The sequence below is a fragment of the Salvelinus alpinus genome, chromosome 26 (genome assembly GCF_045679555.1).
Source record: "Salvelinus alpinus chromosome 26, SLU_Salpinus.1, whole genome shotgun sequence".
Classification (NCBI taxonomy): domain Eukaryota; kingdom Metazoa; phylum Chordata; class Actinopteri; order Salmoniformes; family Salmonidae; genus Salvelinus; species Salvelinus alpinus.
In genome coordinates this window covers 23,215,347-23,359,525 of record NC_092111.1, presented here as the reverse complement: position 1 = coordinate 23,359,525, position 144,179 = coordinate 23,215,347, and the positions used below count along the sequence as shown (strand labels likewise).

Below are 144,179 nucleotides of genomic sequence, written 5' to 3'. Positions count from 1 at the left end.
GACCATCCCCTGGCATGGTGTTATATTAACACAGACCATCCCCTGGCATGGCACAGTGCTATATTAACACAGACCATCCCCTGGCGTGGCACAGTGGTATATTAACACAGACCATCCCCTGGCATGGCACAGTGCTATATTAACACAGACCATCCCCTGGCATGGCACAGTGCTGTATTAACACAGACCATCCCCTGGCATGGCACAGTGCTATATTAACACAGACCATCCCCTGGCATGGCACAGTGCTATATTAACACAGACCATCCCCTGGCATGGCACAGTGCTATATTAACACAGACCATCCCCTGACATGGCACAGTGCTATATTAACACAGACCATCCCCTGGCATGGCACAGTGCTATATTAACACAGACCATCCCCTGGCATGGTGTTATATTAACCAGACCATCCCCTGGCATGGCACAGTGCTATATTAACACAGACCATCCCCTGGCATGGTGTTATATTAACCAGACCATCCCCTGGCATGGCACAGTGCTATATTAACACAGACCATCCCCTGGCATGGTGTTATATTAACACAGACCATCCCCTGGCATGGCACAGTGCTATATTAACACAGACCATCCCCTGGCATGGAACAGTGGTATATTAACACAGACCATCCCCTGGCATGGCACAGTGCTATATTAACACAGACCATCCCCTGGCATGGCACAGTGCTGTATTAACACAGACCATCCCCTGGCATGGCACAGTGGTATATTAACACAGACCATCCCCTGGCATGGCACAGTGCTATATTAACCAGACCATCCCCTGGCATGGCACAGTGCTATATTAACACAGACCATCCCCTGGCATGGCACAGTGCTATATTAACACAGACCATCCCCTGGCATGGCACAGTGCTATATTAACACAGACCATCCCCTGGCATGGCACAGTGCTATATTAACCAGACCATCCCCTGGCATGGCACAGTGGTATATTAACACAGACCATCCCCTGGCATGGCACAGTGCTATATTAACACAGACCATCCCCTGGCATGGCACAGTGCTATATTAACACAGACCATCCCCTGGCATGGTGTTATATTAACCAGACCATCCCCTGGCATGGCACAGTGCTATATTAACACAGACCATCCCCTGGCATGGTGTTATATTAACCAGACCATCCCCTGGCATGGCACAGTGCTATATTAACACAGACCATCCCCTGGCATGGTGTTATATTAACACAGACCATCCCCTGGCATGGCACAGTGCTATATTAACACAGACCATCCCCTGGCGTGGCACAGTGGTATATTAACACAGACCATCCCCTGGCATGGCACAGTGCTATATTAACACAGACCATCCCCTGGCATGGCACAGTGCTGTATTAACACAGACCATCCCCTGGCATGGCACAGTGCTATATTAACACAGACCATCCCCTGGCATGGCACAGTGCTATATTAACACAGACCATCCCCTGGCATGGCACAGTGCTATATTAACACAGACCATCCCCTGGCATGGCACAGTGATATATTAACCAGACCATCCCCTGGCATGGCACAGTGCTATATTAACACAGACCATCCCCTGACATGGCACAGTGCTATATTAACACAGACCATCCCCTGGCATGGCACAGTGCTATATTAACACAGACCATCCCCTGGCATGGTGTTATATTAACCAGACCATCCCCTGGCATGGCACAGTGCTATATTAACACAGACCATCCCCTGGCATGGTGTTATATTAACCAGACCATCCCCTGGCATGGCACAGTGCTATATTAACACAGACCATCCCCTGGCATGGTGTTATATTAACACAGACCATCCCCTGGCATGGCACAGTGCTATATTAACACAGACCATCCCCTGGCATGGCACAGTGGTATATTAACACAGACCATCCCCTGGCATGGCACAGTGCTATATTAACACAGACCATCCCCTGGCATGGCACAGTGCTGTATTAACACAGACCATCCCCTGGCATGGCACAGTGGTATATTAACACAGACCATCCCCTGGCATGGCACAGTGCTATATTAACCAGACCATCCCCTGGCATGGCACAGTGCTATATTAACACAGACCATCCCCTGGCATGGCACAGTGCTATATTAACACAGACCATCCCCTGGCATGGCACAGTGCTATATTAACACAGACCATCCCCTGGCATGGCACAGTGCTATATTAACCAGACCATCCCCTGGCATGGCACAGTGGTATATTAACACAGACCATCCCCTGGCATGGCACAGTGCTATATTAACACAGACCATCCCCTGGCATGGCACAGTGCTATATTAACACAGACCATCCCCTGGCATGGTGTTATATTAACCAGACCATCCCCTGGCATGGCACAGTGCTATATTAACACAGACCATCCCCTGGCATGGTGTTATATTAACCAGACCATCCCCTGGCATGGCACAGTGCTATATTAACACAGACCATCCCCTGGCATGGTGTTATATTAACACAGACCATCCCCTGGCATGGCACAGTGCTATATTAACACAGACCATCCCCTGGCATGGCACAGTGCTATATTAACACAGACCATCCCCTGGCATGGCACAGTGGTATATTAACACAGACCATCCCCTGGCATGGCACAGTGCTATATTAACACAGACCATCCCCTGGCATGGCACAGTGGTATATTAACACAGACCACCCCCTGGCATGGCACAGTGCTATATTAACACAGACCATCCCCTGGCATGGCACAGTGGTATATTAACACAGACCATCCCCTGGCATGGCACAGTGCTATATTAACCAGACCATCCCCTGGCATGGCACAGTGCTATATTAACACAGACCATCCCCTGGCATGGCACAGTGCTATATTAACACAGACCATCCCCTGGCATGGCACAGTGCTATATTAACACAGACCATCCCCTGGCATGGCACAGTGCTATATTAACCAGACCATCCCCTGGCATGGCACAGTGGTATATTAACACAGACCATCCCCTGGCATGGCACAGTGCTATATTAACACAGACCATCCCCTGGCATGGCACAGTGCTATATTAACACAGACCATCCCCTGGCATGGTGTTATATTAACCAGACCATCCCCTGGCATGGCACAGTGCTATATTAACACAGACCATCCCCTGGCATGGTGTTATATTAACCAGACCATCCCCTGGCATGGCACAGTGCTATATTAACACAGACCATCCCCTGGCATGGTGTTATATTAACACAGACCATCCCCTGGCATGGCACAGTGCTATATTAACACAGACCATCCCCTGGCATGGCACAGTGCTATATTAACACAGACCATCCCCTGGCATGGCACAGTGGTATATTAACACAGACCATCCCCTGGCATGGCACAGTGCTATATTAACACAGACCATCCCCTGGCATGGCACAGTGGTATATTAACACAGACCACCCCCTGGCATGGCACAGTGCTATATTAACACAGACCATCCCCTGGCATGGCACAGTGCTGTATTAACACAGACCATCCCCTGGCATGGCACAGTGGTATATTAACACAGACCATCCCCTGGCATGGCACAGTGCTATATTAACACAGACCATCCCCTGGCATGGCACAGTGCTATATTAACACAGACCATCCCCTGGCATGGCACAGTGCTATATTAACCAGACCATCCCCTGGCATGGCACAGTGCTATATTAACACAGACCATCCCCTGGCATGGCACAGTGCTATATTAACACAGACCATCCCCTGGCATGGCACAGTGCTATATTAACACAGACCATCCCCTGGCATGGCACAGTGCTATATTAACACAGACCATCCCCTGGCATGGCACAGTGCTATATTAACACAGACCATCCCCTGGCATGGCACAGTGCTATATTAACACAGACCATCCCCTGGCATGGCACAGTGCTATATTAACACAGACCATCCCCTGGCATGGTGTTATATTAACCAGACCATCCCCTGGCATGGCACAGTGCTATATTAACACAGACCATCCCCTGGCATGGTGTTATATTAACCAGACCATCCCCTGGCATGGCACAGTGCTATATTAACACAGACCATCCCCTGGCATGGTGTTATATTAACACAGACCATCCCCTGGCATGGCACAGTGCTATATTAACACAGACCATCCCCTGGCGTGGCACAGTGGTATATTAACACAGACCATCCCCTGGCATGGCACAGTGCTATATTAACACAGACCATCCCCTGGCATGGCACAGTGCTGTATTAACACAGACCATCCCCTGGCATGGCACAGTGCTATATTAACACAGACCATCCCCTGGCATGGCACAGTGCTATATTAACACAGACCATCCCCTGGCATGGCACAGTGCTATATTAACACAGACCATCCCCTGGCATGGCACAGTGATATATTAACCAGACCATCCCCTGGCATGGCACAGTGCTATATTAACACAGACCATCCCCTGACATGGCACAGTGCTATATTAACACAGACCATCCCCTGGCATGGCACAGTGCTATATTAACACAGACCATCCCCTGGCATGGTGTTATATTAACCAGACCATCCCCTGGCATGGCACAGTGCTATATTAACACAGACCATCCCCTGGCATGGTGTTATATTAACCAGACCATCCCCTGGCATGGCACAGTGCTATATTAACACAGACCATCCCCTGGCATGGTGTTATATTAACACAGACCATCCCCTGGCATGGCACAGTGCTATATTAACACAGACCATCCCCTGGCATGGCACAGTGGTATATTAACACAGACCATCCCCTGGCATGGCACAGTGCTATATTAACACAGACCATCCCCTGGCATGGCACAGTGCTGTATTAACACAGACCATCCCCTGGCATGGCACAGTGGTATATTAACACAGACCATCCCCTGGCATGGCACAGTGCTATATTAACCAGACCATCCCCTGGCATGGCACAGTGCTATATTAACACAGACCATCCCCTGGCATGGCACAGTGCTATATTAACCAGACCATCCCCTGGCATGGCACAGTGGTATATTAACACAGACCATCCCCTGGCATGGCACAGTGCTATATTAACACAGACCATCCCCTGGCATGGCACAGTGCTATATTAACACAGACCATCCCCTGGCATGGTGTTATATTAACCAGACCATCCCCTGGCATGGCACAGTGCTATATTAACACAGACCATCCCCTGGCATGGTGTTATATTAACCAGACCATCCCCTGGCATGGCACAGTGCTATATTAACACAGACCATCCCCTGGCATGGTGTTATATTAACACAGACCATCCCCTGGCATGGCACAGTGCTATATTAACACAGACCATCCCCTGGCGTGGCACAGTGGTATATTAACACAGACCATCCCCTGGCATGGCACAGTGCTATATTAACACAGACCATCCCCTGGCATGGCACAGTGGTATATTAACACAGACCATCCCCTGGCATGGCACAGTGGTATATTAACACAGACCATCCCCTGGCATGGCACAGTGCTATATTAACACAGACCATCCCCTGGCATGGCAATGTGGTATATTAACACAGACCATCCCCTGGCATGGCACAGTGCTATATTAACACAGACCATCCCCTGGCATGGCACAGTGCTATATTAACACAGACCATCCCCTGGCATGGCACAGTGGTATATTAACACAGACCATCCCCTGGCATGGCACAGTGCTATATTAACACAGACCATCCCCTGGCATGGCACAGTGGTATATTAACACAGACCACCCCCTGGCATGGCACAGTGCTATATTAACACAGACCATCCCCTGGCATGGCACAGTGCTGTATTAACACAGACCATCCCCTGGCATGGCACAGTGGTATATTAACACAGACCATCCCCTGGCATGGCACAGTGCTATATTAACACAGACCATCCCCTGGCATGGCACAGTGCTATATTAACACAGACCATCCCCTGGCATGGCACAGTGCTATATTAACCAGACCATCCCCTGGCATGGCACAGTGCTATATTAACACAGACCATCCCCTGGCATGGCACAGTGCTATATTAACACAGACCATCCCCTGGCATGGCACAGTGCTATATTAACACAGACCATCCCCTGGCATGGCACAGTGCTATATTAACACAGACCATCCCCTGGCATGGCACAGTGCTATATTAACACAGACCATCCCCTGGCATGGCACAGTGCTATATTAACACAGACCATCCCCTGGCATGGCACAGTGCTATATTAACACAGACCATCCCCTGGCATGGCACAGTGCTATATTAACACAGACCATCCCCTGGCATGGCACAGTGCTATATTAACACAGACCATCCCCTGGCATGGCACAGTGGTATATTAACACAGACCATCCCCTGGCATGGCACAGTGGTATATTAACACAGACCATCCCCTGGCATGGCACAGTGGTATATTAACACAGACCATCCCCTGGCATGGCACAGTGCTATATTAACACAGACCATCCCCTGGCATGGCACAGTGCTATATTAACACAGACCATCCCCTGGCATGGCACAGTGGTATATTAACACAGACCATCCCCTGGCATGGCACAGTGGTATATTAACACAGACCATCCCCTGGCATGGCACAGTGGTATATTAACACAGACCATCCCCTGGCATGGCACAGTGGTATATTAACACAGACCATCCCCTGGCATGGCACAGTGCTATATTAACACAGACCATCCCCTGGCATGGCCCAGTGCTATATTAACACAGACCATCCCCTGGCATGGCACAGTGCTATATTAACACAGACCATCCCCTGGCATGGCACAGTGGTATATTAACACAGACCATCCCCTGGCATGGCACAGTGCTATATTAACACAGACCATCCCCTGGCATGGCACAGTGCTATATTAACACAGACCATCCCCTGGCATGGCACAGTGGTATATTAACACAGACCATCCCCTGGCATGGCACAGTGGTATATTAACACAGACCATCCCCTGGCATGGCACAGTGGTATATTAACACAGACCATCCCCTGGCATGGCACAGTGGTATATTAACACAGACCATCCCCTGGCATGGCACAGTGCTATATTAACACAGACCATCCCCTGGCATGGCCCAGTGCTATATTAACACAGACCATCCCCTGGCATGGCACAGTGCTATATTAACACAGACCATCCCCTGGCATGGCACAGTGGTATATTAACACAGACCATCCCCTGGCATGGCACAGTGGTATATTAACACAGACCATCCCCTGGCATGGCACAGTGGTATATTAACACAGACCATCCCCTGGCATGGCACAGTGGTATATTAACACAGACCATCCCCTGGCATGGCACAGTGCTATATTAACACAGACCATCCCCTGGCATGGCACAGTGGTATATTAACACAGACCATCCCCTGGCATGGCACAGTGCTATATTAACACAGACCATCCCCTGGCATGGCACAGTGGTATATTAACACAGACCATCCCCTGGCATGGCACAGTGCTATATTAACACAGACCATCCCCTGGCATGGCACAGTGGTATATTAACACAGACCATCCCCTGGCATGGCACAGTGCTATATTAACACAGACCATCCCCTGACATGGCACAGTGCTATATTAACACAGACCATCCCCTGGCATGGCACAGTGCTATATTAACACAGACCATCCCCTGGCATGGCACAGTGGTATATTAACACAGACCATCCCCTGGCATGGCACAGTGCTATATTAACACAGACCATCCCCTGGCATGGCACAGTGCTATATTAACACAGACCATCCCCTGGCATGGCACAGTGCTATATTAACACAGACCATCCCCTGGCATGGCACAGTGGTATATTAACACAGACCATCCCCTGGCATGGCACAGTGCTATATTAACACAGACCATCCCCTGGCATGGCACAGTGGTATATTAACACAGACCATCCCCTGGCATGGCACAGTGCTATATTAACACAGACCATCCCCTGGCATGGCACAGTGGTATATTAACACAGACCATCCCCTGGCATGGCACAGTGGTATATTAACACAGACCATCCCCTGGCATGGCACAGTGCGATATTAACACAGACCATCCCCTGGCATGGCACAGTGCTATATTAACACAGACCATCCCCTGGCATGGCACAGTGGTATATTAACACAGACCATCCCCTGGCATGGCACAGTGGTATATTAACACAGACCATCCCTGGCATGGCACAGTGGTATATTAACACAGACCATCCCCTGGCATGGCACAGTGGTATATTAACACAGACCATCCCCTGGCATGGCACAGTGGTATATTAACACAGACCATCCCCTGGCATGGCACAGTGCTATATTAACACAGACCATCCCCTGGCATGGCACAGTGGTATATTAACACAGACCATCCCCTGGCATGGCACAGTGGTATATTAACACAGACCATCCCCTGGCATGGCACAGTGCTATATTAACACAGACCATCCCCTGGCATGGCACAGTGGTATATTAACACAGACCATCCCCTGGCATGGCACAGTGCTATATTAACACAGACCATCCCCTGGCATGGCACAGTGCTATATTAACACAGACCATCCCCTGGCATGGCACAGTGGTATATTAACACAGACCATCCCCTGGCATGGCACAGTGCTATATTAACACAGACCATCCCCTGGCATGGCACAGTGGTATATTAACACAGACCATCCCCTGGCATGGCACAGTGGTATATTAACACAGACCATCCCCTGGCATGGCACAGTGCTATATTAACACAGACCATCCCCTGGCATGGCACAGTGCTATATTAACACAGACCATCCCCTGGCATGGCACAGTGGTATATTAACACAGACCATCCCCTGGCATGGCACAGTGCTATATTAACACAGACCATCCCCTGGCATGGCACAGTGGTATATTAACACAGACCATCCCCTGGCATGGCACAGTGCTATATTAACACAGACCATCCCCTGGCATGGCACAGTGGTATATTAACACAGACCATCCCCTGGCATGGCACAGTGCTTTATTAACACAGACCATCCCCTGGCATGGCACAGTGCTATATTAACACAGACCATCCCCTGGCATGGCACAGTGCTATATTAACACAGACCATCCCCTGGCATGGCACAGTGGTATATTAACACAGACCATCCCCTGGCATGGCACAGTGGTATATTAACACAGACCATCCCCTGGCATGGCACAGTGCTATATTAACACAGACCATCCCCTGGCATGGCACAGTGGTATATTAACACAGACCATCCCCTGGCATGGCACAGTGCTATATTAACACAGACCATCCCCTGACATGGCACAGTGCTATATTAACACAGACCATCCCCTGGCATGGCACAGTGCTATATTAACACAGACCATCCCCTGACATGGCACAGTGCTATATTAACACAGACCATCCCCTGGCATGGCACAGTGCTATATTAACACAGACCATCCCCTGGCATGGCACAGTGCTATATTAACACAGACCATCCCCTGGCATGGCACAGTGCTATATTAACACAGACCATCCCCTGGCATGGCACAGTGCTATATTAACACAGACCATCCCCTGGCATGGCACAGTGCTATATTAACACAGACCATCCCCTGGCATGGCACAGTGCTATATTAACACAGACCATCCCCTGGCATGGCACAGTGCTATATTAACACAGACCATCCCCTGGCATGGCACAGTGCTATAAGAGTACACTACTCCTATGTCAAGAGAGAGGGTATTGGCCCAGGCTAGACACTCAGAATACTAGACATTAAGGAAATTGAAACAACTTGTACACGTGAACGTGTACAAGTCTGGGACAGTAATGGTGCAGGGCATCCTCAAGCAGGACTTTTACAGGATCAAAGAGAGAGCACAGCAGGAAAAGATCTATCTCTGTGATGACTCCACCATCCTGAGTGAGTCTGAGCACACCTCTTCGAACTGTCCTGCAGATGAAGATACCCCCCCCCCCCCCCCCCCCCCAGCACTGAACACACCCAGGTTCCACAACTGCACTGCTCCTCCATCATTGAGAGGGATAAATTCACAAAGCTGGAGAGAGACATGGTGGAGCTCAGAGAGCTAGTCGACAAAATCCAATAAGAACAAACCCACAAAACAGACCAGCACAACAACACCCCCTACAACAAGACTCGGAGAGCAGAAGATAGAGATGGAAGCTGTCTGAGAGAGCTGGCTGCTCTACAGTCTGAGGTGAGAGAACTTAAAGTGGCACACATGGCACTGAAGGAGGAGGTGACAAAGCTGAGGTGTGATAGAGAGCAGGACACTCCCCTAGAGAACCAGCAGAACAGCAAACCTCAGACAACACAGGACCCACCAACCCAACAGACCCCAACCCCTCCTAACAGCCCACTGTCAGCTCTTTTGACAACCCCTACACATACACTGAGGACACACAAAAGCAAGAGGATAAACTTCTTCCCAAACAGAAAGTGTCTAAACTCTGGTGCCCAAACACTAGGCATGCCCTGGAGCTGTTGTCAGAGGAAAGACTAGTGCCCCCCACCACATTATAATTCACACGGGCACAAATGACCTGAGGGCCCAGCAGGAATGGGTGGCCACAGCACTCAAGGGAGTGATTGAAAAAACTTCTTCCACTTTGCCCAACGCACAAGTGGTTATCTCCACCCTGCTACAGTACCACGAAAAGACAATCGCCTTGCCACCATACAGCGGGTGAATGCAAGCATTTCCAGGGACTGTGCCTCAAAACCTAATGTCTACCTGGCCCACCACTCCAACCTAGACTTGAACAGCCTTTACAACCAGGTCCACCTCTACAAGGCAGCCATCCCAACTTTTGCCAGGACTCTGGAGGACGTCACCCTCAACCGTAGCCCCAGCACCTCACACAGGAGCAACATAGCAACGGACATCTCGCCCAGACCAGCGAGACACCATCCCAGACCGGCAAGACCCCTCCTGAAGGTCCTGCCCCCCAGAGAAGCCACGCCAAGAGGACCTACTTCCAGACCACAGCATCACCACCCACACCCAAACCAGCGAAGACCATCCCAAGCAAACACTGGCCACACCCTATATAGACCCCCCATATCAGACCAATGCCCCTTCTGCCCACCCCATTCCCCCCACGGCAAGGACCTCAACATGATAGCAGGACAAATACCCAGGCAATGAGCAGAGCAACAGGCCCAACCCCCACTATTACACCCGCCCAAGCCCCATCATGCGACCTAAGAGGTATGTATCAGATGCTCCACATGCTCTGCTCACACCTACTGTAATGGTCCAGGCCTAAACCACACAAAATCAACACTAGACACTATGGAACACAAAGCTTTTAATATCTAATCCTGGAATATTCAAGGTCTGAGGTCATCTGCCTTTGGCCTAAAGAGCAGGAACCCAGACTTCATCAAAGACATTGGAAATACAGATATTGTCATCCTACAAGAAACATGGTATAAAGGAGACGGACCCACTGGTTGCCCTCTAGGTTACAGAGAGCTGGTAGTCCCATCCACCAAACTACCAGGTGTGAAACAGGGAAGAGACTCAGGGGGTATGCTAATTTGGTATAGAGCAGACCTGTCACGCCCTGACCGTAGAGAGCTTTTTATGTCTCTATTTTGGTTTGGTCAGGGTGTGATTTGGGTGGGCATTCTATGTTCATTTTCTATGTTTTGTATTTCTTTGTGTTTGGCAGGGTGTGATTCTCAATCAGAGGCAGCTGTCTATCGTTGTCTCTAATTGAGAATCATACTTAGGCAGCTTTTTCCCACCTGTGTTTTGTGGGTAGTTGTTTTCTGTTTAGTGTTTTGCACCTGACAGGACTGTTTCGGTTTCGGTTATTCACTTTGTTATTTTTGTTTAGTGTTCAGTTTAAATAAAAAGTCATGAACACTTACCATGCTGCGCTTTGGTCCGATTCCTCTTCATCCGACAACAACACCCGTTACAAGACCTAACCCACTCCACTCTATTAAATTAGTTAAAATAGGAACATTTTACATCTGGCTAGAAATGAATGAGGAAAGAATCTCAACAGAGAAAAATGTCTTCATGTGTAATACCTGAATCCCCATACTTTAACGATGACAGCTTCTCCATCCTAGAGGCCCAGGGACATGTACTAGTCTGTGGTGACCTAAATGCCAGAACTGGACAATAACCTGACACCCTCAACACACAAGAGGACAAATACCTACCTGGAGGTGATAGCATTCCCTCCCCCATATGCCCCCCTAGACACAGCTATGACAACATAACCAACAAAAATGGGTCACAACTCCTGCAGCTCTGTCGAACGCTGGGTACGTATATAGTGAATGGCAGGCTTCGAGGGGACTCCGTTGGTAGGTACACCTATACCTCATCTCTTGGCAGCAGTAGTGTAGTACTGCACTCCATCAGATCACAGCAAAATCACACTCTACTTGAACAGTGCTATGCTCAATCATGAGGCATCAAAGCCAAAGGAACTGAATAATATTAAGAAGCGATAGATGGAAGGAAAGTAGTGTGAAAGAAAAACAATTGAGCAACCACAAATTCAATCCGTTCTAGACAAGTTACTGGGCAAAATGCTTCACTTTAATAGTGGAGGTGTAAACTTGGCAGTAGAAAACCTAAACAGTATAACAGTTTGACCTCTCAGCTTCCCTATCAAATCTAAACATTTCAATGGTTTGATGAAGAATGGAATAACTTAAGAAAGAAATTGAGAAACCTATCCAACCAAAAAACATAGACCCAGAAAACCTGAGCCTACGCCTTCACCATGGTGAATCACTAAAACAATACAGAAATAAACAACGGAAAAAGAAGGAACAGCATGTCAGAAATCAGCTCAATGTAATTGAAAAATCCATAGAATCTAACCACTTTGTCACGCCCTGACCTTAGAGATCCTTTTTATGTCTCTATTTTGGTTTGGTCAGGATGTGAGTTGGGGTGGGTATTCTATATTCTATTATTGTCAGGTTTTGGCCAGGACTGTTCTGTTTTTTTGTCACTAGATGTCCCCATTGCACCTTTTTTGTACCTTTTGTTTTTCCCTTGCTCTAATTATTGTTTGCACCTGTATGTCGTTCCCTTGTTAGTATTTAATCCCTGTGTGTTCCTCAGTTCCTTGCTCAGTGTCTGTATGTTAGCACCCAGCCCCAGCCCAAGCCTTGTTGTGAACATATATTTTTCTCTTGTTGGATTTTCCAGAGGTTCTCTGGTTTTGTTCTTTTGTATTTTGGATTAGTCTTTTGAGGTTTGTTTTTCCCTTGCTGTTTTTACCACTTTGTGGATTTTCTTTGTATTTTGGAAGATATCTATTTTTTATTAAACCACCATCTCTAGTACTGCTGTGTCTGCCTCATCTTCAGGGTTCTGCTTATTTAGTGACTGTTTCTCGCACCGGGTCCTGACAGAAACACTGAGCCATTAAAATGAACCCAGAGGCAGCCAGTACCCAGGACTTTTTTCCCATGCTGTCCCACCACGAGGGGACTGTCCAACGTCACGAAGCTGCTCTGGTTCAGCAAGAGGCCTTAATGGCTGGACATTCTCAACTTCTGTCGGAGATGATGACTTCCATAAAGCAGATTTCTGATCAACTTTCTCCTGCAACCGCTTCTGCTCCAGTTCATCAGATTCAAGTGCCCGTGGCAGTTAACCCCCTGGCTGAACCTCGTCTGCCGCCTCCCCAACGGTTCTCAGGTGATCCGAGTGGTTGTAAGGGGTTTTTCACCCAATGTTCTCTCTCCTTCAAGCTGCAACCCTCGTCATTTCCCACCGACCGGTCCAAGATAGCATATATCATAACCCTGCTGTCGGAAAAAGCCCTAGCCTGGGCTACTGCTGTGTGGGATGCCCAAAGTCCCCGCTGTGCCAGCTACTCTACCTTTGCTGAAGAATTCAAGCGAGTGTTTCAAGGTCCTACCAGCGGTCCTGACTCAGCCAAACAGCTCCTGACTCTCCGCCAAGGTCGGCGCAGCGTGACGGACTATGCCATCCAGTTCCGCACGGTGGCAGCAGCGAGTGGCTGGAATGACGAGGCGCTCACAGTGTGCTTTTTGAAGGGTCTTTCCGACACCATCCAAGATGAACTGGTCACTCGGGAACCACCGGACAACCTCGAGTCCCTGATCAAGTTGGCTTCACGCATAGACCAGCGTCTGAGAGAGAGAGAGCTCAACCGTAGATCTCTCACCCTAGCTCCTATCGGTCCCAGCTCCGAGTCTCCACCTTTATCCCCGCTGACTCCACCGGAACCCATGCAGGTTGGACGCATCTCCCAGGCTGAGAGAGACCGCCGGATGAGGGAGCGATGCTGTCTATATTGCGGCAAACCGGGCCATTTCCTCTCCACGTGTCCCGGGCTCCAGGGAAAACGCACTCTCCCGTGCAGGCCTGGGAGGACGGTAACGGGAAACATAACCTCCTCTCATCCATCCAACTCCCGCCTGCTCATTCCAGTTACCCTTTCCTGGGACAACCACGAGCTTCCCCTTCAAGCATTGGTAGACTCTGGAGCCGCAGGTAACTTCATGGATGGTGTCTGGGCGAAGGAGAATGGCGTTCCCTCTGAACCTCTAAGTGACCCCATAAGGGTTACTACGTTGGATGGAAGCCCTTTGGGATCTGGACTTGTCACTCGTGTCACTACCCCCTTGCGTCTTTCAGTTTCCCAACACCAGGAAGTGATGAACTTTCATCTGACCTCGTGTTCCGAGTTCCCTCTCGTCCTTGGATACCCCTGGCTTCACAGCCATAACCCTCACATCGACTGGTCTGTGGGCACTATCAAGCAGTGGGGTCCTACGTGCCAAGCCACTTGTATCTTCCCAAGTTCCCCGAGTTCCCCTCCCGAGTCTCTAGAATCCATCGACCTGTCCCGAGTTCCCGAGTGTTACCATGACCTCAAACCGGTATTTAGCAAACAGAGGGCCACCAAACTACCACCCCATAGACCTTACGATTGCCCCATCGACCTGTTTCCGGGCACCTGCCCCCCCAGGGGTCGGATCTTTTCCCTATCTCCTCCCGAACGAGCTGCTATGGATACCTACATCAAGGACGCTCTGGCAGCAGGCCTCATGCGTCCATCCACCTCGCCGGCGGGAGCAGGGTTTTTCTTTGTGGCCAAAAAAGACGGGGGATTACGTCCTTGCATCGACTACCGGGGACTTAATGCCATAACCGTCCGTAACCGCTACCCGCTACCCCTTATGGCCACAGCCTTTGAGCTGCTCCAGGAAGCAGTGGTCTTCACTAAGCTTGACCTGCGGAACGCATACCATCTTGTGCGGATCAAACCCGGTGACGAGTGGAAGACCGCTTTCAACACGCCTACTGGTCACTACGAATACTTGGTGATGCCCTTCGGCCTGACCAACGCCCCGGCTGTGTTCCAAGCGCTCATAAACGATGTGCTTAGGGATATGCTTAACATTTTCGTGTTTGTTTACTTGGATGACATCCTCATCTTTTCGAGCTCCCTTCAAGAACACACTAAGCATGTCAGACAAGTGCTCAAACGCCTCCTAGACAGCCATTTGTACGTTAAGCCGGAAAAGTGTGAATTCCATTCCTCTCGAGTACAGTTCCTGGGATTTGTAGTGGAACCCGGTCGAGTCCAGATGGACCCCAAGAAGGTAGGGGCGGTAGCAGATTGGCCCACCCCCAAGTCCGTTAAGGAAGTTCAGCGTTTCCTGGGCTTCACTAACTTCTACCGCAAGTTCATCAAGAACTTCAGCTCGGTGGCAGCCCCTCTCTCAGCTTTAACCAAGGGTGGCAACACAAGGTTTCTGTGGGGAAGAGAAGCTGAGACGGCCTTCCAAGGACTCAAGCAGCGCATCCTCTCTGCTCCCATCCTGACACTACCGACGGCGGATGAACCTTTTGTGGTGGAGGTAGACGCATCAGAGGTTGGTGTTGGAGCTGTCCTGTCTCAGAGGGGTGAAGACAAGAGGCTTCATCCTTGCGCCTTCTTCTCTCACCGGCTTACCCCGGCCGAGAGGAATTACGATGTGGGGGATCGTGAACTCCTAGCGGTTAAGATGGCATTGAAGGAATGGAGACACTGGCTCGAGGGGGCTTCTCAACCGTTTCAAGTGCTTACGGACCACAAAAATCTGGAGTATATCCAGCAAGCGAAGCGGTTGAACTCCAGACAAGCTCGATGGTCTCTTTTCTTCAGCCGATTCCAGTTTATTCTCACCTATAGACCCGGGTCGAAGAATCTCAAACCGGATGCCTTGTCACGAGTCTACTCTCCTGCCATTCGAGAAGATACTGACATGACTGTTCTTCCTGCCGCTAAGATCGTGGCTCCGATCTCGTGGCAAGTGGAGGATACCGTGAAACAAGCTCAAGCCATCGAACCGGGCCCTGGAGGAGGTCCTGCTAATCGGTTGTTTGTTCCCAAGGCAGCAAGGTCCCAAGTCCTTCTGTGGGGGCACTCCTCTCGCCTCACCTGTCACCCGGGCGTAGGTCGCACCTTGGAGTTCATCCAGCGTAAGTTCTGGTGGCCCACCATAAAAGAAGACGTTGCCACTTTCGTCAAGGCCTGTTCCGTGTGCTGCCAGGGCAAATCTTCTCACCTCCGCCCTCAAGGACTCCTTCACCCTTTATCTATTCCCCACCGACCCTGGTCCCATATCTCGCTGGACTTTATTACTGGCCTTCCTCCGTCCCATGGTAATACTACGATCCTAGTCATCATCGACAGGTTTTCTAAGGCGGCCAGGTTTGTTCCCTTGACCAAATTACCTTCTGCCAAGGAAACAGCTGAGTTGGTGATTAACCATGTGTTCCGAGTCTTTGGCATCCCGCAAGATATGGTTTCCGACAGAGGTCCCCAGTTCGCCTCAAGGTTTTGGAAGGCCTTCTGCCAACTCATAGGGGCCACGGCCAGTTTATCTTCAGGGTACCATCCGGAGTCCAACGGCCAAACTGAGAGGATGAATCAGGAGCTGGAAACCACCCTCAGATGTATGGTTTCCAACAACCCATCCACATGGTCATCCTTCATTGTTTGGGCTGAGTACGCGCACAACACCTTGTGCTCCTCCTCCACTGGTATATCCCCGCACGAGTGTCAGTTTGGCTATGCTCCTCTATTGTTCCCGGACCAGGAGGCAGAAGTCAGAGTGCCTTCAGCCTCGAGGTTCATCAGACGCTGTCGGCTTACGTGGAAGAAGGCCCGTCTTAATCTTCTGCGTTCCTCACAGCAGTACCAACGACAAGCCAACAGACGTCGCCGTCCCGGTCCTACCCTGTACCCCGGCCAGAGAGTATGGCTCTCAACAAAAAACTTACCGCTACGGGTGGAGTCTCGCAAGCTGTCCCAGAGATTCATCGGACCCTTTAAGATTGCCAGGAGAGTCAATCCCGTTACTTTTCGCCTGCACTTACCCAGATCCCTTAAAATCAATCCCACATTTCACATTTCTTTATTAAAACCTGTTGTTTTTTCTCCCCTTATTTCGGCTTATACCGTCCACCGGATACTGGACTCCCGCCGGGTGCAGCGGTCCTGGCAGTATCTGGTGGACTGGGAAGGCTACGGTCCCGAGGAGCGCTCCTGGGTTCCTGCCAAGGACATACTGGACCCTGACCTCATTCGTCAGTTCAGGGCCCTCCACCCTGAGAAGGCTGGTAGGAACGTCAGGAGCCGTTCCTAGGAGGGGGATTCTGTCAGGTTTTGGCCAGGACTGTTCTGTTTTTTTGTCACTAGATGTCCCCATTGCACCTTTTTTGTACCTTTTGTTTTTCCCTTGCTCTAATTATTGTTTGCACCTGTATGTCGTTCCCTTGTTAGTATTTAATCCCTGTGTGTTCCTCAGTTCCTTGCTCAGTGTCTGTATGTTAGCACCCAGCCCCAGCCCAAGCCTTGTTGTGAACATATATTTTTCTCTTGTTGGATTTTCCAGAGGTTCTCTGGTTTTGTTCTTTTGTATTTTGGATTAGTCTTTTGAGGTTTGTTTTTCCCTTGCTGTTTTTACCACTTTGTGGATTTTCTTTGTATTTTGGAAGATATCTATTTTTTATTAAACCACCATCTCTAGTACTGCTGTGTCTGCCTCATCTTCTGGGTTCTGCCTATTTAGTGACTGTTTCTCGCACCGGGTCCTGACAATTATTTGCATTTCTATGTTTTGGCCGGGTAGGGTTCTCAATCAGGGACAGCTGTCTATCGTTGTCTCTGATTGAGAACCATACTTAGGTAGCCCTTTTTCCCACCTGTCTTTGTGGGAAGTTGACTTTGTTTGTGGCAATTAGCCTTATGCTTCACGGTTTGTTTTGTATTGTTTATTGTTTTGTTGGCGTCATTTCAAATAAAAAAATCAAATGTACGCTCACCACGCTGCACCTTGGTCCACTTCATTTAACGGCCGTGACACACTTCTGGGAAAATTGGAAAATTCCAAACAAACAACAACACAAAGAGTTATCTATCCAAAACGGAGGTTTATGGATAAACCACTTATCCAATCTTTTTTGCTCTATAACAAAGAACAAAAAGCAAAACATATACATGATCAAATACACATCTCAGAATTAACTATTAAAGACTACAAGAACCCACTGGATTCTCCAATTACATTAAATGAACTATAGGACAAAATACAAACCCTCCAACCCAAAAAGACCTGTGGTGTTGATGGAATCTTACATGAAATGACAAAATATACAGACCACAAATTCAAATTGGCTATATTTAAACTCAAACGTCATCCTCAGCTCTGGCATATTCCCCAATATTTGGAACCAAGGACTGATCAATCCAATCCACAAAAGTGGAGACAAATTTAACCCCAATAACTACCGTCGGATATGCGTCAACAGCAACCTTGGGAAAATCCTCTGCATTATCATTGACAGCAAACTCGTACAAACCCTCAGTGAAAACAATGTACTAAGCAAATGTCAACAACAAAAAATCCCCCCAAATTACCGAATGACAGATCACGTATTCACCCTGAACACCCTAATTGACAAACAAACAAAGCAAAACAAAGGCATATTCTTCTCATGCTTTGTTGATTTCGTGTTGGAGGGGAGGGCTGCCGTCTTATCGGCTCTTAACCAACCATGCTATTTTGTTTGTTTTTTCACATTGTTCGTAACTTGTTTTGAACATAATGTTGCTGCTACCGTCTCTTATGACCGAAAAGAGCTTCTGGACATCAGAACTGGGATTACTCACCTCAAATTTGACGAGGAGTTCTTCTTCAATGAGTCGGACGCGAGGGATATACTACAGACACCCGACCGGGCCCAGATCCCCGTCATTCGCTGGAAAAGAAAACGTAGGTGTCGTGGAAAGAGGATGTCTTGCGAGGAAAAGGCAACGAGTGGCTAATCTGCCCTTGCCTTCTGTTCTGCTAGCTAGCGTTCAATCGCTGGAAAATAAACGGGACGAACTGAAAGCACGTTTATCCTATCAACGGGACATTAAAAACTGCAATATCTTATGTTTCACTGAGTCGTGGCTGAACAACGACATTAAGAACATACAGCTGGTGGGTTATACACTATCGGCAGGACAGAGCAGCAGCCTCTGGTAAGACACAGGGCGGGGGCCTACGCATAATTGTAAACAATAGCTGGTGTACGATATCTAAGGAAGTCTAAAGGTTTTGCTCGCCTGAGGTAGAGTATCTCATGATAAGCTGAGGACCACACTATCTACCTAGAGAGTTTTCATCTGTATTTTTCATAGCTGTCTACATACCACCACAGACCGAGGCTGGCACTAAAACCGCACTTAATTAGCTATATTCCAGATTAAGCAAACAGGAAAACAATCATCCAGAGGCGGCACTCCTAGTGGCCGGAGACGTTATTGCAGGGAAACTTAAATCAGTTTTACCTCATTTCTATCAGCATGTTAAATGTGCAACCAGAGGGGAAAACAATTCTAGACCACCTTAACTCCACACACCGAGTGTCACGCCCTGACCTTAGTTTTCTATATTTTCTGTATTATTTTGGTCAGGTCAGGGTGTGACGAGGGTGGGTATGTGAGTTTTTGTCTTGTCTAGGGTTTTTGTTTGTCTATGTGGAGTTGCATGTCAGCACTCGTTCTATTTAGCTTAATGTTCGTTTTTGTTACTTTGTTTGTTTGTTCAGTGTTCTTCCGTTATTAAAAGAAGAATGTATTCATATCACGCTGCGCTTTGGTCCACACCTTCTTCAACAGACGATCGTGACAACGAGACGCTTACAAAGCTCTCCCTCGCCCTCCATTTGGTAAATCTGACCATAACTCTATCCTCCTGATTCCTGCTTACAAGCAAAAATTTAAGCAGGAAGCACCAGTGACTCGGACTATAAAAAAGTGGTCAGATGTAGCAGGTGCTAAACTACAGGACTGTTTTGCTAGCACAGAATGGAATATGTTCCAGGATTCTTCCGATGGCATTGAGGAGTACACCACATCAGTCACTGGCTTTATCAATAAGTGCATTGAGGACGTCGTCCCCACAGTGACTGTACGCACACAACCCAACCAGTAGCCATGTATTACTGGCAACATTCACACTGAGCTAAAGGGTAGAGCTATCGCTTTCAAGGAGCAGGACTCTAACCTGGAAGCTTATAAGAAATCCCACTATGCCCTCCTACGAACCATCAAACAGGCAAAGCATCAATACAGGACTAAGATCGAATCGTACTACACCAGCTCCGATGCTCGTCGGATGTGGCAGGGCTTGCAAACTATTACAGACTACAAAGAGAAGCACAGCCGAGAGATGCCCAGTGACACAAGTCTACCAGACGAGCTAAATAACTTCTATGCTCGCTTCGAGGTAAGTAACACTGAAACATGCATGAGAGCATCTGCTGTTCCGGACAACTGTGTGATCACTCTCTCCGCAGCCGATGTGAGTAAGACCTTCAAACTCACAAGGCCGCTGGGCCAGACGGATTAACAGGATGTGTACTCCGAGCATGCACTGACCAACTGGCAATTGTCTTCACTGACATTTTCAACCTCTCCCTGTCTGAGTCTGTAATACCAAAATGTTTCAAGCAGATCACCATAGTCCCTGTGGCGAAGAGCACTAAGGTAACCTGCCTAAATGACTACCAACCCGTAGCACTCACGTCTGTAGCCATGAAATGCCTTGAAAGGCTGGCCTTGGCTCACATCAACCCCATTATCCCAGAAATCCTAGACCCACTCCAATTTGCATGCCGCACCAACATATCCACAGATGATGCAATCTCTATTGCACTCCACACTGCCCTTTCCCACTTGGACAAAAGGAACACCAGCACAGCTTTCAACACCATAGTGCCCTCAAAGCTCATCACTAAGCTAAGGACCCTGGGACTAAACACCTCCCTCTGCAACTGGATCCTGGACTTCCTGACGGGCCGCCCCCAGGTGGTAAGGGTAGGTAACAACACATCTGCCACGCTGATCCTCAACACGGTGGCCCCTGAGGGGTGTGTGCTCAGTCCCCTACTGTACTCTCTGTTCACTCATGACTACATAGCCAGGCATGACTCCAACACCATCATTAAGTTTGCTGATGACACAACAGCGGTAGGCCTGATCACTGACAATGATGAGACAGCCTATAGGGAGGAGGTCAGAGACCTGACCGTGTGGTGCAAGGACAACAACCTCTCCCACAACGTGATCAAGACAAAGGAGATAATTCTGAACTACAGGAAAAGGAGGACCGAGCACACCCCCATTCTCATTGACGGGGCTGTAGTGGAGCAGGTTGAGAGCTTCAAGTTCCTTGGCGTCCACATCACCAACAAAATAACATGGTCCAAGCACACCAAGACAGTTGTGAAGCGGGCACAACAAAACCTATTCCCCTCAGGAGACTGAAAAGGTTTTCGGTCATCAGATCCTCAAAAGGTTTAACAGCTGCACCATCGAGAGCATCCTGACTGGTTGCATCACTACCTGGTATGACAAATGCTCGGGCCTCCGACCGCAAGGCACTACAGAGGTTAGTGCGTACGGCCCAGTACATCACCGGGGCCATGCTTCCTGCCATCCAGGACCTCTGTACCAGGCGGTGTCAGAGGAAGGCCCTAAAAATTGTCAAAGACTCCAGCCACCCTAGTCATAGACTGTTCTTTCTGCTACCGTACGGCAAGCAGTACCGGAGCGCCAAGTCTAGGTCCAAGAGGCTTCTAAACAGCTTCTTCCCCCAAGCCATAAGACTCCTGACTCCTGAATCAAATGCCTACCCAGACTATTTGTATTGCCCCCCACACACTGCTGCTACTCTGTGTTATCATCTATGCATAGCCACTTTAATAAATCTACCTATATGCACATAATTACCTCCATTACCTCGACACCAGTGCCCCGACACATTGACTCTGTACCGGTACCCCCTGTATATAGCCCCGCTATTGTTATTTACTGCTGCTCTTTAATTATTTGTTATTCTTATCTCTTACTCTTTTTTTGGGATTTTCTTAAAACAGCATTGTTGGTTAAGGGCTTGTAAGTAAGCATTTCACTGTATTCGGCGCATGTGACAAATAACATTTTATTTGATTTGGGGGGGAAAACATACAACATTATAAAATCCATGTACACAAACAACAAGTGTGCGGTTAAAATTGGCAAAAAACACGTACATTTCTTTCCACAGGGCCAGGGAGTGAGACAGGGATGCAGCTTAAGCCCCACGCTCTTCAACAGTCACCTCTCCACCGTTGACATTGAGACTGGTGTTTTGCGAGTACGATTTAATGAAGCTGCCAGTTACGGACTTGTGAGGCGTCTGTTTCTCAAACTAGACACTCTAATGTACTTGTGCTCTTGCTCAGTTGTGCACCGGGGCCTCCCACTCCTCTTTCTATTCTGGTTAGAGCCAGTTTGCGCTGTTCTGTGAAAGGAGTAGTACACAGCGTTGTACGAGATCTTCAGTTTCTTGGCAATTTCTCGCATGGAATAGCCTTCATTTCTCAGAACAAGAATAGACTGATGAGTTTCAGAAGAAAGGTCTTTGTTTCTGGCCATGTTGAGCGTGTAGTCGAACCCACATTTGTGGGTACACGCTGATGCTCCAGATACTCAACTAGTCTAAAGAAGGACAGTTTTATTGCATCTTTAATCAGAACAACCGTTTTTAGCTGTGCTAACATAATTGAAAAAGGGTTTTCTAATGATCAATTTGACTTTTAAAATTATAAACTTGGATTAGCGAACACAACGTGCCATTGGAACACAGGAGTGATGGTTGCTGATAATCGGCCTCTAGACGCCTATGTAGATATTCCATTAAAGAAATCTGCCGTTTCCAGCTACAATAGTCATTTACAACATTAACAATGTCTACACTGTGTTTCTCATAAATTTGATGTGATTTTAACGGACAAAAGAACATTTTTTCATTCAAAAACAAGGACATTTCTAAGTGACCTCAAACTTTTGAACGGTAGTGTATATAACAACGAATTGGCGAGGGAACTAGAACAGTCTGCAGCACCCAACCTCACCCTACTAGAATCTGACGTCAAATGTCTACTGTTTGCTGATGATCTGGTGCTTCTGTCCCCGACCAAGGAGGGTCTACAGCAGCACCTAGATCTTCTGCACAGATTCTGTCAGACCAGGGCCCTGACAGTAAATCTCAGTAAGACAAAAATAATGGTGTTCCAAAAAAGGTCCAGTTGCCAGGACCACAAATACAAATTCCATCTAGACACCTTTACCCTAGAGCACACAAAAAACTATACACACCTCAGCATAAAAATCAGTGCCACAGGTAACTTCCACAAAGCTGTGAACGAACTGAGAGACAAGGCAATAAGGGCCTTCTATGCCATCAAAAGGAACATAACATTTGACATACCAATTAGGATCTGGCTAAAAAATACTTGAATCAGTTATAGAACCCATTGCCCTTCATGGTTGTGAGGTCTGGGGTCCGCTCACCAACCAAGAATTCACAAAATGGGACAAACACCAAATTGAGACTGCATGCAGAATTCTGCCAAAAAATCCTCCGTGTACAACGTAAAATACCAAATGATGCATGCAGAGCAGAATTAGGCCGATACCCGCTAATGATCAAAATCCAGAATAGAGCTGTTAAATTCTACAACTACCTAAAAGGAAGTGATTCCCAAACCTTCCATAACAAAGCCATCACCTACAGAGAAATGAACTTGGAGAAGAGCCCCCTAAGCAAGTTGGTCCTGGCTCTCTGTTCACAAACACAAACAGACCCCACAGAGCCCCAGGACAGCAACACAACTTGACCCAACCAAATCATAATTACTTGACACATTGGGAAGAATTTACAAAAAAACTGAGCAAACTAGAATGCTATGTGGTCCTAAACAGAGAGAACACAGTGGCAGAATACCTGACCACTGTGACTGACCCAAAATTAAGGAAATCGTTGACTATGTATAGACTCAGTGAGCATAGCATTGCTATTGAGAAAGGCCGCTGAAGGCAGACCTGGCTCTCAGTTTGTGTGCACACTGCCCACAAAATTAGGTGGAGAGCCATAGAGACACATATTTCCCTCAGATTACACAGACCCACAAAGAATTTGAAAACAAATTCAATTTTGATAAACTCCCATATCTATTGGGTGAAATTCCACACAGTGTGCCATCACAGCAGCAATATTTGTGACTTGTTGCCACAAGAAAAGGGCAACCAGTGAAGAACAAACACCCTTGTATAAATACAACCTATATTTATGTTTATTTGTTTTCCCTTTTGTACTTTAACCATTTGTACATCGTTACAACACTGTATATATACATAATATGACATTTGACATGTCTTTATTCTTTTGGAACTTTTGTGAATGTAATGTTTACTGTTCACTTTTTATCGTTTATTTCACTTTTGTTTATTATTTATATCACTTGCTTTGGCAATGTAAACATATGTTTCCCATGCCAATAAAGCCCTTAAATTGAATTGAATTGAGAAAGATGATACATCCCCCCACATTTGTAAGGTGTCATTATACTTGAGGATGTGTTTAAACCTTAGGTTTAGGTTCCTCATCTCCCGCACGCACGCACACGCGCACACACACACACACACACACACACACACACACACACACTCACTCACTCACTCACTCACTCACTCACTCACACACTCACACTCACACTCACACTCACACTCACACTCACACACACACACACACACACACACACACACACACACACACACACACACACACACACACACACACGCGCGTATGAGTGTGTACGTTGTACGAATATCCCATTCGGTCTACTTCTAGTTACACACACTCCAACCATCATGCATCAACATGTCCATGCTGGAGGGTGCTGTGACAAAATTAGCACCCCGTAACAACGTGTGTTCTGTTTAGGAAGTAAGGTCAGTGTTTTTCACGGCGTTCTCATTCTGTCACTACAGCAGCAGTGGGTACAACAGGGGAGCAGGTGTTTTGCATAGAGAGTGATATAAGTAAAGAGAATAGTCAATTAAAATTAACACGGTAAAATATGAATGTGCTTACCCACTGTCACGTAGCTGCTCCAAAAGTAGGTGGCATACTTACTAATGTTTACTTTCTACTGAACATATTTTATTGCAGCATGATTCATAATTTTTTCTCTCTCTCTTCCTTCTTTTCTCTCTCTCTATCTCCCTCGTCCACACTCTCTCTTTCAAAAGAAGGAATTAAGTAATGAAATTCTATTACATTGCTCTTTGCAAATATCAGCAAAAACCTGGGTTTCAATTCTTGAAAGAGCAAAACTGGGGTTCTACTCTCTCATCACTGTCCTTTCTTCCAAACCTCTCTCCTCCCGCCCCTCCGTATCCCTCTCGCTCCCTCTCTGATTTAATTGTAAATGCAGTGAAGCGCTGGACAGGCTAGCGCCCTTCTCTGACAGATCTACTCCCCTAACCTGTCACACACACACACACACACACACACACACACACACACACACACACACACACACACACACACACACACACACACACACACACACACACACACACACACACACACACACACACACAGGCCGGTGGGTCTGGTGGAACTAATCTTTCAAGTGTAGTTTAAAGTGTTTGATAGAGGAAAGGAGGGAGGGGATATGGAGGGATGAGGAGGAGGAGTGAAAGAAGAGAATATGGAGGTGAGATTGAAACGGGGTTATTCTGGACAGAGGAGAGAAGGGGGAGCGAGGAGATGAGAAAGAGGGAGTAGGAGAGAAACAGAGGGTGAAGGGAGAGGAGTTTAACTAAAGAGTCTAATTTTAACATGTTTTATTAAAGAACGGAGACAGAGTGACAGAGAGAGCCAGAGAGACTATACAATACATCAAATGTGCGTTTGTGCACGTGTGTGTGTGTGCACATGTGTATGTGTCTAACGACATGCTCGAGATGAGTGCTGCAGTGTTAAACAGGGATTGTTAAGCCAGTCGACTAATCAGGCTTTTAATGATGTGATGTCATACAGGGAGATTTCTGTCTTTGTCTGAAGCAGCTCAGTAAGAACATGTTGCTGGGCTCTCAGATACGAAACAGACACTTCAATGAAGTCTGTTCATTCATTTGTTTGTTCATTTGTTAGTTAATTTGTTCTTACTCAATGAACCTGCTTCGTTCCTATGTGAAACATAAGGTTTTCACGAGTGAGTGCCACTGCTGCCAATCTTTTGGGATTGTTTTCCATGACAGGCCCAGTTCTTCATCTCCTTCTCCCTAGTCCTTTGCCAGGTTTCTTTGGGCAGCCGGCCACGCTTCCTTATCCCATCTGCTGTCCATCTGGGGCTGTCTTTGTGAGTGCAATATAAGATCAACTTTATTGTCTTGGACACAGTGCTGCTTAGGGTTTCAAAATTCTGTTAACTTTCTCAAAAATACCAGTATTACCAGAAATCCTGGTTAGAATATTTCTGGAATCAGTAAGGAATAAGCAGGAAATCTGGAATCCTCCAAACAGCATTTCTGGAAAACCTGGGAAAATTGGAAAAATTGCCTGAATTTATTATAAAAAGATTAATAACATTCCAAAACATGCATCCTGTTTGCAACAAGGCTCTAAAGTAATATTACAAAAAATGTGGCAAAGCAATTAACTTTTTGTTCTTAATACAAAGTGTTATATTTGGGGAAAATCCAATATAACACATTACTGAGTACCACTCTCCATATTTTCAAGCATAGTGGTGGCTGCATCATGTTATGGGTATGTTTGTAATCGTTAAGGACTGGGTTTTTCAGGATAAAAAAATAAATGGAATGGAGCTAAGCACAAGCAACATCCTAGAGGAAAATAGCTGTCTAGCAATGACGAACAACCAACTTGACAGAACTTGAAGATTTTTAAAAATAATAAATGGACAAATATTGTACAATCCAGGTGTGCAAAGCTCTTAGAGACTTACCCAGAACAACTCACAGCTGTAATAGCTGCCACGTGATTCTAACATGTATTGACTCAGGGGTGTGAATACTGTATTTCATTCTCAATAAATTTGCTAAAATGTCTAAAAACATGTTTTTACTGTCATCATGGGGTATTGTGAGTAGAAACATCTATTTAATCCATTTTGAATTCAGGCTGTAACACAACAAAATGTGGAATAAGTCAAGGGGTAGGAATACTTTCTGAAGGCACTGTATGTGAACAGAAGGCAGGCTGGCACAGGACTGTCATGCCATTTCCAATATTTATCCCCATCTTGGATCGGTGACAAAACGTAGCTTTCCCAAGGATCTATTCACTGTGTGTATTTGGCATGGATAGTTGACAGATACTGTGTTTGTATTTGGCATGGATAGTTGACAGATACTGTGTGTATATTTGGTATGGATAGTTGACAGATACTGTGTGTGTATTTGGCATGGATAGTTGACAGATACTGTGTGTGTATTTGTAATGGATAGTTGACAGATACTGTGTTTTGTATTTGTGATGGAAATATTCCCCAACACTTGTTGGGGAAAGGAGAAACATGACAAATTGCATCTGTGTCTACCTCCCTCTTATTGTTATTATTTATCTGTCTTTCTCTCTCTCCGATGTCATTACCTAGAGGTGCTCAGTCTTATCTGAGAACCTTTGATTCTCTTCTCCCTTTCTTCTCTTTTGAGTCATCTCTCTCCCCATCCCTCCCTCCCTCATCCCTCTCTCTGAACACTAATCCAGATGAGAAACCCTTATAGGCCGGCTACTTTACAACGCAGAGGCATCTCTCATTCTCCATCTCTCTCTCGCTCAGCCTCTACTTCCTTCGCTCTCCCTCTGGAAAATTATTCAGCTCAGAAATGTAATAAGAGAACACACTTATCATATTTATTTTTATTTAAAAGCCTTTGTAATGGGGTAAGGAGGGCAAGAGAGCGTCAGAGAGAGAGAGGGGGAGGGAGAAAGAGATCAATATAATACAGAAACACACAGACACAAACAACATGGACACATACCTATTGTCAGGCAGGTATCTCAACACGATGCTGCCTATTCCTGTGGAAACACAGAGGAGAAAAACATAAAACACTTACAGTACTAGTAGAAACATGAATGGGCAAACATTAAACACAGATCATGGCTTTCAGTTGAGGCTCAACACACACCTACAGTCCATGCCTAGTGAAATTCTACACACCCCTCCCACTGGGCAAAGATGTCAATTCAACGTCTATTCCACATTGGTTCAACGTCATTTCATTGAAATGATGTGGAAACAACCTTCGTTCGACTAGTGTGTGCCCAGTGGGCTGGCAGAGTCTTCACATTTTACTGCCTTAAAAATATATATTTTTTAAGTATTACATTGGATTTTCTTCCTATCGATGTACAACCTTTCAAAAATGAAAGATAAATTATGTACAATTTTCCAAATTAATTTAAAAAAAATGAAGATGTCTTGATTGCGTATGTCTTCACACCCCAGAGTAAATACAGACGCCTCAAGTGGTAGCTTCATTAAAAAGTACCCGCATAACACCAGTCTCAACATCAACAGTGAAGAGGCGACTCCGGGATGCTGGCCTTCTAGGCAGAGTTCTTCTGTCCAGTGTTTGTGTTCTTTTGCCCATCTTAATCTTCTCTTTTTATTGGCCAGTCTGAGATATTACTTTTTCTTTGCAACTCTGCCTAGAAGGCCAGCATCCCGGAGTCGCCTCTTCACTGTTGACGTTGAGACTGGTGTTATGCGGGTACTTTTTAATGAAGCTGCCAGTTGCGGACTTGTGAGGCGTCTGTTTCTCAAACTAGACACTCTAATGTACTTGTCCTCTTGTTCAGTTGTGCACCGGGGCCTCCCACTCCTCTCTGACGAGTTTCAGAAGAAAGGTCTTTGTTTCTGGCCATTTTGAGCCTGTAATCAAACCCACAAATGCTGATGCTCCAGATACTCAACTAATCTAAAGAAGGCCAGTTGTATCGCTTCTTTAATCAGCACAAGAGTTTTCAGCTGTGCTAATGTAACAGTATAGCTTCCGTCCCTCTCCTCGCCCCAACCTGGGCTCGAACCAGGGACCCTCTGCACACATCAACCACAGTCACTCACGAAGCATCGTTACCCATCGCGCCACAAAAGCCAAGGCCCTTGCAGAGCAAGGGGAACAACTACTTCTAGGTCTCGGGACGAGTGACGTCACCGATTGAAACACTATTAGCGCGCACCACCGCTAACTAGCTAGCCATTTCACATCGGCCACACTAACAATTGAAAAAGGGTTTTCTAATGATCAATTAGCCTTTTAAAATTATAAAATTGGATTAGCTAACACAATGTGCCATTGGAACACATGAGTGATGGTTGCTGATAATGGGACTCTGTATCTATGTAGATATTCCATAAAAAAATCTGCCGTTTCCAGCTACAATAGTCATTTAAAACATTAACAACGTCTACACAGTATTTCCGATCAATTTGATGTTATTTTAATGGATAAAAAAAGTTTTTTTCAAAAACAAGAACATTTCTAAGTGACCCCAAACTTTTGAACGGTAGTGTATACAGTACAGTTAAAATATATTTTTTGTGATACAAGACATTTCTGGGTTTAAAAAAAAGTTAAACTTGCTTTTTGCCGGAGTATGATGACATGGTTCTATACATAACTGAGTGAAGCATTAAATCTGTTTTTGGTTTGGGTATGGTGTCTGGCGGGGTGTGTTTGTCTGTTTGAAATGTATGCAAATAGATTATACAAGTGGTTAGGCATTTTCAACACACAAATGTTTCTTTAGAAGAGAAGTAGACAATTTCTCCTCAACCATGAAAGACTATGATGCATGTTGTTGATGTTAGTACTGTCTGTGCGGTTAAAGGCATGCTGCTTTGTTTTGAGTCAGCTGCAGCTTTGCTAGGTCTTTCTTTACTGCACCTGACTATATCACCAGACAGGAAAACCCACCTCAGTAGGTTGTGTAGATCAGTAGGAAAAACCATCTTATTTATTCCCTTTTGAGATTAAATTTGAAAAAGGCAGCAAAATGTGAAGACTGCAAGGGGTGCAAGGACTTACACTAGCGACTATTTTCTTGGCCTGTTGGTGAGTGTCGGGACTCCTGATTATACGCCACAACATCAAATAGAGCCTAGGGAACTCTGAAGAATAGTTTTGAAGAACAGCAATTTGCCATGTTGCAAACTGGATTCAAGGCTATGGGCACAGGTAGAACAATGAGACATATTTCCCCGGATGTATGAATGTGAAGCATTCATTTGTCGTTTCCACGCACTACCAAATATGGTGATGAGAGGAAGCCCAGTGGGCAGCAGTGGAAGAAGATGGAGCAAGATATATTTTTGCACCCATTCTGCTAATTTTCTCATTGATGAAACATTTCATCTCCATACAGTTATGGTTCCAAAACTAAAACTTGTAACAAAGAGTGGACTGCACTTTGTAGAGTTTACCCTTTGCCAAAGTTTCATTTTTATGTTGTTATTGAACACGCGCAGTTCAGAGTAGGCAGTCCCTAATGGAAATATGCAAATAAATACTAGAATTCGTCAATAGGATCTCACCAGCTCATGCTTGGCTCTGCCCACCTCCTTGCTTGTTCTGCCTACTATGAAATGACAGGCTCTGGTCTATCTTGGGTTAGTTATAAAAATCTTTGCTATGGTTGTGCACCTAGTGTGCCACCTAGCGTAGATGAGCATTAGTACAGGATCACGTTTGACCTAATTTTATAATCACGCTTTTCTGTATCTTGTAGAGAAGGGACTTAAGCACATACAAAAACAAGACAAGATCACTATGATAACTGGCAGTTTTATGATCTTTATTAAAAAATAAAATAGAAAAAAATATACTGGTACATAAAAAAATGTTCAAAACAAAAGCCAGGCTGTCACTCTGTGACCGCCGCTAGTTTGGCGACCATTTTAGGAGTTCCTCTTCAGATGAGTTGGCCATGACAGAAGAGCCGCCACCTTTCACAAAATGGCGGCCGTTAAGTTTAAAATCCCTCATTGTGATGCAATGGAGTGCATTACATTGCATCTATGTGTACATGTGTTTCTTGTTCTCAATGGTCTAAAGAGGCTTCCTCTCCTCCACATCTCTCCGATCAGTAGGGTTTTAGATCGGTGAAAACAAAATGTCAGATCTACCAAAGGATTGGCTTTTACCTGTTCCAATTTCTTTCAGATCAGATAAAGGACATGAGGGGAGGAAGCTTGTGTAGACCATTGGGATGCACACAGAGTTGAATCCATACAGACGTCACACTGCATTTCAGTCTTAATAGAATCTGTAAAAATGGTGGACAACTGACAGGCTTGACAAATCTCCAACCAGAGATAGTGTTTGAGCTCATCTCTGACAGATGCTGGTTCTATTCTCTAAAAGCAGACACAGTTTGAGTCCCAAATGGCACCCTATGTCCTATATAGCCCAGCTACCTTCCACAAGACACTACAAAGATCTAATCAAAAGTAGTGCAATACATTCAGAACAGGATGCCATTTGGGGCCGACGACCCTGTCAAAGGCGGTATATTGGCCAGGTCGAGTTTTGATTGGTGGTTAAAAGTTGCTATAGTAACATTACAGAGAGTGACGTTGGCGCCTAACACTGTCTCAGTAAGGGTAGAGGACTCTAGTGCACTAGGAAGGGTATGAAGTCGTCCACTACAGAGTGCAAGTCGCTCCTCATGTGCACTCAAATGACACCCTAACCCCTATATAGGGCACTACTTTAAAACAGCACTAGAGTACAATAGCATGCACTATATAGAGAATAGGGTGTCATAAAAAATAAAAATAAAGTCTTGGTATTTGCTCAGACAAGCCAGACATACAGATACCTGACCACTTAAACACACATCCCCTTCCATAGACTTTCTGCCAGATAGAAATACAAAACTAGAGACTTTTAAAACATCAGGACTTGCATACAAAGACAGAGTTTTGTGGTTCACTTGTAACCGGGCTGAGGCTGGCTAACCACCATCTAGCCTAGCCCACCAATTACAGGCCTAGTCGTTCAAACTGGAGTTTACAGTAACGTCACTCCGATCCAAGAAGCAGTGGTTGTCATTGGAAACAGAAATACTGGGGCACTCAAAAATAACCCACTTGCATAGTAATAACATCATATGTTCAGTGTGTAGCTACCGCGCTGAGCCTCAGCCACACACAGTCACTCGTGTGTGTGTGTGTGTGTGTGGGGCTGTATACTTGCAGAGACGAGACACACACACACACAATTAAACACAAAGAAAAGACAAACAACTAGCGGAAGTACCTGGCAATCAAATATACACTAGATTCCAGAATGGAATCAAAATGATTCCCTTTCCTCATTTCCTCCACTGTTCCAGAAGTCTCCAGAACTTTCTCCCCCGCTAAGAAGAAAGACCCTATAGCCTTTAGAGCACCTAGTCTTTTAGGGCATGTCTAAATGGTACCGTATCCCCTACGTAGTTCACTACTTGACATAGGGGGTAAGGTGCCATTTCACACCACTCACCAATTTTCAGGTCATTTTGCTGTTCCTTAATCTAACTCCACCCCCATACCATGCACAATTTAAAAAAATGACAGACATACACCAACAGAAACACACTTGGAGCATACAATATGTACTTGGCCTTGTGCCAAACTCCTGCAATGGGAAAGAGTTTTCAGCCCTAGTCTATACTAGGACTGAGTAGCGGAAATGGCACAAACGTTAGGTGACTAAGTCCTCCTATGACTGATATGCGTGCACAAACACACTCACTCACTCACCAAATAAAGATAAGGGTTTTAAAAACAACAGCTATGGTATTGGGTGTGACTAAGAGCTCAGTCCACTGTGTCTCTGCTATAGTAAGAGCTCAGTCAGTCAGTCAGTCAGTCCACTGTGTTTCTGCTATAGTTAGAGCTCAGTCAGTCAGTCAGTCAGTTCACCGTGACTCTGCTATAGTAAGAGCTCAGTCAGTCAGTCAGTCAGTCCACTGTGACTCTGCTGTAGTAAGAGCTCAGTCAGTCAGTCCACTGTGACTCTGCTGTAGTAAGAGCTCAGTCAGTCAGTCAGTCAGTCCACTGTGACTCTGCTGTAGTAAGAGCTCAGTCAGTCAGTCAGTCCACTGTGACTCTGCTGTAGTAAGAGCTCAGTCAGTCAGTCAGTCCACTGTGTTTCTGCTATAGTTAGAGCTCAGTCAGTCAGTCAGTCAGTCAGTTCACCGTGACTCTGCTATAGTAAGAGCTCAGTCAGTCAGTCAGTCAGTCCACTGTGACTCTGCTGTAGTAAGAGCTCAGTCAGTCAGTCAGTCAGTCAGTCCACTGTGACTCTGCTATAGTAAGAGCTCAGTCAGTCAGTCAGTCAGTCCACTGTGACTCTGCTATAGTTAGAGCTCAGTCAGTCCACTGTGACCCTGCTGTAGTAAGAGCTCAGTCAGTCAGTCAGTCCACTGTGACTCTGCTATAGTAAGAGCTCAGTCAGTCAGTCAGTCAGTCAGTCCACTGTGACTCTGCTATAGTTAGAGCTCAGTCAGTCCACTGTGACTCTGCTATAGTTAGAGCTCAGTCAGTCCACTGTGACTCTGCTACAGTAAGAGCTCAGTCAGTCAGTCAGTCCACTGTGACTCTGCTATAGTTAGAGCTCAGTCAGTCAGTCAGTCAGTCAGTCAGTCAGTCAGTCAGTCAGTCCACTGTGACTCTGCTATAGTTAGAGCTCAGTCAGTCCACTGTGACTCTGCTATAGTTAGAGCTCAGTCAGTCCACTGTGACTCTGCTACAGTAAGAGCTCAGTCAGTCAGTCCACTGTGACTCTGCTATAGTTAGAGCTCAGTCAGTCAGTCAGTCAGTCCACTGTGACTCTGCTGTAGTAAGAGCTCAGTCAGTCAGTCCACTGTGACTCTGCTATAGTAAGAGCTCAGTCAGTCAGTCAGTCAGTCAGTCAGTCAGTCAGTCAGTCAGTCCACTGTGACTCTGCTATAGTAAGAGCTCAGTCAGTCAGTCCACTGTGACTCTGCTATAGTAAGAGCTCAGTCAGTCAGTCAGTCCACTGTGACTCTGCTATAGTAAGAGCTCAGTCAGTCAGTCAGTCCACTGTGACTCTGCTATAGTAAGAGCTCAGTCAGTCAGTCAGTCCACTGTGACTGCTGTAGTAAGAGCTCAGTCAGTCAGTCAGTCCACTGTGACTCTGCTGTAGTAAGAGCTCAGTCAGTCAGTCAGTCCACTGTGACTCTGCTATAGTAAGAGCTCAGTCAGTCAGTCAGTCAGTCAGTCCACTGTGACTGCTGTAGTAAGAGCTCAGTCAGTCAGTCAGTCCACTGTGACTCTGCTGTAGTAAGAGCTCAGTCAGTCAGTCAGTCAGTCAGTCAGTCAGTCAGTCCACTGTGACTCTGCTATAGTTAGAGCTCAGTCAGTCAGTCCACTGTGACTCTGCTATAGTAAGAGCTCAGTCAGTCAGTCAGTCAGTCCACTGTGACTCTGCTATAGTAAGAGCTCAGTCAGTCAGTCCACTGTGACTCTGCTGAAGTAAGAGCTCAGTCAGTCAGTCCACTGTGACTCTGCTATAGTAAGAGCTCAGTCAGTCAGTCAGTCCACTGTGACTGCTGTAGTAAGAGCTCAGTCAGTCAGTCAGTCCACTGTGACTCTGCTGAAGTAAGAGCTCAGTCAGTCAGTCAGTCCACTGTGACTCTGCTATAGTAAGAGCTCAGTCAGTCAGTCAGTCCACTGTGACTGCTGTAGTAAGAGCTCAGTCAGTCAGTCAGTCCACTGTGACTCTGCTGTAGTAAGAGCTCAGTCAGTCAGTCAGTCAGTCAGTCAGTCAGTCAGTCAGTCAGCCAGTCAGTCAGTCAGCCAGTCAGTCAGTCCACTGTGACTCTGCTATAGTTAGAGCTCAGTCAGTCAGTCAGTCAGTCAGTCAGTCAGTCAGTCAGTCAGTCCACTGTGACTCTGCTGTAGTAAGAGCTCCATCTAGTGAGACAATGTGAGATTACAGACATTTAACCTGTCAACAATAGAGGTTGCATTGCAGTAGTCTGAAGTGACTTAGCTCCTTCTGATTCTTCCTTTTCACACATTATAAAACACCCATGGGGGGGTTCAACTATACTTTGACACCAACAAGATACACACAACTCACCAATTGACACACACTCATGACACAGACACACACTCCGTCACACACTCTCCAGACCGGAGGCCATCTGGGGAAAGGTTTTGTAAACTCTTGGCAAAAAAAATACAATCTTAAAAGCATAACACCAAAATTCCTTTACATACACGAATAATAAAATTAAATAAAGATTGATAAGATTTAAAAAAAAAAATAGAACACATTATTGCACAAATTAGAAACCGTCCATTGTGTGAACACTGAATAAGATACAGCTGGGCTGCGGGGTTCAAGGACAAAGGCCTTCACAACGCAACCCAGTCAAAAAAACAAAAATAAACTCAATTTACAACACGACACTGGGCTTTCGCTACTTCCACCTGGCAAAGATGTCACTATCCTCAGTCTCCTTGAACGTATGTGAAAATGGGCAAAGCGCCATTATTTTAATATTAATGTGAACAATAAACATTAACAAAAAGAAAACAAAATGTGGATCCCAAACAGGAAGTGAAAGAGCAGACTGGAGAGCTGCGGAAAAGTTCTGGGGTCAGAATGCACGTTGGGTTGCGCTGCGTTCTGTTCGCTAGCCGCACTGCTCGTTCCCGTATCGTTGGCCGTTGGTTCATTGCGCAGTAAAAAACATGCAGAAATGGGGAGAGGATGAGCGATGGAGAAAGAGTTTTCCCAGAGCTACACTTCTTTCCCTCCTCGGGGCCAAAGTTCAGCAGCCCAAATTGTTGAATGAATCCCAATGCTGGTCTGGTGCCTCTGCCTGCCTGTCCTCCAAGTTGAACAGCAGGGAGCATTGTCTCATGAAGTTGTCTTCCCAATCAGTCAGAATGAGAGAGGGATGAAGGCAGGAGGAGAGGAAAAGGGGGATGTTTTATCCTTTATCTGCTCAGGCTTACTGGCAGGCTGTCCCTCTTCCGACGGCGCCAGGTGTTGCGGTACTGCGTGTGTGAGTGTGTGTGGGCGTGTGTGAGAGGGTGCGTGTGGGCGCGGTTGGCCAGGGCGGGACTGTGGACCACAGCTGGATTGTGGAAGCCTTTCACGTGAAACTTAGGACCATTCTGGAGAGAGAGAGAGAGAGAGAGAGAAGCGATGAAGAGTTAGAATTCAAGTCATTGAATGTTTGAAACCTGAATCAACACACACACACACACACACTAAAAGCAAAGTGCTCTACGAAAGGAATCCTATATTCAGTTAAATCTTGCAGATATTCAATACAACAATGTAATCATGAAACCAAGAGGGACAGATTGAGAGAACAGAGAGAAACAGGGGGAGGAGAAAGAGGGAGAAAAGAAAGCAAGATGCGTTGGAAAGCAAAAAAGAGAGCAGAAATAAGAAAGTGAGAGGTGAGGAGTCTTAAAGGAGAGAGAAAGACAAAGAGGTTGCCCCAGTCTAGTGTGTGTAGCCGTAATTGCGGCCGGCGCCTACCTGGTGTGTGTAGCTGGTGGGGTGGGGGCTGGACAGAGGCTGGGGGTTGGATGGGACATGAGGGTTATGGTGGGCAGGGTGGTGGGTAGGGGGGGTCATGTCTATACCCACCTGTCTGACAGGTAAGGAGTGCATCGTCAGGCCACTGGGCAAAGACATACACGCCTGGAAGGAAGGGAGACATTTTGAGCCATCACACGTCCAATCACAAACAGCTTTAGATCACCATTTCACAATCCCTGTTACTGGGATGTGAGTAAAAAAACACAAGGCATGGAGACCATTTCATAGAATTAAAAAAATATATAGATATGACAAATCTTAATGATAAGATGGAGCTGGAAATTCAGGAATGCTGTTTTTTCTTTTTTATAAACGTAAAAGGTAGACTCTGCTGTATGATGCTGGCACAAGCAGCACCGCAGACATTAAGATGCAAGACTTTGTGGATACCTGTGGATGTGCACGGATGCACTTCACCCTGCTACAACGTGGTATCTACGGGACCAACACAGCAGAGAAGTTTAGCCTCGTGCTTCAACGCTCTTAGTTGTTGCGGAAACTGGCCAGATATCGTTTATACTTAATGCGTTGCTGAGTCTACCTTTACTGTCCCACTCACAGAACATGTTGATCCATCACGCTAAACTCTCCCATCTCTAACAACACAAAGGTCAGTAGCTGCTAGGTTCTGTACCTGTGAGCCAGGGGACATGATGAGGTGCTGCTGGTTGATGCCAGGCTTGCCCAGTGCCAGGCCCAGGGGTAGAGTCATACCCAGAGACTGGAGGGTGTAGGGGGGCAGTGCCGGAGGGCGGCCAGGGCATGGCGTCGAATCAGAGTCCTGAAACACACAGCAGAGGGGAGGGCTTAAAACATGATCAGCTGTCAAATCATTAACACAATTGCATTTATATAGTTCATCATAAAGACTGCAGTGTGTGTGTTTATTGTATGTGTCTGTGCCCTTACGTTGTCTGACCCGGACAGAGAGGAGACCGAGGAGGCTGAGGAGTGTTGGTGAGGACTGGACAGGGACATGGGGGAGTCTGCACTGTGAGGGGAGACTGAGTCCCTCTGTTCCTCCACACCTAAACCCAACACACACCGTGCTGGGTCCTGCGCCAGGACAGAACCTAAAGAGAGAAACAGGTTATTATACACAGCAACACACACTTCCCAAACTGCCATACGAGACAACAAAAGGTTACCCTTGCACACACAGGTCAATATACGCACACAAGACCTGCCATAAAAGAGTCAAGACTTATTTTACGCAGAGGTTACACACACAGGTTATTTCGTACACACACACACACACACACACACACACACACACACACACACACACACACACACACACACACACACACACACACACACACACACACACACACACACACACACACACATCTCTTACCCCGGCTCTCCATGCGGGCGAGGTGCCTTCCTCCCCACTTCGTCATGATCCACTCCCTGTAGTCAATCACTTCCTGGGTCACCTTGATTATCCTCCCCAAAGTGCTGCAGGGATAGTGAGAAACAGGAAAGGGCAGGATTTAAAATGTTGCACAGCAGTGGATTAGTTACACTTTCCAACACAACCACCATATTTATTTGACAATCTTTACTTTGATAACTTCTGTACTTATTCATGTACAAACATTTCTAGGCCCGGTTGGACACAGAAGACGTTCTGAAAGAGGGGGGAACGAACCTGTCGATGTCCTTATTGGGGTAGGAGCGTGCTAGCGGTGACACGGCGTGACCAAGGACGATGTAAGCGTAGTCAAACACCTGCTTGACTTGCATGGCTCCGTACGAACTCCTGCCAACGTCGTTACCTGGAACACACACACACGGTTAAAACACCTAAATCGGCCCATACAAACTATGGCCAACACCATTACCAATGGAAAACACACACATTCGCTCAAACACTGTCCAGCACACCGTCAGATGCACGCACATACACTCAGTCCTGCACACCATTAGATGCGCACACACACACACACCTGGCATCAGTGGGTCCTCTATACAGAGCATGGAGGGTCTGTAGCCGTTGGTCATAACCTTCGTCATGTCCTCCTTGGCCATGTAGGCCCCTCCGTTCTTGACGCGGATGCCCGTCTTCAGGTAGTTAAAATGGCGGCCGTACAGCTCAAAGAACTCAATCAGCAGGATGCCAAGGTTGATGTTGGGGCTACTGGCGTCAATTCTTGGGTGGAGCTGGATGGATGGATGGATGGATAGATAGAGAGATAGAGTGAGAGAATAGGCAGACATGTTATGACAACATTACAAGTGCCATAACTGTACACTGTCATACTAGATTACACAAAGTGTGTGTGTGTGTGTGTGTGCGTACGCTCGTTTGTGTGTGTACCTGGAGGAAGCTAATGACCATCAGGATGAGGCAGTAGGAGCTGATTCCTCCAGTGAACACCTCGCTGAGATCTCTCTGGAGCAGAAACTGCTTCAGCACAAAGATCAGGTAAGGCAGCACGGGATACCTCTGTAGGGGCCCGAGAGAGAAAGGGGGGAAGGAGGGCGAGAGAGATTAAAAACAGTAAGGAGAGAATCGAATCCCTGCTCAATTTACACAATCATTGAGGAGCAGAGCACCTATTAAAAGTGGGAATTATTTCAAATTAGACGATGAAAAAGTCTTTATTTAATGAAAATATGTAACTTAGTATGAGGATCACTACTTGAAATACAATTCGCCTCCTTTTTACAGGTTCTCATTTTTAAATCATATGCTGATTTTGGGGCTGCGGTTGTCAATGGGACAAAGACTCATACGTTATGGTTCTGGTGACGTTGGATTATGTCATTGAATAAAGGACAGGCCAGAGAAATTCCTTTACTGACAGCATATTGTAGGCCTATCACCAAATCTCCACCTGACCCCTAGGGCATAGGCACTACTGCAGAACTAATGAGATTGGCTAGAGAAGTAAAAGCACGGTTCATTTGAGCGGGGAAACCCTACATTACAGCAGACGACACCACTCTGAACCAATGTGCAGGTGTACATTCTCTGTTCTCGCCCAATATGGAACATTCCATCTCAAATCCAAAATGCTGGAGTATAGAGTCAAATTTAAAATGCATACAGTGCCTTCAGAAAGTATTCACACCCCTTGACTTTTTCCAGATGTTGTTGTTTTACTGCCTGAATTTGAAATTGATTACATTTAGATTTTGTGTCACTGGCCTACACATGCACATACAACATCCCATAATGTCAAAGTGGGATTATGTTTTTTTTTTTTTTACTAATTAACTCAAAATGAAAAGCTGAAATGTGTTAAGTCAATAAGTATTAAACTCCTTTGTTATGGCAAGCCTAATAATAAGTTCAGGAGTAAAAATGTGCTTAAGTTAAAATAAGTTGCATGAACTCACTCTGAGTGCAATAATAGTGTTTCATATGATTATTGAATGACTACCTCATCTCTGTCTTGGGAAAATGAAGCTAAAATAAAAAACTACGAATGCTACTGTTCTCACCTTTGTGTAGTCCTTGATGAAGAGAGCAGCTTTGACTCCCGTCTCCACATTGAAACTGATGTCCACTTTGACGTCTGTCTCCTGGTCAGTCAGCTTGATGATTGGCACCTGGGAAAAAGAAGAGAAACATTGACTTTTCATAAAAATAAACAAAGTTTATTTCACATCCATTTCACTTTCATTCCGGCTCAATTCTCAGATCCAATCCTTAGTGCACACTTGTTGTACATTCAACTAAGTCTCATCTACTTGTTTATCCTGTTCAATTCTGACGCTCTCTGGTGTCATTTTCTAAGCGACACAAATTGTAACCTACCCTAATTAGATATAATTTTGAAATCGAAATGTAAGTCCTACAAACACATGCTTAGCACTGTTAGAAGGGTAAGTGCCGTGGGATTCTGATATATCTGTACAGCAACGTCATGACTATTAAAGAGGCGGAGCCGGCTCCACAAGGGGGCAAAAACGGCTTAGCCCCCTCAGTTTAAACTTGTGCCTCCTCAGCTTAAGTTCTATGTCCCTATATAAAAATAGCAAAAATGTTTAGATGATGATGATTGAGTGACAGGTTGGCGCAAAATCTGTATTTCTGCTGCACTGCGTCAGTACAATGGACAGAGTGCACCGCAGTGTGTGAAGGGGGATATGGAAAGCCACTGGGGTGGTTAGGTAAGACTCCTTTGGGTGGTTGGCTAAATGGATAACGCGATACTCCTCCGCCTGTAATATTTCATTTATAAGGGTGGGGTCATGTTTACCGTTGAAGCTGCTTCAAGCAACTCCGCTTCACGCCCTACCACTACAGTTTAGTTAGCTTCTTAGCTAGCTGTAAAAAGTGCTAGTGTTATTAGCAGTACAGTAGTCCAGCAGGACAGAGGAGAAGAGACTGAGTGTAAAATACTTCTTGGATGCCGTCATTGGTGAAATGTCAGAACGATTCAGCGAACACAACAGCCAAATGGTGGAGGCCCTGTGTGCCTTTGACGTGGAGCCATGACTTTCTAGATGTGAAAAAGGTGAAACCACTGCTAGAGCTAAGCAAAACCAATTTGGTGGGAGCAGAGTTTAGTGTTGCTCGCCAGTTGGGCTGAAAAAGAATCACCCGCTCCAGCTCCAATGAGGACCCCACTATACACTGCAATGATTCTCCGGTTCTCTCTCCGCTATGCTGACCGTGCTTACTGCACTGACACATGGATCTCATTTTCCACTGACAAACGTGTTCAGACAGCACAGAAGAAGCACACTACATCTGAGGAAAGCTCAACTAATCCAACTGTCATTTGAAGGGGATCTTACAATAATATTTCAGGGATAATGGAATGATCAATTACTCAGGAAGTTCCACAGAGCTTCAAGGAGGCTGCAACTCTTCTGAAAAGAAACATTCTTGCTGGTTGGTTTTTATCAAAATCTTGGTGGTAGAGAACGTGGCGTCATTTCAGCAAAAACCTAGGATATGGAATGGCAAAATGACTACCTTAGCCAACAGCCTAGGTTTTCAACAGCCTCGTTTAGTGTGTAGAGGGTGCAGCGGACAATTCACACCAACTGGTCACTTCTTGGTCAAAAGCACTCAAATGGTCTCGGCAATTGAACGTGTGTTTATTGTGGTACAGCATGATATAAGCGGAAATCTGTATAATTCCAATGCAGGAAATCCAAATTATGCCCCAGGGTATAGCTACAGTACATACAGTTGAAGTCGAAAGTTCACATACACCATAGCCAAATACATTTAAACTCCGTTTTTCACAATTCCTGACATTTAATCCAAGTAAAAATTTCCTGTCTTAGGTCAGTTAGGATCACCACTTCATTTTAAGAATGTGAAATGTCAGAATAAAAGTAGAGTGAATCATTTATTTCAGCTTTAAATTCTTTCATCACATTCCCAGTGGGTCAGAAGTTTACATACACTCAATTGGTATTTGGGTGCATTGACTTTAAATTGTTTAACTTGGGTCAAACGTTTCGGGTAGCCTTCCACAAGCTTCCCACAATAAGTTGGGTGAATTTTGGCCCATTCCTCCTGACAGAGCTGGTGTAACTGAGTCAGGTTGTTAGGCCTCCTTGCTCGCACACGCTTTTTCAGTTCTGCCCACAAATTTTCTACAGGTTTATGGTTAGGGCTTTGTGATGGCCACTCCAATACCTTGACTTTGTTGTCCTTAAGCCATTTTGCCACACCTTTGGAAGTATGCTTGGGGTAATTGTCCATTTGGAAGACCCATTTGCGACCAAGCTTTAACTTCCTGACTGATGTCTTGAGATGTTGCTTCAATATATCCACCTAATTTTCCTCCCTCATGATGCCATCTATTTTGTTTAGTGCACCAGACCCTCCTGCAGCAAAGCACCCCACGACATGATGCTGCCACCCCCGTGCTTCACGGTTGGGATGGTGTTCTTCGGCTTGCAAGCATTCCCCTTTTCCTCCAAACGTAACAATGGTCATTATAGCCAAACAGTTCTATTTTTGTTTCATCAGACCAGAGGACATTTCTCCAAAAAGTACGATCTTTGTCCCCTATGTGCAGTTGCAAACCGTAGTCTGGCTTTTTTATGGCGGTTTTGGAGCAGTGGCTTCTTCCTTGCTGAGCGGCCTTTCAGGTTATGTCGATATAGGACTTGTTTTACTGTGGGTATAGATACTTTTGTACCTATTTCCTCCAGCATCTTCACAAGGTCCTTTGCTGTTGTTCTGGGATTGATTTGTACTTTTCGTACCAAAGTACGTTCACCTCTAGGAGACAGAATGCTGTTTAAAGGCACATAGTGTATGCACTTAGTGTATGTAAACTTCTGACCCACTGGAATTGTGATACAGTGAATTATAAGTGAAATAATCTGTCTGTAAACAATTGTTGGAAAAATTACTTGTGTGATGCAAAGTAGATGTCCTAACCGACTTGCCAAAACTATAGTTTGTTAACAAGAAATTTGTGGAGTGGTTGAAAAAAGAGTTTTAATGACTCCAACCTAAGTGTATGTAAACTTCTGACTTCAACAGTATCTGTATGTTTCCGTATGGGAATAGATAAATTCTATTATGGTTTCAATGGTAGCTTAGTGGTTTTTGTGATTGTAAATGGAAATGTACGTATTAGAAACATGGTTATGGTAGGCTGGCATTGCTTAATTGATTGTGTGGGTCAAATTTGATCCACAAAAGTGGAATGTGTCATATGAAAGCGTGCTGCTGAACTCATGAGCGCCATGATTTTCCATGTTTGAAGCAGGCCTATAGGCCTATTTATTTAGCAAGACAGCTGTGCGTGGCTGCATCTCACTGTAGCAGGATGTTTTGGTTATTTGGATCTCCAATCGCCTTTTATTTACTGCTTTGTTTACTGTTAATGTAACTAGCCTGAATGTAGATTGTGTTATGCCTTTATTGATCTGATATTTTGTTTACTCGGCCTACTTGGTACCAGTGTTTCTTTCGTATTAATTTGTTCGCATTCACAGTTGCCAAACTGATATTCACCCCAAAAAATGTGCATGCATGAATTAATAACTAGGCTACTAATTTAGCATTTAATTTCGTTTGCATTATTTTGGGAAGACAGCGGTGTGTATAGGCTGCATTCACATAGGCTGTTTAATATGTTAATTACCCCCATCTACAATGCCTTCAGAAAGGATTCACATCTCTTTACTTTTTTTTCACATTTTTAGTGTTACAAAGTGGGATTAAAATGGACTTAAATGGTCATATTTTATCGAAAAAACACACAGCCATCATATTTAACGATCTACACAAACTACTCTAACATCACAGTGGAAGAAAAATTCGAACATTTGTAAAAAATTAAATTAAATTAAAAAATAAATACAGCATCAGTCAAAAGTTTGGACACCTACTCATTCAAGGGTTTTTCTTTATTTTTTAAAACTATTTTCTACATTGTAGAATAATAGTGCAGACATCAAAACTATAAAATAACACATAAGGAATCATGTAATAACCAAAAAAGTTTTTAACAAATGAAAATATATTTTATATTCTTCAAAGTAGCCACCCTTTGCCTTGATTACAGCTTTGCACACTCTTGGCATTCTCTCAACCAGCTTCACCTGAAATGTTTCTCCAACAGTCTTGAAGGAGTTCCCACACATCCTGAGAACTTGTTGGCTGCTTTTCCTTCACTCTGCGGTCCAACTCATCCCAAACCATCTCAATTGGAGGCCAGGTCATCTGATGCTGCACTCCCATCACTCTACTTCTTGGTCAAGTAGCCCTTACACAGCCTGAAGGTGTGTTGGGTCATTGTCCTGTTGAAAAACAAATGATAGTCCCACTAAGCGCAAACCAGATGGGATGGCCTATCACTGCAGAATGCTGTGGTAGCCATGCTGGTAAAGTGTGCCTTGAATTCTAAATAAATCACCAACAGCGTCACCAGCAAGCACCCCCACACCTCCTCCTCCATGCTTCACGGTGGGAACCACACATGCGGAGATCATCCGTTCACCTACTCTGCGTCACATGGCGGTTGGACTCATCAGACCAAACACATCAAATTTGGAGGACAGATTTCCACCGATCTAATGTCCATTGGGCGTGTTTCTTGGCCCAAGCAAGTGTCTCCTTCTTATTTGGTCCTTTAGTAGTGGTTTCTTTGCAGCAATTCGACCATGAAGGCCTGATTCACACAGTCTCCTCTGAACAGTTAATGTTGAGATGTGTCTGTTACTTGAACTCTGTGAAGCATTTATTTGGGCTGCAATTTCTGAGGCCAGTCACTCTAATGAACTTGTCCTCTGCAGCAGAGGTAACTCTGGGTCTTCTTTCCCTGTGGTGGTCCTCATGAGAGCCAGTTTCATCATAGAGCTTGATGGTTTTTGCGACTGCACTTGAAGAAACTTTCAAAGTTCTTGAAATGTTCCGCATTGACTGACCTTCATGTCTTAATGTAATGATGGACTGTCGTTTCTCTTTGCTTACTTGAGCGGTTCTTGCCGTAATATGGACCTGGTCTTTTACCAAATAGGGCTATCTTCTGTATTCCATCCCTAGACAACCATTTTTCAGGCATTAAGAAGGAAATTAATTCCACAAATTAACTTTTAACCTATCTAGCCCAGGGGTTCCGCTAGAGGAACACCCACAACATTCCGCTGAAAAGGCAAAAAAATTATATTGGAAAATATTTTTTTGAAATATGTAACTTTCACACATTAACAAGTCCAATACAGCAAATGAAAGATAACCATCTTGTTAATCTACCCATCGTGTCTGATTTTTAAAATGTTTTACAGTGAAAACACAACATATATTTATGTCAAAAATATTTTTTTGAAATATGTAACTTTCACACATTAACAAGTCCAATACAGCAAATGAAAGATAAACATCTTGTTAATCTACCCATCGTGTCTGATTTTTTAAAATGTTTTACAGTGAAAACACAACATATATTTATGTTAGATCACCACCAAATCCAAAAAACACACAGCCATTTTTCCCAGCCAAAGATAGAGTCACAAAAGCAGAAATAGAGATAAAATTAAATCACTAACCTTTGATAATCTTCATCAGATGACACTCATAGGACATCATGGTACACAATACATTTATGTTTTGTTCGATAATGTGCATATTTATATCCACAAATCTCGGTTTACATTGGCACCATGTTCAGAAATGCCTCCAAAATATCCGGAGTAATTACAGAGAGCCACGTCAAATAACAGAAATACTCATCATAAACTTTGATGAAAGATACATGTTTTACATATAATTAAAGATACACTGGTTCTTAATGCAACCGGTGTGTCAGATTTTTTTTTTTACTTTAGGAAAAAGCATACCATGCAATAATCTGAGACGGCGCTCAGAAATACACAACATTTCTCCGCCATGTTGGAGTCAACAGAAATACGAAATTACATCATAAATATTCCCTTACCTTTGATGATCTTTCATCAGAATGCAGTGCCAGGAATCCTAGTTCCACAATAAATCGTTGTTTTGTTCGATAATGTCCATTACTAGTGTCCAATTAGCTACTTCTGCTAAAACTTTTAGTTCACATGTCCAAACGCTGGCGCCGGTCCAGGCGAACTCGGACGAAAAACTTCAAAAAGTTATATTCCAGGTCGAATAAACTGGTCAAATTAAGTAGAGAATCAATCTTCAGGATGTTGTTATCATATATATCCAATAACGTTCCAACATGGCCATATCATGACTAGCGCGCGTGACCAGGAACTAGCATTCTGCCAGACCACTGACTCAAATAGCTGCCATCCGGCCCCACATCACACTAGAGGCTTCATTCCACGTTCTACTGACTGTTGACATCTAGTGGAAGGCGTAGGAAGTGCGAACAGATCCATATCTTACTGGGATGTGAATACACGATGATTTTAACATCAACCAGCCCCAGAATTTCCACTTCCTGTTTGGAAGTTTGCCTGCCATATGAGTTCTGTTATACTCACAGACATAATTCAAACAGTTTTAGAAACATCAGAGTGTTTTCTATCCAATAGTAATAATAATATGCATATATTAGCATCTGGGACAGAGTAAAAAGTTAAGGCACAACTGTTAATTGAAAAGCATTCCAGGTGACTGATGCATAAAGCTGGTTGAGAGAATGCCAAGAGTGTGCAAAGCTTTCATCAAGGCAAAGGGTTGCTACTTTGAAGAATCTCAAATATAAAAAATATTGGTTACTACATGATTCCATACGTGTTATTTCATAGTTTTGATATCTTCACTTTTATTTTTCAATGTAGAAAATAGTAAAAATAAAGAAAAACCCTGGAATGAGTAGGTGTGTCCAAACGTTTGACTGGTACTGTATATAAATAAACAGTAACACATCTTTATTTTATAAGTATTTAACTCAGAGTCAATACATGTTAGAATCATCTTTGGCAGCAATTACAGCTGTGAATCTTTCTGGGTAAGTCTTCAAGAGCTTTCCACATCTGGATTGTGCAACATTTGCACATTATTCTTTAAAAAAATTATTCAAGCTCTGTCAAATTGGTTGTTGATCATTGCTAGACAACCATTTTTCAGGTTTTGCCATAGATTTTCAAGCAGATTTAAGTCAAACCTAACTCTGTCATGGTCTTCTTGGTAAGTAACTGCAGTATATGTTTGGCCTTGTGTTTTAGGTTATTGTCCTGCTCAAATATGAATTCATCTCCCAGTGTCTGGTGGAAAGCAGACTGAACCAGGTTTTCCTCTAGGATTTGCATTACATTACGTTTCTTCTTTAACCTGAAAAACTCTGTCCTTAACGATTACAAGCATACCCATAACATGATGCAGCCACCACTATGCTTGAAAATAGAGGGTGGTACTCAGTAATGTGTTGCATTGTGTTCAGGACAAAAAGGGAATTGCTTTGCCACATTTTCTGCAGTATTATTTTAGTGCCTTGTTGCAAACAAGACGTGTGTTTTGGAATATTTTTTATTCTGTAGAGGCTTCCTTAATTTCACTCTGTCATTTAGGTTAGTATTGTGAAGTAACTACAATGTTGATCCATCCTCAGTTTTCTCCTATCACAGCCATTAAACTCTGTAACTGTTTTAAAGTCACCATTGGCCTCATGGTGAAATCCCTGAGCGGTTTCCTTCCTATCTGGCAACTGCGTTAGGAAGGATGCCTGTTTCTTTGTAGTGACTGGGTGTATTGATACACCATCCAAAGTGTGATAACTTCACCATGCTCAAAGGGATATTCAATGTCTGCATTTTTTTTACCCACCATTGTTTGTGAGACATTGGAAAACCTCCCTGGTCTTTGTGTCTGAACCTGGGTTTGAAATTCACTGCTTGTCTGAGGGACCTTAAAGATAATTGTATGTGTGGGGTACAGAGATGCGGTAGTCATTAAAAAAATAATGTTAAACATTATTATTATACACAGAGTCAATGCAACTTATTATGCGACTTGTTAAGCACATTTTTACTCCTAAAACGTATTTAGGCTTGCTATAACAAAGGGGTTGAATACTTATTGACTGAAGACATTTCAGCTTTTCATTTAATTAATTTGAAAAAATAAATATAAAAAAATAAATACTAAAACATAATTACACTTTGACATGAGAGTTATTGTGTGTAGGCCAGTGACAAAAATGTATACAAAATTGTCCCTTAGTTGGGGAATAAGAGATTTGAACGTCTAGGTTTGAAATAAAATAATCAATTACCATTCCAAAAGGACACAGCCATTTTAAAAGCGCAGGGCTTGTGGAAGGTGCTATGCTTTAATTTTTAATCTTACAGGAATGATATACATAAAGCTGAAGTTGTAATCTTTTTACTGGTATAATCAGATCTCATGTTTGATTTCCAGTTCGTCCACTGGAAGATCACATGTGTCTTTGGAACACGGAAAATAGATGCGTCTGGTTTGATCTGGTTTGGGTAGTACCTCACTGTGCAAAAATGGCAGAATGGATTTTGAAGCCTGACATCTTAAAATGACCCTACTGGTCGGGACTTTCTAGTTATCAAGTATTTTTTTTATAAATAATACAGACAGCCAAGCAAACGTCAAACTACTTTCCCCATTGGAAACCTGTGAGATTGATCAATGGCGAATATGGAGGATGCATTCAAGGTAATGTTATATTATATGTGGATGGTAAAGAAATGCATTGCATTATGAGGACCACCAGGGTGTACCCTTTCCATGCATACAATTTTTATTCACTTTTTGTCACTTGACCCAAATTATACACACTATGAATATGACCGTTGCGCATGATTTCTGGCCTGTAGGGTGGACGGTAGTGGGGGCATTCTTATGACATCACCAGCAGTGAGATTTGAGATCGATTTCCAAAAAGACAAGTGCTGTAGTTTTCGAATGATAGGTCACTTTCTATTTTCTGAATGAAATTGACTGAATGGGTACAGAGCCTAAAACACTCAGAGTTTAACAGGTTATCAGTTTGAACAGCATTGAAGCTATCCCAACAGATTGGGTATGCATTCTTTTAAAACACAGCACCAACTCACCGTAGCTTTGTCCAGCACTTTGATGGAGATAGGTTCCGCCACGTTGTGTTTCCGGAGGGCCTGTTCCAATTGCTGCAACGGAGGGCGTTCCCACTTCCCAAACACCACCAGGTCTATGTCACTATGGCAACAGAAAAAGATGGTGGTAGGTCAACTGGTGGCCAAGCACCTGGAGCAAATTCTGAGAACAAGATTCAACACATTACACAACAAGACTGCTCTCTTACCTTGTGGGTAGGTAGAGTCCAGTGCTGAAGCTGCCAAATATCTGCACCTGGAGAGAGAGTTAGAAAAAAGAAAACTATATTGTACCAATATTTGTAGACAAATGGCTAAAATGTCTGATGTGCTGGTTCAACGCCCAGCTCTGATGTGTGTGTGTGTGTGTGTGTGTGTGTGTGTGAGTGTGTGTGTGTCCTCACGTCGGCAGTAGGCCACAGCTCCTTGATGACCGTCTCGATTCTGTTGACCACCTCCTTCCTCATAGAAGCCTCCTCGGGTTGGGGAGACATGAAGTTGTAGAAGTCCACCACCTCCTCATGGAGACTGGGGAGGGACAGGGGAACAGGGAGAGGAGAGGGTTAACAACATGCACACAGTTGCTCACCCGATAATAAACCAGTCAAATAATAGGTTGATTTACATGTTCTGTTTCATGAATTTAAAGGTCATCAGGTCGGGCCTACTGCCGGCATCTTCTCGAAAAAAGTAAGACCATCATGGAAGCAGAGATTTTTTTAATCCAAGGCCTATGTTGATAATAATTTTAATAATGGGACATCTATAGCACTTTTCCAGGACCCAAAGTTGCTTGATTTGTATTTTTATTCAACCTTTATTTAACTAGGCAAGTCAGAACAATAAGAACAAATTCTTATTTACATTGACGGTTCTGCCCATGAACAACTGCCTTGTTCAGGGGCAGAATTACAGATTTTTACCTTGTCAGCTCGGGGATTTGATCTAGCAACCTTTCGGTTACTGGCCCAACGCTCTAACCACTAGGCTACCTGCCGCCCAGGCTATCAAATAAGTTCAACATCCCAGATATCCCTTAGAACTGTGTGGCGGTAGTGGAGAAGCCATCTAGGATTTTTTTTATACGTATCACCATAAGTCATCCACATCCCCTGGGAAGGAACAGTAGTAGTACTGGTCAGCAAAACCCTATAGCAATTTATTCACTAGGAATAGGCCTAAACGCTATGCTATGATTTTAGAATGAAACACTGAGCAGAGAGACTGTCATTATCACTTACTAGGACCCTGGTGGCGCCGTCAGAGATGGCAGCTTCGCTTATAAACCTTAGGAAACTGTGCAGTATTTTTATTTTTTTAATGTATTATTTATTACATGGTTTGCTCAGAAAACCTTAAGTGTTATTACATACAACCGGGAAGAACTATTGGATATCAGAGAGACGTCAACTTACCAGCACTACGACCAGAAATACGACTTTCCCAAAGCGGATCCTTTGTCTGAACCTCCCAGGGCATTTGAACTGATTCCAGAAGCCGACCCAAAACAACGCCGCCGGAGGAGAGGGTGCCGGAGCGGTCTTCTAGTGATGCTTCGGATGCGCGCACACCACCCACCGCTCCCGAGTATATTACTTGCTAATGTCCAGGCCCTAGTTAATAAAGTCGTAAAAATCTGGGCAAGAGTTGCTTTCCAAAGAGATATCCGGGACTGTAACATACTCTATTTCATGGAAACATGGTTAACTGGGGACATGCTGTCGGAGTCCATACAGCCAACGGGATCTTTAGTACATCGCACCAACAGGAATAAACATCTCTCTGGTAAGAAGAAGGGCGGGGGTTTATGTTTCATGATTCACGGGTCATGGTATAATTGTAACAACATACAGGAACTCAAGTCCTTTTGTTCACCTGACCTAGAATTCCTCACAGTCAAATGCTGACCGTATTATCTCCCAAGAGAACTCTCCTCGGTTATCATCACAGCCGTGTATATCCCCCCGCAAGCGGATACCAAGATGACCATCAAGGAACTTCACTGGACTCCATGCAAACTGGAAACCATATATCCTGAGGCTGCATTTATTGTAGCTAGGTATTTTAACAAAGCTAATTTGAGAACAAGGCTACCTAAATTCTATCACAATATCGATTGCTGTACACGAGCGAGGAACACGCTCGACCATTGCTACTCTAACTTCCTCGATGCATACAAGGCCCTCCTTTTGGCAAATATGACCATGACTCCATCTTGTTGCTCCCCTCCTACAGGCAGAAGCTAAAAAAGGATGCGCCTGTGCTTAGGTCTATCCAACGCTGGTCTGACCAATCGGATTCCAAGCTCCAAGATTGCTTCGATCACGTGGACTGGGATATGTTCCGAGTAGGCTCAGATAATAACATTGACATATACGCTGACTTGGTGAGCAAGTTTATAAGGAGGTGTATAGGAGATGTTGTACCCACTGTGACTATTAAAACCTTCCCTAACCAGAAACCGTGGATTGATGGCAGCATTCGCGCAAAGCACATACCACCACATTTAATCATGGCAAGGCGACTGGAATTATGATAGAATACAAACAGTGTAGTTATTCCCTCCGTAAGGCAATCAAACAAGCGAAATGTCGGTATAGGGACAAAGTGGACCCTCGCAAGCCGCGTCCTCAGAGAATGCGCAAACCAGCTGGCTGGTGTGTTCACAGACAAATTCAATCACTCCCTATCCCAGTCCGCTGTCCCTGCATGCTTCAAGATGGCCACCATTGTTCCTGTTCCCAAGAAAGCAAAGGTAACTGAACTAAATGACTATTGCCCCGTAGCAGTCATCACACATCATGAAGTGCTTTGAGGGACTAGTCAAGGATCAAATCACCTCCACCCTACCCATCACCCTAGATCCGCTTCAATTTGCTTACCGCCCCAATAGGCCCACAGATGATGCAATCGCCATCACATTGCCCTATCCCACCTGGACAAGAGGAATACCTATGCAAAAATGCTGTTCGTTGACTACAGGTCAGCATTTCTTCATTTTATTTCACCAGGTAGGCCAGTTGAGAACAAGTTCTCATTTACAACTGCGACCTAGCCAAGATAAAGCAAGCAGTGCGACAACAACACAGAGTTACACATGGGATAAACAAACGTACAGTCAATAATACAATAGACAAATTTGTATACAGTGTGTGCAAATGAAGTAAGGAGGTAAAGCAATAAATAGGCCATAGGGGCAAAGTAGTTACAATTTAGCAATTAACACTGGAGTGATAGATGTACAGATGAGGATGTGCAAGTAGAAATACTGGTGAGCAAAAGAGCAGAAAAACAAAAACAAATATGGGATGAGGTAGGTAGTTGGTTGGATTGATGGGCTATTTACAGATGGGCTGTGTACAGCTGCAGCGATTGGTAAACTGCTCTGACAGCTGGTGCTTAAAGTTAGTGAGGGAGATATGAGTCTCCAGCTTCAGTGATTTTTGCAATTCGTTCCAGTCATTGGTAGCAGAGAACTGGAAGGAAAGGCGGCCAAAGTGGGTGTTGGCTTTGGGGATGACCAGTGAAATATACCTGCTGGAGCGCGTCCTACGGGTAGGTGCTGCTATGGTGACCAGTGAGCTGAGATAAGAAGGAGCTTTACCTAGCAAAGACTTATAGATGACCTGGAGCCAGTGGGGTTGGCAACGAATATGTAGCGAGGACCAGCCAACGAGAGCATACAGGTCGCAGTGGTGGGTAGTATATGGGGCTCTGGTGACAAAACGGATGGCACTGTGATAGACTGAATCCAATTTGCTGAGTACAGTGTTGGAGGCTATTTTGTAAATGACATCGCTCGTGAAGGAGGCTTTGTTGCGAAATAGGAAGCCAATTCTAGATTTCATTTTGGATTGGAGATGCTTAATGTGAGTCTGGAAGGAGAGTTTACAGTTTACATATTCTAAGTCAGAACCGTCCAGAGTAGTGACGCTAGTCGGGCGGGCAGCGATCGGTTGAAGAGCATGCATTTAGTTTTACTAGCATTTAAGAGCAGTTGGAGGCCACGGAAGGAGTGTTGTACGGCATTGAGCGCTTTTGGAGGTTTGTTAACAGTGTCCAAAGAAGGGCCAGATGTATACAAAATGGTGTCGTCTTCGTAGAGGTGGATCAAAGAATCACCCGCAGCAAGAGCGACATCTTTGACATATAGAGAAAAGAGTTGGCCCTAGAATTGAACCCTGTGGCACCCCCATAGAGACCTCCAGAGGTCTGGACAACAGGCCCTCCGATTTGACACACTGAACTCTGTGAAGTAGTTAGTGAACCAGGCAAGGCAGTCATTAGAGAAACCAAGGCTGTGGAGTCTGCCGATAAGAATACGGTGATTGACAGAGTCGAAAGCCTTGGCCAGGTCAGATGAAGACGGCTGCACACAGTGGGCCACAGATAAAATTACGTCAAATCACGTTACATGTACAGTAGCTTTGATTGGACTGATCATGTCAATGTCATACTTTCAAAAACTTAGCTAGCAGTCATCATCATGAATCAGGTCGACAATCTACTGGCATCATAATCATCATAACTCATGATATAGTAGTCATCTAGGTATCTTAGTCACCTGGAAGTTCTTGTTGCAGCCTCTGATTTTATAGCGGTGGTCACCAACTTGTAAATATATAGCTGGCTAATCTAATCAACAATAATATATGGAATGTAGTTAGCAAGCCAACTAGCTAGCTATAGTTGAATAACTATAGATTGAGTCAGAGGTTCATCCTCCAAGTGGCTAACTATGACCCCCTTTTTAAGTTTGTGTGACTTAAACGTATATTCTAGAAGTTACCCAACCATTCATATGTTAAATAACCAATAAATTAGCAAACTAACCCTACCAAAGCGTTAGCTAGCCGCTACCTGCTTAGCAAGCTAGCTAATGCACTGCTAATAAGTAAAAACTGGTTAGCCACTGCAGTCCAATCTAGCAAAAGTTAACATTCAGTTAGCATTACTATCACCCGTGCAGCAAATCAAACAAACATCAAAATTACACGTTAACTGGTTGACTTTATGCATGACAAGATTACATCTTTTTACAATCAAAAATAAAAGTAGCTAACGTTAACTAATAGGAAACCATGATAGCTAGTTATCGCGGTTAACATTAGCAAATTAGCCAAAGAGTATAACTAACTCAAGATAAACTAGAGCCTGTTGTTTCCAATGGGCGCAGATTAATCAGTGGACAGAACAAGCAAGGTGGGCAGAGCCAAGCACGAGCTAGTGAGATTATATTGGCGCGTTCCAGTATTTAATTGCATATTTCCGTTAAGGAACGCTTACTCTGTGAAACGCGTGTGTGCAATAACTCAATTCGCCCTTGCACTTCTAAACAACGCATTTTTGCCCTCACTTTGGCAAAGGGTAAAGTCTACAAAACTCAATCCACTCTGTTAGCTACATATTATAGTTAAGGATACAGAAAACTGTATGGAGATTAAATATTTAATCGGCCAAAATTCATATTGCCCAATCTTCTCCCACAGCCGGCCAATGGGCTTCCTCTCATCACCATATTTGGTAGTGAGTGAAAGGCCAACCGGATGTTACACATTTATACATCCGGTGAGATATCTGTCTCATTGTTCTATCTGTGCGTTGGCGTCAAACAATCCCAGTGGGGCAATGACCCTATCAAAAATACTCACCCATCAACACCGGGGCTGTATTTCCTCGTCTTCCAAGGAGTTCCAGTCCCCGAGCTAACATGGTTGTCATTAGTCCAGTTAGAAAGCAAGTAATTAATCCCATAGGTGCTCGCCTTGTTGTCACTTTTCCTTCGGCCTGGATGGTGAGTGTGGTTATTTAAGGGTGATGGCGGGTGACGCTTCACACAATTATGTTGGAAATTGTACTGAGGGTGATCCTGATGATGTCTTTGGTGGTGGTATTGGTTGACATTATTATGCATGCTTTCACTGAAGCTAAAAAACAGATTGGCACCTCCAGGATTTTTATTACTATTTCCCGTTACATTGCCACCGCAAGTCCTTCCCAACGAGCAGTTCGAAGATGGACTGTCCGTTCCAGATTCCGTCTTTTGGGGCATTCCACTGTCTCCCAACAAATCTGTCGTTACACTGTTACCGTTCGCGTTGGACGGAGTCAATATGTTCTGTACGTTGCCTTTGGGTAACGTTGACCCGTAGGAGGAAAATGCAGTGCCGTGATTAGAAGTAGTGCGGTTTGAAATACAGTGATGGCTGCTGCTCATACTAGCAGTGGTGTTGCTGCAAATGCTATTGCTCAATGCCGCAACATTTTTATAAACGTCCAACGCTGGATAATTCCCATACAGGTTGTGGTTCTGATTATTATGATGCTGACCGGAACTCGCTCGTACCTGAGAAATCTCCCAGATTCGCATCCATAATGCGTTCGCAGGTCCTTTCTGCTCGGGCTGATTCCAAGCCAGCCTCGGATCCATTCAACTTTTTTTCTGAACCCCCTTCAAGCAAATCAATGTGCCCGTTAAAAATACACTACTGCCCTGACTAAAGAAATGTGATAATAACCCGTGTTACAAAGACAGAGAGAAATGGTAACGCCAAATGAAGACCATTAGAAGACTGGTCCTTTTCAAACAGCTAGCTAAAAATCGCTAGCAGAAGTCTACGGTGATTCAATATGGCGTATTCGCTTCAAACCGAAGCGCCGTGCGCATGTCTGTAGGATTTTAAACGATCGGCTTGAACACACCCCGGTCGTCCCTAGTTACCACAGCCACAAAGTCATAAACCCTCGCCTATTTCTACAATTTCTCTTCTTAAAATCTGATTTTAAACCTAACCTTAACCACACTGCTAACATTATGCCTAACCCAAAGTTAAGACCAAAAAACTTATTTTATTTTTTAGATATAGCCAATTTTGGCTTTGTAGCTGTGGTAACGACACACACCTCGCTCTCAGCTGCCACACAATTTGACTCATTACAAATCACCCAATGCTGTTAAAAGTAAATATTTGAAGAATTTTAGACCATGTTTATACAGCAAAATATGTATTATGAATAATTCAATAACAGCACCCAGTATCATAACAGGAGTAGACAGCTAAGATAAAGTTAATTTGAAATAAGTAATCAGTCAACATGGTAATGAGAAATTTGAATAACCCTGGCAAAATGTTGGACAGCCTTTGTGCATGACATCAAAAAATGGATTACATTAAGAAGCAGGTCGTTTCATTTGGAGCATCCCTCTTATATCAGAAGATACTTTTTTATGTTAAATTGACTTCCTGGTCCTTGTAGAGGTAAAAAAAAAAAAAGAAGAGAGAATGTATTACCACAAGCTGGGTGACTTTTTAATGTCATTGATCCTAGTCTCTCCCTGAATGACCCTGGTAAGCTAAGGAGCTCAGCATCCCATTTTACTGCTTGCTAACAGCTCAGTTCAGTGTGAGTAAAAATGCAATGCTGTCCTAAGACCACAAGGAATTCACAAGGTGAGCTCTTACCTCAGACAAATATGTTGCTTGGGGCAATGGGTGTAATAGCTTGAGTCTTGAGAACACTACACACACAGAGAGAGATGGAGTCCACAGTGCAGTTCAGGATTTCCAATTCAGTTACTTATTTTGATTCCATTCATGACATATCATTGAAATGAATCCAATGTTTCAGTAAAAAAAAAATTGCTGCCCAATTAGAAATATACTATCCTCACTTACAGGATTTATACTATAAACTACATGTGAAGATAGAGGGCTGGGAAGGAGACGGGGAACACATAACTAGAGGTGTTCCTCATTACACACGCAAAGAGAGAGCGATTCCAGACACCATTTGCAGTCAACCCTACACACAGCTATCTTCCAGCCCATTACACTCTGTAATGGAATGAGCCTACTGGCAGCACCTTCTGTACTGTGTGTGCGCTCTTTGCATAATGTCTGCTTCCCTCCCTGCTCACGTGCTGCATGTGACAGAGCCAAGGAAAACCCCCAGAGCAAGAATGTCAGGTTGAGTATTGCTCACTCCCTCACTAGCCCACTCTCTCCCTCCATCACTATCTTTTCACTCTCCCTTTCTTTTGGTCTCTCTATGGCAGCAACAAGCTCTGGGTGATAGGCTAATCCAGTGGCCTTACTGACTGAATGGAGCATTTCTCTCATTTGTATCTCTCTTTGGTTCATAACCTCATTTTCAGCCCTAAGGCTGGGGTCGCCTCACTAAGTGTGTGTGTGGTGAAGGGTTGGTTCATCCTCAGTGCTGCTAGCACTAAATCATAGGGGAAGACTACAGCACTGCTCACGACAGATTCATCTGACACACACGAGTGCACGAATATACAAAGAGCTAGTTTCTTCCACAAGCAGTGAAATCTGTCTGTGTGCATTCCTGTGTGTTGACGGTAAGTTAATTCTCAGTCCTTCTAGCACTGGGTTGTCTCACCGGGGAAACTAGAGCTCTACTGACAGATTGTTTTGATGGTTGGCTCATTCTCCGCCTGCACGCAACAGAGGGCGAGAGATGCACACACTGCTGCAGGGAGTTAGGGGAAGGGTAGAGGTTAGGGGATGTGTTGAAATGGAGCTGAACCTTTGTAAGATGGATTGGTACTGTTGGTTGGTCCGCTGTGAATTTATCGTAAAAGTAATAGTCGCCACATACTATAGTAAATCTCATTGCGGGACATATCCAAGTTGATGGTGGTAGCTGAGGTGCAACCATGTGAAAAATATATCCAGCCACTCTTGGAGGAATTTTTTTATTTTAATAAAATAAATTGCCTCTACTTGGCATTGTAGCCTCCATCAGGGTATGTCTAATAATCTTGTCAGTGGTGTTGTGGTTTCTAGAGCTCTTCATATCTTCCCAGTGAATAGAATTGTCAGTACTCATTGTGTTCATCCTTGTACGTATTCTCTTGAGGTAAACACAAACAAGCAATAACAAACCTAACCAGACCCCAGATGACGTAGCATAGGGTCACAGCTCGTTGCGTTGGGCTGTTGGAGTTTGGATTGTTGTAGTGAATCATTATAATACAAATGGTATCAATGCCTTCCTGGATTTGGGGTAGTCTTCGAATTTCTGAAGGTACCACCTAGAGAGAAGGAAAGGCAGGAGGACATGAATTCACTATTATAGTATTACAAGTGTTAAAGGTGTATTTGATCCCAGACCGTGTGTGTGCAGTGTGTCTTCATGTGGAATGTGTGTGTGTGTGTTTCCTACCTGTGGTGAGCGAAGGCTCTGCTGGCAAGAACAATGAGAGTGAAGATGGAGAAGGACGCGCTGTGGACAGAATGAGCCGCCAGGGCAAATCCCGCCCACTCTGTTATCTCGCCAAAGAAGTTTGCTCCAGACACATACTCAAACAGCCCACCTACAGGAGAGAACATAAGACATGGCACTGTTTTCAACAGGACAATGACCCAACATCTCCAGGCTGTGTAAGGGCTATTTGACCAAGGAGAGTGATGGAGTGCTGCATCAGATGACCTGGCCTCTACAATCACCCGACCTCAACCCAATTGAGATGGTTTGGGATGAGTCGGAACGCAGAGTGAAGGAAAAACAGCCAACAAGTGCTCAGCACGTGGGAACTCCTTCAAAACTGTTGGAAAAGCATTCCAGGTGAAGCTGGTTGAGAGAATGCCAAGAGTGTGCAAAGCTGTCAAAGGCAAAGGGTGGCTACTTTGAAGAATGTAAAATATATTTTGATTTGTTTAACACTTGTTTGGTTACGACATGATTCCATGTTTTATTTTTACAATGTAGAAAAAGGTACAACTAAGAAAAACCCTTGAATGAGTAGTTGTGTCCAAACTTTTGACTGGTTCTGTGTGTGTGTATATACAATTCCCCCCCCCCCCAATACGAATGTTTGGTGGTGAGCACCAATATCGATAATTAATGTAATACTGATATGAGCATGGCATATCGTGATATGGGTTTATCCTTGCTGTTAACCTACACTATTGTGTAAAAGTAAATTCATGACTGTTCCTGCAGTCACAGAACATCTACTTAGCATACTTAACAGCCTGCTGATGGGCCATCAACAGGCTTTCCCTTGTTTTCAAGCTAGGTTAGGCTCCCAGAACATTCACACCTGGTCCAAGGGAAATCAGGAAGCAGTTATCTGAACTTCAAAGCCTTGGAAGAGAAGTCCACACAGTTGCAATGTTATTCATTCAAACAGATATATTTGATAAAATGCAGCTGATTTCAATATAGATTTTCCATATCAGTGCCCATCACAATTTAATTTTTTATCTTGGTCCCAAATGTTTGTGCTGTCTTGCCAACGTCTATGATCATTCACTGGCTTGTCAGTACGAAAAAGTACAAATGTATGCACACACTATTGTAAGACGCCCTGTACAAGAGCATCTGCTAAATAACTTAAATGTAATGTCAAGGAGTTGGCTATAGAGTACAAACAGGTCTGGGACCAGGTTATAGCCATTGTACTATGATCGTGAGCTCTATCAAGATCTATCCATCCTAGGCTGCAATACAGAAAACCCACCTCTGATACAATTTCACACACTTGATTATTTTCATCAAGACCATTCAAATTATCATTGTGGTTGGATAATTGGAGAAAGAGATCGCTAAAATAATTGTATAAACTGCAGTTAAGTAAAGCATTCAATAGTGGCATTATTACAAAAGGAAGAAAAACACTACTGACGACATGTTAATCTACCCGTTTCAATTTCTTCAGGTCTCAGGTCAGTTTCCGGTGAAACTGTAGCATTGTATTTCAGATCCTTTCTCACAGTCTCTCTGGCTTCAAACCACTTCTAAGTCACTGAAGGTTGATCTCAATTTTTAGTGTTAATGTCATAGACTGATTAAATACGGCAGCATAAATAATAATTCATAAACACGGCACTAAAGACCATAGATGGCTGCAGTCCTCCCCCCTGCTTGAACAGACTGTGTACAGCCACTGCCTTCACCGCTCCTCCTTTAAAACCATCATGTTTCTCTGGATTCCAGGAGTGCCTACAGGGCGGCAGGTAGCCTAACGGTTAAAAACGTTGGGCCAGTAACTGAAGGTCATTGGTTCTAATTCCTGAGCCGACTAGGTGAAAAATCTGTCTGTGCCCTTGAGCAAGGCACTTAAATGACTAAAATGTAAGAATGTTTCATACGGTGTGACTAGACTTACTGCATTCTTCTGTCTCTACCGTAAAAAGCTTTATTTCTAGAAGGCTTTAGGGTGGACAGGTTTCAACTGGTTCATCAGTTATGAACGGTTCACCTCAGGCACAAGGTGATGGTTTCGACCCTCTCTGGTGCTGTGACACTGTACTCTCTGTAACCCTGGATTTAAAATAGAATACTGGATACACCCTCTGGAAAGAGTGAACTCCCTGTTTTAAGCAACACTGAACATCAGTGTGCTACTATGGTTGTAGCTAGCATAGACACATTTTACAGACATTATTTACAATGTGTTCAGCTGGCCATGAGAGAACTGATGTGAAAATGTTACAGCATGCTGTCCAAAACGGTCATGGCGTCTGGTCAGGGGAAACCTGTCTCTCTATATCTCTCTGTAGCAGGTATCTTACCTGTTGGTATCTTGTAGCCGGTCTCTCCAGGCTTCCGTAGGTTCCTCAGGATGTGGTCTGAGTGAACGTTCACCAACCAACCCACCAACCACAGCGCAGAGCCTGAAAATCAACCAATGGGGAAGCTGATTTATAATGACAGTGTATAAGACAACCAATGAGGTGAAAATTAGGAAATGTAAGGTATGTTTTGGATAGCATGACGTGGATAACTCTAGAACGAGAAGAAATTCATGGAACATATTGAAATAGACAACTGTGTAATTTGTGAATGTGTGGTTTATGCATTAATACAGACCCTATGCTGTATGTCATGTCAGCCATGTCTCTTACCTGTGATAAAGCAAGGGCTGGTAACCCAATCAGCAGAGTACTCTGCATAGTGGCTCAGGTATCTGACCTGCATGTAGCCATTATAGATGCAGAACACAAAGGCCAAGGCGAACGATGCAAACGGTGTAGATTTCCCTCCACGAATTAAAAATGGATAGATGAGAGATCTAGAAGAAAATAAATAAAACTGATGAATAATCATTTCACCACCTGTTGTCTAGGATGCATGTCTCATGGCTGGGAATGCACTGCATTTCAGTTACAACTTGGCACATAATTTAGCAATGTGTTATTACAATTGAGAATTCAATTGCATATGAGGCGGTACTCTGGGCAGAGCAAAATGTACTTGGTGATACAGTAACCAAAAAAAGATTGAGAACCACTGACCTAGAAGATATGACAGTTAGTGTTTGTCAGAGTAACACTGTACTTCACATGCATACAAAGTACTATCTTCGAACCATTGGGTCTTACCTTTGCACATAGTGGCAGAAGTACATGACCAGCAGTAACTGATTGGGAAGATGAGTGGTTTTCGCAGCAGAAGTCCACAACACAAGGCACAGTGGCACCAGAAAAGCAGGTAGTTCCTGCACGAACCAGGCGAATTTGACGTTGACGGGGAATCCATATCTGCTTGTTGCGTATCTGCCATAGGGGACATTTTCAAAGAGTAAAGTTATGAAAGTACAAGCAGCCATGAAAATCATGAAGTATGCCAGGCAGTCCAAAACATACAACTCTTCTGTGTCGGAGGCAAAAAGCTTTGAAAGAATACTGTCCATCTTTACCAGATAAGCTGCAAATAGTGTAAGAAATTACATTTTTATTCAAAACAATGTAAATAAAGTGAATGTATCCAAGGCAATAATGAACACATATGTCACTTGCACAAGTATGCGTACTGCGATCATCTCACTGGTCTGCTCAGTTCTGTCGTCCAATCATAAGGATAAATAAAGGAGCCTGACTCATAATGAACCAATCGAGTCACTTTGTTTTGCATCGTCATTATCTAGCCAATTGAAAATGGATACAACGTTATTCAACTACAAGGTGTGTTCAGGAGAAACCACCACACTGGTAAAAAGATGAAATGACAGTAAATTTAGATGAATTCCATTACATATTTATCCAAACTGTCGTTTAAAAAAAAAAGTATATAGCCATTGCCCCTTGTTTCCTTAACTGGCGAGGAATAAGCTACGGACTATATCGTTGATTCATCGCCAGTTAAGGAAACAAGGAGCAATGGCTATATACTTAGTTTATAGCTTATAGTTTATGGTGGTTTCTCCTGAACACACCTTGTAGTTGAATAACGTTGTATCCATTTTCAATTGGCTAGATAATGACGATGCAAAATAAAGTGACTCGATTGGTTCATTATGAGTCAGGCTCCTTTATTTATTGTTTGGAGGAAGGGGTATTCGTGCACACACAAAAAAAGCTTATCATTGGTCACTGTCTGACTAGCTCCAAAACGAAAATATATTTGAGTGTGTTTTTGGTTTTAGTTGGCCAAAATGTTGCACTGATATTTTCTATTTCTCAGGCTAATACATCGCTACCTATAAACTGGGGTCCTGTCTCACATGTGTGCGTCAGTCGCAGAAACAGAACACGAGTGCAGTACCATTCGCATTTCAATCATCCTGTTAGTAAAATACATTTAGCTACACCAGAACGTTGCTTCGCAGGTTCATATTTAGAGTGGTGTGTGTTTCCAAAATGGGGAAGAGAAGTCGACTGAGAAAGAAGGAGCATCAAAATAATAGCAAGCCTGGTGGAAGGGATAACCGGGACAATGCTGTAAGTTTTGATAGCTCTTCATAGCTAGCCGGCTAATTTAGCGTACTGTAGCTAACTTGCCTAGGTCACCTCAAATTATTGTATGCCGAGTCAAAGAGATTTAATTTCTCCCCAGCAACTTTGATTTGATTGCTACTGCACAACTCATTGCTTATAATGACTTGTTGACATAGCTATGTGTAGCTAGCTAGCTAGCTATTTTATCTTGGTCCCAGATGTTTGTGCTGGCATGTCAAGGAGTTGGCTATGCAGTAAAAACAGATCTGGGACAAGGTTATAGCTATTGTACTATGATAGTAAACTATATCAATATCTATCCATCTGAAGCTGCAATTCAGAAAACCCACATCCTCTTCACACTTCACTTTACCCCCATCCATTCCTCTCCTCCCATGTCTCCTCTTCGGTTCCCCCCTCATCTGCTCTCCTCCCCCTGTCGCCTGGCGTCTTCCCTCTCCTCCCATATCTCTGTCCTGTAGGGTTGGGGTGCAGGCTATGCTGACATCATCAAGGAGAACAAGCTGTTTGAGGCATACTACCAGGAGCTGGGCCTGGTGCCAGAGGGGGAGTTTGACCAGTTCATGGAGGCTATGAGAGAACCGCTGCCCGCCACCATCCGCATCACTGGATACAAGAGGTACGGAAGGGAAGCTACTAAGCTAGACCTCTGCCAAGTGGTCAGGGGTGTATTCACTAGGAAGTAAACAATAACGAACATGGAGGGACCTATCTAAATTTGTCCAATAGAAACTCTTGTTTGCCAGATGTTTTTTTTGTTAGTGTGCACTAATAAATACATCCATGGACTCTGGATCCTCTATGGCACAGATGGAAGTGGTCTTTCTCGCCCTGTAGGTGAGGTGACAAACTGTTAGTTGAAATGTACCTCTTTAGATGTTTTGTAAAGGGATGATGATTTATACACTCCTACTCTTGTTTTAGCCTGGTCCCAGATTTGTTTGTGTTCATGATAATTTGACATGACAATGACCATAGGGGGGTTAGCGAGGCAGCAGACACAGGTCTAGGACTAGGCTACTCTTGGTCTACGTCAGGATTCATACTTATGAAGATTGCTTTCCAAAACACCACTCTGTTAAACCTCTAAGTGTATTAAAAAGGATTGTCCATTGGGTTGTCCCCATGTACTTCCCGACGGGCTGCCCCCAGGTGTTGAGGGTAGGTAGCAACACATCCGCCACGCTGATCCTCAACACTGGAGCCCCTCGGGTGCGTGCTCAGTTCCCTCCTGTACTCCCTGTTTACCCACGACTGCATGGCCAGGCACAACTCCAACACCATCATTAAGTTTGCAGATGCCGAAGGAGGTCAGAGACCTGGCCGGGTCTGCATTGTTTCCCACCACCCGCCAACCCCTCTTTTACGCTACTGCTACTCTCTGTTTATCATATATGCATAGTCACTTTAACCATACCTACATGTATATACTACCTCAATTAGCCCGACTAACCGGTGCCTGTATATAGCCTCGCTACTGGTATTTTTCACTGTCTTTTTACTGTTTTTATTTCTTTACCTATCTATTGTTCACCTAATACCTATTTTTTTACTTAAAAATGGCAATGTTGGTTAGGGCCTGTAAGTAAGCATTTCACTGTAAGGTCTACACCTGTTGTATTCGGCGCACGTGACAAATAAACTTTGATATGATGTAGCCATGCCAAGGAGATCCTCCACTGTCTGAAGAACAAGTACTTCAAGGAGATCCAGGAGGTAGAGATCGACGGGCAGAAGATAGAGGCTCCTCAGCCTCTGAGCTGGTACGTATGCACACACACACACACACACACACACACACAAAGGGTCATCTGCTGTAATTGTGTGTGTGTGTGTGTGTGTGTAGGTACCCAGATGAGCTAGCGTGGCACACCAACATGAGCAGGAAGATCCTGAGGAAGTCTCCTCTCCTGGAGAAGTTCCATCAGTTCCTGGTCAGCGAGACCGAGTCGGTGAGGAAGTCTTGAGTGTTATTTAAGAATTAGAAAGTAATTTAATAGGATCTCGATGGTTTCTTAGCTGTATGGCTGCCTTATGTACTGTGGTGTTTCTTTCTCTACGTTGGTCTCTACAGGGTAACATCAGCAGACAGGAGGCTGTAAGTATGATCCCTCCTCTGCTGATGAAGATTGAGCCCCACCACAAGGTAAACGATACACTGGACGCCTTTCTGGCCAAGACCTGCTTCCATTTCGGTCCCTAGACCCTAAATTTGGGAACATTATTGTGTTTTTGTGGGTAGATTCTGTCCCTAGACCCTAAACCTTGGAACATTATAGTGTACCTGTATTTCTGTGGGTAGATTCTGGACATGTGTGCTGCTCCTGGATCTAAGACGGTGCAGTTGATTGAGATGCTCCATTCTGATATGGACGTACCCTTCCCAGGTAACCCGCGCGCGCACGCACAGAATCAAATCTGTAGAAAATGTAACACACACCTGATGCATTGGAGTATCTGAATTGTGGCCCAATGGACAGGGCGGTACGTTGCTGACTGTATCTTTTCTGTTACTTTGTGACAGAAAAGATAGCGGTTAAGAGCATTGGGACAGTAACCAAAACATTGCTGGTTCGAATCCCCGAGCAGAGTAGGAGAAAAATCTGTCTGTGCCCTTGAGCAAGGCACTTAACCCTAATTGCTCCTGTAAGTCTCTCTGGATAAGAGCATCTGCAAAATGACTAAAATGTGAAACACTGTAACAAAGCATTGTAATCCTGAACATCATCTCCCCCTCTTTCTTTCTCTCCCTCTTCCCCCTTCAGAGGGCTTTGTGATAGCCAACGACGTGGACAACAAGCGTTGTTACCTGCTGGTGCACCAGGCTAAGAGACTGAACAGCCCCTGTATCATGGTGGTGAACCATGATGCCTCCTGCATCCCCAGACTACAGATAGACACGGAGGACGGACAGAAGGGCACACTGTTCTACGACCGCATCCTCTGCGATGTCCCCTGCAGGTGAACAAAGAGTTAACCTGGTTACCTGTTTAGCTGAGAGAAGGAAGTAAATAGTGATTGAGAGAAGTAGGGGAGAAAGGTGGGGGGCAAAGGAAAATCTGGGGGTTTGGTATTGGACAGTCAAAACTTGACATGATGTGTAGACAGTCAGATATATGGAGAGATATCAACCTCATGGTTCTACCCTGTGTCTTATGATTGGCTCTTCTGTCTGATTTATGATTGGTGGCTGCACTGGGTAGGCTACTGCTTGTTTTGTTTTTATTAGGGGAAGAAAAGGTGACCACAAGAATGAGACAGGAGAGATGGCGATCTCCTGTAACCACATTGTTGGATTGTCTGTCTGGGAAAGCTAATGTGTAGTTAATGATCCAGGGAAGCTGACAAACTCCAATTTTGAATTTTTCTCAAGTGTGTTGCTAAAAAGTAAAGTATTCTGTGTGTGTTTCTACAGTGGAGATGGCACCATGAGGAAGAACATTGATGTGTGGAAGAAATGGACCACCAGTAACAGCCTGCATCTCCATGGGTGAGGAGAGAGAGAGCAGGTGCGTGTATATGTATGTGTGTGTGTGTGTGTGATAACCTGTGTGTGTCTCCAGTCTCCAGATCCGTATAGCAGTGCGTGGTGTGGAGCAGCTAGCTGTAGGAGGGAGGATGGTCTACTCTACCTGTTCACTCAACCCTATAGAGGACGAAGCTGTCATAGCAACGCTACTGGAGAAGAGTGAAGGTAACACACACGCATGCATGCACACACAAATACAGTGTCACACACACACAGGTGATAACTGCCTCTGTCTGCCTCTTTGTCTATCTCCAGGTGCGTTAGAGTTAGCAGATGCGTCAGTTGATCTCCCAGGGTTAAAATGGATGCCTGGAGTCACCAAATGGAAGGTATATAACTGTTGGAACACATGACCGCCACCTCATGCCTATTAATCACTGCTAGCGACTACTAGAGGTACTTGATAGGCCTGACAGTCTAGCCACTACAATAGTCGTGATATTCCACCACCATGTCAGTTTGAATACAGATTTAGCCCGTTTTATAACTGAGTCTTTTGCGCTCTCTCCCATCCCCTCCTCTCCCTCCAACAGCTACCTCTCACACACACTTAATCTCTCTCACCATCTTTCCTTCCATCTCTAGTTGATGACTAAGGAGGGTCAGTGGTATAAGGACTGGTCCGAGGTGCCAGCCAACCGCCACACACAGATCAGACCCACCATGTTCCCTCCCACAGACACAGAGAAACTGGCCAATATGAAGTTGGAGAGATGGTACACTCACCTGCGTACACACCTGCACACAAACACATAGGCCCCACTTTATTTGGTTAGAATATGCCTAAAATGTCAGTCATGACAATCATGTACATGTATTTGCTACACCTGTGCACACAGCTGCATACCTAATGCTAATGAGATTAAAAATTAAAAGCTGGACAGACTTTCAAATCCCTGTGAAGTGTTGCTGGTTTGTGTTGATTTGATTTCTACCAGCAGAGGGTGCTGTTGCCTCTAATCTTTGTATATACCGTGTATACGTATGTGTGTATTCAGTATGAGGATCCTGCCCCATCACCAGAACACGGGAGGCTTCTTTGTAGCTGTCCTGGTCAAAAAAGCCCCCATGCCCTGGAACAGAAGATTCCCCAAGGTACACACACATGTACATGCACGGCCACACACTCACGGATGGAAGGCAACACCATCCGGTAGCTCATATACCACAGAGAAGTTCCCGGATCATAGTTCACTTTAACATCTTTCTCCAGTTGAGGAAGGAGCAGTCATCCAGCTCCGTGCCCCAGCCAGAGGACTCTCCAGTGGAAACCCCTCTTCCTGAGATGCCCTTGGAGGATGGAGAGAGAGATGGAGGGAAGGAGGCAGGAGAGGACTCGCCCAAAGAGGCAGGCGATCAGACCAAGGAACCCAACGTGTGTGGGTAAGTTGAGAGAAAGAGAGGGGTGGGAGGGAAGAGTGTGTATTCTGACTCTGTTCTGTGTTCCAGGCCTCCTCCGAATAAAAAGATGAAGAGACATGGTTTTAAAGAAGACCCCTTTGTCTTCCTCACTGAAGACGACCCGGTCTTCCCCCCGATAGAGTGAGTGTGTTTGGTGTCTGGTGGATTGTGTAGCCTATGTAAGCAGCTGCTCGATATCAGCATTATCTGTACAGAGGTGACAATGTTTTGACCAAGCATAGATGGTATTACCTTTACATGTTTTGATTGATCCCTGGTTGTTGATCTATTCCGTTAATGTGTGTTTTGCAGGTCATTCTATGACCTGTCTCCAGACTTCCCTAAGATAAACGTTCTGACCAGAACCCACGAGGGAAAGAAGAGACATCTGTACATGGTTTCCAAGGAGCTACGCAACGTCATGCTCAACAACAGTGAGCGAATGAAGGTGTGTGTGTGTGTGTGAGAGACTGTATGTTCTCTAAGGAACAATGTGGCGCGCTGCCTAACACCAACTGTGTGTGTGTCACTGCCAGCCCATCAAGGGGAGTCCAGGTAACAGATGGGATCCTTTTCATCCCAAATCCCCCTAGTACACTCAGCTCCTGCACAGGTGGCCGTGTGTGTGCATTCAAGCAGACAGAGAACCCCCCCATTCCGCTCTTTGTCTATTTCCCCTCCTCTCCTTGTCGCTCTCCCCACCTCTCCTTGTCGCGCCCCCCCCCCCCCCCTTTTCGCCCTTTCCTTTTCCCCCTCCTCTCCCTATGTATCTCCCTCCTCCTCTCCCTATGTATCTCCTTCCTCCTCTCCCTATGTATCTCCCTCCTCCTCTCCCTATGTATCTCCCTCCTCCTCTCCCTATGTATCTCCCTCCTCCTCTCCCTATGTATCTCCCTCCTCCTCTCCCTATGTATCTCCCTCCTCCTCTCCCTATGTATCTCCCTCCTCCTCTCCCTATGTATCTCCCTCCTCCTCTCCCTATGTATCTCCCTCCTCCTCTCCCTATGTATCTCCCTCCTCCTCTCCCTATGTATCTCCCTCCTCCTCTCCCTATGTATCTCCCTCCTCCTCTCCCTATGTATCTCCCTCCTCCTCTCCCTATGTATCTCCCTCCTCCTCTCCCTATGTATCTCCCTCCTCCTCTCCCTATGTATCTCCCTCCTCCTCTCCCTATGTATCTCCCTCCTCCTCTCCCTATGTATCTCCCTCCTCCTCTCCCTATGTATCTCCCTCCTCCTCTCCCTATGTATCTCCCTCCTCCTCTCCCTATGTATCTCCCTCCTCCTCTCCCTATGTATCTCCCTCCTCCTCTCCCTATGTATCTCCCTCCTCCTCTCCCTATGTATCCTCCTCTCCCTATGTATCCTCCTCTCCCTATGTATCCTCCTCTCCCTATGTATCCTCCTCTCCCTATGTATCCTCCTCTCCCTATGTATCTCCCTCCTCCTCTCCCTATGTATCTCCCTCTCCCTATGTATCTCCCTCTCCCTATGTATCTCCCTCTCCCTATGTATCTCCCTCTCCCTATGTATCTCCCTCTCCCTATGTATCTCCCTCTCCCTATGTATCTCCCCCCTCCTTTCTGATGTTTTGATGTTTAGACCTGACCCAAGTTCAGATCAGCCTCCAGGTAAGCAGTAGTAACAGACAGGCCGAGTCCATCACCAGACGGTTCCCAGAACTGCACACATACTGACATACAAGCAACATACTTAACAGGGTTCTGGCTCAATGATGAGAGAAAGTATTTTGTTTTCTTAAAAGCAATGGTTTATTTGAAGTGGCCATCTCCTAATTGGAGCAATTTGACCTAATAAACAAATATTTGCATAACCAAAGAAATCTAGAAACTGTCATCACTATTATTGAAAACAACAATGACAATGTTGAAATGAGAAGCAATTGTAAATATGTTGCTGAAACAGTCATTATTTTGTGTGTTTTGCAGGTGATCAACACAGGGGTGAAGGTGTGGTCTCGCAACAGCGACGGGGAGGAGTTTGGCTGTGCCTTCAGACTAGCCCAGGAGGTAGGTGCATGCGCACACGCGCGCATTCAATCCTTGCTCTCCTCATTCTGCTCTCCTCATTCTGCTCTCCTCCTCCAGGGTATCTATACTCTGTTTCCCTACATCCGCTCCAGGATGATCACAGTGAGTGTTGAGGACATTAAGATTCTACTGACTCAGGAGAACCCGTACCTCAGCAAACTGGAGGAAGATGCTCACCAACAGGCCAAGAAGATGGGTGTGTGTTCTCAACTGGAAAGCAATGATCTGTGTCTAAGGCCATGTTGGGTGTTGGCCCATTCATGTCTGTATTACTAGTAAGTCCTTCATGTTTTCCTCTGTTTCCACAGGAATGGGCAGCATTGTGTTAAAATACCGGCCTGACAATAGGTAAGTGTCCATTTTGTTTGCCTGTCTGTGTGTGTTATATTATCTGTTATCAGAGAATTCACCCTGACCTCCCTCTCACCCCCGCTCTCCCTCACCGTCCTCTCCCTCTACCCCCCCCACTCCCTTACCGTCCTCTCCCTCTACCCCCCCACTCCCTCACCGTCCTCTCCCTCTACCCCCCCCACTCCCTTACCGTCCTCTCCCTCTACCCCCGCTCTCCCTCACCGTCCTCTCCCTCTCTTTCCTCAGTAACACTGATGGTCCTCAGTGTCCTATAGAGCTGTGTGGCTGGAGAGGCAAGACCTCCATCAGAGCCTTCGTGCCCCGCAACGAGAGGTTCCACTACCTCCGCATGCTGGGGGTCGAGGTATTCAGAGACAAACAGGGGCAAGGACCCAGGGAGGAAGAGAAGGAGGTGAAGGAGGGAGAGGGGGAGACGGAGAATGGGAATAAAGATGTCAGCACAAAACAGGAGTTGAGAGGTGAAAATCGAGGTGACGAGAACCTGAAAGGAGATGAGAGGGAGGGAGGAGGGGAGATTTTGACCAGCACCTGAGAGGAGTAGAAAGAAATGTGTATCTCAATAGTCTTAACAAGTTTTCCTCTCTTTGGCTGCACTGATGTTAATGAACTGGAGGTCATCCACCATGTTGTCACCCATGTTTTTGCAGATGGAGAAGAGGGGTTGAGAAACCACTTTAGACTAGTAAGATACACGGAGGAGGGAGGAAGAGGTGCTGGCCAGACTAGAGCTAGACCAAACGTGAGAGGGAAGAGGGGTGTTGGGTAGCTCAGTAGTACTTCGAAACCACTGCCATAGCAGAATGGCCACCCCTCCTAGACAGGGCATGTGGACTCTTCCATGCTCCCCCAGACTTGGTGTGCTTCAATGCTTTAGTGACTTTTATTTTTTATTGTCGGTTTTATTTGAACAAAACAACTCCACTGGCAAAACATGGAGAGAGTGTTGTTTCTTTTCTTATTGTGCATGTTTGAAGGTTTCTCTTAATGGCCATTTCATTTTTTATCATTGTAAGTAAGAAGAAAGGTGGAATTGATTAAAAGTATTAAAGTCATATAAAGTCTCTGAAGTGCATTGAAATATAATCTCAACCCCAACTCTGCTTCACAAGCTCAAACTCGCACACGTACACATGTAGGTGGTTGCTATGATGACTTAACTGCGTCATATCACACAACCAACCATACACACACACCATCAGCCATACATCTCCTGTTTCTAACCCATCTCTGCTGCCATGATGACAGGAGTCATGACGCCCGTGCAGCCCCCTCACCTCTCACTGCAGCTGGAAGAGAGGAAAAGAAAGAATACACTTGCTTTTCTCATTCCATCCTCTTCTTCCTCCATCCTCCTCTCACTGGAACTGGAAGAGGTAGAACAGAGAAAGAATACTTGTCCTTCTCATCCCTTTTCTTCCCCTCTTCTTTCATGCTGTCTCTGGAACTAGTGGAGACATAAGGAAGAGGGAACATTATAGAATGGACAAAATATAGGGGGAAATATGGGAGGGAGAGGTGCTGGAGCACGTGTCAAACTCATTCCACAGATGGCTGAGTGTCTGCGGGTTTTTGCTCCTCCCTTGTACTTGATTGTCACTGATTAGTAAGGAACTCCCCTCACCTGGTTGTCTAGGTCTTTTAATTGAAAGGAAAAACCTAAAACCAGCAGACACCAGGGCCTCGATGGAATGAGTTTGACACCCCTGTGCTAGAGGGATACTGACAAGGTGCAGTATGGGGGATGTGGGCTTGGAGGGAGACTGAAAAGGTGCTGTATGAGAGGGGTGTGGGCTTGGAGGAAGAGGGAGACTGAAAAGGTGATGTATGAGAGGGGTGTGGGCTTGGAGGAAGAGGGAGACTGAAGACCAACTGCAGGTCTATGTCCCAAATGGCACCATATTACCAATTTAGTTTAATACCACTACCTTTGACCAAACCCCAATGGGCCTTGGTCAAAAGTAGTGCACTGGGAAATCAGGTGTCATCTGGTACGTTGACTAGTTGTCATGGATGTGTGGCGTTTTGAGAGTATTAAACAGGGAGGAACTTGTCTGTGTGTACCGTACTCTGCTTTGTCAGAATGAGTGATGCCCAGTGCCTTTTAGCTGCAGCTCTCTGTGCCAGCTCACTAATACCATAATAACATGTCCCCTGTAGGAACACATCATTCACTTCCTACGCCTTCTACCTCGCTCTTTACTGTAACTTCATTCCTAATTTCTCTCTCTCTGCTCTCTAACCTCCCTCCACTATTCCCCCCTACCTTCCTCTCTTTCTCCTCACACCTTTTGTTTATCCATTTCTACTTTCCCCCTATTTTCTCTTCTAATCTCTTGCTCTCTCCTGTGACTGAGCTTTTAAAGCAGGCCTCTGCTTCAAGCTCTGGACCCTAAGTGTTCCAGACAGGCACTTTAATCAAATGGTCTCTCGAGACCAAGACAATCCACCATGTTTGCTATTCTAAACACCCAAAACCTTCTCAGTTACTGTAAATACATCTGAGATGAGTGTACTTCGTCTTACGTTAGCCATTTTCAAATGCCATTGAAATGGCTGTATCAAAACCCTATTGTCTATCTAGTGCACTTCCTCCCATTGTTTGGTCCGTCACTTGTTTTCATTAGGCTGAACCATCAACACAGAATCAAGCAAGCGAACAGAATCTCCTCATATCACCCTTTCCACGCTTTGCCTACCCAACCTCCTTCCCCTGTTTCCACTTCCCTCGTCCTCTCCGTTCACCTCCTCTTCTTTCCTCATCCACTCCCCTCCTTCCAAACTCCTTTCCTCTTCGCTCTCCTCTTCTCCAATCTGTTGCTGTTGCATGCTCTCAGACTGCAAGCCTTGGCTCGTGGATATTAATATATGTTTCGGATTTTATAATTGATGCCCTTACGCAACTCACAGATTCACATGGAGTGGAGGCATTTGGGGATAGAGCTTGTTTCATGTTTGGATTAAGTCAAATCCCACTCAGCCTCCACACACACACACATGTGGCTACAGGCTAACACAGACATTTCAAAATGCTAAATACTTTTAGTCCACACGCTTCCACTTAAATTCACCCATACAGACCTTAAACACACACACACAGATTTGCATGGATTTACGTGTCATTTGTAATGCAGCTTTAGCTCTCTGACTCATCTTCTGCGAAAATACAGGATTTGTGGTTTAAACCCCAAAAAGACATTTCTCTGCATTTGTCTACAGAGACCACCATAGTGACCATATGCCCAAGAACAGAGCACTTTAATATAATTGAGGTACACTGAACAAAAATATCAACACTACATGTAAAGTGTTGGTCCCATGTTTCATGAGTTGAAATAAAAGATCCCAGAAATGTTCCATATGCACAAACAGCTTATTTCTCAACTTTTTTGCACAGATTTGTTTACATCCCTGTTTGTGAGCATTTTCCTTCGCCAAGTTAATCAATCCACCTGACAGGTGTGGCATATTAAACAGCATGCTCATTACATAGGTGCACCTTGTGCTAGGGATAATAAAAGGCCCTTCTGAAATGTACATTGGCGTTGTGTGACAAACACAATGCAGAAGTGTTTCAAGTCTTTAGGGAGTGTCCAATTGGCCTGCTGACTGCAGGAATATCCACCAGAGCTGTTGCCAGAGAATTGAATTTTAATTTGTCTAACAAGCCACCTCCGTCATTTTAGAGAATTTGTCAGTACGTCCAATTGGCCTCAAACGCAAACCACGTGTATGATGTTGTGTGGGCGAGTGGTTTTCTGATGTCAACGTTATGAACAGAGTCCCCCCATGGTGGTGGTGGTGGGGTTACTTTATGGGCAGGCATAAGCTACGGACAACGAACACAATTGCATCTTATCGATGGCAATTTGAATGCACAGAGATACAGTGATGAGACCCTGAGGCTCATCCGCCACCATCACCTCATGTTTCAGCATGGTAATGCACAGCCCCATGTTGCAAGCATTCCTGGAAGCTGGAAATGTCCTAGTTCTTCCATGGCATGCATAATCACCAGATATGTCACCCATTGAGCATGTTTGGGATGTTCTGGATCAATGTACACGTTCCCGCCAATATCCAGCAACTTCACACAGCCATTGAAGAGGAGTGGGACAACATTCCACAGGCCACAATCAACAGCCTGATCAACTCTATGCGAAGGAGATGTCGTGCTGCATGAGGCAAATGGCCACACCAGATACTGACTGGATTTCTGATCCACGCCCCTGCCTTTTTTCAATATATCTGGGACCCAACAGATGCATATCTGTATTCCCAGTCATGTGAAATCCATAGATTAGGGCCTAATGAATTTCTTTCAATTGACTGATTTTCTTATATGTAACTCAGTCAAATCTTTGAAATTGTTGCATTTATATTTTAGTTCAGTATAAATGCTCTAGAACAGGTGTCTCATGTCATTGGGATAATCACAGACCATTGTTAACAATATCTGGTTCCTGTTGCTGACTAGTCTCCATGGTGATGGGGTTTATTTCCTGTAGAGATTCAGCTAGCAGGGTCCACAGGGTTTACCTCCTTACTCTTCTCTCTACTGTTGGTTTCCCTCTATCTAATAGTCGTTCTTCAGAAATCACGGTCAGAGAGAAAAGAAGCTGTCAAGGAAAATGTGTTCTGCATTCATGGTAGAACATGACAAACAAACTGCCAAGGTAGCTCTGAAGGTTCAAGGCCGTGCTGTGGATATCCTCTGCTTTTGTCTCAGGGACAATTTGAAGCTGAGGGGTGAGAAAAGGATGGAGAGGGATGGAGGGAGGGGGTGAGGGAGAATAAGATGGGGTTAGAGATTATGGTGGTGAGAGAGGAATGAATACTGGGAGCGAGAGAGGCGGTAAGGGAGAGAGATGAAGGATGGAAATAGAAAAGGGGGTTGAAGAGGGAGGGGGTGAGTGGCTGGTGCAAGGCTTTATTTAGCCCATGCCTGCAGGTGTTGCCTAGTAACAGACAAAACAGAATGGAGGAAGAGAGACGGAGTGCATATCACCTTTTTCTCTTTCACTGTATTCCCTCCCTCACTCCGTCTCTCTGTTTCCGCTGTTTCTTCCCCCCTCGCCTTTCCCCTATGTGTCACTCAGGTAAACACATACAGTGATGACTCTGTGGCACTGCTGTTTTTCATTAGCAGTGAGAAAGGCTGCAATTATCTGGACAGAAGGAAGAGAGGATGAGGAGTGGAGGAGAAGAGTATAGAAGAAGAATGGGAATGAATTCCTCCATTTTAAAATAACAGCCCCAGTTGGTTGCCATGGTTTTAGCGCTGTACCTCTCGTTGCATGCCGTTTATTTGTAGTTGTAGCAGTGTGCTGCCATCTTGCCTCTAGCTAACAGCTGTTGAACTTGGTTAAATCATTAGATTCTCACCAGATTGAAAGCAAGGTCATATCAAGGTAGAAGAAGGTTAGAGTTCCAGAAATGATCATCCAGGCCTGTGTGTTTGTGTGTGCATTCTGGACACTGACCCAATTACCTGCAGGTCTGTTTAAAAATGCAGGAGTTAACAGAGAGAGACAGACGCAGAGACCAACAGACACAGAGAGAGAGCGAAGCGAGAGAGCAGAGAGAGAGAGACCTGGATTGCAGTTGAGATTAGATTTAAAGTACATGGTGCAAGTGATCAATGCCGTTCAAGTTTCTGCAGAGATTTTTACAGCAATTGTAAATCTCCACAGACCCGCAATGACCTAAGCAGGCCATCTTGAACATGCACGCATTATATAAGAAAAAATGTATCGTGACAGTAACCTACAAAATGTTGACATGGATGTGTTACTCATTTTAAGGTTGAATGTTACATTAACTTTAGGCTATTTACTCTATTACAAAAGTAATATAGAATTCTGTTTGGTTGACAATGCAACCAAATATCAACATTTAAAAGGAAATGTAAATACTGCTTGGATAGTTCCATCTGAGCCAATAGCTCAATCCCAATAGCTTAATCCCATTCTTTAACTTTTATTTTTGGTTGAGTTTGTTAGCAGTTGATGTTACTCTTCAATAACACAGACCAAGGCAAATCGGAGGGAGAAAAATAGGTTTATTCAAAGAGGACAAATCATAGATGTTGAGGTAGATGTTCATTCTCCCCTGTCCTCAGTGATTCTCTCCACAGAACAAAGAGACAGGATGTAGTTTATAATCCAACCCTAGCCTGTGGTTGTTCCTCCCATGTCTCTGACCCATTGATGATTAATTCCCTATTACTGAAAAAACACTATTTCCATTGATTGTTAATTCCCTCTTGACCTTTAGTACTCTAATGACTTTTAGTCCTCTTGACCTTTAGTCCTCTGTATTGTGTATTTATCTTCTAAATATTCTTGCACTCCTCCCTAGACCATTTAAAAAAGAAATATACTTAAAATGTATTTTTAGAAAACATGAAAATATACAGTATAAAAACACATTAGCAGTAAGCATAAATCATTCACATTAAACACCTTGCATTTCTATAAAACACAAAGGGCATATTTTACTTGCTGTTACAATAAGAAATAGATTTCAAAGAAAGTTACAGAAAATAAGTATTACCAGGTGTAATGATGATGTCCCTTACGATTCCTACCACATCCTGTATTAGGAGGAAACTCACCCCCCCAAAAATTTGTCTGCAAGACAATAATATTCTATCGTCCTATTGGCAAGGTAATCATTCACCAAGTCCTTTAAAAGTGACCAGCTCTTCCACACTGGTATCAGTCCCACATAGATAACTATTAGAGATCATGTTCTGACAGTCTGCCTGTAGTGAGGAATTATTCTTCCGTTCCACTGGTTGATAAGGACGTCTCTAATGAACACTTCACCGGTGATCTTGTATCGTTTCAGGTACAGTCTATCGGTCAAGGCATATTGCTTCAGTCGATAGATTACCATAACCTGTAACGAAGGAAACAAAAAAGTGAAAGTAACATGTCCTGGTTTCAAGAGAATTTGATATTTCACATAGATTTCCATAAGTAAGCATGTCCCAATTTTCTGGAAAAAGTTGGACATTTCACCTAGATTTCCCTAATATGGTGACTGGTGTACAACATAGAAGCTTATCAGGTTCTGATCATCTTACTATGCTTCTTCACCTGAGATTGACCCCCGATTGCTAATCAATCAGTTCTTTATTCTCCAGGCTCCGCTTTGTCATCGAAATGGACAACCTTGCAATGAGTGACATGTATCCATTGTGATTTTCCCTGGACTTTTACTGCTGACCTCGTTATGAGCAAAACTTGATAAGGACCTTCCCATTTTGGTCGTAATGTCTGTTACATTTTTTTTTTTTACCATCACCAACTGTCCTGGTACTATGTCCTGTCCCCCCTCAGGAGTTATTCCCCACGCCTTTTTTACTTGTTTGTCTGCTTCCCCTAACGCATTAGAGAGTTGTATGCAATAGTTAAGCATTGTGTCACTCAAAAAGTGAACGTCTGCTTTTCTCAAATCTAACATGCCTGGTAGTGGCATTGGTCGACCTGTGACGACCTCAAAAGGACTCAACCCTGTGGTTTTGTTATGTGTTGCCCGTATAATACATAATACCTTAGGCAATGCATCCGGCCATGCTATCCCTTCTTTGATGCATCTTTGAAATTCTCTCTTTCAAAACTTGTTTTGTGCTTTCTACCTGCCCACTCGATCGAGGATGGTAAGGGCAGTGTAGTTGCCAGTCTACCTCCTGACACTTTTTCTGTGAAATGAGTGCCTTTGGTCGAAATTTAATTGTTCCTGAAATCCCCATCGGGAAATGATTTCTCAAATCAGGATTTTAGCTGTGTGTTGTGCTGTTCCTTTCTTAGTAGGTTAGGCTTAGTAGGGTAGGCTTCTTACACTCCTCCCTAGACCATTTAAAAAGAAATATACTTAAAATGTATTTTTAGAAAACATGAAAATATACAGTATAAAAACACATTAGCAGTAAGCATAAAACCCATCGCGAGAAACGATCAACAACGACCAGCAAATCTTCCTGTCCTTTACATTTAGGCAGCGGGATGTAATCAAGCTGTAGATGTCTGAAGGGTCCTGGTAGGGCAGGCGCTCGTCGTGTCTGTACTTTCACTCGTCCCTTGATGGTGTTTTCCATACAAATGTTGCAATTCGCCCCGACAGCCTCAGCCTCTTTCCGCACACCAGGATTCCACCATTTGCCCACAAAACGATAAACGACCTTGTCCACACCAATGTGTCCCAAAGAGTGGATCTGTGTCACCACGTAGGGTAAGAGTGCATTTGGCGCTACACATCTCAGGTTGTATTTCCACACACCTTCTTGATTGAGTTTGCACCCTGCAGCCATCCATTCCCACACTTCATCTTTTGGTGTACTGCTTTGCATGTCTCTAATGTGTTGCAATGTATTCAAGGTGTAATTCCTAATCAGTTTAGGTGACAGAGGTGTTCTCTTGGCAGCCGCCATGGCAGCTCTGTCAGCCATATCATTACCTTCACTCTCCTCTGTAAAGATTTTTCCATGTGCTTTCATTTTCAAAATCGCAACTTGTCCAGGTAACTGGAGAGCATTCAGTAGAGCCATCACCTCTGGTCCATTCTTCACAGGAGCTCCCAGTGATGTCATGAATCCTCTGCTTTTCCATATTTTTCCAAAATCATGTTTTTCCTTCAGCTTGTTTACATGCTGTTTACATGCTGTCAAAGCCACCAACTACGCCACCTGTGCTGATATTCCTGCCGGTAACATGCCTGTCACTATCACATTTCCATTGTAGTAACTGCCCAGCCTGCCTTCCTCACACCCCCCTCCACAATGCTTGAACCGTCTGTGTATAAGATAAACTCAGGGTTTTCCAACAGATTACTCTTAGTAAACCCATCAGAGAGCTGATCCAAAACCAACTCACAACAGTCGTGTTCAAGTCATGTGGTATCTGGAGGAAGCATCAGATTAGCTGGATTACATGGTGTGCCACGTTGTATGATGATGTTAGGAGCCTCCAACATGGTTGACCATTTGTTCCAACTGTGACCTGTGCAGCTCGAGTCATTGTCAAAAGAATATGAACAGCATGTGGACACTTGATGGTAAGATGTTGGTCGAGAACAAGCGATGCCACCATCGACACAGTGACGTAAGTAGCCTGCATAGCTCTGAGACAGGGTCCCCATCCCAACATCACATCACCATGGTCTTGTGTCAGCACTGAGGTCATGTAGCCATCTTTTTCAGCCACAAAGATGGTGAACGGTTAGTTGCCCTGAGTCCGGAATTTCCAAAGCCAGCACTGATGACAGAGCTAGCTTGAGTTAGCCAAAAACCTCTTTCTGTTCTTCCGTGAAAAGTCTTTTGAATCAGGGTCTCCCTTGAGGAGGACGTTAAGGGGTTGTGCAATGTCGGTGAAGGAGTCCACCCAGCAGAAAACTAAGTTAAACTAACAACAAATGAATATATCTCAATCAGGTAAATATAAATCATAAAGGTACGTACCTAATATTTCATCATATACATTCATATTTAATATATTACACAAACGTACATGGAGCTCTCTATGTTCTGTCTTTTATACAAATATGTCCAAATCGTCTCTAACACATGCAATCACAGGTTTTCTTAGGGCTAGCTTTATGGCCTTTGGCATGCAAGTGGTCTAACAGTGATTTTAGATCCTTAGCATGTGTTTCCTCATCTTCTGATACCAACAATATATCATTAACATATTGTATGACAACAGATGACATCGGCGGAAGAAGATCTTAGAGATGTCTCTGCAATGCCTGATGGTAAATGGAAGGACTATTATGAAGGCCCATCGGAGTCCTAGTCCACTGATACTGTTGACCGTCCACAGAAAAAACAAGCCATGGATGGACCTCTGGATGTAAGGGTACCGACCAGAACCCATTAGCCATATCAATGACTGAGAACACAGAGTGAGCAGGTGACAATGAGGAGAAAATGGTTGAAGTGTCAGCCACCAGTGGAGTGAGCTTGGATATGGCTTCATTTACATTCCTGTAGTCCACTGTCACTAGCCAGTCACCACTTGTTTTTTTCACTGGCCCTACTGGGCTATTAGAGGCAGAATGTGTCTTTTCAACTAACCCCATGTCCCATAGATCTTTAATCACTACTTTAGTAGCGGCCAAAGCTTCTTTGCTAATGGGATATTGTTTTGTGCAAGATGGGGCAACACCTGTCAAGCACACTGGTACCGTATCCAAAGTTCCACACTCATTTTTCTTTGTAGTCCAAATAGGATGGTTCTGAACTGTAGATCCCTGCAGTTGTCTAATTTTCCACATCACCTTTCCTTCAGAGATGTTCAGTGTAGAGTCAAGTTGCATAATAACATCAGGGCCTAAAATAGGTTGTTCAAATGAGCCTATCCACATTCCTGCATCAACCTTCATTGGACCAATATAAATTGATAATGGTTTGGTCTGTTTCATATCTGTTTCCCCTCCCCCATACCTGTTGCTCTCATCTTCTTGCCCGTGTACTGAGGACATATGTTTTGCATAAGATATGGGCAATACAGTGACTTCAGCACCCGTATCTACAAAAAAATATACTGCAAAGTTGTTAACCATCATGTTCACATGTATTCCATCCGATTTCATATTTACACCAACTGAGATGGGATGTAAGAGGGGGTCTGTTAGTTACCTCCACAGCATCCAGCAAACTCTGCTGCTGAGCCAGAGAGAGCTTCTTACATTTCTACATCAGCCTTATGTTGTTGGGGCTGTTGTCCTGTTTCCATTTTCACTTAGACGGAACCTGCTTCTCCTGGACATTCCTCATAAGGACACATTTTCTTTGCCGACATTCTCGTTGCCAGTGACCAGAAATCCCACAATAATAAAATTGTGGTTTCTCTTCTGCTGAACGAATAATGTTGTTGGTTTCACTCAGAACCTGCACATCTCTGATAACAGCCGGTTTATTATGTTGATTGATGTCTCTGTCCAGTCGTGACCGTCTGTCGATGATGTCACCGTAGTTTTGTCTCTCCCAGTCATTATTTGTGGAAACAAAATTTTTCCGCAAATCATCATGCATGGATTGCATCAGCTGATGGGTGATTGCCCCATTTTTGGAGGAATTGAGTGTATCTTCATCTTCCATGTCAGGTAACCCACTGTGTCTATCCACCTCTGCTCTAAACATTTCTTTAAATTCAACAAACTGTTCTTTTGGTTTTTGGACACATTTGGTTACCTCTCCCCAATTGGTGGTTGCATTGGTCAGACCCTTAAGGAAAACATGTGTGGCTCTCCATCCATCAGCCACATCATGCTCTTCTCCACCCACAGCTCTATAAACATTTTCTTCAAGTACACCATGTTCATGGTTGTTCAAAACAAAGGCTAATAACTGTAACCCATCATAAGGACGTAGATTGTAGAGTTTCTTATAACGCTTCAAATGGTCCCGTGTCTTCATACCCACGTCTCGTGGATGCTTCAAAGTCTTTGACCATTCATCCAACTGTTTTGGAGATGTTTATTTATGTGTGATTACTGTCACTGGAGGTTTGTCTTTACTTCATTTTACCGCCTGTGTTCTGGTTGGCCTAAGACATCATTCGTCACCGCTGTCAGAATATGTTGACTCAAAACCAGGTATTGCTGACCAGATGCTTGAAACCTGAGACTGGCCAATGAAAAGATTAAAATGGGCAAAAGAACACAGACACTGGACAGAGGAACTCTGTCAGCATCCCAGAGTCGCCTCTTCACTGTTGACGTTGAGACTGGTGTTTTACGGGTACTATTTAATGAAGCTGCCAGTTGAGGACTTGTGAGGCGTCTGTTTCTCAAACTAGACACTCTAATGTTTTTGTCCTCTTGCTCAGTTGTGCACCGGGGCCTCCCTCTCCTCTTTCTATTCTGGTTGGAGCCAGTTTGTGCAGTTCTGTGAAGGGAATAGTACACAGCGTTGTACGAGATCTTCAGTTTCTTGGCAATTTCTCACATGGAATATCCTTCATTTCTCAGAACAAGAACAGACTGACGTGTTTCAGAAGAAAGTTCTTTGTTTCTGGCCGTTTTGAGCCTGTAATCGAACCCACAAATGCTGATGCTCCAGATACTCAACTAGTCTAAAGGACAGTTTTATTGCTTCTTTAATCAGCACTACAGCTTTCAGCTGTGCTAACATAATTGCAAAAGGGTTTTCTAATGATCAGTTAGCCTTTTAAAACGATAAACTTAGATTAGCTAACACAACGTGCCATTGGAACCCAGAAGCGATGGTTGTTGATAATGGGCCTCTGTACGTCTATGTAGATATTCCATAAGAAAATCTGCCGTTTCCAGCTACAATAGTCATTTACAACATTAACAATGTCTACACTGAATTTCTGATCAAGTTGATGTTATTTTAATGGACAAAAACATTTGCTTTTGTTTCAAAAACAAGGACATTTATAAGTGCTGCCCCCGCTACTCTCTCCTCTTCCATCCTATCATCTCTTCCCTCTGCTCAAACCTTCTCCAACCTATCTCCTGATTCTGCCTCCTCAACCCTCCTCTCCTCCCTTTCTGCATCCTTTGACTCTCTATGTCCCCTATCCTCCAGGCCGGCTCGGTCCTCCCCTCCTGCTCCGTGGCTCGACGACTCATTGCGAGCTCACAGAACAGGGCTCCGGGCAGCCGAGCGGAAATGGAGGAAAACTCGCCTCCCTGCGGACCTGGCATCCTTTCACTCCCTCCTCTCTACATTCTCCTCTTCTGTCTCTGCTGCTAAAGCCAATTTCTACCGCTCTAAATTCCAAGCATCTGCCTCTAACCCTAGGAAGCTCTTTGCCACCTTCTCCTCCCTCCTGAATCCTCCTCCCCCTCCTCCCCCCTCCTCCCTCTCTGCTGATGACTTCGTCAACCATTTTGAAAAGAAGGTCGACGACATCCGATCCTCGTTTGCTAAGTCAAACGACACCGCTGGTTCTGCTCACACTGCCCTACCCTGTGCTTTGACCTCTTTCTCCCCTCTCTCTCCAGATGAAATCTCGCGTCTTGTGACGGCCGGCCGCCCAACAACCTGCCCGCTTGACCCTATCCCCTCCTCTCTTCTCCAGACCATTTCCGGAGACCTTCTCCCTTACCTCACCTCGCTCATCAACTCATCCTTGACCGCTGGCTACGTCCCTTCCGTCTTCAAGAGAGCGAGAGTTGCACCCCTTCTGAAAAAACCTACACTCGATCCCTCCGATGTCAACAACTACAGACCAGTATCCCTTCTTTCTTTTCTCTCCAAAACTCTTGAACGTGCCGTCCTTGGCCAGCTCTCCCGCTATCTCTCTCAGAATGACCTTCTTGATCCAAATCAGTCAGGTTTCAAGACTAGTCATTCAACTGAGACTGCTCTTCTCTGTGTCACGGAGGCGCTCCGCACTGCTAAAGATAACTCTCTCTCCTCTGCTCTCATCCTTCTAGACCTATCGGCTGCCTTTGATACTGTGAACCATCAGATCCTCCTCTCCACCCTCTCCGAGCTGGGCATCTCCGGCGCGGCCCACGCTTGGATTGCGTCCTACCTGACAGGTCGCTCCTACCAGGTGGCGTGGCGAGAATCTGTCTCCGCACCACGTGCTCTCACCACTGGTGTCCCCCAGGGCTCTGTTCTAGGCCCTCTCCTATTCTCGCTATACACCAAGTCACTTGGCTCTGTCATATCCTCACATGGTCTCTCCTATCATTGCTATGCAGACGACACACAATTAATCTTCTCCTTTCCCCCCTCTGATAACCAGGTGGTGAATCGCATCTCTGCATGTCTGGCAGACATATCAGTGTGGATGACGGATCACCACCTCAAGCTGAACCTCGGCAAGACGGAGCTGCTCTTCCTCCCGGGGAAGGACTGCCCGTTCCATGATCTCGCCATCACGGTTGACAACTCCATTGTGTCCTCCTCCCAGAGTGCTAAGAACCTTGGCGTGATCCTGGACAACACCCTGTCGTTCTCAACTAACATCAAGGCGGTGACCCGTTCCTGTAGGTTCATGCTCTACAACATTCGCAGAGTACGACCCTGCCTCACGCAGGAAGCGGCGCAGGTCCTAATCCAGGCACTTGTCATCTCCCGTCTGGATTACTGCAACTCGCTGTTGGCTGGGCTCCCTGCCTGTGCCATTAAACCCCTACAACTCATCCAGAACGCCGCAGCCCGTCTGGTGTTCAACTTTCCCAAGTTCTCTCACGTCACCCCGCTCCTCCGCTCTCTCCACTGGCTTCCAGTTGAAGCTCGCATCCGCTACAAGACCATGGTGCTTGCCTACGGAGCTGTGAGGGGAACGGCACCTCCGTACCTTCAGGCTCTGATCAGGCCCTACACCCAAACAAGGGCACTGCGTTCATCCACCTCTGGCCTGCTCGCCTCCCTACCTCTGAGGAAGTACAGTTCCCGCTCAGCCCAGTCAAAACTGTTCGCTGCTCTGGCACCCCAATGGTGGAACAAACTCCCTCACGACGCCAGGTCAGCGGAGTCAATCACCACCTTCCGGAGACACCTGAAACCCCACCTCTTTAAGGAATACCTAGGATAGGATAAAGTAATCCTTCTAACCCCCCCCCCCCTTAAAAGAGTTAGATGCACTATTGTAAAGTGGTTGTTCCACTGGATATCATAAGGTGAATGCACCAATTTGTAAGTCGCTCTGGATAAGAGCGTCTGCTAAATGACTTAAATGTAAAAATGTAAATGTAAGTGACCCCAAACTTTTGAACAGTAGTGTATACAAACTCAGCAAAAAAAGAAACAGCCCTTTTCAGGACCCTGTCTTTCAAAGATAATTCGTAAAAATCCAAATAACTTCGCAGATCTTCATTGTAAAGGGTTTAAACACGGTTTCCCATGCTTGTTCAAGAACCATAAAAATGAATGAACATGCACCTGTGAAATGGTTGTTAAGACACTAACAGCTTACAGATGGTAGGCAATTAAGGTCACAGTTATGAAAACTTAGGACACTAATAAGGCCTTTCTACTGACTCTGAAAAACGTGGCCAACATCCAGTGAAAATGCAGAGCGCCAAATTCAAATAAATTACTATAAAATGTAACTTTCATGAAATCACACATGCAATACACCAAATTAAAGCTACACTTGTTGTGAATCCAGCCAACGTGTCAGATTTCAAAAAGGCTTTACGACGAAAGCACACCAAACGATTATGTTAGGTCAGTACATAGTCACAGAAAAACACAGCCATTTTTCCAGCCAAAGAGAGGAGTCACAAAAAGCAGAAATAGAGATAAAATGAATCACTAACCTTTGATGATCTCCATCAGATGACACTCATAGGACTTCATGTTACACAATACATGTATGTTTTGTTCAATAAAGTTCATATTTATATCCAAAGATCTCAGTTTACATTGGCGCGTTACGTTCAGTAATGTTTTGCTTCCAAAACATGCGGATTTTGCAGAGAGCCACATCAATTTACAGAAATACTCATCATAAATGTTGATGAAAATACAAGTGTTATGCATGGAACTTTAGATACACTTCTCCTTAATGCAACCGCTGTGTCAGATTTCAAAAAAGCTTTACCGAAGAAGCACACCATGCAATAATCTGAGTACAGCGCTCAGAGCCCAAACAAGCCATACAGATATCCGCCATGTTGTGGAGTCAACCAAGTCAGAAATAGCATTATAAATATTCACTTACCTTTGATGATCTTCATCAGAATGCATTCCCAGGAATCCCAGTTCCACAATAAATGTTTGATTTGTTCGATAAAGTCCATCATTTATGTCCAAATACCTCCTTTTTGTTCTTGCGTTTAGTACACAATCCAAACTTACGACGCGCGGGCAGGTCCAGGCGAAAGTTCAGACGAAAAGTAATATTACAGTTCGTAGAAACATGTCAAACTAAGTATAGAATCAATCTTTAGGATGTTTTTATCATAAATCTTCAATAATGTTCCAACCGGAGAATTCCTTTGTCTGTAGAATTGCAAGCTAACTCTCACGTGAACGCGTGTAACAGTATAACTTTATGGCGTCCCCTCGCCCCGACCCGGGCGCGAACCAGGGACCCTCTGCACACATCAACAACAGTCACCCACGAAGCATCGTTACCCATCGCTCCACAAAAGCCGCGGCCCTTGCAGAGCAAGGGGAACCACTACTTCAAGGTTTCATAGCAAGTGACGTCACCGACTGAGAGGCTGCTAGCGCGCACCACAGCTACCTAGCTAGCCATTTCACATCGGTTACATTCACCCCCCTTTCGACCTCCTTTTCCGCAGCAACCAGTGGTCCGGGTCAACAGCATCAATGTAACAGTTTAACTTTAGATTGTCCCCTCGCCCCGACACGGGCACGAACCTGGGACCCTCTGCACACATCAACAACAGTCACCCACGAAGCATCGTTACCCATCGCTTCACAAAAGCCGCGGCCTTTGCAGAGCAAGTGACGTCACCGACTGAGAGGCTGCTAGCACGCACCACCGCTACCTAGCTAGCCATTTCACATCGGTTACACACGCATGACAAGCTCATGCCACTCTGGCAGACCTCTGACTCATTCAGCTCCCATTCCCCCCTCCTTCACAGTAGAAGCATCAAACAAGGTTCTAAAGACTGTTGACATCTAGTGGAAGCTATAGGAAGTGCAATATGACCCCATAGACACTGTATATTCGATAGGCAAAGAGTTGAAAAATTACAAACCTCAGATTTCCCACTTCCTGGTTGGATTTTTTCTCAGGTTTTTGCCTGCCCTATGAGTTCTGTTATACTCACAGACATCATTCAAACAGTTTTAGAAACTTCAGAGTGTTTTCTATCCAAATCTACTAATTATATGCATTCTAGCTTTTAGAACTGAGTAGCAGGCAGTTTACTCAGTGCACCTTTTTTCCCAAGCTACTCAATACTGCCCCCCTGTCCCAAAGAAGTTAATGCAGCTGGTGGCCACATCAGATACTGACTGTTACTTTTGATTTTGACCCCCCCCCCCACTTTGTTCAGGGACACATTATTCAATTTCTGTTAGTCACCTGTCTGTGGAACTTGTTCAGTTTATGTCTCAGTTGTTGAATCTTGTTATGTTCATACAAATATTTACACATGTTTAGTTTGCTGAAAATAAACGCAGTTGACAGTGAGAGGACGTTTCTTTTTTTGTTGATTTTATATATATTTATATTTATAACCCTTTGAGGACTCAAACCTATCTTCTAGAACACAAATGGTTTCTGTATGGACTGATTACTTATAAAAACTTGTGTTCACTTAAAACTTGTTGAAGGCTTACATTACTCACACGTGTAAAAACTGCTACTCAACTAGCAACTCACTTCTATGCAACAAGGTTTCACAAAAAGGACTCAAACCTTTTAATAGAGGACTTGAGATTTAAATCTGATTTGGTTCTTTTAAATTTCATCGGTCTAGACTCACCCAGCAATATGTTAGCAGTCAATCAGGAGATTAAGAGTTGAATCCCATGGGTTGCGCTCAGCCCTCTCTCTCTCTCTCTTCCTTGGATCAACACACAGTTGAGTTTTTCAAGAACAATTCATCTGGTTCATGGCACAAAGTGTTAGCAGTTGATGTTACTCTTCAATAACACAGACCCCAAGGCAAATCAGGGGGGAGAAAAATAGGTTTATTCAAAGAGGACAAATCATAGATGTTATGCTGAGAGGTAGATGTTCATTCTCCCCTGTCCTCGGTGATTCTCTTCACAGAACAAATGGACAGGATGTAGTTTATAACCCAACCCTAGCCTGTGGTTGACCAATTAGAATTCCTTGCAATAGAGCTGTATCCTATTTCAGCCTCAATGTGTAGACAAATTACTCCCATGTCTCTGGCCCATTCATGATTAATTCCCTATTACAGAAAAAACACTATTTCCATTGATCATTAATTCCCTCTTGACCTTTAGTACTATTGACTTTTAGTCCACTTCACCTTTAGTCCTCTAGTCCTCTGCGTTGTGTATTTATCTTTGAAATATTCTTACAAGTTGGAGAAATGAATCCAACATATAATTTGCTAACTTGTCATCTAGTTAATAGGCTATTTAAAAAAGGTATAATTTTTGTGAATGATATCATAAATAGGACTGGTGGAGTTATGTCACACATGCAGCTAACACAGACATATGGAAATGTCTGCTCTACCCAAAATTACAACCAATTAATTGCAGCATTACCACAAAAATGGAAGAGGCAAGTAGAAGGGGAATGTATGTCGGCCCTGTATTAAAGAACATAAATGGTTAAAGAAAAGTGTGATAAATAAAAACATATACCAATTTCATTTAAGGACCAAAAAACTGACAGCTGTGCCATATAAATTGCAAAATAGTTGGGAAGAGATTTTCGATGTACCCATTCCATGGCACATGGTTTATGAATTGATAAGGAAAACAACGCCGGATTCAAAACTTCGAATTTTTCAATTTAAATTACTGTACAAAATTCTTGCAACTAATAGAATGTTATATATATGGGGTATACAATCTTCCCAGCTCTGCAGATTCTGTTGTGAGGAGGCAGAGTCATTAGATCATTTATTTTGGTATTGTCCATATGTAGCTCGTTTTTGGTCACAGGTCCAGGAATGGCTGAAGAATTGCAACATTTGCCTAGAACTAACGCTACAGATAGCAATACTGGGGGATTTGAAAAGCCATAGTCAATCAATCAATAATATAATAATTATTTTAGCAAAAATTTTTATTTTTAATTTACAATCTGTAGAAGCTATGAGAATAGGAAGGTTCAAATCTTTTGTGAAGCATCACAGCACAGTTGAAAAATATATGGCAAATAAAAATCCGAAATGGATGATGTTGGAAGATAGATGGGAGGGGTTGAGTGGAACTGAAGGGTGGGACTAATAACAGGATAAACAATGTAGGGCATGTGGGATCTGTGAAATGTGTATAGGTGCGGAGCTTTTGTGAAATAGCACAGTTACAAGTGGAAATAAAATTGGATGGACAACAGAAATAGAGGAAGGACTAAGAACAAACAAGAGAGAACTATTGTAAAGTAGACTGTGTCTGTAAAATAGGTATAAGATGTATAAATTGAAGGTAAAAGCAGAAGTGTTTATTAGTTTACTCCAATTGGGGGAGCGGTGGTAGGGTTGCGGGGAATAATAATAAAGGTATATTCTTTAAAAAAGTATGTATGTCTATATAGGTATGTGTATGTATATATGTGTATATGTATGCATGCGTGTATGGATATATATATTTACCCCAAAAAATATGGGGGATTGGAAATGATGCAGACAATTACATTGGAAGCAACATTCTTTCCGCAATATTAAGCTGATCCACCCCTAAAAAAAAAAAAAAAAAAGAAATATATAAAATATAATAGGCTAATTAATGTATTTCAAAAGTGATGTTGAAATGTGTTTGATTGTCAACGCAACAAAATATCAATATTTGAAGGAGATTTATTTTTTGCTTGGATAGTTCCATCTGTGCCACTGACTTAGTCTGGCTTTAATTCCAGTTTGTCTAAAAATGTATAATTGATGTTGGATTCACGTCATTTCACCCATAAACCAAAGTTAAAGGACTAAATCAAACTATAAATGCGCTTCAAATAAAGGTTGCTTTGGTCTCCCAAGTGGTGCAGCGGTCTAAGGCACTGCATCGCAGTGCTTTCGGTGACACTACAGACCCGGGTTCGATCCCAGGCTGTGTCACAACCGGCTGTGACTGGGAGTCCCATAGGGTGGTGCACAATTGGCCCAGTGTCGTCCGGGTTAGTGGAGGGTTTGGGCAGGGGGGAATTTACTTGGCTCATCGTGCTTTAGTGACTCCTTGTGGCGGGCCGGGCGCCTGCAGGCTGACTTTGGTTGTTAGTTGAACAGTGTTTCCTCCGACACATTGGTGCGGCTGGCTTCCGGGTTAAGCAGGCGGGTGTTAAGAAGTTTGGCAGGTCATGTGTCGGAGGACGCATGACTCTCCAAAGCACTTTGGGGAGTTGCAGCAATGAAACAAGATCGCAATTGGATATTACGAAAAAAGGGGTATAAAATAAAGGTTCATTTGACCCTATTCTTTAACTTTACAATATTGATGATATGAGTGATAAAGTATGGCCACATTTATTTGCTCTGTTTAACCTAGCCTTAGGAATAACTTTGATAGCAACAGTTAATCAATTAAGTTAAGTGGCAATCTCAACCATTCTCATGGTAGCACATTGGTAATAATCAGTGACAAATATCATACCTAAGCAGGGCTGGGCTTGGTTAAAACCCTGGATGGGAGACCAGGGTAGCTGTAGATCAGTGGTCACCAAACTTTGAGTCGAGATCACTTTCTGAGTCAAATTGCAAGCCGAGATCTACCATTGATGTTTTTTTTACAATTTGAATGCTTAGCAGGACAGGAAAATGTGATTTAAATCACATACTTATCAAGAGAACATCCCTGGTCATCCCTCCTGCCTCTGATCCGGCGGACTCACTAAACACATGCTTCGTTTGTAAATGATGTCTGAGTGTGCCCCTGGTTATCTGTAAATAAAATAAACTCAAATGTGGCTGACTTTTTTGCTTAAGACAAAGAATTTGAAATGTACTTTTGATACTTAGGTATATTTAAAACCCAATACTTTTAGACTTATACTCAAGTAGTATTTTACTGGTTTACTTTCACTTTTACGCAAGTATGACTATTGGGTACTTTTTACACCACTGCTCCTATGTCCAAAGAAAGTGAAATATTCCTTGATATTAAAAAGACCCAAGCCGCTAATAATAAACCTATCGATACATTTTCCTAATCAGTCATTGCAGCTGCAGTGCTGGTTGTAGCACAAGTGCATTTTATAACTTATGTAAGTGTTGAAAAGAAAGTGTTGACAGTGCCGAGTAAACTTAAGAGCTCAGAAACAGCAGCTCTGCTGTATTTGTTGACACTCTAGTCATAGATTTTATACTTTTTAAACTGTCTCAACTTTGCAGTGGCTTTGTTTTACGTCTGCTACATTACTATAGAGAGTAATCTGAGCCATCCGATTGGCCGGTGGTAGGCCTATAGTGCACTTGATTTGCTCCCCAAGGAGCACTGCGTGCCGGGTAGGCGCTGAATCTAGTGCACCTACCCCCAACAGTACAAGATGAATAAAAAAAATAATTAGAACGCAAAGCTTATCTCTTGGTTTTTTACAGAAATGTTTGGCATCGACTAGGAATGCCTTGGCGATCGACCGGTTGTTGACCACTGCTGTATATCAGTTCCCCAGTAGGAGGTGCTGACCAGCCCATTGTTTTGTTTTCTGATAGTGGATATAATGTTGACGATCTGACGTAAAGTTACAAATTCAACAAAGTTTGTCTGTTTTAATTTGATTACCATGACAATCCTGTGGTTGAAATTCCACCTTCAAAACAGTTGATTACTTTTTCAAATCCAATGTATTTTTCACAGATTCCACATCACAATATTGATTCAACCAGTTTTTGCACAGTGGGACTCTGGGTCTGCCCTCAATGTGTCTCGTTAAGATGATCTGTTTGAGCCGTGATGAGGGAGGGTGTGTGCGTGTGCTCACATGCAATTTAGGAGTCCCACCTCAGGCAAACAGGGTATTATAAATCAAGCCATTCTTCAGGGATAGAGAGTCTAGAGAGATAAGATCACCTTGAGGATCCCCAGTGCAGTCTGCATACACACATATGCAATGGAACACCCCCCCCCCCCCCCCCCACACACACACACACACACTACGATCCAAGCATCTGAGAGTGTTCAGAAAAGTGTCTAAAAATACTTTTTTTCCCACATGCACTGTGCCATATAAAATATTTATAGTGATTCCCAGTCCTTTAGCTCTGGCATTGATGCAGCAAGACTCATAGGGTGTGCATGTGTGTGCGCTTGAGTCAAGTTCAGGTTCTAGATCCCAGGCCACCACACAGACAAGGTTTAAGGAAGTTTGTTTGCTTCAAAATAAAAGTTTTGGTTACACCATTGCACACAAGTACTCAGTCCCAAAGATAATGTACATGCTTCTACTCATGGTAGCGCTTCTACTCAAACACTCATCCAGTATTTGCCCGCCGGTTGCCAGTCGTTCCTCATCGTCCAGTTTCATCAAGTGTCTATGGAACCCAGCCCATGGTCCGGTCCAATGCAGGCGACAGGGGGGGGAGACATTCTGAACAGAAGTAGTCAACCAGACTCACATGTTTAAGGGTTGACCGTCCCACATACAGTATCTGCGTGGTAGGAGAGTGTGGTCGACTCAGGTCCCCATCTGGCTGCAAGGTCATTGGTGGCTGGGGTGACGGCGGCAGCAGCAGTTTGGCACTAGTCTTACTCCTATAGCAGCAGTCCAGAAATGAGTTAGAAGCTCTATTATAACCAGGCAGGTTCTTGTTAGGTCAATGAGGCCCAGGTGTGGCAGACCGAGGCCAATTCCCGTCTCCAAGGAGAACAGCTGTTATGTTTGAAAAGAAGCAAACAAACACTTGTTCTCAGTTGAGGCTGACGTTTATCTAAACGAGTAGCATCTCACATACAACAGAAACAGAACAACCAAATCACATAACGACTTCCGATAACAACAGATAAAACAGACTGTGCAATCGATGATGCGAATCATGGATGCTATACTAATCAATCAGTGATAAACACAACAGAACACCAGCCAAAGGGGAGGGGTCTACATTAAATCAAATATGAAAACAAGTAAGAGAAACACAGCAAACCAAGGTAAATCATGCAAAGTGAAATAGCAGACGTTTTGGAAATGAAAAGTCACTGCAAACTCTAAATACATATTAAATACACACAAAGAAGGCTTGTCTATAATTAGGGAAAATCTAGGGAGGGCAGCATGTGTCAAGTGTGTACCAGATTAAAAGAAAGGAGACAAGGATACAGCAGTTTGTTTATATTTTTGATGGAAATCATATTAAAAGTATAGCTAATTTCTTTAATGAGTCTGACACAAAGGATATAATGTTGCTCCCGGACAATGCCCAAATCCCTGTCATTTGCATGAAGGAAAGAAGGAAATACAGGGGACGCAGATCAGGGTGCCTTGTGAGAATTCGTTGGCGAGTGGGTAACCCGCCTCTACTATCCGTTCTATTGGCCAACGTGCAATCACTGGAGAATAAACTGGATGAGCTCTGTTCGAGAATATCCTACCAACAGGACATTTAAAAACTGTAATATCTTATGTTTCACCGAGTGGTGGCTGAACGACGACACGGATAATATACAGTTGGCTGGGTTTTCCGTGCATCGGCAGGACAGAACAGCTACAGGTATATCCGGTAAGACGAGGGGTGGGGGTGGGTGTCTATTTGTCAATAACAGCTGGTGCGCGATGTCTAATATTAAGGTAGTCTCGAAGTATTGCTCGCCTGAGGTAGAGTACCTCATGATAAGCTATAGACCACATTATCTACCAAGAGAGTTTTCAGCTATATTTTCATAGCCGTCTATTTACCACCACAAACCGACGCTGGCACTAAGACCGCACTCAACGAGCTGTATAAGGCCATAAGCAAATAAGAAAATACTCATCCAGAAGTGGCGCTCCTAGTGGCCGTGGACTTTCATGCAGGCAAACTTAAATCCGTTTTACTTCATTTCTACCACCATGTCACATGTGCAACCAGAGGGGAAAAAAACTCTAGACCATCTTTACGCCACATACAGAGACGCGTACAAACCTCTCCATTGCCCTGCAATTCGGTAAATTGGACAATAATTCTACCCTGATTTCTGCTTACAAGCAAAAACAGGAAGTACCAGTGACTCGCTCAATACGGAAGTGGTGAGATGACGCGGATGCTACACTACAGGACTGTTTTGCTAGCACAGACTGGAATATGTTCTGGGATTCATCCAATGGCATTGAGGAGTATACCACCTCAGTCACCGGCATCATCAGTAAATGCATCGACAATGTCGTCCCCACAGTGACCCGTACATGCATATCCCAACCAGAAGCCATGGATTACAATTAACATCCACACCGAGCTAAAGGCTAGAGCTGCCGCTTTCAAGTAGCGGGACACTAATCCAGAAGCTTATAAGAAATCCCGCTATGCCCTCAGACGAACCATCAAACAGGCAAAGCATCAATACAGGACTAAGATTGAATGGCACTACACCAGCTCTGACGCTCGTCGGATGTGACTACAAAGGGAAATCCAGACGCGAGCTGCCCAATGACGCGAGCCTACCAGACGGGCTAAATGCCTGTTATGCTCATTTCGAGGCAAGCAACACTGAAGCATGCATGAGAGCACCAGCTGTTCTGGATGACTAAATGATCACGCTCTCCGTAGTTGATGTGAGCATGACCTTTAAACACATCAACGTTCACAGGGCCGTGGGGCCAGATGGATTACCAGGACGTGTACTGAGAGCATGTGTGGACCAACTGATAAGTCACTTCACTGACATTTTCAACCTCTCCCTAACCGAGCCTGTAATACCTACATGTTTCAAGCAGACCACTATAGTCCCTGTGCCCAAGAAAGTGAAGGTAACCTGCCTAAATGTCTACTGCCCAGTAGCACTCACGCCGGTAGCCATGAAGTGCTTTGAAAGGGTGGTCATGGCTCACATCAAAACCATCATCCCGGGACACCATCAAACCCTAGACCCACTCCAATTCACATATTTTCTCAACAGATCCACAGATGACGCAATCTCAATCGCACTCCACACTGCCCTTTATCACTTAGACAAAAAGAACACCTACAGTGGCAAGAAAAAGTATGTTTACCCTTTGGAATTACCTGGACTTCTGCATAAATTGGTCATAAAATGTGATCTGATCTTCATCTAAGTCACAACAATAGACAAACACAGTCTGCTTAAACTAATAACACACAAACAATTATACATTTTCATGTCTTTATTATACACACCGTGTAGACTTTCACAATGCAGGGTGGGAAAAGTATGTGAACCATTGGATTTAATAACTGATTGAACCTTCTTTGGCAGCAATAACCTCAACCAAATGTTTTCTGTAGTTGTGGATCAGACCTGCACAACGGTTAGGAGGAATTTTGGACCATTCCTCTTTACAAAACTGTTTCAGTTCAGCAATATTCTTGGGATGTCAGGTGTGAACCGCTCTCTTGAGGTCATGCCACAGCATCTCAATCGGGTTGAGGTCAGGACTCTGACTGGGCCATTCCAGAAGGTGTATTTTCTTCTGTTGAAGCCATTCTGTTGTTGATTTACTTTTATGTTTTGGGTCGTTGTCCTGTTGCATCACCCAACTTCTGTTGAGCTTCAAATCGGCGGACAGATATCATTACATTCTCCTGCAAAATGTCTTGATAAACTTGGGAATTACTATTCCGTCGATGATAGCAAGCTGTCCGATGTTGGTGTGCTGTGCCTTTTTTTGTCCACGCAGTGTTGTGTGTTCCTTCCAAACAACTCAACTTTACTTTCATCTGTCCACAGAATATTTTGCCAGTTGCACTGTGGAACATCCAGATGCTCTTTTGTGAACTTCAGACGTGCACAATGGTTTTTTGTGGACAGCAGTGGCTTCTCTCGTGGTGTCCTACCATGAAAACCATTCTTGTTTGGTGTTTTACTTATCGTAGACTTGTCAACAGAGATGTTAGCATGTTCCAGAGATTTCTGTAAGTCTTTAGCTGACACTCTAGGATTCTTCTTAAAACCTCATTGAGCATTCTGCGCTGTGCTCTTGCAGTCATCTTTGCAGGACGGCCATTCCTAGAGAGAGTAGCAACAGTGCTGAACTTTCTCCATTTATAGACATTTTGTCTTACCGTGGACTGATGAACATCAAGGCTTTTAGAGATACTTTTGTAACCCTTTCCAGCTTTATGCAAGTCAACCATTCTTAATCTTGGGTCTTCTGAGATCTTTTTTGTTCGAGGCATGGTTCACATCAGGCAATGCTTCTTGTGAATAGCAAACTCACATTTTGTGAGGGTTTTTTAGAGGGCAGGGCAGCTCTAACCAACATCCCCAATCTCGTCTCAACGATTGTAGTCCAGGTTAGCTGACTCCTGACTTTAATTAGCTTTTGGAGAAGCCGTTAGCCTAGGAGTTCACATACTTTTTCCAACCTACACTGTGAATGTTTAAATTATGTATTCAATATAGACAAGAAAAATACAATAATTTGTGTGGTATTAGTTCAAGCAGACTGTGTTTGTCTGTTGTTGTGACTTACAGTAGATGAAGATCAGATCAAATGTGATGACCAATTTATGCAGAAATCTAAATAATTCCAAAGGGTTCACATACTTTCCACTGTATGTGAGAATACTGTTCATTGACTACAGCTCAGTGTTAAACACCACAGTGCCCACAAGGCTCATCACTAAGCTAAGGACCCTGGGACTAAACACCTCCCTCTCAACTGGATCCTGGACTTCCTGACGGGGTGCCCCCAGTGGGTAAGGGAAGGCAAGAACACAACTGCCAGGCTACTCTTCAACACATAGTCCACTCCTGTACTCCCTATTCACCCACGACTGCGTGGCCAAGCACGACTACAACACCATCATTAAGTTTGCTGATGACACAACGCTGGTAGGCCTGATCACCTACAACGATGAGACAGCCTATAGGGAGGAGGTTAGTGACCTGGCAGTGTGGTGCCAGGACAACAACCTCTCCCTCAACGTGAGCAAGACTAAGGAGATGATCGTGGACTACAGGAAAAAGAGGGCCGAACACGCAATTCACATCGATGGGGCTGTTTCAAGCGGGTGGAGAGTTTCAAGTTCCTTGGTGACCACATCATGGTCCAAACACACCACGAAAGTTGTGAAGAGGACACCACAATGTCTTTTGCCCAGATCCTCAAAAAGTTCTACAGCTGCACCATCAAGAGCATCCTGACCGGTTGCATCACCGCCTGTCATGGCAACTGCTTGGCATCCGACCGTAAGGCGCTACAGAGGGTCAAGCTTTACTGGGGCCAAGCTTCCTGCCATCCAGGACCTCCAGTTGAAGTCGGAAGTTTACATCCACCTTAGCCAAGTACATTTCAACTCAGCTTTTCACAATTCCTGACATTTAATCCTAGTAAAAAATCCCTGTCTTAGGTCAGTTAGGATCACCACTTCATTTTAAGAATGTGAAATGTCAGAATAATAATAAAGAGAATGATTTATTTCAGCTTTTATTTCTTTCATCACGTTCCCAGTGGGTCAGAAGTTTACATACGCCCAATTAGTATTTGGTAGCATAGCCTTTAAATTGTTCAACTTGGGTCAAACGTTTTGGGTAGTCTTCGACAAGCTTGTTGGGTGAATTTTGGCCCATTCCTCCTGTCAGAGCTGGTGTAACAGAGTCAGGTTTGTAGGCCTCCTTGCTCGCACACGCTTTTTCAGTTCTGGCCACAAATTTTCTATAGGTTTGAGGTCAGGGCTTTGTGATGGCCACTCCAATACCTTGACTTTGTTGTCCTTAAGCCATTTTGCCACAACTTTGGAAGTATGCTTGGGGTCATTGTCCATTTGGAAGACCCATTTGCGACCAAGCTTTAACTTCCTGACTGATGTCTTGAGATGTTGCTTCAATATAGCCACAAAATTTTCCTTCCTCAAAATGCCATCTATTTTGAGAAGTGCACCAGTCCCTCCTGCAGCAAAGCACCCCCACAACATGATGCTGCCACCCCTGTGGTTCACGGTTGGGATGGTGTTCTTCGGCTTGCAAGCCTCCCCCTTTTTCCTCCAAACATAACGATGGTCATTATGGCCAAACAGTTCTATTTTTGTTTCATCAGACCAGAGGACATTTCTCCAAAAACTACGATCTTTGTCCCCATGTGCAGATGCAAACCGTAGTCTGGCTTTTTCATGGCTGTTTTGGAGCAGTGGCTTCTTCCTTGCTGAACGGCCTTTCAGGTTATGTCGATATAGGACTCGTTTTACTGTGGATATAGATGCATTTGTACCTGTTTCCTCCAGCATCTTCACAAGGTCCTTTGCTGTTGTTCTGGGATTGATTTGCACTTTTCGCACCAAAGTACATTCATCTCTAGGAGACAGAACGCGTCTCCTTCCTGAGCGGTATGATGGCTGAATGGTCCCATGGTGTTTATACTTGAATGTGGTACCTTCATGCGTTTGGAAATTGGGCGGAGCACAATTGGCCCAGCATCGTCCGGTTTAGGGGAGGGTTTGGCTGGGGGGACTTTACTTGGCTCATCGCTCTCTAGTGACTCCTTGTGGCGGGTCAGGCGCCTGCAGGCTGACTTCGGTCGTCAGTTGAACAGTGTTAAGGAGACCGTTTTTGCGGATCATGTTTCGGAGGATGCATGACTCAACCTTCACCTCTCCCAAGCTCGTTGGGGAGTTGCAGCAATGAGACAAGATCGTAATTCGTGAGAAAAATAATTATTTCTCATTCCTTATACCATGGCATTGTTGAATACTCATTTCTGATTGGATTGAAGGGCATTCTAGAGTGTGCATTATTTCCCTATAAAGCATTGGTATATTTGCACAGTATAATTCAATGGCTATAGTTAATTTTTACAGGTTTTGTTTCAGCTGCTTTAGAAAGCAAAATACAAATTGAAACCTGGACTGGAGTGTGGACCTCAGTTCATCTTTCAATCACCCATGTGGGTATATGCTCCTAAAAACCATTGAGGAAATGGCATGTGGGTATTTGCTCCTAAAAACCAATGAGGAGATGGGAGTGGCGGGACATGCAGCGTCAGGCGTCACATAGAACCAAGTTGTAACATGCTGACCACACCACTCGCGTCGAGATGCAAAATAAATGTACACACATATTATTCAATCATTGCACCCACACTGCTCGTGCGCGTCAATGCGGTTCTATTTGTTTTACTCGTGAATCTTGATGTGCTGCAAGTCCCGCCTCTCCCATCTCCTCATTGGTTTTTAGGAGCATAAGCCAACATGGGTGATTGAAAGATGAACTGAGGTCCACACTCCAGTCCAGTTGGTAGTGGTAATGCACCTTAAAGTTGGTTGCCAACCGCCATATAAAGCCCAAAGAAGAAGAAGAACCCTGAAGAAGGAGAGATTACTAGAAACTAACTCGGTTTACCCTTTTATCTGTGGATTAATTGTCTAGGTAGAGGACCTTGTTGTGCATTTCAGATCAAATAACAACCCAATGTTTATATCCCAGGACAAATGAGCTAGCAACAGCAAGCTAGCTAGCTAAATTGCAATAAATGTTTAATTTCTTTATTTCTTTATTTTTATTTCACCTTTATTTAACCAGGTAGGCTAGTTGAGAACAAGTTCTCATTTGCAACTGCGACCTGGCCAAGATAAAGCATAGGAATTCGACACATACAACAACACAGAGTTACACATGGAATAAACAAAACATACAGTCAATAATACAGTAGAAAAATAAGTCTATATACAATGTGAGCAAATAAGGTGAGATAAGGGAGGTAGAGGCAAAAAAAAGGCCATGGTGGCGAGGTAAATACAATATAGCAAGTAAAACACTGGAATGGTAGATTTGCAGTGGAAGAATGTGCAAAGTAGAAATATAAATAATGGGGTGCAAAGGAGCTAAATAAATAAATAAATACAGTAGGGGAAGAGGTAGTTGTTTGGGCTAAATTATAGATAGGCTATGCACAGGTGCAGTAATCTGTGAGCTGCTCTGACAGCTGGTGCTTAAAGCTAGTGAGGGAGATGCTTTTTTTTTTTAATGCTTTTTGACCTATCCCCAAATTAATGTAGTTGGTTCAGAGTTCATTTTGATATTTCAACCTGCATGTCTTGATCGCGTCCGGGGTGGGTGGACAATATCAACATGCGCGCGATGGCGCACGTGGATGAGCTGTCTGGTCAGCATGTAAGGAAAAATGTAACATCCTTCTCCAACTATTTTATAGAAATGGGAAGGGTGCGCAGTACAGCGTAAGTAGCTACCTGGCGCTCCGGAGTGGGCCGAACCAGTTTCTAACTGACCCACCCATCGGTCGCAGCTGGTGCCTTATGAAGGACACTGAATTTACCACCTCGTATCATGTATTTCTGGGCAAAATCAAACAGCTAAGAAGGCATGAAAAATATATCACAAACAGACACCCTCCCATCACCGATAAGGACATGGCCCAGCTCCAAAACTCCCAGGCTCTGAATCCCGCAACACCAAGGGGTCTGGCCCAGAAAGTGTGGTTCGACCTCCAGTTCCATCTGGGTCAAAGAGGGGAACAGACAACTAAAGCCCAACTCATTCCTCGTAAAAACAGATGAGAACGGTCTAAGGTATGTTGTTCATAGCCTGTTTGTGTTATTTCTAAGTTGCATAATTAGGCTAATAGAAAACAATATTATAACAACGCATTCTCTCTCAGATACACCACTCTAGCATATAACAAGGCCACAAAGAATAATCTGCACCCAAGGGGAGAGGGCGCAGGGAGTCCAAGAGTCGATTCATGTTTGAGCAGCCAGGGAACCCACTATGCCCGGTTGCATCACTGGGGAAATATCTATCGAAATGCCCGGAGAACACCCTTGCATTTTATCTCCACCCAAGGAGAGGAGAGTGTATCGGGGACTCGATCTGGTACACGTCAGAGCCGATGTGCGTGAACTATCTGGCAGCACTTTTATCCAAGATCTGCAGGCCAGCGGGAACAACTACATACACAAATCACAGCATCAGGACCACGACAGTCCAGAAACTGGCCAATGTTGGTTTAGAAGCGAGGGAGATTATGTCAGTAAGTGGGCATCGGTCCATAGCTACTGGCGTCCCTCACTTATAGACAGAAAATGCTGGAGCAACATCCTGGCCGAAAACGGAGAATACTGCAGCACCATCAACACCCAAAAGGCTGAAATCAAATCAAATCAAATTTTATTTGTCACATACACATGGTTAGCAGATGTTAATGCGAGTGTAGCGAAATGCTTGTGCTTCTAGTTCTGACCATGCAGTAATATCTAACAAGTAATCTAACAATTTCACAACAACTACCTTATACACACAAGTGTAAAGGAATGAATAAGAATATGTACATAAAAATATATGGATGAGCGATGGCCGAACGGCATAGGCAAGATGCAGTAGATGGTATAGAGTACAGTATATACATATGAGATGAGTAATGTAGGGTATGTAAACATTATATAAAGTGGCATTGTTTAAAGTGGCTAGTGATACATTTATTACATCCAATTTTTAATTATTAAAGTGGCTAGAGTTGAGTCAGTATGTTGGCAGCAGCCACTCAATGTTAGTGATGGCTGTTAAACAGTCTGATGGCCTTGAGATAGAAGCTGTTTTTCAGTCTCTCGGTCCCTGCTTTGATGTACCTGTACTGACATCGCCTTCTGGATGATAGCGGGGTGAACAGGCAGTGGCTTGGGTGGTTGTTGTCCTTGATGATCTTTTTGGCCTTCCTGTGACATTGGGTGGTGTAGTTGTCCTGGAGGGCAGGTAGTTTGCCCCCGGTGATGCGTTGTGCAGACCTCACTACCCTCTGGAGAGCCTTACGGTTGTGGGCGGAGCAGTTGCCGTACCAGGCGGTGACACAGCCCGACAGGATGCTCTCGATTGTGCATCTGTAAAAGTTAGTGAGTGTTTTTGGTGACAAGCCGAATTTCTTCAGCCTCCTGAGGTTGAAGAGGCCCTGCTGCGCCATCTTCACCACGCTGTCTGTGTGGGTGGACCATTTCATTTTGTCCGTGATGTGTACGCCGAGGAACAAGGCAACAGAAGTAGTAAGACAGACTCCAACAGATATTTCAACCAATGCACAGTCCAGGGGAATGTACAGATAAATGTGACATACAATAAGTAGCAATATCTTTGTCAGCTATAGTGGACACAAAGAGAATGTATGGTTTCATTTATTAAAATCAGTTCAAATAAATGTCCTGAATTGTCTGAACAGTGTCCGGACAAGAGAGCACATTTTCTCTGCATGGCAAAATCGCTCATCATAAGCTCATTGATATAAATGTATCCACATAAATCTAACTAGGAAATAGCTACTTTGCTGTTATTCTGTCTGCACTGTTTGACGTGACTGTAAGTTAGCCGTAGTTGCATAGCTAGCAAGCAAGGAATAAGAATGTTGCCAGCCAGTATGGCAATGGAACATTTAGAACAAACAACTCGGTCGCATCCATGGATACAGTATATATGTAATATAGAGAGGAAGAAGCATGATTTATTCAACAATGATGCTTATGTAGCGCCCTGTGGTGTAGATGATGGATTGGGCCTTGGGACACCTCAGTTATCCTGGACCAAAGTCTAAACAACATTTCCTATCTCTTTTTAATGCACTGGGAGTCCTAACTTAGTCACATGAGTATACATCCTATTTCTTTTTAATGCACTGGGCCGTGATCTCACTCGCAAAAGAACACAGACAATCTTTTTTTTCTCTTCATGTAAATGGTTTAACTACACTGAACAGAAATATAAATGCAACATGTATAGTGCTGGTTGCATGTTTCATGAGCTGAAATAAAAGATCCCAGAAATGTTCCATACGTACAAAAAGTTTATTTCGCAAAGATGTTGTGCACAAATTTGTTACATCCCTGTAAGTGACCATTTTATCCTTTGTCACGATAATCCATCCACCTGACAGGTGTGGCATATCAGAAGATGACCTTGTGCTGGGACAATAAAAGGCCACTCTAAAATGTGCAGTTTTGTCTCACACCACAATGCCACAGATGTCTCAAGTTTTGAGGGAGCGTGCAATTGGCATGCCGACTGCAGGAATGTCCACCAGAGCTGTTGCCAGAGAATTGAATGTTCAATTCTCTACTATAAGCCGCCTCCAACATCAGAGGATTAGGAGTATTTCTGGCTGTAATAAAGCCCTTTTGTGGGAAAACTAATTCTGATTGGCTGGACCTGGCTCCCCAATGGGTTGGCCTGTCTCCCAAGTGGGTGGGTCTATCCCCGCCCAGGCCCATGATTTGCAAGGCACCATTTATTCATCTTCTTGATATGCCACACCTGTCAGGTGGATGGATTATCGTGACAAAGGATAAAATGTTTAGACTGTTTAGGATAACTGAGGTGTCCCAAGGCCCAATCCATCATCTACACCACAGGGCGCTACATAAGCATCATTGTTGAATAAATCATGCTTCTGGGAGGGCATAGACCCACAATCTTGGGAGGGCTTTGCAAAAAAAAATTGAAATCTATATTATTCAATTATTGCACCCACACTGCTCAACAAGCATCAAGCGTCTGGGTTGCCAAGGGCTAATATAGAAGTCAGTTTTATTTCTGACGCAGATCGCGCTGCAAGTCCTGCCTCTCCCATCTCCTCATTGGTTTATAGAAGCAGGTACCCACGTGCCATCTCCTCATTGGTTATACCCATGTGGGTGACTGAAAGATTAAATAGGTCGGTGGCGGTAATGCACGTAATTTATGAAAATTGCCAATCGCAATATAAAGTCAAGAGAAGAAAAATCTTGGAAGGAGGATTGATGACTAGAAACGATTCGGTTGACCGTTTTATGTGTGGATTAATTGGTGGAGTAGAGGACCTTGTGCATTTCAGGTAAAATAACAACTCAATGTTTATATCCCAGGACAAATTAGCTAGCAACAGCAAGCTAGCTAAATAGGACAAATTAGCTAGCAAGTGCAAGCTAGCTAGCTAATTTCCATAAATGTTTAATGCTATTCGACCTGTCCCCAAATTAATATAATTGGTTCAGAGTATGTTTTGATATTTTAACCTGCGTGTCGTGATCGCGTTTTGGGTGGGGGGACAAAATACATTTATGCACGATGGCACAGCCGGTTTGGGTTCCGTGTTATATGAACTGTAACTAAACGAAATCTTTGAAATTGTTGCATGTTGTGTTTATATTTTTGTTCAGTATAAACAATAATTTACTGGTATTCATGTAACTTTTTATCATGTATTATGTCATTCAGAATGAATTGTAAAATAAATGGAATTGTAAAAGAAATGGATCATGTATAGTTTATCTATGTACACTACCTGACCAAAAGTATGTGGACACCTACTCATCCTACATCTCATTCCAAAATCATGTACATTAATATGGATTTGGGCCCCCCTTTGCTGCTGTAACAGCGTCCACTCTTCTGGGAAGGCTTTGGAACAATGCTGCGGAGACTTGCTAACATTCGGCCACAAGAGCATTAGTGAGGTCGGCACTGATTTTGGGCAATTACGCCTGGCTCTGAGTCTGCGTTCCCATTCGTCCCAAAGGTTTTCGATTGAGTTGAGGTCAGGGCTCTGTGCAGGCCAGTCAAGTTCTTACACATCGATCTCGACAAACCATTTCTGTATGGACCTCGCTTTGTGCATGGGGGCATTGTCATGCTGAAACAGGAAAGGGTATTCCCCAAACTGTTGCTACAAAGTTGGAAGCACAGAATCGTCTAGAATGTCATTGTACAGTGCCTTGCAAAAGTATTCATCCCCCTTGGCGTTTTTCCTATTTTGTTGCATTACAACCTGTAATTTAAATGTATTTTTATTTGGATTTCATGTAATGGACATACACAAAATTGTCCAATTGGCGATGTGAAATTAAAAAACGAACTTGTTTAAAAAATAATAATAATAATTAAAAACGTAAAAGTGGTGCATGCATATGTATTCACCCCTTTGCTATACAGCACCTTAATAAGATCTGGTGCAATCAATTACCTTCAGAAGTCACATAGTTAGTTAAATAAAGTCCACATGTGTGCAATCTAAGTGTCAAATGAGCTGTCACAGGAAATTAGTATATAAAGTTGAAGTCGGAAGTTTACATACACTTTTCGTTTTTCAACCACTCCACAAATTTCTTGTTAACAAATTATAGTTTTGGCAAGTTGGTTAGGACATCTACTTTGTGCATGTCACTTATAATTCACTGTATCACAATTCCAGTGGGTCAGAAGTTTACATACACTAAGTGCATACACTATGTGCCTTTAAACAGCATGGACAATTCCAGAAAATTATGTCATGGCTTTAGAAGCTTCTGATATGCCAATTGACATAATTTGAGTCAATTGGAGGTGTACCTGTGGATGTATTTTAAGGCCTACCTTTTAAACTCAGTGTCTCTTTGCTTGACATCATGGGAAAAATAAAAATAAATCAGCCAAGACCTCAGAAAAAAATGTGTCGACCTCCACAAGTCTGATTCATCCTTGGGAGCAATTTCCAAATGCCTGAAGGTACCACGTTCATCTGTACAAACAATAGTACACAAGTATTAACACTATGGGACACGCGGCCGTCATTCAGCTCAGGAAAGAGACGCGTTCTGTCTCCTAGAGGTGAACGTACTTTGGTACGAAAAGTACAAATCAATCCCAGAACAACAGCAAAGGACCTTGTGAAGATGCTGGAGGAAATAGGTACAAAAGTATCTATATCCACAGTAAAACTAATCCTATATCGACATAACCTGAAAGGCCGCTCAGCAAGGAAGAAGCCACTGCTCCAAAACCGCCATAAAAAAGCCAGACTACGGTTTGCAACTGCACATGGGAACAAAGATCGTCCTTTTTGGATAAATGTCCTCTGGTCTGATGAAACAAAAATAGAACAGTTTGGCCATAATGACCATCGTTATGTTTGGCGGAAAAAGGGGGAGGCTTGCAAGCCGAAGAACACCATCCCAACCGAGAAGCATGGGGGTGGCAGCATCATGTTGTGGGGGTGCTTTGCTGCAGGAGGGACTGGTGCACTTAACAAAATAGATGGCATCATGACGGAGGAAAATGATGTGGATATATTGAAGCAACATCTCAAGACATCAGTCAGGAAGTTAAAGCTTGGTCGCAAATGGGTCTTCCAAATGGACAATGACCCCAAGCATACTTCCAAAGTTGTGGCAAAATGGCTTAAGGACAACAAAGTCAAGGTATTGGAGTGGCCATCACAAAGCCCTGACCTCCATCCTGTAGGAAATTTGTGGGCAGAACTGAAAAGTGTGTGCGAGCAAGGAGGCCAACAAACCTGACTCAGTTACACCAGCTCTGTCAGGAGGAATGGGCCAAAATTCACCCAACTTATTGTGGGAAGCTTTTGGGAGGCTACCCAAGACGTTTGACCCAAGTTAAACAATTTAAGGGTAATGCTACCAAATACTAATTGAGTGTATGTACACTTCTGACCCACTGGGAATGTGATGAAAGAAATATAAGCTGAAATAAATCATTCTCATTCATCATTCTCATTCTACTATTATTCTGAAATTTCACATTCTTAAAATTAAGTGGTGATCCTAACTGACCTAAAACAGGGAATTTTTACTAGGATTAAATGTCAGGAATTGTGAAAAACTGAGTTTAAATGTATTTGGCTAAGGTGTATGTAAACTTCCAACTTCAACTGTATACACTTGTTCTGAAAGGCCCCAGAGTCTGCAACACCACTAAGCAAGTGGCACCATTAATACCAAGGAGCTCTCCAAACAGGTCAGGGACAAAGTTGTGGAGAAGTACAGATCAGGGTTGGGTTATAAAAAAATATCCAAAACCTTTAACATCCCACGGAGCACCATTAAATCCATTATTTAAAAATGGAAAGAATACGGCACCACAACAAACCCGCCAAGAGAGGGCCTCCCACCAAAACTCACGGACTAGGCAATTAGGGCATTATTCAGAGAGGCAAGAAAGAGACCAAAGTTAACCCTGAAGGAGCTGCACAGCTCCACGGCGGAGATTGGAGTATCTGTCCATAGGACCACTTTAAGCCGTACACTGCACAGAGCTGGGCTTAACGGAAGAGTGTCCAGAAAAAAAAACATTGCTTAAAGAAAAAAATAAGCAAACACGTTTGGTGTTCACCAAAAGCCATGTGGGAGACTCCCCAAACATATTGAAGAAGGTACTCTGGTCAGATGAGACTAAAATTGAGCTTTTTGGCCATCAAAGAAAACACTATGTCTGGCGTAAACCCAACACCTTTCATCACCCAGAGAACACCATCTCACCATCCCCACAACATCGTGCTGTGGGGATGTTTTTCATCAGCAGGGACTGGGAGGGAAACTTCTTGAGGGAAACCTGTTTCAGTCTTCCAGAGATTTGAGACTGGGACGGAGGTTCACGTTCCAGCAGAACAATGACCCTAAGCATACCGCTAAAGCAACACTCGAGTGGTTTAATGGGAAACATCTAAATGTCTTCGAATGGCCTAGTCAAAGCCCAGACCTCAATCAAATTGAGAATCTGTAGTCTGACTTAAAGATTGCTGTACACCAGCGGAACCCATCCAACTTGCAGGAGATGGAGCAGTTTTGTCTTGAAGAACGGGCAAAAATCCCAGCGGCTAGATGTGCCAAGCTTATAGAGACTTGCCCCAAGAGACTTGCAGCTGTAATTGCTGCAAAAGGTGGCTCTACAAAGTATTGACTTTGGGGGGTGAATAGTAATGCACGCTTATGTTAGTTTTTTTTGGTCTTATTTCTTGTTTGTTTCACCCCCAAAAATATTTTGCATCTTCAAAGTGGTAGGCATGTTGTTTAAATCAAATGGTACAACCCCCCCCCCCCCAAAAAAAAAAAATTCATTCCAGGTTGTAAGGCAACAGAAAAGGAAAAATGCCAAGGGGGGTGAATTCTTTCGCGAGCCATTGTATGCTATAGTGTTAAGATTTCCCTTCACTGCAACTAAGGGGCCTAGTCCGAACCATGAAAAACAGCCCAAGACCTCCTCCACCAAACTTTACAGTTGACACTATGCATTCGAGGCAGGGAAACTTTTTCTGGCATTTGCCAAACCCAGATTCATACTTCAGACCTGCAAGATGGTGAAGCGTGATTCATCACTTCAGAGAATGCATTTCCACTGCTTCATTGTACAATGGCGGTGAGCTTTACACCACAACAGCTGACATTTGCCATTGCGCATGGTGATCTTAGGCTTGTGTGCGGCTGCTCGGCCATGCTCGGCCATTTCTAGAAGTTCCCGACGAACAGTTCTTGTTGCTTCCAGAGGCAGTTTGGAACTCGGTAGTGAGTGTTGCATCCGAGGACAGACAATTTTTACACGCTACTCGCTTCATCACTCGGCGGCTTACCACTTTGCGGCTGAGCTGTTGTTGCTCCTAGACATTTCCACTTCACGATAACGACACTTACAGTTGACCAGGGCAGAAATTTGACTAACTGACTTGTTGGAAAGGTGGCATCCTATGACGATGCCACATTGAATGTCACTGAGATCTTCAGTAAGGCCATTCTACTGCCAATGTTTGTCTATGGCGATTGCATGGCGGTGTGCTCGATCTTATACACCTGTCAGCAACGTGTGTGGCTGAAATAGCCAAATCCACTCACTTGAAGGCGTGGCCACATACTTTGTATATATAGTGTATTTTAGTTATAGTGTGATGACAGAAGTCTACATGATATGTATAGTGACATATTGAGAGAGTGAGAGGCTAATTACTTAACATATTGTTTTTTAATGTTCCTAGGAGGTTTCTAGGGTTTCTCGGTTTAACATCTCCAGATGTTCTTCACAAATTCCAGAGCTCTGAAATATTCTATTGTATTCTATTGTACTTTTTTATGTTATTTTCTATTCAGATGACATGTGATAGGTACATGTGAGATGTACCCTCCCTACTGTAAGTGACTTGGCTGTATGTGTACTTGTAAATGATCAAATTAAATCAATCAATAAATACAATCAATCGACCACTTCCTCTCTGCTGAGCCAATCCAACCTGGCACAACTGGCTGTGAAGGACTCTGGGAAATCTCATCAGCAGTCTACGGGAAACAGTGAAGTCACTCAGCTAGTCACATGTAATATAGATAATGCTATTCTGATAGGGGATGCCTTCCACTCTCTCTCTCTTTCTCTCTCTCTCTCTCTCTCTCTCTCTCTCTCTGTCTCTGTCTCTGTCTCTGTCTCTGTCTCTGTCTCTGTCTCTCTCTCTCTCTCTCTCTCTCTCTCTCTCTCTCTCTCTCTCTCTCTCTCTCTCTCTCTCTCTCTCTCTCTCTCTCTCTCTCTCTCTCTCTGTCTCTCTCTCTCTGTCTCTCTGTCTCTCTCTCTGTCTCTCTCGCTCTCTGTCTCTCTCTCTCTCTCTCTTTCGCTCTGTCTCTCTCTCTCTCTCTCTCTCTCTCTCTCTCTCTCTTTGTCTCTCTCGCTCTCTGTCTCTCTCTCTCGCTCTCTGTCTCTCGCTCTCTGTCTCTCTCTCTCGCTCTCTGTCTCTCGCTCTCTGTCTGTTGCTGTTGTTGTTTTCTATGGTTCTTGTGTCAAGGTAACCTTCAGGGGCTTGTTCCTTGTCTCTGACATTTTAGTGCCTTGGTGTGCGTCACAGTGTGTGTGTGTGTTTTCTCCTGTTGTGAGAGAGCCACTTCCCAAACAGAGACACAGCTCGGAGGACACTATTAACTGCTGTGTAGAATAATATAATATTATCACAATAATATGATAATCAAGTCTTATAGCTGATCGCTAATTTGTTTACATTGTTGTTTCCTCTTTAGTGAGCACAGTATGTTGTCATACAATACAGCTGCTCTCCTTTCCCTCTGTCTCTGTCTCTGTTTCCTCTTTAGTGAGCACAGTGTGTTGTCATACAATACAGCTGCTCTCCTTTCCCTCTCTCTCTGTCTCTGTCTCTGATTTCTCTGTCTCTCTCTCTTTCCCCTCTGTCTATCTGTCTGTCTTTCCACACTGTCTTTCTCTCTCTCTCTTTCCCCTCTGTCTCTCTATATATAATTGGGTGATGATAGAGAGACAGAAACAAGTGTGCCCATGGATCAATTAAAGGTTTGTGTGTGTGTTCTGCTGCTAATGAAGGTGACTAGGTCACTGTTCACTCTCCTGACACTATCAGTTAGACCGTGATGTGCTGAACTTGTGTAGCTCACAAATGAGTCACACACACACACACACACACACACACACACACACACACACACACACACACACACACACACACACACACACACACACACACACACACACACACACACACACACACACACACACACACACACACACACACACACACACACACACACACACACACACACACACACACACACACAATATATAGTCATCCATTCCACATAGTCATCCATAAATGATGTGTTAGTGTAGTATGAAGCTATTACTCATCCACTCCGTCCAAACTATCTCACTGTGCTGCACCTCGTCCTCCTCTCCCTCCTGTTTTCAACCTCCCTAACTGAACACCCTATCAGTCCACTGGGCCAGCTATAAACCTGAGCTGCTTCACCGTTTGTGTATGTGTACTGCATTTTTGGTATGACACCATCACCTAAAAAGGCATACACAAGACCCTTAGTCGAGAACTATTGAGCAACTGCAATATTTCCTTGTATGCCTTGGAACTTATTATTTTTATCCCTAATTACTTGTTCCTTCTTGACTTTTCTGGGTCACGGTTATTGACAGTACTTCTTTGTGTTGTGTTGGTGTGTAGACGGTTGTGAGTTGGTGCCCAGATTGGGATGGAAACTCCACTCTCTTACATGTATTTGAGAGGATGAAGTAGTATGGCAGGTAGCCTAGTGGTTAGAGCGTTTGGCCAGTAACCGGAAGGCTGCTGGATCGATTCCCTGAGCTGACAAGGTAAAAATCTGTTGTTCTGCCCCTGAGCAAGGCAGTTAACCCACTGTTCCCTGGGCGCTGAAGACGTGGATGTCGATGAAGGCAGCCCCCCCGCACCTCTCTGATTCAGAGGGGTTGGGTTAAATGTGGAGGACACATTTCAGTTGAATACATTCAGTTGGACAACTGACTATTAATAACTGAGTGACTGTAGAAACATAGCGTGCTAGCCTAGTGGGTTAACACACACACAGAGGAGGAAAGCTCATAGAAGACATTCTGTTCTGATACCACTTGAACCAGACCTGATGACTCTTCAGATAGCAGACAAAAGATGAATTTAGCTAAGCTCTGAGACAATGGAGAAAGATCCTGTGTTTCAATATAAAACTGGAGCACAACGGAAACCAAAGTGGGTCTAAAGTGTCTAAAGTGGGTCAAGAAAATGTGTGCAGCAGTATGTAAGTTTACCTCTTAAGGAAGAACCTTTCCCTCTGAAAAACAGATGAAAACTTGGTAAGTCAATGCTTAGTACATTTTTGGTAGAGATCCTACCATTGGACGCTGTTGGCTGTGCCTCAGTTACCTCCACTATTCAATATACCATAACTAGCTCTAAGGAAAAACAAAGATCTTGGACATCGTGATCGTGAAGAGATAATGATTCACATGAGTTAAAACGATAGCTCTAGTTTGTCATGATGTCATGATGACATGAAAAACATCAACAAAGATCTTGAATAGAGAAGAGATCAATAGATAAATGTTTGTGTATCATGTGAGTGAATGCAAACAAAACCAGGTCCATTCATCAGTTTCAATAAGCTGTAACTTTTATTGCACATTCCTGTTTGGTCTTGCAACGACCTTTCACCTTTTGAACTTTCGACCTCAGCCTGGACTAGACACTTCAGTCAGGAGTAGGGTGAAGTTGCCCCAAGAAGCTGATCTATGGGCAGATGTGCGTATTCCATTCTAATCGTGAAGGTTAGGATTTAGGCAGGGTAAGCTGATCCTAGATCTGTGCCTAAGGGCAACTTCTACCCGAGCAGTACTGAAGTCTGGAACCAGAAAAAGAAGGATGGACATCAGTGATATCACAGAAGAGAGTAGGAAATACACGTGAGAGCCGAGTATTCCGATTGATCCTTCAGTTCCAGTGGGTTCCATAGAGTTCTGCTCCCTGTGAGATTAGTTCCTGGAGAATGTTGACATCATTGTCTAGTCCTTCTTAATCTGGTTCTTTGAAAGTCTCCAACAAAATATACAACTGAACACCCTCCTTCTGACACAGATAAGCATCATCATTCTTAGTTAGGATTTTTTTCTTTCTCTTTTTCTGTGACAATACCTGCGACATGCTTCAACATCTTCATTTTGGCAAACCACAAATAAATTAAAACACAAACATTCAAAGAACATAACGTGAAAGTATTTTTTAGGATGTCGGAAAGAAAAATATAAATACAGAAAACGGAAATCAAGAGAACAAGAGAAGAGAAGCATTTTGCTGTTCGTTTTTTACCCCGTCGTCATTTTTTCCATTGTTTTTCTTGAAAAAAGATAGCTAGCTACCAATCACTTACCACATGCAGATATAATACAACAGAATTGATTCACCCAGTTAGTGTCTGCAAACTACCGATCTAAACTATATCACAAAATTATTCTCTTTAAACCAGCAAACACCCAATTTGGAGATATTTTGTCTTATATTAATTCTTAATTTTACAGTAGTTTTCTCCTCTCATCATAAGCACAGAGAAACGCCCACAGCCATCCCTGACTTGACTGTCCCCAACAGAAAAGGAAGAAGACCGTCAGCACTGACTTAGGCCTCATCCCATTGGCACCCTATTCCCTACACAGGGCTCTGGTCACAAGTAGTGCACTAGATGGGTAATACAGTAGGGTACCATTTTAAAACATATCCTTTCTCATGATTAGATACCAGATGGGGATGTCTTTAACTGTGTCCAAGAGACCGTCACACACACATATCATCCCCCCTGATGATGAACATAGTCTATAAGGATGTACTGTATGAACATTGCTTTACACACAATGTAAAACAAAAAGTGAGTTTGTCTAGAACCCCTGACCCAGCAGTGCAGGATATGTGTGTGTGTGTGTGTGTGTGTGTGTGTGTGTGTGTGTGTGTGTGTGTGTGTGTGTGTGTGTGTGTGTGTGTGTGTGTGTGTGTGTGTGTGTGTGTGTGTGTGTGTGTGTGTGTGTGTGTGTGTGTGTGTGTGTGTGTGTGTGTGTGTGTGTGTGAGTGAGTGAGTGAGCAGAGCAGGAGGTGTGACGTCATCACTCTCACTAGTTATTCATCTGACAACTCTCTGGTCAAATGTCACGGCAATTAGCAATTAGCTCCTTGTGGTGCTCATTCCCAGCCACACATATACTGTACAGCATAACAAGAGGGATGTGGAAGCTACACACACATGCTTTTTTTTCAGCCATTCTGGATTCCAGCTGACATTTCGAGGAGCTGGCGGTAAACATCAAAGGTTGCATCCTTCTCTCTATCTCCTCTCTCCTTCCCTCTCTTCCTCCCTCTCTCCTTCCCTCTCTTCCTCCCTCTCTTCCTCCCTCTCTCCTTCCCCTTCTCCCTCCCGCTCTCCAGACATTAATCAGGAGCTCACTGAGACACAGTCATCTCTCAGAGGGCACTTGTTTATTATTCCACCACTCCATCCTCGCCAGGGTTCTGCTCTGTCCATCCTAATTTAGGGGTGTTATCATCACACACAGCCACGCTGGCAGGTGTGTGTGTGCGCGTGCGCCAACGCTAAATGTTGAGTGTGTATGTGATGTGCCAATGCAAAATACCCACTAGTACCTCACACAACGACCCACACACACACTCTGCAGTCTTAATATGTGGTGTACAGTCCCATAGGGAACTAGTAGAGATGATAATTTCCTCTGGTCGGGATATCACCATCACCATTAGCATTGTAACAACATCTCATGCAGTAATGTACTAATATTATTACTGGGATACTGATAGTTAAAGGATCTGCATAGTACAGTTGTCTTCACATAGGAACACAATGAAAAGCCATGGTGAGACACATGCACGCACAAACAAATGCACACACACACACACACACGTTTCAGGGGCCTGATTATTAGCTTGACCATCTGGTATCTAAATCCTGGATTATGAATTATAGCTGCTGGTCTTCATCTATACATGATAATATGACCAGAGAGAGAGAGAGAGGAGAGAGACAGCGAGAGAGAGAGAGATAGCGAGAGAGAGAGAGACAGTGAGAGAGAGAGAGAGAGAGAGAGACAGCGAGAGAGAGAGAGACAGCGAGAGAGAGAGAGAGACAGTGAGAGAGAGAGGAGAGAGACAGCGAGAGAGAGAGAGATAGCGAGAGAGAGAGAGACAGTGAGAGAGAGAGAGAGAGAGAGAGAGAGAGAGACAGCGAGAGAGAGAGAGACAGCGAGAGAGAGAGAGACAGTGAGAGAGAGAGAGAGAGAGACAGCGAGAGAGAGAGAGACAGCGAGAGAGAGAGAAACAGCGAGAGAGAGAGAGGAAAGAGAGAGAGAGAGACATCGAGAGAGACAGCGAGAGAGAGACATCGCTGTGGTTGACTGTCATTCTATTAATTGTACAGTCTCTGCATATAAAGCAAGTGATTTTTTTTCTCGTTAGAAATCAATAACCGTCTACGCAACACAGTGAGGTCTAAATTTAGCCACAAAGAGAGAGCGAGAACGAGAGAGAGAGGAGAATTAACGATAGAAAGCGAGATGAAGAGAGAGCACAGCTCTACATACATTACAATCTTCATGTTGCATTGAACTGTGAAAAACAGCACAGGCAAAAGAAAAGAACAGAGGAGAGAAAAATCTAATAAAAAAGAAGGGGTGAATGCATTAGCTGCCGTCCTGCACTGCCTGTCTATTAAACATCAACAGCCTGGTCTGTATTTAAATGATCAGGCAGACTGGATGGACTTCAGTTCAGTGCATTGTAGTGTCAGCTTAGAGAGAGCGATGAGGAATAAGAGGAAGGAAGGTGAGATGGGAGGGTGGGATAAAAGAGGAGAGGAAGGAAGGTGAGATGGGAGGGTGGGATAAAAGAGGAGAGGAAGGAAGGTGAGATGGGAGGGTGGGATAAAAGAGGAGAGGAAGGAAGGTGAGATGGGAGGGTGGGACAAAAGAGGAGAGGAAGGGAGGTGAGATGGGAGGGTGGGATAAAAGAGGAGAGGAAGGAAGGTGAGATGGGAGGGTGGGACAAAAGAGGAGAGGAAGGAAGGTGAGATGGGAGGGTGGGATAAAAGAGGAGAGGAAGGAAGGTGAGATGGGAGGGTGGGATAAAAGAGGAGAGGGGATACATTTCCCTCTTCTCATGTAGTCTTTCACAGTCTTTCCACAGATCCCCACACAGTCAGTGTGGGTGTGTGGTTGGTGTGTGTGTGCGTGTGTCGGAAACCCAATCCATCAACCACTGTGACACACACTCCGCTGACACACACACACACACTTTCCTGAATAAGTCAGTTCACGCACATCCCGCAGAACCTTCTACTCAGCCCGAAGGAGGGATGAACACAGAGAGAGAGAAGGAGGGAGGGAGGAGTGCAGCGCTGGAGGAAGGTTTGATGATGACGAGATTATGACGATTATCGGCAAAGTGAAGACGAAGTAGGCAAGCGTTCCTTCATTTGTTCCTTCTGAAGTCTCAGTGAGCTGATCAAAACAACAAGAAGAAAAAACCCAAAGCAACCGAAAACAACTGGAGCGGTGGAGTGGTATGGTCAAGGAGGAGGAGTCGAGTTAGCGTGGTGTGTCATGGTTAGCATGGCTAGCTAGCGTCGTGGCCGGCCCGTCTCCTCAGCCGTCAGACACAGGGGGGGAGACCCAGCCGTACTTCTCGTGGGTCTTCACCAGACTCTTAAAGGTGGCCTCCGCCTCTTTGCGGCTAAACGCCTTCTTGGACTTCCCTGCTTTTCTGCAGATACGCCCCTACGGAGAGAAAGAGAGAAAGGGAGGGAGGGAGGGAGGGAGGGAGGGAGGGAGGGAGGGAGGGAGGGAGGGAGGGAGGGAGAGAGAGATGATTAGTAGGGAATTGACGTCATTGATACATTGAAAACACACCCACACAGAAAGAGAGAGAGAGGGAGTGAGAATGAGTACAGTATCATCTGCATTCAACACCTCACTGAGTCAATTATTGCTGAGAAAAGAGAGACCCACAACCATCAACCATCCTTCCACAAGCTCCCTCGGTCCAACTCCCCAAGGTGACTACACAAGTCAGCTCTTTACATAAAAAACACTTCCTTGTCACAGATATTCAACACCCTTATGTCACCAGTACTGCATCTAAAGGAGGAATATCCTCATAAGGATGAATGGTAAAATAATTTGACAGGTGAATAATGACATACACTACATGACCAAAAATATGTGGACACCTGCTCATCGAACATCTCATTCCAAAATCATGGGCATTAATATGGAGTTGGTCCCCCCTTTGCTGCTATAACAGCCTCCACTCTTCTGTGGAGGCTTTCCACTAGCTGTTGGAACATTGCTGCGGGGACTTACTTCCATTCAGCCACAAGAGGTCAGGCACTGATTTTGGGCGATTAGGCCTGGCTCACAGTCGGTGTTCCAATTCATCCCAAAGGTGTTTGATGGGGTTGAGGTCAGGGCTCTGTGCAGGCCAGTCAAGTTCTTCCACACTGATCTCGACGCTGATCCCCACACTGATCTCAAAGGAATCCCAACGCTGATCTTTTGCCAATTATTTGTCATATTTGAACAGTACATATAGTATCTTATATTTTCCCCAATGTGTAAACAGCGACAACAAAAAAACACATCTGATCTTTTGAGTTCTGATTTGTACCACATTTGTATAAACAACCACCCAAAATGTAATGGAACAGTGACAGAAAATGGACTGAAAAAAAGATCAGATATAAAGAACAAAAACTGAATTGGGTTCTTACGGCGCTGCTAGATATCAGCCATCAGGGGAATGCGTTTAAAAAACGTTATGGAAGCTACTATGCTGCTCGCATTGTGATGCGTCCAAGCTCAAGAATCAGCAAGCTTTCATTCTCAATGGCTGACGCACACTTTCACTCTATCTTGTGAATTGAAATAATGAAAAATAAAGTTGATTTTGGTTGTTTTCTGTGTAGCAGGTAGAATGTCACATTGAGTGACATGTGTAGTGTAGTGTAGTGTTAGAGTGGCTGTGTAAACAACATCTTTCACTCTCTTGAATGGGGAAAGATATGCTATTATCTAATCAAATGTGATAAAATAAACAAGCCATCCAAGGTTTTTATTAATAAAAAAAAGTATTATTATTATTTACAAATTCTGTATGGCTCTTGCTTTGTGAACAGGGGCATTGTCATGCTGAAACAGGAAAGGGCCTTCCCAGACCATTATTCCTCCTCCACCAAACTTTACAGTTGGCACTATGCATTCGGGCAGGTAGCGTTCTCCTGGCATCCGCCAAACACAGATTTGTCCATCGGACTGCCAGATGGGGAAGCGTAATTCATCACTCCAGAGAACGCATTTCCACTGCTCCAGAGTCCAATGGCGGCGAGCTTTACACCACTTCAGCTGACGCTTGGCATTGCGCATGGTGATCTTAGGCTTGTGTGCGGCTGCTCGGCCATGGAAACCCATTTCATGAAGCTCCCGACGAACAGTTCTTGTGCCGACGTTGCTTCCAGCAGTTTAGAACTCGGTAGTGAGTGTTGCAACTGAGGACAGATGATTATTATGACCTATGTGCTTCAGCACTCAGTGGTCCCGTTCCGTGAGACTGTGTGGCCTACCACTTCGCGGCTGAGCCGTTGTTGCTCCTAGACATTTCCACTTCACAATAACAGCACATACAGTTGAACAGGGCTGCTCTAGCAGGGCAGAAATTTGACAAACTGACTAGTTGGAAAGGTGGCATCTGATGGCAGTGCCACATTGAAAGTAACTGAGTTCTTCACTAAGACCATTCTACTGCCAATGTTTGTCTATGGAGATTGCAACCTGTCAGCAATGGGTGTAGCTAAAATAGCTGAATAAACTAATTTGAAGGGGCGTCCATACACTTTTGTATATATAGTGTATACATGACCACGGTTTTGGTGGTGACAGCTCAGGTGCTTTGGATGCTGTTGCAACATTAGATTAATGTTGAAGGAAAGAGAAAGAGAAAAACCTTTTAAGATGTCACTCTCGATTGCCAGAGAGAAGGAGCTACTCCGGAGACTAGATCCTCTTCTCAGAGCCAACAATGAAACATTTCAACATCACAAATATGAAAAGATATAAATATGGGAGACAATATTCTTGCGATGGCTGCAAAAAGCATCCCACAAACAATTGAGTTAGTCAAAGAAGCAATTCCATCCAAACACAATCTCCCATCTTGGTAAAAAAACAACAACAACTGTATTTCCTACACACACAAAGGCTAATAATATACAGTATGTGGGAGAGGAGGAAAGAAGTGAGTGTAGGCGTTGCATGTGACGCTAAAGCTGGGATGATCTCTTAGCAACAGTGGCTCAGTCTTCTCTAAAGAGGATTGTGTGGGTGGGAGAACAAAATGACACTACAAAAAAGCCCTGACTTTATCTTCTAAATATTAATATTTAGCCTCAGAGCCACAATAAGGGGCATACTAAAGCTAATATAAGATGCATGGCTGATTCTGCTTTTGGAGGCGTCGTGTGTTGTCTTAAATTACATAATCTAATTTATGATTCACCTCTGGAGCATAACGCTTTGAATAGTCAACTCACACACACACACACATACACTCAAACACGCGCGCATGCACACACACACACACACACACACACACAGAAAGAGAGAGAGGGGGAGGAAGAGAGAGACAGAGAAAGAGAGAGGGAGGGAGAGAGGGAAAGAGAGAGAGAGAGAGAGAGAGAGAGAGAGAGAGAGAGAGAGAGAGAGAGAGAGAGAGAGAGAGAGAGAGAGAGAGAGAGAGAGAGAGAGAGAGAGAGAGAGAGAGAGCGAGAGAGAGAGAGAGAGCGAAAGAACACAGGCCAGAATGGCTCCTTGCCACCACCGCAGTAAATCAGTTTATATTGGTCACACTCAAACCACATTAAAAGGTAATGTATTAAACGAGCGGTTCGTGTGTCTGGACGGTAATTTTGCGTCAAAGGGATCAACCAAATCTCAGTAAGGCTCTGGTCAAATGTAGTGCACGATGCTGACGCTATCTGCAAATCAAATCAAAGTTTATTTGTCACGTGCGCCGAATACAACAGGTGTAGACCTTACAGTGAAATGCTTACTTACAGGCTCTAACCAATAGTGCAAAAAAGGTATTAGGTGAACAATAGGTAGGTAAAGAAATAAAACAACAGTAAAAAGACAGGCTATATACAGTAGCGAGGCTATAAAAGTAGCGAGGCTACATACAGACACCGGTTAGTCAGGCTGATTGAGGTAGTATGTACATGTAGATATGGTTAAAGTGACTATGCATATATGATGAACAGAGAGTAGCAGTAGCGTAAAAGCATCTGAAATAGCTCCCTATTCCTTATATTGTGCATTACCTTAGGATGCAATTTGTGTGTCAAATGGCAGGCTTGTGTGTCTGGTCGGACATTTTGTGTCTTAAAGATTCTGGGGATGAGTAGGATGGGGTCATAATGCTGAGTGGTCAGGTGATTAGGAACACAGTTTCCATGTCTAAATGCGCTGGTTAATGAGACTCAGTGACTCAGACAGACTAGAACAGGAACGTAATAAGAACAGGAGGATCATCAGCTCAGAAGGTGGGACCTTTCTCCTGTCTCACAGAGGACACACACAAAGACATTAAGGCTGTATCTCAATAGTTAGAGTAGTAGTAGGCCTACTACAGAGAATCTCAAATGATCACGTCCTCTCTCCTCTCTCCTCACCTCCTTCTCAAAACCCATTGGAGGAGAAGGTTAGAGCGAAGGGACCTCTGGCTTTCTCATCCAATGGGTTTGAGAAAGAGGCAAGGAGAGAGGGGACGTGAGGAGTATGCAATTGAGATTCTCCCATAGACTATTGAGATTAGTGATGCACGGATATGACATTTTTGGCCGATACCGATATCCAATATTTTCCTTGACAAAAAAACGATACCGATACCGATAACCGATATTGACAATTGTAGCAGCCTTTTGGACATTCTAGTACAGTTAAATAGTTAACACACACACACATGGACGCAGCAGTCTAAGGCACTGCACCTCAGTGCAAGAGGCGTCACTATAGTGCCTGGTTCGAATCCAGGCTGTATCACATCCGGACGTAATTGGGAGTTCCATTGGGCGGCGCACAATTGGCCCAGCGTCGTCTGGGTTTGGCTGGTTTAGGCCGTCATTGTAAATAAGAATTTGTTGTTAACTGATTTGCTTAGTTAAATAAAGGTTACACACACACACACCACACTGACCAAAAAGTAATTTTGTTGGCATTTACGTATGTTCCCATTACCAGTAAAACATAATCAAAACCTATTTCTTTCACTAACTTGCTGTGTTGTTTTGTTGTTCATTTGTTCAGTCGTTTCATTCTCAACCAGGATTTCTATGGAACGCCATTTTGGTCTTTGCGTGTCAAAAAAGATACTAAAAAGTTAACACTATTTGACGTGTCAAATAAGTTTGTTGACCAATCAGGACCTGGATATGACTGTACGTCACATAATTATTTAACGCATTCATACATTTTATATGTAGTTATTACACATTGATTACACTATCAATCGTATTTCATATGTCACAATGATTCATCAATACGTAAGGATTAGCCACAACAGTGGACTTTTTGGTTAGCCTTCAAAATAAAAGTATGGCATAATTCTACTATTTGTGTTCATTTGCATCACTGTCAATGACATACTTTTATTTTGAAGGCAAACTGCAAATTCCACTATTGTGCCTAATCCTTATTGTGGCTAGCTTCACAACACATAACCTGGTCCGGTCGAGCCTCACTAGCCAGATGAAGCTAGCTGGCTGCTTATAACGTTAGCTTTGAGCAACAGGGTTAAGTAGCTGGCTAGCTATTTATTGTCATGAACTGAAGTTAAATTTTAATAGGCGAACAACAAGTGGCAACCTAGATAATACTTACTTACAAGGATTCCTAAATCATTGCTAAGAATAATGAAAATGACTGCAGTTTCTACTGATCATTGTTTTCAGGCTGGTAGTATTGGTGCTAGCTAGGTACCAAGCTAAAGTTAGCTACCCCAGAAGTTGCGGTCGAACAAATGATGCTTTATTACCAACGCGGTATTGTAAACACATCGTTCGTGGCCGGTGTTTTCTTGTTTGCAGACTTTTTTGTACAGCTTTGACAGTTTCTCCTGTCTCTCCTCTGTGAGACAGGAGAAAGGTCCCACCTTCTGAGCTGATGATCCTCTTGTTCTTATTATGTTCCTGTTCTAGTCTGTTCTAGTTTGACACGCAAAGACCCAAACGGCGTTCCATTGTATGTATGTTGTGACGCTATTACTGTGTAACTCCGGTAGGGCAACATCGGAAAAAAAAATAGCGCACTTGGTAGTGTTAACCGGTGCTCGACCAGTCGGTGAAAGCCAACATCACCCACGTCAGAGAACGGTTGATTGTGAAGGGCAATGAACTCCATTATCTTGGCCTTAATGGATTTTGCCTTTGAGTTGTCTTGCTGAAGTTTTGTTACTCTTTCAAATGACTGCTTGACTTGTTGACTGCTCAACCCACACAGCAGACATTGTGGGCTAAGTTAGGATTGCTGTGTTGCACGTATAGCGCAAAATTTTACGTGGCGTCATTATGTCATGTACCTTCGTTATATAGGTATGCACGTCACCTTTGACATCGGTTTTGCACATCAGCATTAAACTAGACATCGGCCGATACCGATGTTGGCATTTTTAGCTAATATCGTCCGATTCCGATATGTTCACCTATATATCGTGCATCCCTAATTGAGATGCTGAATAAAGACACTGTGTCAGCAGTAATGGCCACCCTTTCTCAAAACCACTAAAATGAGTTGAAAAGTGAGAGAAATGTCTTGGTATTTTACCAGGCAAAATAATCCAGTGAAGACTTATGACTTAAAGACAGACAAAGCCTCTTATCAATAACTCATTGAATTCCTGAAACCTAGGACCCAATCCAGAGAGGTGAAAGCTCAACTGGGTGAGACTGTTTAGCTTGCCTAACTAATCGTTACATTTACATTTTAGTCATTTAGCAGACGCTCTTATCCAGAGCGACTTACCTTGGTATAATCATGTCTGTGTTTTAATAATGTGCCAGTTGACTCTGTTACAACCACTGATTTATATATCCACTAGATAACTGGCAGGGGGCACAGTTTTGAAGCCACTGTGCCTTCATCTCGGCACTCCCCCACCGTTGTAAAAAAATATTTTGAAAGCTATAGAAATGCATTTATTAATGTCTACATTCGTTTTTGACACATTTATTATATTATAGACACCTTAATGCATACTTTTAAATGATATCATATGAGCCAAACATTTTTTTTTTATTATATAAAATCTGTCACGTTCCTGACCTGTTTTCTGTTGTTTTGTATGTGTTTAGTTGGTCAGGACGTGAGCTGGGTGGGAATTCTATGTTGTGTGTCTAGTTTGTCTGTTTCTATGTCCAGCCTAATATGGTTCTCAATCAGAGGCAGATGGTAATCGTTGTCCCTGATTGAGAATCATATATAGGAGGCTTGTTTTGTGTTGGGATTTTGTGGGTGTTTGTTACCTGTCTGTGTGTTTGTGTTCTGCACCAGATAGGTCTGTATCGGTTTTGCACATTTGTTATTTTGTATTGTTGTTTGTAGTGTTTCACTTGTTCTGTATTAAACATGTTGAACACTAGCCGCGCTGCACTTTGGTCCAATCCTTGCTACTCCTCTTCGGATGAAGAGATGGAGGAAAGCCGTTACAAAAATCATTACACTTAAAGTATAGTTTTTGGAGATTACTATTGTTACTGCCCCCACTACAACAAAAACTACTTGAAACATTCAATGTAAATACTATAGAATTCCATTCATTCCTATGGAGGACTGCTCCTACTAGGGAGTGCCAATATGGCCAACCGGTGGCTTCAAAGCCTCTCAATGGCTAATACGTAGCGTCAAAAATCCAGAGTTTATATACATCATTGGTTACAGCCCGACAAGGTTTGTGGTCATCTTTGCCATGGAGAGAGGTTGCCAGGGCGAACGAGAAGTGTCATTACCGTGGTGATTAATACCAGAGGACGACTGGCCACTGGTTAAACACACAACCATTATTAGAACAATTTCAATACACACACGCATGCACAGCTAAATTCATCAACCTCATCAATTATGACCAATTAAACAATTAACAAATGACATTCAAAACAATTTCCTGAATTCTCTTGCACTGATTTAATTAAACTGGATATCACAGCCATTTGAGAGCTAAGCCTTATTTCCCCTAATCAACATTGCCTGGAAGAGAGCAATGTAGAGACTGACTACCACATTGTTTACATTACATCAATCAACAATATCACTCCACCGGCCAGCACACTCCATTAACGTGTGACGATTATGTCTGTCCCCCTAGCCACTGCGCAGCGATTATTTCCTTCCCCTTGGCTGTGTGACGATTATTTCCGTCCCATCTGACCTGTGCAATTGGTATTTCCTTCCTTCCTTCCTTCCTTCCTCTGTGTGTGTGTGTGCGTGTGGACAAAATAGGGACTGAAATAACTCTTTCCTGCCCCAGGCATGTCCGGGCTGACTGACGCTTAACAAGACTGAAATAACAGAGAGAGAGAGAAAAGTGTGTGTGTGTGTGTGTGTGTGTGTGTGTGTGTGTGTGTGTGTGTGTGTGTGTGTGTGTGTGTGTGTGTGTGTGTGTGTGTGTGTGTGTGTGTGTGTGTGTGTGTGTGTGTGTGTGTGTGTGTGTGTGTGTGTGTGTGTGTGTGTGTGTGTGTTACATCCAGAGTGTGCTTGAGGCTGTACACTACAGTTGTCTATCATTGTTAATCTAGTTCACTTAAGCCTTCCCTTCCTTGCTTGCTCACATCCACAGGGACACACACTAGTCCGTTGTGTGAAGTGAAGTGGTTGATGGGTAATCTTGTGAATGGAGATCAATGGGCTGGGCGGCGGGCGCTCCGATCAGGGCCCCAGTGTATCTTGGTAAGAGGCTTTGGGCTTGGGATTATTGCGTAACGCCTAGCTACATGTGCCAGAGAACCGGATCAAGCTTGAGAAACATGCTATGGGACTGGAGAGCTGGGGATATTGTCAACACATCACTGAAGACTTGTTGACTGTGGAAATGCATGTGTAATATGCAAATCGTTGTGGGTTTAGTGATGTCTGACTGTGTGTAGCTTGTGCAACACGCAAGTAGATACAGCACCAGTCAAAAGTTTGGACACACCTACTCATTCAAGGGATTTTCTTTATTTTGACTTATCTACATTGTAGAATAATAGTGAAGACATCAAAACTATGAAATAACACATATGGAATCATGTAGTAACCAAAACAGCATTATCTCAACCAGCTTCACCTGGAATGCTTTTCCAACAGTCTTGAAGGAGTTACATATGCTGAGCACTTGTTGGCTGCTTTTCCTTCACTCTGCGGTCCAACTCATCCCAAACCATCTCAATTGGGTTGACGTCGGGGGATTGTGGAGGCCAGGTCATCTGATGCAGCACCATCACTCTCCTTCATGGTCAAGTAGCCCTTACACAGTCTGGAGATGTGTTGGGTCATTGTCCTGTTGAAAAACAAATGATAGTCCCACTAAGCCCAAACCAGATGATATGGCATATCGCTGCAGAATGCTGTGGTAGCCATGCTGGTTAAGTGTGCTTTGAATTCTAAATAAATCACAGACAGTGTCACCAGCAAAGGACGCCCACACCATCACACCTCCTCCTCCATGCTTCATGGTGGGAACCACACATGCGGAGATCATCCGTTCACCTACTCTGCGTCACGGCGTGGTCGTGTTTCTTGGCCCAAGCAAGTCTCTTCTTATTATTGGTGTCCTTTAGTCGTGGTTTCTTTGCAACAATTCGACCATGAAGGCCTGATTCACGCAGTCTCTTCTGAGCAGTTGATGTTGAGATGTGTCTGTTACTTGAACTCTGTGAAGCATTTATTTGCGCTGCAATCTGAAGTGCAGTTAACTCTAATTAATTTATCCTCTGCAGCAGAGGTAACTCTGGGTCTTCCTTTCCTGTGGCGGTCCTCATGAGAGCCAGTTTCATCATAGCGCTTGATGGTTGTTGCGATTGCACTTGAAATTGACTGACCTTCACGTCTTAGAGTAATGATGGACTGTTGTTTCTCTTTGCTTATTTGAGCCATTCTTGCCATAATATGGACTTGGTATTTTACCAAATAGGGCTATCGTCTGTATACCCCCCTACCTTGTCACAACACAACTGATTGGCTCAAATGCATTAAGAAATTCCACAAATTAACTTTTAACAAGGCACACCTGTTAATTTAAATGCATTCCAGGTGACTACCTCATGAAGCTGGTTTAGAGAATGCCAAGAGTGTGCAAAGCTCTCATCAAGGCAAGGTGGCTACTTTGAAGAATCTAAAATCTAAAATATATTTTTGATTTGTTTAACACTTTTTTGGTTACTACATGATTCCGTATGTGTAATTTCATAGTTATGATGTCTTGACTATTATTCTACAATGTAGAAAATAGTAAAAATAAAGAAAAACCCTGGAATGAGTGGGTGTGTCCAAACTTTTGACTGGTACTGAATATAAAGGGTAAATGGTTTCTAGACTTTTAATAATCTCTTCCTGGTAAAAGATGAAGTGTAGAAAAGCAAAACATTTGAGAGTGAATTTGGTCTTAATTCAACAAAGGTCCTCTCTGGACGTGGTTATGTTCATGGCCGTCATGACCACTGACCTAAATAGCTGTGATAACGTAGTGATAACGTGTGTTCCAAGCATGCGCTGACCAACTGGCAAGTGTCTTCACTGACATTTTCAACCTCTCCCTGTCTGAATCTGTAATACCAACATGTTTCAAGAAGACCACCATAGTCCCTGTGCCCTAGAACACTAAGGTAACCTGCCTAAATGACTACCGACCCGTAGCACTCACGTCTGTAGCCATGAAATGCTTTGAAAGGCTGGTCATGGCTCACATCAACATCATTATCCCAGAAACCCTAGACCCACTCCAATTTGCATACCGCGCCAACAGATCTGTATATAGCAATGATGTCGCTCTTGCTGCTGGTGATTCTCTGATCCACCTCTACCGCAGACGACACCATTCTGCATACATCTGGCCGTTCTTTGGACACTGTGCTAACAAACCTCCAAACGAGCTTCAATGCCATACAACACTCCTTCAGAGGCCTCCAACTGCTTTTAAATGCAAGTACAACTAAGTGCATGCTCATAAACAGCACAGCGCTGTTTATGACTTCAAGCCTATCAACTCCCGAGATTAGGCTGGCAATACTATAGTACCTATAAAAACATCCAATAGTCAAAGGTATATGAAACACAAATGGTATAGAGAGAAATAGTCCTATAATTCCTATAATAACAACAACCTAAAACTTCTTAACTGGGAATATTGAAGCACCGGCTTTCATATGTTCTCATGTTCTGAGCAAGGAACTTAAACGTTAGATGTTTTACATCGTACATATTGCACTTTTACTTTCTTCTCCAACACTGTGTTTTTGCATTATTTAAACCAAATTGAACGTGTTTCATTATTTACTTGAGACGAAATGTATTTTATTTATGTATTATATTAAGTTAAAATAAAAGTGTTAATTCAGTATTGTTTTAATTGTCATTATTTCAAATATTTATATATATATATATATATATATATATATATATATATACACTGCTCAAAAAAATAAAGGGAACACTTAAACAACACAATGTAACTCCAAGTCAATCACACTTCTGTGAAATCAAACTGTCCACTTAGGAAGCAACACTGATTGACAATATATTTCACATGCTGTTGTGCAAATGGAATAGACAAAAGGTGGAAATTATAGGCAATTAGCAAGACACCCCCAAAAAAGGAGTGATTCTGCAGGTGGTGACCACAGACAACTTCTCAGTTCCTATGCTTCCTGGCTGATGTTTTGGTCACTTTTGAATGCTGGCGGTGCTCTCACTCTAGTGGTAGCATGAGACGGAGTCTACAACCCACACAAGTGGCTCAGGTAGTGAAGTTCATCCAGGATGGCACATCAATGCGAGCTGTGGCAAAAAGGTTTGCTGTGTCTGTCAGCGTAGTGTCCAGAGCATGGAGGCGCTACCAGGAGACAGGCCAGTACATCAGGAGACGTGGAGGAGGCCGTAGGAGGGCAACAACTCAGCAGCAGGACCGCTACCTCCGCCTTTGTGCAAGGAGGTGCACTGCCAGAGCCCTGCAAAATGACCTCCAGCAGGCCACAAATGTGCATGTGTCTGCTCAAACGGTCAGAAACAGACTCCATGAGGGTGGTATGAGGGCCCGACGTCCACAGGTGGGGTTGTGCTTACAGCCCAACACCGTGCAGGACGTTTGGCATTTGCCAGAGAACACCAAGATTGGCAAATTCGCCACTGGCACCCTGTGCTCTTCACAGATGAAAGCAGGTTCACACTGAGCACATGAGCACATGTGACAGACGTGACAGAGTCTGGAGACGCCGTGGAGAACGTTCTGCTGCCTGCAACATCCTCCAGCATGACCGGTTTGGCGGTGGGTCAGTCTGGTGTGGGGTGGCATTTCTTTGTGGGGCCGCACAGGCCTCCATGTGCTCGCCAGAGGTAGCCTGACTGCCATTAGGTACCGAGATGAGATCCTCAGACCCTTTGTGAGACCATATACTGACACATACACATTTGTGGCCTGCTGGAGGTCATTTTGCAGGGCTCTGGCAGTGCACCTCCTTGCACAAAGGCGGAGGTAGCGGTCCTGCTGCTGGGTTGTTGCCCTCCTACGGCCTCCTCCACGTCTCCTGATGTACTGGCCTGTCTCCTGGTAGCGCCTCCAACCTCTGGACACTACGCTGACAGACACAGCAAACCTTTTTGCCACAGCTCGCATTGATGTGCCATCCTGGATGAACTGCACTACCTGAGCCACTTGTGTGGGTTGTAGACTCCGTCTCATGCTACCACTAGAGTGAGAGCACCGCCAGCATTCAAAAGTGACCAAAACATCAGCCAGGAAGCATAGGAACTGAGAAGTTGTTTGTGGTCACCACCTGCAGAATCACTCCTTTTTTGGGGGTGTCTTGCTAATTGCCTATAATTTCCACCTTTTGTCTATTCCATTTGCACAACAGCATGTGAAATTTATTGTCAATCAGTGTTGCTTCCTAAGTGGACAGTTTGATTTCATAGAAGTGTGATTGACTTGGAGTTACATTGTGTTGTTTAAGTGTTCCCTTTATTTTTTTGAGCAGTGTATATATATAAAAAAATCGGCCGATTAATAGGCATCGGCTTTTTTTGGTCCTCCAATAATCGGTATCGGCGTTGAAAACGCAGAGGGTAGTGCGTACTGCCCAGTACATCACCGGGGCCAAGCTTCCTGCCATCCAGGACCTCTATACCAGGCGGTGTCAGAGAAGGGCCATAAAAATTGTCAAAGACTCCAGCCACCCTAGTCATAGACTGTTCTCTCTGCTACTGCATGGCAAGTGGTACTGGAGCACCAAGTCTAGGTCCAAGAGGCTTCTAAACCGTTTCTACCCCCAAGCCATAAGACTCCTGAACACTTAATCAAATGGCTACCCAGACTATTTGTATTGCCCCCCCCCCCCATGCTGCTGCTACTCTCTGTTATTATCTATGCATAGTCACTTTAATAACTCTACCTACATGTACATATTACCTCAATTACCTTGACACCGGTGCCCTACACATTGACTCTGTACCGGTACCCCCTGTATATAGCCCCTCTATTGTTATTTACTGCTGCTCTTTAATTATTTGTTATTCTTATCTCTTACTTTTTTGGGGGTATTTTCTTAAAACTGCATTTTTGGTTAAGGGCTTGTAAGTAAGCATTTCACTGTCTACACCTGTCGTATTCGGCGCAGACAAATGAACATTTATTTGATTTGATAATGCTGATAATCACCCATGGTCAAACCACTTCTAAAAACCATTCAGTGCTTGAATTGGAGCGGTGCAGCTCACATGTTCTACAGCTTGAGTACCACTTATAGAATATTCACTCTAATATATGAACTCTGGTATTGTCAAATTAAAGAACCAGCACCTTTTTAATTGGTCTTCAATCTAAAAACGTAAAGTCTTCTTCTGCTACCCTGGGGTCTAGTACACAGCCATGGGGAAACCATAGGAATCTATTGTCTTTCTACTCAGTAATTACATCATCGTCCCATTCAGGAGATGGTTGTTATTGGAGGTGATCATTTTTATCTCAAGCAGAACCACCACAGGGAACCACAGAGTAGCAGTACTAGTGGCACTAGAGGAGGAATCACTTTGTGTTAGTTTCACATTCAGGATGTGGCAAACCAATCACATAGGAAATCAGGAAACACACATACAGAGATGCACACGCACACACTTGCATAATTAATCAATATTGTTTTCATTAGCAAACTGGAGGAGGAAGGCACTGGGAAGTAATTAGTGTACACTGACTGCAGAGCTGCTCCCTCTCTCTCTCTCTCTTACTATCTCCCCATCAGAATGTAATCAGAGATAAGATAGAAAAAACAACCGACTAATCCAGATGATGACAAAAGGTCTTCACTGTCGTGAGTCATTTCTAGAACCTTGTGATGTTCTGTTTTGACTGATACTGAAAAAAAATAAAAAATAAAATGGTGTACTCTGAATACTGAATGTGTGTGTGTGTGTGTGTGTGTGTGTGTGTGTGTGTGTGTGTGTGTGTGTGTGTGTGTGTGTGTGTGTGTGTGTGTGTGTGTGTGTGTGTGTGTGTGTGTGTGCAATTTTGAAAGTAAAGATGACCTCTTAAAGCTAAATAACTATCACAAGTTCCCCCGGAGACCATTTCCAGTGGCAGTCATGTTATTTGGGTCTCTCTCACTAGCCTTAAGGCCTCAACCAGTGGGATAGAGATGAGAACCACTACGTTCACAGCTGCATCTGCTCACAATGCATCATTAGGATCTAATTGGCTCATAATACATTATAAATGTATTAAGTGTAAATGAATTACTTGAGATGATGTGTACATCACCAATCTATATTATTGATGTCTTTGCTATGGATCCTTTTGGGTGTTTTTCCTTACATTGCCCATGCATTTACGATTGTGACCACATCTTATGTGTCAATGTACCTGAATTATTTGAAGTGATATGCACGACATCAATGCATAATATTGAAAACAGAACCACCACACATACCTTTGCCTTACATTGTCCATTAGACTAAGCATATTTTTCTTCCTCTCTAATAATTCATACATTTAATAGACCTATAATAACACCTGCATGACCCAATGTCAACTGGAATTCAACTGAAATTCCGTTACATCATCAAAGAGAAAAGGGATAAACTACCACTCTTAGGTCACTGGAGGGAAATCTGGTGACATGCTTACATAAATTCCTCCTGTCATAACGCTATCATAACAATGACGTCAGATGTGACGGGCAAACCCGAACCGTCAGTCAAAGCAGCTAGATTCAAGGAATGACAAGCAATAGCGTTCTAATGCATGAAATGCTCTACTTGTGGTGTATTTCATGCATCAGCGTACTGATTGAATAGGATCAGGTCAACAAACATGATCAATTATAGGGAAATGATCATATTTGATGACAGAGGGGGTGAGAATGTAGCAGTGTCTGATTTACATAAGTTCTGCTCAGTCTGTCTCTGTCAAAGAGGACAGGACAGGTAGAGGAGAGACAAGCTACTGACTCACTGGAATGATACGTGGTCTATGTGGTTCCAATGACTTTATAGGCTACCTGCAGTAGTTAAATTACATTTTTTATTACATTTTTACATATATGATTTCAAATCATTCCTGTAGGCTTGAGGAAATGAAACCCCCATACACATGTATTCTATATCTGGCCAATAATTAGATTATCTGGAGTGACATTTTTTCCCCCCTTAATAGTGAAGATTTCTGGAGGTGATAAAAGATGATGCATTCCAATGAGGAGATAGGAGGAATATACATCTCACACAGAGTAGAGAACATTCAGAGCACAGCAGCGAAATGGCGGCTGTAGTGTCACAGCTAAAGATTAATCACGTCTAAGATGGGGAGATGGATTCCTGCCTCTCTCTTCCTCTCTCAGAGCTGGGGGAGAGATATAGGTCTCACTATATGAGATTTGTATCACAGTAAAACACCATTCTGATTCTGCTCAGTTTGGCAGATATGAGCAATGGCAAGCTACAACTAACTCTCACAGTCTCATGACAGAATTAGACGTTCATCCAAGTTTCTCAAGCATCAAATTTCGAAATTGTTGCAAAGATCAAATTTCAAAGTGTTTAAGGTTAAGTTAAGGCATTAACTCCGAAATCCTAAAGTATGGGCTAACGTTTGGGATAGGGTTAAAACAAAAAATCTCAAAAACAACTTTCTATTACTGGATTCCAACTTGCAACCTTTGGAATCAGAGGCAGGTGCTTTTGCCCATCCTTGTCCACAACGCAGTAGAAAAACAGAAACCTACTTGAAGGTAACAGTGCTCAGACATGGATGGACGTTGAATACTGACTTGTATCATGGATGGACGTCAAATACTGACTTGTATCATGGGTGACCTAGCTGCAACTACTTCGTATTGACAGGTTTTATGCAGTATGGGTTCACTAAATTAACATTATGCATGTTGCATGAGTGTCAGGTATGAACATTCAACACTAAATATTCAGCGTCCGCTGTGTCTGATGTTTCAAAACACACACCGGAAGAATGCATTAATAAAACAAATATCCTTACCTGTCCTTTTACCAGACTTGCCGCAAATTGTCTCATCACGGCTTCCACTGTGTAGGCGCTGGACCATCCGCGGGGGGTTAACAACTCCATACATATCGCTCCACCGTCCAGAACGTACCCGTTTTCCAACCGGGGGGTGAGCACCCTCATGAATGGCGGAGAGAACGGGAAATTGTCGGGGAAAGAGACATTCAGCAGAATGAACTCGGTGTTTGTTTCTTTCATGTCCTGCCACAGCGCCGAGTCTTTGTCCACCTGGTGGAGCTTGACGTTCCAGTCAAATAGATTGTCGTCGACCAGCTCGACCGTTATAAAGTTGTCTCCCAACCGCCGGATCTCCTGGAGTTCCTTCATAAGTCTCCTCGTCCGGACTTGGGTGCAGTGCTGCCGGTGAGGGGCTAGTGGTGGTATTGAGGCACTGGTCGCTGATTTTCCAACCCCGATCCCACCTCCTCCTCCGCCTCCCATCTGCTGTTTCTCATTGGCGTCCTTGCCCTGTTGCTTATCCTTTACGGACGGTTTGTCCTTGCTGTTGTGCTGGTCCAGCTTCTTCGCTTTGATCTCGGGGGTGCTGAGGAGGTTGTTGGTCTCGTTGGTGGTCTGACAGTGCTGCTTGGTGTTCTTGGTGTTCCCCTTGGTCCCCTTTAGCGAGCCCTGGTGATGCTTGGGGTCCTCTGTGTCCCGGTCGTGAAGACGAATCAGACCGATTTTCCGCAGTAGAGTGGCCATTATGTTTTCGCCGAGCGCAGGGCGATCGAAATTCACGATTCTCCCTTTACAGACAACCACTGATGTTAGACTGTGGAACCGTAAAAAAAATCGTCAACAGTGTGCTGCAATCGCTCAGCTATACTGCAGCCTCTGGACTGACGCTTGCATGTAGCCTAGTCTTTCTTCAGTGCATCATTCCGATGAGGTCCGACTGAAAAAACACACAAGCCATGAATAAACCGATGAACTGCTGTTTAATCGATTTGCAGTCTAATAAATCTGCCACTGAATATAAAAAATGATCATATTCAATAGTAGCCTAGTGGACTGACTGTGTTGTGGCTATTGACTGCATTCCTAGTTGCAATGGCTGCTTAATAGCTCTGCTATTATCCAATAGGCTACAAAGCGCACCGAATAGATAGCTGCTTTGAAATAAGCCTATACACTATTATGTATGTTAGAAACGAATATAGTTAACACATAGAACACCAGCTTCTCTATTTTGATATAGCCTACACGTCGACTTACCATTTATAAGTCCGTTCGGAAAAATGTAGCCTTTGCCACGGAAAGGCGAATCTGCAGCAGCACTGGCAGCAGCTATTACAGTGGAGAGGGATATCAAACCGTTACTATCCAGCAACGTTCCCGTTGATGTGACCTGGAAGAGCGAGCTAAAGCCTTTGATGTAACTGCAGCTGCCGCGACACTGTATCTACTGAGGACAAACCAACTCCACTAATCCTTGGCGAGGACTCACACAATCCTCGTTAGCTCGCTGCGCTCACTCACACACAGATAGCAGTAGCGGAACGGAACGACCGGCCAGACGTGGGTTGGCTTTGGCCGCTCTACCTTGATGGAATGGATAATGATGTGGACTGGAGTGAGAGCGATAGATGTGGACGGAAGAGGAGAGCTTGAAAGTGGGCTGGGCTTTTTAGCCAATGTCATCCTATCAGCCGATACATCAGGTTTTTCTACTCCCCTATAGATCTCCCCTTTGCAGGCCTATATGTCTCAGGGTGGGGGTCAATTCCCTTCAATTCCAGTCAAGTCAGAAAGTAGGGTGATGTCAGCATTAGTGGGACATCAGGTGTTGTGGTACATTTGTGTTTGAGGGTACTGTTCTATGTTGATTTTGCAACCCTATCACAATAAATGTTATTGGGCTGTTGGTGAATCAATGAAAATGTTATTTGGCATTGCTTCGTGAACAACAGGTATACTAACAGTAGGGTTGGGTAGGTTACTTTCTAAATGTAAACCGTTACAGTTACTAGTTATCTGTCCAAAATTGTAATCAGTAATGTAATTTTGGGATTAACCAAACTCAGTAACGTAATCTGATTACATTCAGTTACTTTTATATTACTTTCCCCTTAAGAGGCATTAGAAGAAGACAAAAAGGTATGTTACCACTTGAATGACATCTACTGCAGGATAAATCAATATAAAAGTTTACATAGCTAGCCATATATGGATAATACATTTGACTTTATGGGTTGATTATGTTGGCTTCTTCTAACCCATCACTTTCTACTACATATAATAATACAATTAAATTATATATTTTTATTAAAAACCAAAGTCTATCAGAATTCCAGTCATTCCAGTAAATGTTATAGCCCTTGATCTTCAAGAATAGGACTTGGAAATATGGAAGTCTAGATTAGCCAAATTGTTCTACCTGAGCATAACCCCAAAACTAAGGATATATTAGCCAGCCCTACTCTGTTGTTTATGATTTTGTTGTCATGGAGGACTGATTGGGCTCATTGATTCGAGTTTAAAAATGTATGCTGCGCTCATGGAATGGCATGCTTTGAGCACCGCTGAAAAGTGCTATTTACATGTACAAATTAATGCTGTATGCTGCATTTGCTGTAGCCCTATTGTTTACCTTTTTGTTGGTGACACTTTGATATCTTGATAATATGCAGCTGTTTAAATCCACAGAAGAAACAATAACAAAATGGTCGCCCGGCATCTGTTTTGGTAAAAAGCTGAGGGATGAGTCTGGAAAAATGAAACCACTCTCAGATTAATAGACAGAGCTATGGATGCAAGGACTGACCATCCATGATATAAAAAGTATTGTTTTAACCATGTTATGAGGTTATACAGTTATACAGTTTGTTTACATTTATAATGTTTTCAAACATTGGAGATATAAAAGCTTATATTTTGGGTTCTCATGGAGTGTGACTAAATTCACTAGGCATTTATTTATAAGTTATATTCTTCAAGAATCAATGGATATATATAGTAACAGTCAAAATTTTGGAATCATCTGCTCATTCAAGGGTTTTTCTTTATTTTTACTATTTTCTACATTGTAGAATAATAGTGAAAACATCAAAACTATGAAATAACACATTTGGAATCATGTTGTAACCAAAAAAGTGTTAAACAAATGAGATTCTTCAAATAGCCGCCCTTTGCCTTGATGACAGCTTTGCACACTCTTGGCATTCTCTCAACCAGCTTCATGAGGTAGTCACCTGGAATGCATTTAAATGAACAGGTGTGCCTTCTTAAAAGTTAATCTGTGGAATTTCTTTCCTTCTTAATGCGTTTGAGCCAATCAGGTGTTGTGACAAGGTAGGAGGGTATACAGAATATAGCCCTATTTGGTAAAAGACCAAGTCCATATTATGGCAAGAACAGCTCAAATAAGCAAAGAGAAAAAACAGTCCGTTACTTCAAGACATGAAGGTCAGTCAATACGGAAAATTTCAAGAAATTTGACAGTTTCTTCAAGTGCTGTCGCAAAAACCATCAAGCGCTATGATGAAACTGGCTCTCATGAAGACCGCCATTGGAATGGAAGACCCAGAGTTACTTCTGCTGCAGAGGATAAGTTCATTAGAGTTACCAGCCTCAGAAATTGCAGTCCAAATAAATGCTTCACAGAGTTCAAGTAACAGACACATCTCAACATCAACTGTTCAGAGAAGATTGTGAATCAGGTCTTCATGGTCCAATTGCTGCAAAGAAACCACTACTAAAGGACGCCAATAATAAGAGGAGACTTGCTTGGGCCAAGAAACATGCGCAATGGACATTAGACCGGTGGATATTTGTCCTTTGGTCTGGGGTCCAAATTTGAGATTTTTGGTGGATGGATAATCTCTGCATGTGTATTTCCCACAGTAAAGCATGGAGGAGGAGGTGTTATTGTGTGGGGGTGCTGGTGACACTGTCTGTGATTTATTTAGAATTCAAGGCACAGTTACCCAGCATGGCTACCACAGCATTCTGCAGCGATATGCCATATCATCTGGTTTGTGCTTAGTGGGACTATCATTTGTTTTTCAACAGGACAACGACCCAACACACATCCAAGCTATTTTACCAAGAAGGAGAGTGATGGAGTGCTGCATCAGATGACCTGGCCTCCACAATCCCCCAACCTCAAACAAATTGAGATGGTTTGGGATTAGTCGGACTGCAGAGTGAAGGAAAAGCAGCCAACAAGGGCTCAGTATATGAGGGAACATCTTCAAGACTTTTGGAAAAGCATTCCAGGTGAAGCTGGTTGAGAGAATGCCAAGCGTGTGCGAAGCAGTCATCATGGTTACTACATGATTCCATACGTGTTTTTTCATAGTTTTGATGTCTTCACTATTATTCTACAATGTAGAAAATAGTCAAAATAAAGAAAAACCCTTGAATGAGTAGGTGTTCTAAAACTTTTGACCGGTAGTGTATGTTGGGTGAATTCGGAAAAACTGGGACACTTTTTGCATTTCCTTTTTCTGTAACCTCTTTCGACGTATATCCAACATACAGTATTAGCCCAACACATGATACATTAACATGTCTGAAATCCTCAACTGAGTCTAAACCATTTTTTCAGTTTACATTTGGTAGACTGGGACAGCAGGTTAGATAAATTGGGACACCATTGTTAAAGTCCTAATTGTACCCCAATGACAATTCAATTCAATTTTGTATGATTAGGAAACTTCTGGGGATTTCAGAAATGTATCATGTGTTGGGGTAATATGTTGGGAATACACCATGTGTACAAAACACTAAGAACACCTTCCTAGTGTTGAGTTGCCCTCCCTCAGAACAGCCTCAATTTGTCGGGGCATGGACTCTATAAGTTGTTGAAAATATTCCACAGGGATGCTGGCCCATATTGACTCCAATGCTTCCCACGGTTGTATCAAGTTGGCTGGTGGTTCCTTTGGGTGGTGGACCATTCTTGATAAACAAGGGAAATTGTTGAGTGTGAAAAATCCAGCAGTGTTGCAGTTCTTGACACAATCCTAGGCAACAGGATAGATAATAAACAGTAGCAGCAGCGTATGTGATCTGTCAAAAGTGTTAGTGCAAAAAGGGTCAATGCAGATAGTTAAATAGTTAAGCAATAGCTACCCAGACTAACTATTTATCAGTCTAATGGCTTGGGCGTAGAAGCTGTTCAGGGTCCTGTTGGTTCCAGACTTGGTGCATTGGTACGGCTTGCCTGTGCGTTAGCAGAGAGAACAGTCTATGACTTGGGTGGCTGGAGTCTGACAATTTTTAGGGCCTTCCTCTAACACAACCTGGGATAGAGGTCCTGGATGGCTGGGAACTCGGTCCCGGGGATGTACGCACTACCCTCTGTAGTGCCTTGTGTCGGATGCCAAGCGAGATTACAGCCAGTCAAGATGCTGTCAATGGTGCAGATGTAGACCTTTTTGAGGATCAGAGGGCCCATGACAAATCTTTTCAGCCTCCTGAGGGGCTGAATATGTTCTGTGCATTAACCTTTTTTTTTTTAGTTAGTGTGACATCATTGTAGTGTATGTGTTCTGGCTTCCTAGATGGGGTGACACGTTGAAACTCATGAAAAACCACCATGTGAAACCTTAAAAATAAGGCTTTCATTCTATCAATTATAATTCAACAATCTAGCTTTTGGTGTTAAAATTAGTAGTTATTGGTAGTGTTTTAAAATATAATAACTCGTCATGTAAACAGTTGTTATATTTTATGAAATCAGATTTATAGCACTGTTCCACTTCCCCTGAATGGTGTTTGAATAGTGGGACAGGGACCTTTTCAGCTATAAAAATGCACAAAATGAACCTTTAATAAATGTAAATGTATTTTCCTTCATTAGATATTGTATAATACATTGAAATATGTTGTTTTAGTTGTTCATAACATCTCTGAATCGTTTTTTTTGCTATATAGCAATTAAACAGCATAGGATGACGGTGGAAGGAATTAGAGGGAAATAATAAGATAGGAAAGAAAGGAAGCACATGACGTGCACTAAAGGGGGATAGAAAAGAGGCTACATTCATGAAAGGGGGCAGAATTTTGGGATAGTAGAGGTGTTTCAGGATCAAGTAAAAGATGTGCAGACTCCTTTAGTTAGATTTTCACCAAGAGCCTGGAAGGTCCCCAAATCAATTTTCCAAGGGCATGGAGATGGTTTTGTAAAAAGGTTATTGTCACATATTTGTAAAAAACAAGTTTGTTATCGGATCGTTATCTACAAGCTTCTACAAAGTCTTATTGATGAATTCATAACAAGTGTGAGGTGAAATGGGACACTAGTGTAAGATTATTATATTACAAAGTGGCATCAAACCAGTTGTCCTAAGTAGCCTACAAAGTATTTTACTATATTTTATATTTTGTATGTTTTATTGCTTCATTGCACTGGTTTTATGAATTGAAAACACTTATAAAACACTGTCCATCAATATATAAACACATGCTTCAAATGACCTGTATAAAAAATGCATGGTGATGATGATACATTGTAACAATCAATGTTACGAGTTATAAGACCTTGTACAAATAGCAAGTTGCAACAATGTGTCTCTGACTATTTCAGAGCACGACGCTTTGCAGCAATCTGGAGCTGCAGACGGCAGGCTGTCGCTACGGCAACTACACATTCTCCAATGATTGGTTCTTACCCTTCGGAAACGCAGTGTAGCGCTATGGGAGTCTGGATAGCGACTGAAATTGTGATAAATTGACAAAAGGCTTTGTTTATCTTTTTACATTTCCACAAATATTTAATGTTTATGAGAACTGAAGACATAGATAACGTTTTGTTGGAGACATGGCTGAGAAATTTGATAACCTCGAGGAGCATCTCGAGAAGTTTGTTGAAAATATTCGACAAATGGGAATCATCGTTAGCGACTTCCAACCTAGCAGTCAAACAGGACTCAACCAAAAACTGTAAGTTTTGCCAGTTGGCTAGCTAGCTAGGTGTTTCTAGTATTACTAGCCATCATAGCTAGCCACTTAAATATGTGACTACCAACTCCCCGTTATCAATACACCACAGTTGTGTAAAAAAGGCAAACGGGTTAGTCAATGCTAACTAGCTTTCACATAGCGAGCTAGCAAGCTAGTACAGCCAATCAATGTTATAGACACACAGCATGGTATAAACTACTTAACATATATTAATGACCTGATTTAATTGCTGACTTATTATCAGTAATGTTGAGGTAGTTAGTTGTATGGTAGTTGTAGATTTTGCCTGCTAACGTTAGTTGTTGAAATGTCTATACTCGATTCTGTGCCTTTCAGAAACTACATGATCACGGGACTGCAGGACATTGAGAAATGTCGCCAGCAGCTACATGAGATCAACGTTCCTCTCGAGGCATTCGAGTGAGTAGATGTACCTACCAACTTGTACATACACCTGCCATTTCTAGCTCTAGTTTGTGAGCCTCGGAATCCCAGCCTTCTCGTGTAACTTTTGAAAGCCTGGGAAAGTTCGCCTGATTAATAAGAAAACAAAATGGGTGGTGAGTACGGTGGAGTCGAAATGGAAACTAGTTATGCGTTGCCACTTCAAACCAATCACATAGTTTGTATGGGTGGCACTGGAGCAGGAAACAGATTGTTTTCTGTAAATTAATCTGTCTTGCATCAGGCGAGCATGCATGCATACGATACTAAACAAATGCTGCATAAGCTATAAGACTTTGTCTGACAGGGTAGGAAAAGGGACACAGACATAACAAGGACTTGCCTCTCTTGAGGGGAAACTGAGTAGTAATTTATTCTCAGAGCCAGTCAAATGCGAGTGTTGAATGCCAGCGCTCCCATTCAAACGCAAAATCAAGACTTCCAATAGTCGAGTCAACGAGATGAGATTTGTAATGATGGCTACTCGAGACTGTGGTGAACTTAATAGAAGGAAAGTCACCCTTATACCAGCTCTTTCTCACCCTCAGACCTCCACTTGGCCACAGACCCTCAGCCTAACTAAACCAATGTAATGTTTTGCCTTATGTTGTCAGATACATAGATCAGGGTCGTAACCCCCAGCTGTACACTAAGGAGTGTCTGGAACGGGCCCTGGCCAAGAACGAGCAGGTTAAAGGCAAGATTGACACCATGACGGTAAGTGGCAGTAGATTCAAGCCTAAAAGACATAGAAATAGATGCAAGAAATTACTTAATGACAAGTAGCAATGGTTACACTTTACTCAAAGTCTGCTGGTATAATGCCTTAGGATTATAATGGATTGTAAGACGTGTCATAAGCATATATAATCCTCTTATACTGTCTTATTACCATTAAGGCCATAATGGTTCTTACTAAATAACAGTAAATAAACTTTAGCTTCAAACTCTGACCCCTCTGTTCTGTCTCTGGTTGCAGAAGTTTAAGAGCCTGCTGATCTCTGAGCTGGGCAAGGTTTTTCCAGAGGAGATGACCAAGTACAAGGCTATCCATGGAGATGACCCCCCATCATAGTGACCCCAGAACTTCAACCCTGACCCCTAACCCCCCTACTCAAAGCCACAGTGAGGTTTCACAGGGCAGGATCGATGAGTCAGCCAGATGAGGTGTATTCATATTCAGGGAATTAATGGGAAAGTGGGTTGTTGACATTGAGAAATCGCCTAGTCTGAGATAATGAGACAGCTTTGGAGGAGAAATTCTTTGTTTCTGGTGTGGGAAGAGTAATGTGGCAAGAATGCTCCATGGAAGGGTACAAAATATTGTGGACACAAAAAAAATGACAATCATCACAAATGAGCTAAAGCTGAGGATTGGATAGTAAGAAATTGCAGCCAAGAACCTATTGCCTTTTTCGACTATCTTTTTGTTGTACTGGAAATATGTCATTTTCTCATAATGTGATATCTGGCTAACTGTTTCCTCCTGCTGTGTGAGATCCCACCTAGAACATGTATATAATGTTTCTACTCATACAGAACCTTTTTGTAAAGACTAAAGATCATTGTACAACACTGAAGATCTGGACTGGGACTCTGTTTTGTATCAAGCTCAAGTATGTAAATGTATCTTGTACATGGTCAACAAACTAGATCAGAGGTTTACAACACACATTTTGTGTTTTGATTGAATCTTGTTTGTTTTGCTTTTTGTTTTTATATTGCAAATAAATGGTCTTGTGATTGAAAGATTAGTGTGGTATTTACTGCCATGTTAGCGCCTTGTAGACTACAATTCGTAAACAGGAACTTGATTTATAACAGGTATAAGTGGTAAAGGCCTCAAATGTCCCATTCTTTCACCCAAAGGTCAATCACTATGGACATTACATTATAAGAGGTTGTGTTCAGTGGGTTTTAAAGAATGAAATGGAAGAAAATATTTTTAACCAACAGATATTCAATGTCTTTTCTTTTTTTTACCCAACTACCAATAGGTGCCCTTCTTTGCGAGGCATTGGAATACCTCCCTGGTCTTTGTGGTTGAATCTGTTAGAAATGCACTGCTTGACTGAGGGACCTAACAGATAATTGTATGTGTGAGGTACAGAGATGAGGTAGTCATTCAAAAATCATGTTAAACACTATTATTGCACACACGGTGAGTCCATGCAACTTATGTGACTTGTTAAGCACATTTTTACGCCTGAGTTTATTTAGGCTTGCCATAACAAAGGGGTTGAATACTTATTGACTCAAAACATTTCAGCTTTAAATTTTGCATTAATAAAATAAAACATGAATCCACTTTGACATTATGGGGTATTGTGTGTAAACCAGTGACACAATCTCAATTGAATACATTTTAAATTCAGGCTGGAACACAACAAAATGTAGATAAAGTGGTGTGAATACTTTCTGAATGCACTGCAGGTATCGACTTCTCAGCCGATGAGGCTGCCATCAACCTTCACAATGCCCTGAGGTCGCAGTTGATTAATTCCACTTAGGTTCTCCACAATGCAGGTGTGTGTGTTCCCTGGATGACTGGTTGCTTAGTAATTGGCGCATTAATGACCGAGCCGTCAGTGCTCTTTAGTGACGCACAGACGTGACGATGCAACCTGTCCCCAGGGGAAACGGGTGACGTGCAGGGGACAGGTAGGTGGCTGATGTCATCAAACGGACACTATTCTCAGGGCTTCTTTTTCTCCTTATCTTCCTTCTCTTTCTCCTCATCTCTCTCCCTCCCCTACTTGTCTTTGTCCTTTACTTGCACTGTGCTGTCAACATATCTCATCTTCCGGTGTATTTTCATCACCTGCTAACCTCTCCCATTTCTCAACGAGTTTTGAAGGAATTGTCAGTGACAACGCATCATAGGTCAGGGGTAGACCTTTCAGTCGCCAGCAACACAGGGAAAGGCTTTTGATGTAAATGTACTTTGGATGTTTTGGTTCAGTTTATTGTTATTCACTTTTTATTCGGTTTGCGTACGTAGATGAAAATGGCTGTGGCATTTCTCTAGCTGAAAGTGTGTGTGTGTGTGTGAGAATTACTTCTTGTGAGGTAAGTTTGACTTTCTCCCTCTGTTTCCCTTGTCCTCTTCATGTGCACTCAGGCTAGCCGCCTCCAACGCGAACATCCTCGGCCGTTACCTAGGTTACCTACCTTCTACATTCTCCATTTTATGATGGCCACATTCTTTTTGTTTGATTTTTTTTTTTGTCTTCAACATTCCTCCAAGGAGTGAGACAGAGAGGGGGAATGTGGGGTTTCTTGATTGAAATAGTCTTGCTGCTAGAGGTGGATCCTCTTGCTCTTTGTTATATGCAGTTCCTGGCCTTGAGTAGTGTTTATAACACTGAATGCTATCTAGTTCAATGAGGGTACTGGAAAAATAATTTTTGTTCCTAAAAGCTACATTTATTAGTTAATGTGATGTCGTATTCCTATTGTAAACTATAGATGGTAAATGTATGAAGTAGTGTACATTAATGCAACATAATTAACGTAGTTAAGCCTCTGTCCTGTGTAGCTCAGTTGGTAGAGCATGGCACTTGCAATGCAGGGTTGTGGGTTCGATCCCCACGGGGGTCCAGTACGAAGAAAAGTATGAAAATGTAATTTCACTAGTGTAAGTCACTTTCGCAACAGCAATCTCTTCCTTGATAAGGGTCAGAAGGCAGTCACAGTCCTTCTGTAGCTCCTGTTACTATGGTAACACCCCTCTCCGGTCCCTGGCTAGATGCAGAGACAATGGCCCATGCCGTGTGTTTAATTGCATATTCAGTGAGAAGGCAGTAGGTGTGTGTTTGTTATTCATACTAGAGCCCTAGAGGACAATAAAGGCAGCCAATAGAATCCGCTTTGATGAGACCGACACACACACACACCAGCCTTAGAACAGAAGGTCGTCAGGTCACCTGAGAGGCATTGACGATCTCTAGGATCATTTTACCTATTCAGTTACCTGTAGTAGAGACGGATAGAATGACATTTACCTATTACGTCTATGGTTCCTCTAGGTCCATTTACACACTAGCTGTAAACATGACCAAGGAAAAAGACACCTCTACCCTGGCACCATTCTGAAATATCCCTGCTTAGAGGAGAGGGGGATGAGAGAGAGAAATACTCAAAGAGAGAGAAGAGGAGAGATGAGAAATAGACGGTGATTGGGAGAGGAGATAGAGAAATGAGAGGAGACAGATGAGAAAAAGAGGGAAATAGAGGGGGATTGAGAGAGATAGAGAAAGGGGGAGAGAGATACTACGCCCAGGAGTGTAGTATTGTCCAGTGAGGAGGATGGGACACTAAACGTTAAATGAAACCTATAAATGACCAGTTCGCTGTCGTCTGCACACCCAGACTGTCGTCTGCACACCCAGACTGTCGTCTGCACACCCAGACTCCACTGATAAATCACATTACTGAGTAGGAGAAAGTGACTGATTCCACCTTTATTGTTACAAATGGTACTAATACATGGAAAGATATCTTTATTTTAGGATTATGCCTGCTCAATCAGTATTTCTAACCATTTTCTTCTCTCCTCCACTCCTCTCTCTCCTTGACATCCCTCTCTCCCTCCCCCATCCCTCTCTCCACCCTGCCCAAGAGTCCCCATTTAATCTACAATCAGAGAGATTTGCTAAGGAGCAGTGTGTGCAGGGTGAACCAGAGGGAGCAGGAGGAGGGGAGAGATAGATAGAGAGACAGACAGACACAGAGGGAGAGATTGTAAAATGAGAGAGAAAGAGAATGTATAAAAGGATCCTATAATTTCCCTCTGGTTTAATTATCTACCTTT

At 43.9% G+C, this 144,179-nt stretch overlaps 5 protein-coding genes across 10 annotated transcripts; 2 read left to right on the top strand and 3 right to left on the bottom strand.

Annotated features, from left to right (window-relative positions):
• Window positions 1-31,151: 31,151 nt before the first annotated feature.
• LOC139554970 (terminal nucleotidyltransferase 4A-like) lies at window positions 31,152-56,061 on the bottom strand. Of its 3 annotated transcripts, none has more exons than XM_071368302.1 (13): window positions 55,075-56,061; window positions 49,828-49,951; window positions 49,633-49,679; window positions 49,406-49,526; window positions 40,406-40,513; window positions 39,276-39,404; window positions 38,905-39,118; window positions 38,607-38,733; window positions 38,310-38,413; window positions 37,862-38,025; window positions 37,587-37,733; window positions 36,890-37,054; window positions 31,152-36,516 (listed from the first exon to the last, which is right to left on the bottom strand). In XM_071368302.1, the coding sequence occupies exons 1-13, from the start codon at window positions 55,851-55,853 to the stop codon at window positions 36,337-36,339; spliced, it is 2,409 nt and encodes an 802-aa protein (XP_071224403.1). In that variant the 5' UTR covers window positions 55,854-56,061; the 3' UTR covers window positions 31,152-36,336. The 3 variants fall into 3 exon arrangements, with proteins under 3 accessions (XP_071224403.1, XP_071224404.1, XP_071224405.1); XM_071368303.1 differs by having other exon boundaries at window positions 37,001-37,054; XM_071368304.1 differs by lacking the exon at window positions 55,075-56,061 and adding an exon at window positions 50,839-55,040.
• A 2,062-nt stretch (window positions 56,062-58,123) lies between these two features.
• On the bottom strand, window positions 58,124-62,299 carry srd5a1 (steroid-5-alpha-reductase, alpha polypeptide 1 (3-oxo-5 alpha-steroid delta 4-dehydrogenase alpha 1)). 2 transcript variants are annotated; one of them, XM_071368301.1, is made up of 6 exons: window positions 62,191-62,299; window positions 61,774-61,947; window positions 61,297-61,463; window positions 60,964-61,065; window positions 58,610-58,760; window positions 58,124-58,478 (listed from the first exon to the last, which is right to left on the bottom strand). In XM_071368301.1, exons 1-6 carry the CDS (start codon window positions 62,211-62,213, stop codon window positions 58,412-58,414), a joined length of 684 nt encoding a protein of 227 aa, XP_071224402.1. In that variant the 5' UTR covers window positions 62,214-62,299; the 3' UTR covers window positions 58,124-58,411. The 2 variants fall into 2 exon arrangements, with proteins under 2 accessions (XP_071224402.1, XP_071224401.1); XM_071368300.1 differs by having other exon boundaries at window positions 61,774-62,198.
• Window positions 62,300-62,895: 596 nt separating this feature from the next.
• Window positions 62,896-71,542, top strand: nsun2 (NOP2/Sun RNA methyltransferase 2). The gene is made up of 19 exons (XM_071368299.1): window positions 62,896-63,111; window positions 63,591-63,748; window positions 64,788-64,892; window positions 64,976-65,081; window positions 65,204-65,275; window positions 65,432-65,516; window positions 65,895-66,090; window positions 66,545-66,619; window positions 66,693-66,823; window positions 66,914-66,987; window positions 67,244-67,374; window positions 67,657-67,753; window positions 67,872-68,041; window positions 68,108-68,200; window positions 68,372-68,507; window positions 70,008-70,088; window positions 70,167-70,305; window positions 70,418-70,457; window positions 70,707-71,542. Exons 1-19 carry the CDS (start codon window positions 63,031-63,033, stop codon window positions 71,011-71,013), a joined length of 2,277 nt encoding a protein of 758 aa, XP_071224400.1. The 5' UTR covers window positions 62,896-63,030; the 3' UTR covers window positions 71,014-71,542.
• A 5,010-nt stretch (window positions 71,543-76,552) lies between these two features.
• LOC139554967 (ubiquitin-conjugating enzyme E2Q-like protein 1) lies at window positions 76,553-133,721 on the bottom strand. Of its 3 annotated transcripts, none has more exons than XM_071368296.1 (3): window positions 133,229-133,721; window positions 131,987-132,785; window positions 76,553-77,381 (listed from the first exon to the last, which is right to left on the bottom strand). In XM_071368296.1, the coding sequence occupies exons 2-3, from the start codon at window positions 132,713-132,715 to the stop codon at window positions 77,226-77,228; spliced, it is 885 nt and encodes a 294-aa protein (XP_071224397.1). In that variant the 5' UTR covers window positions 132,716-132,785; window positions 133,229-133,721; the 3' UTR covers window positions 76,553-77,225. The 3 variants fall into 3 exon arrangements, with proteins under 3 accessions (XP_071224397.1, XP_071224396.1, XP_071224398.1); XM_071368295.1 differs by having other exon boundaries at window positions 76,554-77,381; window positions 131,987-132,908; window positions 133,229-133,720; XM_071368297.1 differs by lacking the exon at window positions 76,553-77,381 and adding an exon at window positions 111,816-115,986 and having other exon boundaries at window positions 131,987-132,908; window positions 133,229-133,696.
• A 4,797-nt stretch (window positions 133,722-138,518) lies between these two features.
• On the top strand, window positions 138,519-141,115 carry med10 (mediator complex subunit 10). Its single transcript, XM_071368294.1, has 4 exons — window positions 138,519-138,901; window positions 139,259-139,342; window positions 139,981-140,083; window positions 140,346-141,115. The coding sequence occupies exons 1-4, from the start codon at window positions 138,780-138,782 to the stop codon at window positions 140,439-140,441; spliced, it is 405 nt and encodes a 134-aa protein (XP_071224395.1). The 5' UTR covers window positions 138,519-138,779; the 3' UTR covers window positions 140,442-141,115.
• The last annotated feature ends 3,064 nt before the right edge of the window (window positions 141,116-144,179 follow it).

Bases quoted from the DNA above. Each gene is read 5' to 3' on its own strand.
- LOC139554970 (XM_071368302.1), bottom strand. From the start codon at position 55,853: ATGGATCCGAGGCTGGCTTGGAATCAGCCCGAGCAGAAAGGACCTGCG. The intron at 40,514-49,405 runs GTGAGTTGGTGC...TCTTTTTCCCAG, and splicing joins AAGTGCTGGACAAAGCTACG to GTGCCAATCATCAAGCTGAC. The intron at 36,517-36,889 runs GTAGGCGCCGGC...CTCTCTCTCCAG, and splicing joins CCACCAGCTACACACACCAG to AATGGTCCTAAGTTTCACGT.
- srd5a1 (XM_071368300.1), bottom strand. From the start codon at position 62,084: ATGGACAGTATTCTTTCAAAGCTTTTTGCCTCCGACACAGAAGAGTTG. The intron at 58,761-60,963 runs GTAAGATACCTG...TCTCTCCTGTAG, and splicing joins CGGCTACAAGATACCAACAG to GTGGGCTGTTTGAGTATGTG. The intron at 58,479-58,609 runs GTAGGAAACACA...CCTTCTCTCTAG, and splicing joins AGAGCCTTCGCTCACCACAG to GTGGTACCTTCAGAAATTCG.
- nsun2 (XM_071368299.1), top strand. From the start codon at position 63,031: ATGGGGAAGAGAAGTCGACTGAGAAAGAAGGAGCATCAAAATAATAGC. The intron at 66,620-66,692 runs GTGAGGAGAGAG...GTGTGTCTCCAG, and splicing joins AACAGCCTGCATCTCCATGG to TCTCCAGATCCGTATAGCAG. The intron at 68,201-68,371 runs GTGAGTGTGTTT...TGTGTTTTGCAG, and splicing joins CCGGTCTTCCCCCCGATAGA to GTCATTCTATGACCTGTCTC.
- LOC139554967 (XM_071368296.1), bottom strand. From the start codon at position 132,715: ATGGCCACTCTACTGCGGAAAATCGGTCTGATTCGTCTTCACGACCGG. The intron at 77,382-131,986 runs GTAAGGATATTT...CCTTCGTTACAG, and splicing joins CAAGTCTGGTAAAAGGACAG to GTTATGGTAATCTATCGACT.
- med10 (XM_071368294.1), top strand. From the start codon at position 138,780: ATGGCTGAGAAATTTGATAACCTCGAGGAGCATCTCGAGAAGTTTGTT. The intron at 138,902-139,258 runs GTAAGTTTTGCC...TGTGCCTTTCAG, and splicing joins ACAGGACTCAACCAAAAACT to AAACTACATGATCACGGGAC. The intron at 139,343-139,980 runs GTGAGTAGATGT...TTATGTTGTCAG, and splicing joins GTTCCTCTCGAGGCATTCGA to ATACATAGATCAGGGTCGTA.